At 39.2% G+C, this 144,179-nt stretch overlaps 4 protein-coding genes across 13 annotated transcripts in view; 2 read left to right on the top strand and 2 right to left on the bottom strand.

The window, feature by feature from the left end:
- Positions 1-7,973, bottom strand: part of tedc1 (tubulin epsilon and delta complex 1) — an 11,586-nt gene extending 3,613 nt beyond the window's left edge. For 2 of the 6 annotated variants that reach the window (XM_044166426.1, XM_044166421.1), the window contains exons 1-8: positions 7,626-7,973; positions 6,898-6,982; positions 5,865-6,076; positions 5,622-5,756; positions 5,254-5,316; positions 4,632-4,718; positions 4,366-4,509; positions 3,032-3,120 (exon numbers count right to left, since the gene is read on the bottom strand). In XM_044166426.1, the coding sequence (XP_044022361.1) occupies positions 3,032-3,120; positions 4,366-4,509; positions 4,632-4,718; positions 5,254-5,316; positions 5,622-5,756; positions 5,865-6,076; positions 6,898-6,982; positions 7,626-7,772 (962 nt within the window). In that variant the 5' untranslated portion in view covers positions 7,773-7,973. Of the gene's footprint in view, positions 1-2,994; positions 3,121-4,365; positions 4,510-4,631; positions 4,719-5,253; positions 5,317-5,621; positions 5,757-5,864; positions 6,077-6,897; positions 6,983-7,625 lie in introns of all 6 variants that reach the window. The other 4 variants (XM_044166427.1, XM_044166424.1, XM_044166422.1 and 1 more) reach the window with 4 other exon arrangements.
- Positions 7,974-8,330: 357 nt separating this feature from the next.
- On the bottom strand, positions 8,331-14,948 carry dnal1 (dynein, axonemal, light chain 1). Of its 2 annotated transcripts, none has more exons than XM_044166428.1 (8): positions 14,837-14,948; positions 14,248-14,286; positions 13,896-14,005; positions 11,909-11,964; positions 11,751-11,806; positions 11,453-11,579; positions 10,805-10,945; positions 8,331-9,993 (listed from the first exon to the last, which is right to left on the bottom strand). In XM_044166428.1, the coding sequence occupies exons 1-8, from the start codon at positions 14,837-14,839 to the stop codon at positions 9,944-9,946; spliced, it is 582 nt and encodes a 193-aa protein (XP_044022363.1). In that variant the 5' UTR covers positions 14,840-14,948; the 3' UTR covers positions 8,331-9,943. The 2 variants fall into 2 exon arrangements, with proteins under 2 accessions (XP_044022363.1, XP_044022364.1); XM_044166429.1 differs by lacking the exon at positions 14,837-14,948 and adding an exon at positions 14,677-14,698.
- A 30,419-nt stretch (positions 14,949-45,367) lies between these two features.
- gphna (gephyrin a) lies at positions 45,368-84,888 on the top strand. 4 transcript variants are annotated; one of them, XM_044166419.1, is made up of 25 exons: positions 45,368-45,525; positions 50,008-50,086; positions 50,194-50,251; positions 50,995-51,087; positions 51,214-51,308; positions 51,482-51,548; positions 54,061-54,354; positions 56,045-56,146; positions 58,916-59,053; positions 61,346-61,388; positions 61,547-61,684; positions 62,239-62,331; positions 69,049-69,104; positions 70,896-71,015; positions 71,172-71,230; positions 71,348-71,501; positions 71,626-71,747; positions 72,730-72,817; positions 73,042-73,115; positions 73,974-74,038; positions 76,392-76,490; positions 78,885-78,988; positions 80,193-80,289; positions 80,731-80,869; positions 81,781-84,888. In XM_044166419.1, exons 1-24 carry the CDS (start codon positions 45,462-45,464, stop codon positions 80,862-80,864), a joined length of 2,436 nt encoding a protein of 811 aa, XP_044022354.1. In that variant the 5' UTR covers positions 45,368-45,461; the 3' UTR covers positions 80,865-80,869; positions 81,781-84,888. The 4 variants fall into 4 exon arrangements, with proteins under 4 accessions (XP_044022354.1, XP_044022355.1, XP_044022351.1 ...); XM_044166420.1 differs by lacking the exon at positions 76,392-76,490; XM_044166416.1 differs by lacking the exon at positions 56,045-56,146 and having other exon boundaries at positions 45,369-45,525.
- Positions 84,889-92,624: 7,736 nt separating this feature from the next.
- pals1a (protein associated with LIN7 1, MAGUK p55 family member a) lies at positions 92,625-138,216 on the top strand. The gene is made up of 17 exons (XM_044166415.1): positions 92,625-92,833; positions 121,395-121,714; positions 122,461-122,638; positions 123,161-123,261; positions 126,177-126,284; positions 128,472-128,549; positions 128,679-128,819; positions 130,069-130,230; positions 130,599-130,676; positions 130,836-131,019; positions 131,223-131,294; positions 131,534-131,605; positions 132,987-133,154; positions 133,305-133,394; positions 134,846-134,958; positions 135,123-135,233; positions 135,375-138,216. Exons 2-17 carry the CDS (start codon positions 121,526-121,528, stop codon positions 135,549-135,551), a joined length of 2,022 nt encoding a protein of 673 aa, XP_044022350.1. The 5' UTR covers positions 92,625-92,833; positions 121,395-121,525; the 3' UTR covers positions 135,552-138,216.
- Positions 138,217-144,179: the final 5,963 nt, after the last annotated feature.

Raw genomic sequence — 144,179 nt, 5'->3', positions numbered from 1 at the left:
CTTATCATTTAATCAGTTCCTGATTTGAATCTAAATGTTTTCTAATTTTAGACTATTTTATGTAGGGAATGTTCCTGTATGGCTCTGCTGTGCTAGAAACGGTGGCTAATTTCACACCTAGTGCCACGTAACATCAAGCAAATAATCAGTTGCTCCTATCTTAAAAGGCTGAATAAGTAGGATTTTCCTAAAAAAAAAAAAACAATGTATAGATTTACACAAAAATAATGCAATAATCTATAAAAACGTACCAAGCAGGTTATATCGCTGTAAGGGCTGGGCCGATGAACGCCATCGACCACTGAGCCCTCTACCATCGTAAAACTGTGATTTAAAACCGACTTTGAATCGTGTGTTTACAAACAGCAACCCACAAATCCTACTTATTCAGCCTTTAAGCAGGCTAATGTTTCTATTACACTGTACACCAAAACACCTTGAAAAAAATAATGGAAAATGTTTAATATAGTAACTCTATTACAACATTTTGTGTTTTAACAACATCAATTGCACTTTCCTTAACATTTAAAAGGTCTAGAACTCGTAGAAATCATTCAAATTTGTTTTTGAGTACTCTTGATCAATTATTTATCTCATGTCGAAGTACGGAGTTGGAGTCAGGATGCGGTTAGCCTAGCTTAGCACAAAGACTGGAGGCAGAAGGAAACAGCTAGCCTGGCTCTGTACCAACACCTCTATGGTTCAGGATCTGAAAATATGAGATCTGGTGCATATGTTTATAGTAAGAGCTTTTAATAAAATGCAGCAACTAACATTTTGACATAAAACATGTCTTCATCAGAGTAAGAAGAGGCAGTGGTGGTGCAGAAGTTTAAAATGCCTGCGCCCAGCTAATAGCTGTCTCTCATAGGATGGACAGGTTCTGGGCTTTGCTTATGTCTAGCCAATACCATATTGTTGCAGCATATATAAATATATATCATAAAAATATCATAGAAACTATTAACCATTTTAAGAGACATCATAGAACAATCATAAAACACACGATAGATTAATTTGTCAGAACATTCATAGCAAAACATTAATTTCCTCAATTAATCCATATAGAGACAAGGGCTGAAATGCTAACAAAATGCCTGTAGCTAACTAAAAATGTTAGATTTCAACATGTGAAAGGATTTTATTTTAGCACCCTTTATCTACCAGACAGGAAAAGGTATAATGACAAACTCAACAATTATCAGTCAGTCTCAGTGTCCCTTCTGCTTACCTTGCTTTTCTTGGAGAAATGCTACTGTAGTTAGCTAAGGCACTTAAACATAAGCAAACATAATACTGCATACCTTTCTGATTTATCCACATTCCACTATAACACAGGTTGCATATTGTCAAAATGCTTTAGCTTAACTTAGAGAAATATAGTTAGCCTACAACTGACATCTGGATATTTGACTTACTAGTGACAAAATGCTTGCTGCACACATGCTGAGTGTAAAAACTTAGTTCTGGGTTAGTTCTGGGTTCTTAACCCTCCCACCTGACAGCAGCTTTTAGGCATCTTTCTGTTGTTTGCTAGCAGACAGAAGTGACAAGGAGGCACCTTCACACAATACAAAGTCAATGGAGAGCAATGAATTGTTTTCCCCTACAGGTGTGGGAGGGACTTAATTGCACCTTGTCTCTATGGTTAAATTTCAGTGTGTAAATCCACTATCTTTCTCTGCACAACAGTTTGTTTACAAAGTCTCCTCCCAGAGGGGAGAAAATCTATGTAATCCCTCAGAATTTCAGGGAAGAGGCCAATCCACGACTTGCATAATGAAATGCCATCACAAGATTCTTAGTGCGAATAGAGTCTTATGTTCTGCAATCCTTTGTTTTAGAGCCTGTTTAATTTAGCAGACATTCACCAGACCGCAGGGACATTTCAGTATATAGATAATGTGAGTGCTACTGCAGTTTATAAATGACTGGATTTTGAATGATTGAATCTGAATAAAGTAAATGGGAGTTCGGAAAAGATACCTCTCAAAGAAGGATCGCTTTTTAGGGATGTGCCAAGTATTGTTTGTTTAATCTGTACAGATGCTAACTTGTAAAGAGTTTAAAAACAAACTCTGGAGGAAGTTTGGCATTTCTGCTTTTTTCTCAATAGGGAATGTCTATCGGTGCTCATTGCTCTCTGATAGGCTGAATCTGTATATGTAATAGGGGATCCCTGGCCTTTTAGTTCAGTGGCTTTTGACTGGAAATCATCTGCCTCACTACAGTTTTGGCTTCCTCCCCTTAAAATCACATATTGTTGACCTTACATTTCTGTTTAAATTAGTTACAAGCAGTCCACAAACACAAACTCTGAACTTTTTCTAATCCCTCAGTATTATCAGTTTGAACAGACTGTACTGTCCCTGTTCCCTCAGTAAGTTTTCTCATTCTTTTGCAAAACCAGTCATTTCAACAAGCTATACCATGTTCTGTGTGTTTCTGTACCATCGGTACAGAATATAGGGCATATGCATGAATGGTCCAGGTGTGAATGTTTGCTCAAATCAACTATTATGGGAATGATAAAAACTGAAATCTTGGGCAAACTGGCACTAATGAAAGTATGCTGAATTAGCTATTAGCAGTTCCTGTTTGCAATGTACCCACGGATGTACAGACAACTATCACTGGATTACTTTGATCCTGGAGAAAACTTAAAAATGTGATGATTCTCAGGTTGAAGTTCTGGAGTTATGAGGAGCATCTTTTTTTCTATGATTTCCAAGCACATTTATGAACATTTATTCGCGATGGACATCAGAGATAATGATATCTTCATCTAAGTGAAAGTCACACTGAATCTAAAAATATGTGTGCTCACATTGGACTGAGTTATGACTTTGAGAAGAGTATGTGTATATGAGTAATCAGGGGCTAAGGGTTTTAAAGTACCTTAACTGCCTCCATGAGCTGTGTGTCACAGACACTGCTGTAGCTCCAACTGTTGACCATGTTGGTGTGCGAGCAAAGCTAGAATAACTAACTTACTGTTATCAGAACACCGCCATGCACCTGTCACTTTCACCTCATGCAGTAGCTTTGCCTCACATCTCTCCCTCTTTCTCTACGAAGAGACGTCATGTTGCACTCCCCATGTAATGGAAATGTGCTTGCCTGCAGATGTTTGGGAAGCAAAAGCAGTTAATCACAGCAGGTTGGAAACAAACTGCCTGTGACTGATGAATTTATCTCTGAACAGAGACCATTAGCTTATTGCACCAACTCACAACACAAAGCAACAGTATTACAATAATGCACCCAATTAGGCTGAGTGGGGAAGGCATGATCATTGTTATATAATTAATTGCGCACTCCTACATCATATGAGTCAAACGTTTATGTTTTTTCCCTTGTCAATAAACAAGTGACAGTGCCATTCATCTCTCTCACCTGTGTGGACAGTGTCACATGTGTGCATGTGTCATCCCCGCTCTCTCTTCTGTATTAGTCATATTTACTCAGAACAAGACCAGCTCAGACACAATATGAACTTAACTGAGCCATATGTCTTTTTTTATTAAATCAACTTTCTTTAATGAATATAGCTCGTCATTTATGGTGCTGACTGCTGCTAGACCGCTACGTTAATACAGGTGCGTGCCTCCCTTTGTGTGTGGCAAGCGGGCGAGTGTTGGCAGCAAACAGTTGTGTTCCGACTCAAAGACAGTCGAAGGTGCTGCCTTTTGGCTTTAACTGATGCGCAATTTGAAGTGCTTTAGCACTTAAGTTATGCCCCCGCCCCCAGCTTAAAAGAAATTAACTTAAATGGCATTTCACTTACGCCTTATCTTTGGCGTTAGTGAAATGTAGCCACGCCTTTGACCGCTTTGCAAGTTCAGCCATTGTAGCAAGCAACCAATAGGCCAAATGAGAAATTAAGCAAACAAGGGCCTGAGGCAATTCAGTTCTTCTTTGTTTAGTTTAACGGCGGTTGGCAGGCAATTCAAATGAATTCAAAAAATGTATTAGACAATTGATGTATGTTTGTGCACCAATGATTTGATTCAAATGACATGACTCTCGTCTCTTGAGACATAACCTTACGTTATAGGACCCACTAGTCTCAATAGCAGTATCGATAAGCTCTGACCTTAATGCTTTTCAGGTTTTGAGAAATTTGGAACAGGGTCCTTATAGAACCAGGTCCCGATGCCAATCCCTGTTTAGAAGTGGTGGTGGGTGATCTGAACAGACAACAGAGCCAGGCTAGCTGTTACCCACTGCTTCCAGTCTTTATGCTAAGCTAGGCTAAACACATTCTGACTCCAGCTCAGTACTTAACACATAGGTCTGAAAGCTGCTATCGATCTTTTCATCTCACTCTTGGAAAGAAAGCAAGTACGTGTAGGTGTTGCACACCTGTCCTGTGGGCAGTCTCAAGAGCATGTCCTCCAATTTTTCTAGCCCCTGGTTTCCGTTGTGACACACTCTAACGCTCCCATGTGGTGCATGTGTAGGCTTCTCGACAACAGGATCTGTCAGATGGCAGTCCACCACACTGTCCTACACATAAACAAACATGCTTCGCGTCACATTTCCTGGCACACATGGCTGCTGCCATCTTGGAGAACACTTCTGTGTTGAATTGTGCTGTTTTTCCCTGTGTGTTGTTGTGTTTAACTCACCATCCAGGTCCAGAAGACTTTCTCCACCTGTTTCCAGTTCAGATATAGTTCTAGGAGGTCACAGAGCTGCCGCATACGAACACAGTCCTATAACACACACACACACACACACACACACATTATAGTTTTAAATACAACCCAAAGCATATTGTGTTACATAATGAAGATGTACTCACAGATGGAACATTAACACTTTGAATTTTAAAGGATTAAGAAATTAAGCAAACAACAATACAGACTTGCAACTAGAGAGCAACTGTAACTTTTTGTCATGGACAAATCTCACTAAATTAACTGTTTAATATTGAATTATTAAACAAAGTACGCCATTGAGTCCAACTTCACTATCATGATATTGCTACACTTAGACAAACAACAAATTTCCAAAACCATTACAGCCAAAACCTTGGTAATAGAGTGTCAAATAGACAATAAAGAACATGATACACAAAAATGTATTTCAAAACCAAACTCATTAGTAAAAGATACATAAGTAAGATAAAAAAAATAACACTCAGAAAACACTCAGACAGACAGAAAATTGTTTTGATATCTAACTATATAGCTATAGGCAGAGCACAATATTAATAATTAATTTTAATAGCAGCACAAACACACTTACCTCCCTTAGCACTGTTGATCTTTGCTCAGAGGATACAGAGGAGGAGAGGCAGGCAAAAAAAACCTGAGAAAAATATTGATTTCTTGGTTGAATTGACTTTTTATGCAGAAAAATACTTGACAGTAACCAAAGGGATTTAACAGTAAGTACGCTTTAATGTGCCTATTTTGTCTTATGGGAAGTTCACATTATTGGAGAGAAAAGGTCTTGTGTACTTTGGCTACTGTTTGGAATAGAGAATTCTGTCATTTGCAGTCATCCTGCAATTATGCTCCAAAACTTCTAATTTGTCGAACTTTTCCATTAAGACGACTGACAAATACAGAATGGTAGCCTGTGGAAAGTTGGAAAAGAGGGGATTTTCTCACAGCATGAAGCAAGCGTGTTCGCTCTTCTTGCATGGACTGCAGGGTCCGCCCCTGGTATCTCAGACAGCCAATGAGCCACTGAAGTTTCCTCAGAGATGCTGAGTCTAACTGGAGCTCATTGGAAATCTGAGGGTTCTAACACAGACAGAGAGAGAGAGAGAGATTAGAGATATAAAAGTATACATATACAAATACAGAATTAGGTTTACCAGTATAACGTGGTGGTATACCAGTGGTACTTACAGGTGTAGTTGTGAGTAGTGTTTTGTCCAGTTGCTGTACTCGCTGTGTCAGCAGTTTCTCCAGTGTTCCTGTAGCAAGCAGCCAGCCCAGCGCCAGGAGGAGGTGTCTGCTGGAGAATCTCCCTCCTTCTACTCTGTCGCTCCCACACATCCAGTCAGCATGGTAGCCAGTCTGCCAGAGGCCTGCAGCCAAAAGCTTCCTGTGCTCTGAGGCTGTACACAGTCAGAGAAAACACATTCAGTCGCCCAGCAAGTCCACTTAACCATTTTCATCCCTTCAAGAAATGTCAGTCAATTTGGTCCAGTTATGTGCAAGGAGCAGCACAGCCTTAGTTTTGTTCTATTTAGTGCTACAAAGTGCCAACAGTAAAGCTCAACCTAAGTCAAGAAGGCAATCATTAGAATCGGATAAGGATACAAAGTGGGTGCATGATCATACAGATTGTGAACAAAAAAGTCAACATGGAGTCAGTACTGAAAAGATTTTTTTAATAAGCAGACAGAACCCTCGGTAGTGTCTGTCATTACAAACTCATGTTGTGTGGACAAGCCTTGCACAAATCAAAGATACCAAACAGGCTGAATTATACATAAAGTACATATAAAAGCATACAGAACTGTCCATGAATGAATGAAAATGCAATTCATCTGAGATAGGTCATTTTGCATAATGGACAAAGTGCCATTGTGTTCTTTTGGGTGCTTTTCCATCTACCAGTTTCATACTTACAGTATTGCAATATGTAAAGAAGACAAAAGCTAGTTCATAGCACAACTAGAAGAGTGAGTTGTGTTATGTGTTGTGTTTTTACAAAATTCTGCTGTCCAAATTAATGATTCCGAGCGAATTGGAATTTAAAATTTATAGAATGTATTATTAGTTTGGGGGGATTTACATGTGTGTTTTGTCTAATGGGATGTTTTCAAATCATCAAAAAAAAAAAAAGCATCTTACGAGAAATCAGTAAAGTCCTGGACAAAGAGCCATAAAAGCCATGCACGTATCTAGGAAAAAAACAGACAATGTGACTGACCTCCTCCTAGCTGTGCACCAGCTTCACAGGAAACAATGCCAGCTGCCTGAAGGATGTTGGCGAGGAGCTGCCAAAACTGCTCCTCCTGGTAAACAACGGCAAGCAGAAAGATGTCTGTACAGTGTGTCAATATATACAGTACACTGAGTATATTATGAAGAGCTCTGCCATTGAAAGCACCAGACAAGAACACATTCTGCTTAATAAAAAATGGTCCAAAACGCTTTTCTGCTTATTTTTAAGATAACACATTGTTGATTTTATTTTTGTTGTTTTGCCCTTATCCTTTGTTATCCCATTGTCTGCTCCTACAGTCAAATTGGTATCAATGTAAATCATTACAATTTCATAATTAATTTTACCAGAATATCATACAACCCCACTCTGTAATAATGACTTGTTTGGCTATTATGTAACAGGAAAAAAATCATGAACTAAAACAGTTATATATAGTATGTTGTACTCTCAACTACAGAAATTGATCATATCTAACAAAGAGATCATTTGTTTTGTATGTGAAATAGAGGAACTAGTAACTAACGCTGTCAAATAAATATAGTAGAGTAAAAAGTACAATAGGCTGTTTCCCTCGGAAATGTAGTGGAATAGAAAGTAACGTTAGCATAAAATGGAAATACTCAAGGACCTCAAAATATTACTTAAGTACGGACCTCGAGAAATTTTTGTTACATTCCACCCCTGACAGTGACAACAGATGATTAACCTACCACCTCGAGTCCACCACCGAATTTAGCCCGTCTGAAGGTCTCCGGTGCGGGAACAGCTTCCAGGCCGACAGCCGCTAGCAGTCTGCACAAAGTTCCAATGACCTGCTTCACTTCCACACTCACAGCCGCTTTACTCCGCTGCTGCATTACAGCCGCCGCACACTACACGCATATGACCAAACTTTCTATCCTCTCAGCTATCATACTTAATCCAGTAGCGACACTTTTAATTTTTGAAAGACATTTCCAATGATATTTCTACCGCTTTGAAGTTGAGCTGTTGATATTTCGCGGCGAAGTCGACATCTTCCGGGTACGAGGCCGTTGCCAAGTAAGCGAATGGAAGAAATTGTGATTGATATCTGTGTTGGCCAATTACAAATGTGATTCTGAAAGAGGTAGGTCAGACTTACTTTTCATTGGTGCGCTTGGTGAAGTGTTTTTATTTTAATACACATTACATATTATTTTTCACATACTGCGTAGAAAAAAATTATTTCTTACTTTACTTTTAGTTTAATAGGGGCAAATCGTGGAGAGAAAATATGCCAATTACATGTCCTTAAGTAAAGTCTTTGTTTGAATTACTAAAAAAGCAGGTAAGTCCTGTTTGTATCTATTAGTCAAATTACTAAATTATTCTATGCTACATTATCATAGATTACCAAGATTACCGTTATATTTCAAGTGGCAAGGTTCAACTGATATACTTAAATAGTATTTATTTCAAATATTAAAATTATTTAAAAACCATAAACATCTGTCACTTGTATGTACAAACATGCCTAAAATTTAAAACATGAAAATCATTTTACACAAACATTGGTAATTAACGAGGACATGCATTAACCTTGGTATCACATCATAAAGAACAATGTGGAAACTACAGATCCAAAATGTACCTAAAATTGACAGTAAAATGCAGTAGACCAGTTTCTGCCCTTAAAATAAACAGACCTGATTACAATGCATATTCATTTAATAATCAAGTTTAGACATATACTACATGACCTCAGTATTATATAGTCAGGAAGATCTCAAACAACACAGAACCAAACAGAGCTGTGGATGTATTTTGGTCATGTAAGTTTTCACTCTCCGCTATGTTGGCTCCACAGTCCTGTCCAAAGGCTGTTTCAATGTAGCTGGCAAAGGTCCCTTCATGTCACATCAGAAGGATAGTACCTATTAACTTGCTTACTACCTGAGAAGTCCGTGGTTGGTAATAGACTCTGATTTCAGTGAATTCCTGAATCCTGATCACATCAAGGAAAAACAGTATGCTCTTCAAGTACCATGGCAAGATGCAATTGTTTGCTGGATTTATTTTTGTTTGGACATTTTACCTTTATTTGATAGTGACAGCGATAAGACAGGAAAGGTGGGGGAGAGAGAGAGAAGGGATGACATGCAGCAAAGGGCCATGGGTTGGAATTGAACCGAGGCCACTGCATTAGGGACTCAGCCTTAATGGTATGCACGCTACCAGGTGAGCCACGGGGGGGTGGGGGGCCTGTTTCCTGGATTTTTCATTTGTGGTTGACACTAAAATCTATCACTCCAAGTCACTTTTTCTAACCATCAATTGTTTCACTGCTTAGTCCAATGTGATGTAAATGTGGCATAATTCAGCTACTCATTAGCTTTATTTGGCCATCTCTCCATGGTGATATTATGGAGGGAGGACAGTGTTTGGTATTTATAGCCAACTCCTATTAGGCTAGAGAAGGTCCAGGAACATGGAGCTAATAGTATTACCTGATCAACATCTGGTCCACACAAATGTCTCTGCTCACTTGGGTGTGTGTACTACACTGTGCTTTAGTTCTTGCTAGAATAACATAGAGAGGCATATAAATCAAGGACACTCTAAGATAACATTGTATATTTTGTATTTTTGGTCCGCAAATGGTACTGTACCACCAATTCCCACAGTCAATTTTCAGTTAACAAAAACAATTACTATTAGTTTCAATATCCTTCATAGTTTGACAGTAAAAAAAAAACCCCATAATGCTGTAAATAGCATTAGGAAATGTGCTTATCATGTAGTTTCACTTGCAATATACGGTCTTATCAAAACCTATTTCTAGTCCCAAACCCACAAGGCCTGAAGTATTGTCAATTTAACAGACGTTTTTCAACATATACAATCTGTGTATTTGTTGGTTATTTTGTGCTTGTCGATCTACAACAAAGTCTACGCTGTTGTAAAAATCATTTTATATGAAGAAAAGCACCCTGACAAACCATACAAAACTTAAAAAAGGGAAGACTCTTAGAGAAGGGGGTTGTAGTTTTGCAGATAGTCATGCTTCTCAGCTCTCTCCATCTCCTTCATCCTCTTCCTGTTTGATGACTGGGGTTCCTGGAAATAACAGGAAAAGAGATCACCAATCATATCTTCAAAGCAATGACTTATTGCTATTACGTGCCTTGTAACTGACAATGTAAAAATTATTTTTTTTATATAGTTTCTCCTTTTAATTTCAGTGACCTTCAAGCCATTTTGGTAACATTTACGGACTCATTGCAAGTTCTCACAAACGCTTGATTGCAGTTGTTGCTGCTAAGGGTGGCCCAACCAGTTATTAGGTTTAGGGGGCAATCACTTTTTCACACAGGGCCATGTAAGTTTGGATTTTGTTTTCCCTTAATAATAACAACCTTCATTTAAAAACTGCATTTTGTGTTTACTTGTGTTATCTTTGACTAATATTTAAATTTGTTTGATGATCTGAAACATTTAAGTGTGACAAACATGCAAAAAAATAAGAAATCAGGAAGGGGCAAACACTTTTTCACACCACTGTATATACTGTATATATATATATATATATATATATATATATATATATATATATATATGCTGAACTGTATATTTGCCTGTAGACAGATTTTTTATTTTTTCATGTTCAGCTAACCTGATCTCAGCTGACCTCAGCTGACTTACTAAAAGATTCTCTAGGTTATGCCGGCAATTAATTTGAATTAATTGGAAATTACCGGAAATGATTCAGAAATTACAGACTTTTTTCAACATACCCTGTAATCATTTGGGAATAGTTAGTTATTGGTTTATTTAGCAATGTCTATACTGTCAAGGGATGACAATAGCTGTAGGAATATAGAATAACAGTAGTCGTTCTTAACACACATTGCTGCTGAAACACTCTTACCATCTAGTTTCTTCAGATTAGGTAGTCTTTTAGAGGCTTCATCCATCCAATTTGCCTCAGCTGAATGCTTCTCCTCCAGAGGATTTCCAACAAACACCAGGTCTGCAAGGCATGGCAGGTCAGCTAGCCTCACAAACTCTCCTACACAACACAAACAACACACCATAAACCAAATTAGAGAGTGCCACATTGAGAATTTCAACAACAACAAATCAATAGCACATTAACTTTAAAAATAAGAATAATTACCCAAAACTAAAGAGACCATTGCTAAGAAGTTAGAAACATTTACTGGCCTCAATTAAGCTTTTTTACATTGTGAGACACATTCAGTTTTGATAAGAATTTTCCTTCCCACAAAATATGAATAGGGTACTGTGCTACAGTATTAAATGCAGCTAAAGCTTGCAGTGTCAGACAGTGGAAGGAATAAAAGGCTGATTTTAAAAATCACTACTGACATATTTATCCTCAATAAAGCAAAATATGTTAGGCAAGAGAAGGAGTTTTACTTCTCTGAAACAGGTCATTTAGCCTCATAAATGTTCCATGAATCCATGAATAATCACAACATAGTAATTTCCAACCAAATTACTATGTCTATTTCAATTTTAATATGTGTTGACTATATTTATGAATGTAGCTCACCCCATTCTTTGACCAGGTTGTTCGACATGTAGAGGACTCTCAGGTTCTTCATGCATTGGATTCCCTTCAATTTCTCTATCAAGTTATAAGAGATCCACAACTCTTCTAATGTGTCTCCTACTGCCTCCTGCAAACACACACACACAATTGATGCAAAATAAAGTACATTCAAAGTATGTATTTAGCATGTGTAACCACTTCTCTGATAAAAAAAAAAAACTGTCAAGAAAGAAAGAAAAAAGGCAGAAATTGGACAATCAAACTAGTTAGTGTTAATTCTGTTTCATATGTAACTTACCAGCCCAGTGAGGGCCTTTATATTATTTCTTCCTAATGACAATATCCTCAAGTTCTCTGGAAGGACACAGTACAACATCACACTACAACACCACATTTCCATCCGTGAATAGTGTGTGTTTGTCTGTGGTTATATGTATTTCTGCAGGCAGTACTCACTCAGGCCATTGAGATTGGTTATTTTCTCAATGCAGTTTGTGGACAGAGACAGCTTCCTGTGGAGGATACAGTACAATAACATATCAGGTATTTAAAGTATGATATACTAGTCTGGTTTAAAACATTGGTGACTAAACACTATCGCTGTATTAGCTGCTCAGTTACTTGCACTTAACTGATCTGCAACAGAAAATGCTGTCCACACCCCGAGAAGACAGTGAACTGTTTGGAGTTATCTCTTATCTGCAGTTTTATAGTTTTTGTGGGAATCATCGACATAATTGATCTACTAAAGTTTTAGTCAATCATTCATGTACTTTATTGGTGTTTATAAGCGGTTATGCACATTAGAGACAGTGTGCCGAATGTTAACTTATCATTTGATTTGACTGTTATCTGATTTGTATCGAGTTATTTTGATTTTATCTTACACTGTTGTATACTCTGTAAGATACAGTGCACGTGTTCATGTACACAGTCGACGACTGGAACTAAAAAAAACACCTTTGTGTTAAAGAGGTAGTTTCTGGGGTGAGAGAGTGAGAAAACATCATGGAAGTGCAGTTTGAGGGTGGACTACACAGTGACCTATCTACCTATATCTGCATACCTTAGCTCCACTGTTGAATATTTGTGGGATCAAATCACAGCTCCTTTCAGAAGTAGGAAAACACAGCCTCTTCTCTAAGGCTGAGAGGTTAGTACTTTGTGCACTGCCTTATAAATGTTCTCAAACATTTTTACAAATTTGAACCAAATCCTAACAATTACATTATAGTTTGGAACTACTTAATATGCTTATTTGTATTTATCATATGCACAGGAGTTTCTCAAGCAATGCATCCTCTCAGACTACACTTACCTAATCCTAAACATAAGCATTTCATTGATACAATGTGTTGGGGACTGTACACAGCCTGGCAGGAATCTTTGCCTGCCATTTTGGGGCAAAAGTAGCTCCAAGGTTTCACTGTTATGGTGTATACAAACAAGAACTTTGATCAAATTAAATCATTAGTAGAAGCCCTGGATACAATATTCTTTTAACCTTATACGTATGTAAATTACTAAATGCAAAAAAGGTGAATATCAGCAATCAATTTTTGCAGAGGTGTAACGCTGTATTTCCCTAGACTCTCAAAAAAGTAGAACAAAATTAGACGGTGTAGTCCCTCATTCGTCCAGGAGTGTTCTATCGTAGAAAAGGTGTTCTATCGTGTTCTATTGTAGCAAATGTTTTTTGCTCAATTTCAAAAGTATTAATTGAGAGTTGCTCACATCTGTTGCTCACATCAGCTTTCCTCCTGTGTACAATTTTGTTCTATTGTAGAAAAGGTTTCAGTCGTCGTCATCTGGACACTGTTTTCAGAATCAAGACGTTTCGACTCCCATCCGGAAGTCATTCTCAATTGTGATTCCCACAGATGTGAGCAACTCTCAATTAATACTTTTGAAATTGAGCAAAAAACATTTGCACCAGATTAACAAAATATAATATAATGCCAAATAGTCATCTGCAACAGCTAGCCTACTAAGATACCTACTGCATGTTGGAGGATTCCTACTGTAGATTTTGTTCAGGCTGAATTGGTCCAAATTTGTAGCTTTACCAGAAAGTACTTCATACCTACCTTTATAGTGGATCAAATGATATATGTATGGTCTAGTCAAGACACCCATGTGTCTGTTATGAAAAATTAATTTATCAGTTCAAAAACCTGTACCTTTGAACAGGGCAGCTACTTGATCCCAAAGACATCCAATAAATGAGCTAAACTAGGCTAATCTCATGGTTTAACATGCCTTAAAAAAAGGCATTTCAGTTTGTCTCACTTTAGGTAGGTATGGAAATTGTAAAAATAAATACATAAACAAATATATGTCTTCAAAGAACTTATAATGCTACCTTGCTGTAGAACATACTAAACATATCAAGCTATGTATAATAACTTGTTGAAATAAGCAATTGTATCGCTACAGGACTCACTCGCAGTTGGTGAGTGTGGAGAGAGAAGCATCCATCTTCTCTATAGGGGGAACCTGACCATACAGTTTAATGGCTTTAGCATCACTCACTTTCTCCCCTGATTTCTCCTCCTGTACACACACACACACACACACACACACACACACACAGAGAGAGAGAGAGAGAGAGAGAGAGAGAGAGATCAAAAGATGCAATTACAACAAATATGTTCTAACTATGTTACAATTATGCAACTACACAATGAACTTCCAGTCACAAATTCTACATACTTGAACACAAATAATTATATTACACAGTATTGCATAGTATTCTGTCTGTGTTTTTCAGCTGTGTCTGTATGTATGCCACTCACCCATTTGGCCAGTGCTTCTCTCACAGTCGTTGCTTTTGCCTGGAGACATTACATGACATTCAATTAGACAGGGAGAGGCTGGATTATGTTGTGATGACAAAATAGCAGATAGGTACTGTAGACAAGCTAGCAACAGTGTAACATTAAACACACTTTTACTAAGCTATAGGCTTTGAATATACACTGTCTCTATTATAATTTTCATTTTAGGGTTTTGTCTGCTAGACACTTCATTCTGAGTGAGCAGCCATTCGAACTAGCTTAGTCCTCTTCCTCCCAATACAGGATTTAGCAGTGGGAAAAACGACACAAAAAGACACAAACATCCACACGTGTTCAGGACAGAGTTGATGTTAGCCAGCTATTTATCGCTAGCTTATGCTAATTGACATTTAGGGTTAGCTAACTAGCTAATTAAAGTTAGCTCACTTAGCTCACAGCGACAACAATGTTGCATGCAAGGTCAACTACAGTTATAGCCCTCACACACGACGGTACTGCACGTTCGCTTAGGTGGTTACAGTTAAGACCGTATAAATTACACACCAAATAGCAACAAAAAAAATGAACCGACAACACAAACACTCACCATGTTGATGGTTGATGTCTGCTCTGGTTGCTATGGCACTGACAGGCAGCCTACAAGCTGCGCCTGCGCAGTGAAACTGTGACTGTGCTTGACCCAGTTTAGAATTTTTTTTATTGCAGATGAACAAGATAACAATAGGCTACTTTTGTTATTACTACTGCAGATAGTAGGCTATAGTATAAGTGGCTGTATATGCTGTGAAAGATTCCTCACCCATGATCACAACTGTATCACACTGTGCCGGGGTGAAAATTGAGAAGGAGCCCCTCGCACCCACTAATGTGGAGCCTCACCTAGGCTACTAGCCTGTCAAGTCAAGTCGATTTTATTTATATTGTCCGGTGTCACAAATAACTAACTTGCCTCAATTAAGTTTAACGGGGGAAAACGGAAGAAACCTCAGGGAGAGCAACAGGAGGCATCCCTCTCCCAGGACGGACACACATGCAATAGATTAAATTGTAATATTAAAAACACAGGTTGGATAATCAAAATGACAAAATTCTATATAGATTGTAAACATACGTGGTCTAGGCTATATGAAGAATATGGATCTGGGAGGACGTCGCGCAACTAATGGTATGATCTCCGTCATCACACGCTATTGCATCCACATGCACGTGAACACAACGTTCAGTCAGTGCATGGTGAGTGTGCGTGGCAGAGCAGTGTGGAGAAAAACGGACAGCACGGGAGAAAGAGAGAACGATCACTAGGCCACAGTTGATTCTATGTTTTAATAAACGTAATCATGCTATGTAGGAAAGCAGGTGTGTATGCATGGGAATAGGCCTAATCTGGAAAATACAAGACCTGTATACTCTTTTCTGTCAGGTGGAAGTATATCCAGTTACTCAGAGCTTCATGATGATCAACTTAAGTCTAGTCAGTGCTCTGAGGAAATGTCAGGTGCAAAACAAACACACATTTTTGTGCACAAAAGTGCACAAAAATTATATATATGAATATTTAATCATGTTGCCTTAATTATGGAAGTGCATATGACTTGGCTGTTTAACTATTTTGGATGTTTTTTTAAAACTAAAAGTAAAGGACATGATACTGGCATAAACAGTAAACAGAAAAATATTTCAACAAAACGTATACAGTATACGTGGTCTGTTGTGAATGGAGTGAATGTGGAGATTGGCCTGGACTGACATTCGTTTCCCGACCTGAATTATTATCCCGGTCCGGCCCTGGGTGCCGCCAAACAGATCAGCCTAGGACCTGAGCCACACGACCTCCTCTCCACAATGGAGACCTGAAAAGAGGACAGACAACACACAAGAGCCAAAGCTCAAACACACCGTTCACACAGAAAAGAAACAAACAGACAGACGAGGATAACATGCACACAAGGGAGACAAGGAGGGAGACAAAAGGACAGGCTGAATCTCTGATCTGGATGACAAATATCCAGATCCAAAACATCTGGAATGAGAGAAGAGAGTCAGCCTACAAGAAGGACAAACTATGGAGAGACAGAGACAAAGAGAGAGACAGAAAGAGAGACAGAGAGAGAGCTTGGAAGCTCATGTGCTTGAGGGTTAGAGAGATGCAGTGGTTTTCAGACAACAGCCTATTCTTGTCAGCATGACAAACATGGACTAAAAGTAGCCTACTAGGCTTAATGATTCATTGAGACCGAGACCGACCCGCCGGAAGGATAATGGTAACAGGTACAAGACTAAGCAACTAACTGAAAGTTAAGGCAAAAAGATGAGTTTTAAGTTTGTATTTGAAGGCCTCAACAGAGACAGTTTGTCTGATGTCAGCAGACAATTCTGTCTGATATACAAGCTGACTTGGCGATACATGCTACGAATTAGGATATTATGCAAGGAAAAAGATGAAAAAGGCAAAAATTGCCATTGTCTCATTAGGATGCCCCTTCACTTGCAAACAGTAAGAGTCTCATGCTTCCCTCCTTACTTCCTTTCTCACAGGATCTTTTGCTGCAAACCTGACAACTTGAAAGCAAAGATTTCAGACACTGACCTTGACTTTCTTTACCTGCAAATTGAAGATGGCTCTTTTGGTACTTACACTTATTTTAGCTTTTATACTTATATCCACTTTGTACTTAATTTATCTTATCTGTATTATAGCATATTATTATTTGCTTAGTACTTCTATTCCTTCTATTCTCAAGTGTGCACTGACGTGACAGCGAGCAGCTGTAACGAAAGAGTTTCCCCTCGGGGATCAATAAAGTATTTCTGATTCTGATTCTGAGATGAGAATTTGGGGTGTGATACCCCTTTATATAGCATAGCAATACCACCCTCCAGTGATAAAACATTAGTATTGCAACAATGTCTGTTTGATGCAAACAGACTTTTAAGTCTGTGGGACTTTAACCTTGAAAGTCCTTGACTTGACTGGTTATTCCAATTAACTCTTGATGTACAGTATTGTGAATGTGAAAATACTGTAATAAACTATATAAAAGGTCCCTATAAAGGAAACATAATTATGGCAATAATTTACAGTTTTTTTTACAGTTGATTTTTCTCTATACTGAGTTCATGTTCAAAACTGTTCAGACAGTTCTCTTTACCGACATGCAGCTTGGCACAACAGTTAATCTAATTAAATGCACTAATGCAACCAAAACACTTTGTACACATCTGAGGAACACTTTGTCGCTCATTACACAATGACCTAAAATAATACTAACAGATAGCATTACAATACGTATCATTATTGTCCTTGCAGTATCTTTTATGTTTTTAATTAAATATTTATTTAGCACAAACTAAGATTCCATTACAACAAAAAGAACAGCACGTCGTTATTGCGTGGGTTGTGCTATCTTCAACTTCAAGTTGATTGTCCCAGAGGGGAAATTTTTCTTGCAGCAAACAACATAGAACACACAGAGACTTAACCACATGGACTAAGGTACATAAAACATTAATTGTGACAACAAGAAACCTAGAGTATGTTTAGCCATCGGCAAAAACATCACCAGTGCCCAGCAGTAAAATGGGACACTAATCATCAGCTGAGTCATTGTGAGTATTTAACAGTTTGGTGGCTTGTGAGATAAAAGAATTATTCACCCTGTTAGACCTGGCCTTTGGCAGACTAAATCTCCGCCCGGAGGGGAGAAGCTCAAACTCTCCATACAAAGGATGAAAAATATCTCAAGGCTTAGAAATTGCTCTCTTACGAAAAATGTGAGACAGATTAGGCAGTTTACCACCAATGATCTTACCAGCCACTTTAACTATACAGTATGTTGCAACTTGTTCTTGTCACCTATTGAGAGATTACCAAACCAAGTAATAATAGAGAAGGTGATGACTCACTCTACCATGGAGCTGGAGAAGAGCGTAATGAGCTTACTACACACCCCAAACCAGTTGAACTAGAGAAAGTGCAGTCGTTGCTGGGCTTTTTTACAAATTGCCACTGTGTTGTCATTGAATGTCAGCTTATTGTCAATTATAGTACCCAAATATTTGTAACACTGAACATGTTCAATGATCTGACCCTTAATGACTGTCATCAACCACTGGGCCGTGCGCATAATCACTCCCCTATAACAGACTCACTATGACAGAGTCATCTGCAAACTTTAGAATTATATAATAATACTTACAGCATATGTCTACCTAACAGTATATGTCACCTTGCAATAAATAATCATTTTGCATGCCTGATCCATCCCTGGCAATCTTCCAATATGTCCAGACATCCAGCATTCCAAAAGGGACATCTGATCATGTGGCTGGTGGTCATAAACCTTCCCCCTCCATGACAGAATTCCTCTGTGAGGTTGAGGGAAAAGTGACAATGACCTGGGATGGGCTGTAAACCACTCTGTGACTGGAGAGAACGGTGAAACGGCACATCGTCCAGTGCAATTACAAAATGTTCTGGATTCCGCCTCACTTGCCCCCTTTCCTCAATTGGCACAAGTCTTTCATAGAGGTCATCAAGGAATGAAAATAGGCGCTCAGTGGCCCAATTAGGAGTTTATGCAATTTATTTATTTTAATTTCTTTCCAGATGTAACAGAATGTTGCAAATTGCTGTCTAATTTACAGTAATTGTGTTATGTTAACAGATTTTACAATTGTACGTTAACATGCAAAATGGACAGTAAATACACTGAGTTCTATCCAGGTCTCCATGGTGGAGAGGAGTTCATGTGGCTCAGGTCCTATCTGTTTGGCGGCACCTGAAGTTGCTCGACGTTCTCCCAGATCCATATTCTTCATATATGTTTACAATCTATCTATAATTTTGTCCTTTCCCCTCTACTCTTCTCTCTGTACACGAACAGCTACACCTCTGGTCATCAATCCATCAAGCTTCTGAAGTTTGACACCACCCTCAATGGATTCATCTTTAGTGGGGATAATCATTGAGTCCATCCATTGTCACCTCCTCCATCACCATCTGGTACGCTGCTGTTGCTGCCAAGGATAAGGGCAGACTGCAGCGTATCATTCGCTCTGCTTAGAAGGTGACTGGCTGCAATCTGCCATCCCTCCAGGACTTGCACGCCTCCAGGACCCTGAGACAAGCAGGAAAGATTATAAAGAAACGTTTTGAAACACTCCCCTCCAGCACGAGGCTGCCGTCCATCAAGACCAAAACCTCACAGCACATGAACAGCTTCTTCCCAACTGCAGCTGGCCTCATCAACAAGGCCCTGGACCCCCACTGACTCTTTTTCCGCTCCATTGACACTACATGTTACGTTAATGTGTAGTCTCCACATCTGACTCAATGCATTGCATTAACGCACATTTTGATTATTATCTGTGGTAGAAAAAATAACTTTTTAGGTATAAAATGTGTGTGTTTCTGCATTGCCATGGTTAACCCTGAACCTGGCCTTTTATCTACTTTGCCAAGTATGTGAGGAGGTTCAGACTGTCTAATCAGAAAGATTATAAGACCTTGTGTACCAATCTCTTGATATGTTGGATGGAGACTGGATTCCGTGCAGTGCAGAGCAGTACACACCTCTATTTGTGACCTAGTTTTGTTGGGTATAATAGACTGTTGTTCCAGGTACCTGTATTTGTAATAAAATACATAAAAAACTAAGACAATGGAGGCTGTCGAGTTTGTTCATCAAAAGAGAGACTGACCTATAAGTACAATTTCTATTCATTATTATCTTTGCACATTGCATGTATTCTTTATAAAAGTTGCTATAATCACTTAAAATTTGCACACAGTGGCTTTAAAGAGCCATGGAAGGAATAAATAGAGAAAACATTTTACAGATTCTTTCTTTGTTGATATCGCTCTAATGCCACACAATGGGGTTGAAGCAATATATGTCAAAGATAGCTTATTACATTCTCATGATAAAATCTATGTACTGTAAATTCTAAGAGTCACTACATCCAGATGACAGCCTATTAAGAATAGCTCTGACATTTTAAATTACTATACTTTATTAGAATATAGGCTACTGTTGAATATAATGTACCATATCAGCCATTCTCATGATGGACTGGATTAAAGCAATAATTCTGACATAATAAATCATGTTACTGTGTCCACAAAGAGAGCTTCTTTATTTTATGTCCTGTCGTTGCCCATCCATTAATAATGACCCTATGGTCTTTGTGTGTGTGCCACTGTGAGTCCCAAGGCTCATGAATCAGAGTGCCTTATGTATTCTTTATATATCCTTTTTGAAAAACATTTTGTTGATTACACAGTTGAGAGAAAGGCCTCCAAACTAAACAACAAATAACTGAGTTTCTTCTGAACTGACGCCCTTATCGGCAAGACATCTGTGCCTTCCTAAACCGTTACAAAAATTATTCATGACTGTTTCTAATTGGCAACAACTACGGTTAAAGTTTGGTTAGACTAGAAGGCTATCAAGATTCATGTTTGCAAGATTTATTCAGAAAGCAAAAACATGTAAAGTACAAGATGGGCAGATTTTTGACAGGGAATACCAGACATGTTTGGTGACCTACACGTCTAAAATTGAAAGGAGAGATAATATCTTCATTTTGGGTGTACAGTATTTGTAAGACCATTTGAGGCAAATAATGATGTATTAACATCAGGTAGATTCTGTCAAAATTGGAGACATTCTGGTGTTTGTCAAAATTATATTTGATTTCCCCCCCCCCATTCATTCCAATCAGTGTATGCTGTGCACAGTGTCTGTAACAACTGCTTAATAATCCCCTCCCTTTCCCCATTTGAACAAAACTATAATTAAATGACCTGGAAGTGGATTTAAGTGGAGTCACTGAGGAGCGCTAAACTTGAAACTGAAACCTCAGGTTTAGGTTTCCAGTACACACCAGTCAGATACCCTCAGTGGTGAATATTTTACAGGAGGCATCATCTGTTAAGACATATTTGGAAGACTGTTGGTCTGGTCAGCTGATTGAATGCACCAAAGATAACAGGGACAATGAATGACATTCAACGAGTAGGTCAACATTTTGGAAATATGCTTATTTGCTTTATTTCCAGGAGTGAGATGAGACTATTGATAATTAGAGATTGAGTCAGGACATGGTTAGCCTAGCTAAGCATAAAGACTGGAAGCAGGAGGAAATACAGTAGCTACCCTGGCTTTATCTAGAGGTTTGGGGGTTTTTTGTTTTTTTTGTTTGTTTTTTTAAAATGACACTTAGATCTCCTCTAAAGCTCATTAATTACCACTTTGTATCTAGTTTGGTTATGCATACACAAAAATGTAAATTTAAAAAAAAAAAAAATGTAAGTATTGTTAGGGGTAGTAACATGCTGGAAGTCATGTTATGTTGCCAAGTTTGGTACAATTGTGCCTGCAGACTAAACAAAACGTGCTCACAGTATATGGCAACCTGTGCTAGAATCAGTGATTTTTCACTGAAGTGCTGGGCAGATAGATCCATTGTTATTTGTCAAGAAGCAATTAAAGCACATAACTCTCCTGAAGTCTACAAATTGTGATTTTAACATTTCTGTTTATGTACAGATTTAAACAAATGAGACACAGCGCGTTGAGTGAGCTTTAGAAGTATTGGCGAAAAGAAACGCATGGAGAAAGACTCAAAGAGGAAACAGACTAAGTGCATGTCCATCAACTTCTTTGTGGCCATTTACATTATGCACACAAAAAAAGTACCTTACTTAAAATACATGAAACAAACAAATGTCATTTTCTACAGGAACAAAAATAAACTAGTAAGTGGACCACAGAAAATTTTTACTATTGATTCTCCATTGATGCATGGTTGCAATACCACACTTTTATTAGGACAATATTTGTTAGAAAATCCAGAAAAAAAGTAGAAAATGAAGACTTTACATGTAGTCCTCACAATATTTTATATAAATATCAAAGTCATCTAAGAAAGACTGAAACAAATTTTAGAAGACCAGTCTGTACAAGTTAAACCGTTTCAACTTCAGCGAAAAATATGCACGTATCCCGGAGCTTGACGTCACTTCAAGAGACGAAAATAATAGAAACAGGAGTTGCAGTTCCTGTTGTGTTCGGAGTTCAGCTAGCTACAGCTAGTCTGTACAGTTAGTACACTGGAAAAATAAATAGACTGAAAAAAAAGAAAAAAAAACCCACTCCTGTTGTCAAATTCATATGAATAAAGCAAACCTTTAAGGCCTGCTCACACCAGCATTTAAAAAATGGTAAGATTTTGCTGCAAAATTGTGTTGATTTCAACTTTGGTGAAATTATAGCAAGCCGTGCTGCTGCTTTGCTGATCTTTGAGGCAACAGAGGGCCTGAGAGTCCAAAAATGTCTAAATCCTTTACACAATTCGGTATCACTCCGCATCTGGAAAAAATGCTAGCCAACTAGTAACATCTTTATTGGATTATTTAGCCAACCAAATCAAGATATCTGCTACAGGAATATGACATGGGTGTCAGAGCTTTGATGTGATGTATACTAAATGTAAAACATTATCGTGGCAGAGTAAAAGCAGCATCAAGGCTGGCAAACAGTGGCTTCATCTCAGTGACTCAGAGGCACTCTAGCCAGTTATGTTATTTTCTTCCATGACCAAAGAGTGAAACTGTTTGTGTAACGTTTGCTAAATACTTGCAGGAGAGATTGATCGTAACAGAATACAATACTAGAGGGATTTATGAATGGTTGGAAATAACAGATGCGATGCATGGATGCTATCCTTAGTAGCAGCTGCTAACTTTCCGTTAGCATTCTCACAAGTTGGGCTGCTAAGCTGTTTTATTACAAACCCCCTTTGCTGTTATATTAGTGTTGGTAAGTATGGTCTAACCAGTCAACTTTGGGGCAGCTTGGTCTGAATGTGATCTGAACAGCTCCGACTTCATATTTATTAAGACCTTCTATGCTAACTTAACAGCTGCTACTCAAGTTGTCACAAGGATAGCATCCCTGCTGTAACTTCTCTCACTACTCAGCATTGCTAAAAATAAATAGCCAGTGGTTGTACAGCAACTTCCTTGTAGTAGGTGCAGGCAGCCAGGAGGACCTATTTCTTTGTATAAATAGGTAAGCTTATTAAATTAGTAATAAACAGTTTGAATCAGAATGTGTCTATAACTAACTTTAATATTGCCATATAAAAGCAACATCTCACTTCAAGCTGTGATATATTGTGATTATATCATGGCTTCCGCTTTACGCCTGGCCAAACAATGCCCCTTAGCTGTGATAAAAATCACAATACAACATGGCTTGTCGTGAGCTATTGTTTAATTAGCTCACCAACTACAATAGTTTACGGGCACTATGTTGGCTACCCCATATTTCATGGGGTTGTGCAGATGAATTTCACTGTGCCAGTTTCTTCTGTGACTGAACCATTAGAATGGCATGGCTTCTGAAAAACTGTTGATTTGATTTCCTTTCAGCATAAAAAAAATGCTTCATTGCTAGCATTCTCTTTTTGGTCAATTTTATTAAAACAAACCTTTTCAACTTGTGGTTTTTCCAGAATGTTGAGTTATTTTTTCTTTGCTGGCTGGGCTCCACAATCACCACTTATGGACATACAGTACAGTGGTATGCTGACACATCAGCTATGTGAATGGACACCAGGGCAGCCCAAGCCTTCACTGCTATTCCAGTGTTGCTGTTACACATACAAAATCCCTTTTGTATGTGTAACAGCAAGGAATTAGGGAATTTGGTGCCTTAAAAAGTAATTTTTTCCCTAGTCAAAAAATTTTAGAAAATTACAAGGAGTTAAAATTAGTCAGGGTGGGACATCTGGATTGCTCTCTAACTCTATAAATCTGATATACTCAATTATATGATCACTTCATATTTTATCTTTGCATCATTTTGTCTTACTTCATATGAGAATGCAATGCCTCTAAATCTGTGTTGATGTCTTCGTTTCAGCAATCATATTGTACGCACTGCTGGCACTGTTGGAATCCATGTGGGAAGTCCTTCTCTGCAGAGGTTTATCTGCTGCCTCTCCTAAAAAACATTATGTACACTGGATGTATGATATAAGAATCCAATCATGCTTAAAACTGAGACCAGACAAATGTAAAGTGAACATGTTGAATTACATTTTTTTTTTAATATACACCATTATGTATAGTAATGACAAGAATTAAAAAAGGTAAGTTAGAACTTGGCCATTGCTCTTGTGTTTTGGCTTGTGGCCTTCATAAGGGTCATTGTGCACATAACACATTACAAACAACATTTAAATCGTGTTGTATGAAGCTGAAAAAAACAATTCAAAAGTGTAAAAATTTGTGAGAGACAACCAATCATATACATCCACACATATCAGCCAATGGGGCACCTACAATGGCGAGTTGGGTATATGGTCAAATGGCTACAGGTCAATCATTGTCCCAGACTGGCAGGGAGGCAAGGGGAGTGTCTAATAAGGGACATGGGTGACATATTTAATAGCTAAACTGGAGAAGTGCAACTAAGGGGTGGTACTAAGTTTGTACAGAAAAGGCCTTAACCCAAAATGTTCTTACTTGATGTGGCATGCTTTGAAAACCGTTTCAAACTTTTTATAATGTACTATATATAGAAAGAGCAACAAGATACATCATAAAAACTCATTGAGAAGTCCTCATTCATGCAATTTATGCAGACTCCACACTTAAAGTTGCCTTGAAGAGTTTTCTGTGGTTTCAATCCTACAGAAGTTTTAAGGACCACCTCACTTTTTGAACATGATGTCAACTATGACTCACCTGAAGAAATTATATTTCTCTTGTCTGAAGATAATTTGCAATAAGTTGCATGCAATTACCTTGTCTGAGTATATCAGAAAAGATGAGCCCACGAGGCCTATGTATCCTTAAGCCACCTTCCTTTAGTAAGAACCAACCAGCGTTCATCATTGCATGGAATAGTGTTCAACAAGTGCTCCTTTGCATTGATTGCCATCACCATACAGTACCTTAATGAAGAAGACAAACAATATGGAGGCATTAAAGAATGAACACCTTGAGACTGGCAAGAGAAGACATGGATGTGTTAAATGAAGGACATTGACATGAAACTCACTGAATATGAGAATGAAAGCAAAGATCTTGAGAGACAAATTCCTAAGATGAAAAGGACAACAAGAAGGGATACACCTATCCCTGGTGCAAACACAATCATAACACTGAAACCTCCCACTGCACTTGAGCAACATCCCACACAATCAACAGAAAGTTTGGTTTAAGGACACATCCTAGGAGGAGACTTCACACCACCACCCCAAATAAGAAGAAGGCCCAGCATAACTCCTCAAGCCATTCTGCCCACCGCTTTTTTTGGACAAGAGCCAGTTCCCACCTCTGAAACCCCAGACCAGTGCAGCACTGAACTGACCTCTATTTAGCTCTCTGTAGGGTACTTGAACTTAGTTCCCCCCCACCCCATTTTAACTTTTTTAGACCGACAGAAGTTTCTCAGAAATGTAAGACGATAAGAATTTTTCATGAAAAAAAAATTTCCCCTCTCAAAACGCTATTCAAAGACTTTATAAATTACTTTTAAAATCAATTTTTATCCACCCAAGAATAGAAATTATGATATTAAAACAAAAATGTCCTCTTTACACCAGACCTACAGATAGGAATACATTTATTCATGCTGAAAGTTTTCATCTCATCCCTCTTAAGAAAAGCCTACCTGTATGTCAACTCACTAGACAATATGTAATGTTCCAGAATATGATAAAAGTAAAAGGATGGATTTTATTCAAATTTAGAGAAAGAAATTACCAAGAAGATTGGCTTGTATGTGCAGAAAATAAAGTGGACTTCAAAAACCAGAGACGTTTCTCCAAGTCTGAAAATCCCCGAAACCTAAACTACGTAAATGAGTGATTAAGCAACACTTCAACTGTGACACTGCAGCTGAGCTTCTAAGTCTTACCATAGGTAGATCTTTAAAAAAAAAAAAAAAAGGTTTCTTGCAAAGATGTGTAATTTTGACCAATATGCCAATGTTTTATATCCTTGATGTTCTTAGTTTTAGGGATGAATGTAGTGCGGTAAATAAGGTGCATCAGCTAACTTTGCTAAACAGTACCACAGCTAGCGATTGTGCATTTTAAAAAAATAATAATTAAAAAAAGTACATTGCATACCTGGCGCTCCTGTAGCCAGCCTCTGCCAAGGTGCATTTATTTTTTGTTAATGTTGCAGTAAAAAAAATAAATAAAAAAATAAGGTAAGGTTTAATAGCACTGGGAACTGGCTAACAGCAAGAATACGTTTTTCTTCCATTTCTTTAGATGGAAGAGAATGGGCCCGATGAAACAAAAGATGATGATTTGTTGACGCTTTTTGTAAAAAAAGAGAACCCCTCTTTGAACAGAAATGGTTTGAGATTCAATCTGCCCAAAGTCTATCAGAGTGTATTATCACCTTGGTCACGCCAATCACATGCTAATCAGGTACTTAACAGTGATAAAGTAGGTGCAGCCAGAAAACAATAGGCCTGATTACTGATTACTGGGCCATCTTGGAAACTATTAGGTCAGTTTCAGGTGAAACTAGCTATTAACAGATACTCAGGCAGATTCCTTCCTGAGGGCAGGGCTTATGTAACACAGAGTAGCTTAAATTTCTAATTCCCGTCCCATTTCTTCACAATTGAGAATGACTTCCGGATGGGAGCAGAAACGTCTTGATTCTGAAAACAGTGTCCAGATGACTACGACTGAAACCTTTTCTATAATAATAATAATAATCATCCATTCTCTTGGCCTGGTGGAAAGCAAATGACATACTAAACCTCAAATTATCTCCTCCTTCTCTCACCCCCATCTGGCATAACCCTATGTTTAAAATCAATAAGGAACCATCGACTTCCCTGCTTGGAAACAGAAAGGAGTAACCTGCCTGGAGAACCTTTTCAGTGGTAGCACATACAGTTGAAAGACCAAAAGAGAAAATAGATATCCAAAACTTCCACAACTTCACTCCTCCCTTTCCTCTTAAACTATGTTAATTTCCACCTAAAAAATTACTGTCACAGATTAGGGCTGTCACAATATCAGATTTTCACTACACGATTATCATGGCCAAAAGAATTCACGATAACGATATCTATAGAAAATTTGAAAAAAGTAAACTAAAAACTAGCTTAAACCTAGCTAGTTACTGAGTCTTTTTTTATGTTTTATGGCAGGTGGCAACCAGCGTTAAGGTGCATTACAATCACCTACTATGACAAAGCGAGAACGGAAAGAAACGGAAATTATATCGTCAATACTGTTATATCGCGACACCCCTATCACAGATCTACAAACTCTTTTCTCAGCTTGACCATAATGTTTCTATACCGATAGACAGACTTGAATATACAGCAATCAGACATCATTGGCAAAGTATACGCAACAATACATTCTCTCTCAAAAACTCAACTAATTCAATACAAGGACCTACACAGAGTATACATCACTCACAAAATGTACCATATGGGTTCACAGACAGCAACACCAGCACACACTGTCCCACTGCAATAGACAATCACTTTCATGCATTCTGGCTTTGCATAGCAGTTAGGCAGTTTTGGTCGGAGGTCATGGGAAAGCTGTCCGAGATCCTCAACCATAGCATCCCCCTCTCTCTTTTTGTTATAGTTAGCCACATTTCCCTCCTGACCCTTGTGTGCTCTTCTTTTCCCTATGTTCCTTGTGTGTCCTCTGTTCGTTTTTGTGTGTGTGTGTGTGTGTGTGTGTGTGTGTGTGTGTGTGTGTGTGTGTGTGTATATACACTGGTCTGGCTCCCTGTTTCCCTCCTGTGGCTAATCAACGGCACACGGACGTCTATCATCTAATCAGAGATCCCTACCTCCACCAAGATCCCCTTCTCCTGGAACACCGAGGCGGACGCGGCCCTAGCCAGACTCAAGACTCTTTACCTTGGCTCCCATCCTGATCCAACCCGATCCCGCATGACAATTTATGGTGGTAGATGCCTCGGACATAGAAGTTGGAGCGGTACTCTCCCAGCGTTCGACCACTGACTCCACCCTTGTGCCTTCTTCTCCCGACGCCTTTCCCCTGCTGAGCGGAACTATGACGTCGGGAACAGGGAACTCCTGGCTGTCAAATTAGCATTAGAGGAATGGTGGCACTGGCTGGAGGGAGCAGAACAACCATTTATTGTATGGACAGACCATAAAAACCTGGAATACATCCAAACAGCCAAGAGACTCAACTCCCGGCAAGCACGTTGGGCCCTGTTCTTTGGCTATTTCAATTTCACCCTCACTTACCGTTCTGGATCCAAGAACATTAAGCCCGACTATCCTGTCAGTACCTCCGGACCCGATACTATCGTCCCTTCCATCTGCGTTGTGGCTGCAGTGATGTGGGAGATTGAGTCCATAGTAAAGGAGGCCCAGCAAGACCAACCAGACCCCAGGAACGGTCCCCCTCTTCGCCTTTTTGTCCCTAACTCAGCTTGTTCCCAGGTGCTCCAGTGGGCACACAACTCTTGCTTCGCCTGACACCCTGGAATGACTCGTACACTCTCCCTGCTTAGACAACATTTTTGGTGTGTTACTATGGAGGCTGATACCTGGGCCTTCGTGGCCGCATGTTCCATCTGTACTCGAGGAAAATCCTCTCAGTCACCAGCTGGTCTGCTACGACCACTCCCCATCCCCAGTTGCCCTTGGTCTCACATGGTACTGGACTTCGTTACCGGGTTGCCCCCTTCTCAAGATAACACCACCATCCTCACCCTTGTAGACCATTTTTATAAAGCAGTTCATTTTGTGGCATTAACCAAACTTCCATCAGCTCAAGAAATGGCGGATCTCCTTGTCCAACAGGTTTTCCCGTCTCCATGGCATTCCACTCGACAGTTTCCGACTGGGGTCCCCAGTTCATCTCTCAGGTCTGGAAAGCATTCTGCCTAGCCCTGGGAGCAACCATCAGTCTCTCCTCCGGGTCCCATCCCCAAACCAATGGCCAGACTGAGAGGGCCAACCAGGACATCGAGGCAGCCCTTCAATGTGTGGCAGCCACCAACCCTTCCTCCTGGAGCTCTCAACTTTCCTGGGTCGAGTATGCACACAACTCACTAATCAGTGCTGCTTCTGGTCTGTCTCCTTTCGAGACATCTTTAGGGTAGGGCTGGGCGATATATCGATATAAAAAAATATATCGATATATTTTTAGACGCGATAGGGAATTAGACCATATCGCATATATCGATATAGTTCAAATTTGCGCTGCTCCCCGCGCCACCACCCCTCCTCTTCGAGGGGGGCAGGCACAGAGCCACTCTTCAACAAACATGGAGGAAGCAACTACGTCTGCGGAGCGCGCGGAGGAATTGGTTAGTAAAAGAAAAAGCAGTGGCTCAGTAATTTGGAGATGGTTCGGATTCAAAGTATCAGATGAGCAACAACATCACATTATTTGTAGGGAGTGCAATAAACAAGTTACAGCCAGGGGTGGAAGCACTACAAATCTTTTTCACCACCTAAAACAGTGGCACAAACTGCAGTACGAAGAGTCTTTGAAACTGCGCGCTGCAGAAGCCACAGCCGCAAGCCATCGACAACCTGAAAAAGCTCCAGCCCCGAAACAAAGCTCACTGCAAACTTCATTTTCCCGCAGTGTGCCTTATGAAAAGAAAAGTGTCAAGTGGTGTACTATAACTAAAGCGGTGTCCTATCACATTGCTAAAGATATGGTCCCTGTTGCAACTGTGGAACAAGTCGGATTCCAAAAGCTACTGAAAACTATGGACCCGAGATATGAGCTTCCCAGTCGCAACTACTTTGCACGAGAAGCACTGCCACAAATGTACACTGAAATCAGACAGAGCCTTGCTGACCGGCTCGCTAACGTGACCCATTTTGCATTGACCAGCGATATGTGGTCGAGCAGGACTTGGAGGCCCCAGGATCACACCGGTGAGCACATAGCTGAGGCCCTGCAGGACGCAATTGCAAGCTGGAAACTCCAAGAAAAGTATCTGGTTGCTATAACAACCGACAACGGGAGCAACATCGTCAAAGCGGTTGAGCTGAGCGAGTGGCTGAGGATGCAGTGCTTCGGTCACAGATTGCACTTGGCTATTGGTGAGTGCAGTGTTGTAAGGAGTATTCAGATATTTTACTTTAATCAAAAACATATTAAAATGTTTTATGCTGCTGTCTTGGCCAGGTGTCCATTGAAATGCAGTATGTATTGTTAAATGGTTAATAAAACACAAAACTTAAAGTGCTAAATGTAAAATCATTTACAATACAGAATGGTAGATTTCAGAACCATATTTATTAGGTTTCCGTTATTGGATAAGAATTAGTGATGCATTGATGTATTTACCACTTTAATGTTACAGCTGGTAAAGGTGAGGTACTTATGACTTTAAAATGCTGGTTAGCCTGTTGTTATCATCAAGGTAACATATATTTAGCTATTATGATAGACCACAGTTTTTTCTCTGGATTGAAAATAGCAAACTGCAAAGTAAATAGAAACTAATGTTGACACATATGTCTAAACATTGTGGAGTTTTTAGTGGAGTAGAAATATGAAGTAGCATTAAAAAATAGCATAAATATTAAATACTAAGAACAACAAGAAGAACGGAACACGAGTAAATGTACATACAGTTTAGTCATCATTTATAAATTATACAAAAATAATAATACATAAAAATCACTTACATGATTAAAATTCAAAAAATAATATATTTGATATTTATGATTATTACTGGTGTTGATTAAAAAAATAAACTATGAAACAAGAAAATAATATTAATGTAGAATATTTCTAAAGCTTGATTTTGGATTAGTTGTATGAATGTGTTAAAGTGAAACCAGAGTCAAATTTCTCACATAAGCACATTTGTTTAATAGTTTTTTATGATTCTGGCAGGACATGGCATGAATGACAAGCGTTTCACCCGGGCCATTTCTTTGTGCAAAAGAATTGTAAGCTGTTTTTTGTACAGCTGGAAGAAAAGGAGACATCTTGCTGAAGTCCAGATTCAGCTGGGTCTGCCAAGTCACTAACTCATAACAGAGTCTGCCACACGCTGGGGATCCAGGCAGCAGATGATAGAGAGAGTCCTGGAGCAGGAAGGAGCGCTGGCCAAAGTCCTGTCTAATGACAAAAAGACCAGGCACCTTGTCCCTACCTGGCAGGACTTAGAGGCCCTAGAAGCAGTCCAAAAGGTCCTGAAACCTCTCCAGGAATTTACTGATGCTTTATCAGGTGAGGAGTACGTCACTCCTGATCACAAGCACACCTGACTTCCATCATCCAATCAGTCTCCACAGCATATCTACCAGGCTCTACCACACTACCAGCGCCAGATCATCTTCCTACACTTGTACGATACCTACGGTATGGCTCCTACCTCAACCAAGTTAAGTAGTAGTACGCCCTATTTTTGCCTCACTTGTAACTTTGTCTGTCTCTGTCACAGAGCTATTCTCTGCTGGTGATCTCAGCCACGGTCTCCCCTTGGATCTCTGAAAGACTGTCTGCCTGTTCTATCTGCCACGCTACACTAGCCAGCTGCCGCTCCTGTCCAACCTGCTCCACCCCACGGATCAGCTGTCCTGCCAGTTCAGCAATACCACTCCACACAAACCAAGCCAGAACTTACTCCCCCAGTGTCTGTCCGGAGCTTCGCCGCTTCATCCAGGACCGGGCCTACTATGTCCTCTGGCTACAGTGGACTACGCCAGATTAACCACTCTGGAAGAGTGGAAATTCCCCAGTGATTGCTTGCAGTAAATAAAGACTTACTACCTAAACCAAGTACCACTTCCTTGTGTTCTGCATTTGGGTTCCCAGATCGTGCACTATGACACTTTTAGGTGATCTCTCATTACTTACAATCCCCACAACATCTCCAAACTTTAATCTAAATTGCATTAACTGTGGCCAAGAAAAGCATATTACTCAACTGGAAAGACAGAACAAAAGAAACCACTGGCTTTTTTTTTTTTTTTAAAAAACCACACAAACCTAGAAACACTCACATCAACCCTAAAGGACAATCTGATCCCATTCCATAACACCTGGTCTCCTTTCCTGTAGTTCATCCACAGCTGATTCCTCTCTACACCGCCTCACTCACTCAGATCTTCCCAACCCTCCCAATATGACAACTCCAAATAATAAATAACCCACAATATGCTTGGTCAACACTGTTTATTTGTTTATTTATGTCTTAATGCTTAGATACAGGAATTAGGAGTTCAAGAGTGGAGCCACTTTTACCACAACAGTTTTTAAAGATTAACTAACAGCAAAGCCACAGTGATAATGGCACAGCCAAGGTGGAATTTAAAGACATTATATTCTAAAAGAAAGAGATAGTGATATAGAAGATTCTAGAAATAGACAAAAAAAAATCTCATTTTGTACAGATCATTTGAAAAAAGGTGTTTCAATTTATTTGCAATAAATAATCACATCACTCAATTACATTTTTTGCAGAACAGAAGGTCAAGGCCTATAAGCAGAAATTTTGCTGAGTGAATGTAATAATCCTTAAATTGTGCTGTTATAAATTGAGTTCTTACACCCACATTAGGTTATTATTTCAGCATTACTAACAGGTCAGGTGCTGAATATAAATCTCATTTCCAATGCAAAAGCTCAATCAAACATCAAATGAGCCCACAAGGTCTGATCTAAAACTAATTTACACCAAGGATGCCCTGAGGCACAGGAATAACAAGTTAATTCATATTATGTGAGGCATTATCCCTGAAGGAAACTTGGAGGCCACTCAAAATTCAAATGATATGGCAATCAAATAAATGGGCTTACCTCCATATTCTCCTACATGCTTGGAACAGGAGGATGATCCAAGCAGGAATTCTAATGGTTGCAAACTGCAATTTCAAGGCTAGATGGCAGTAACTCTACATACTAGACCTTTAAAAAGAAACTAAGGATAAAATAAATTGATAATTTATTTAAAACTGCAGACTTCCAACACAGTTTAAAAGCACAACACTAAAACTGAGTGGCTGACAACATGGACATCCTTCCCCAGACTCACCACAAACCCACTAAAATGTATGAAAACCTATAGGGGACTATATTAAAATTAGAGAAGGCAGTTTCTGAAGAAATTGCAGTGTGAATGCTGGATGTTGAAAAGCTGATGTTAAACTGGATTGCTGGCTTTAAAAGTTGAATAGTACCAATAATGTATGAAAGATGCGGAATATTTAAGGATTGTTGAAAAATTGATACTAACCTGGATTGCCGGCTTTAATTTTTATCAAGAAGCAGCTGAATCAGTATGAATGAGTTAGAAATGTGGGAAAGGGTCTAAATACAATAAACAGGATTTAAAAGTTAAACAAACCTCATCTTGCATGAAAGATGTGGAGCATTTTAAGATTTGAATGGAGTTTCTAGCTAAAAGTATGAATAAAGAGATAAGACTTTTAAAAAAAATGCTTGAAAAAGTGTGAGGATGCCTGAGTACTGTGTGTGTACGTTCGTGCTGGACACACATGTGTTTCTCCTATACTGTATGGTTTAAAAGTCCATGATTTGAGTGCTGTCATCATAACTAAACTTCAGACTAACTTCAAAGTATGAATGGGATTTAAAAGTTGGATAGACCTCATATTATATGAACAATGTGAAACATTTTAAGGTTTGAATGTAGTTCATAGCTAAGGTATGAATAAAGATATGACTTGAAAAATGCTTGAAAAATTGTGAGAATGTCTTAAGTCCTGCATGTGTGTGTGTCTAATTTGGCACCAATTAGCTCATCTCAATCAGCTGTGTGTCCCAGCTGCAATCAAAGGTTGCCATGGTGATGGTAACTGCTGCGTGTGACTCCTGGCTCAGAGTTCATATCATAGAAATTTTAGCTGAGGCGCACCTCTCAAAGTCCTGCTTCTAGCTCAAAGACTGTAACTCATTGCCTGAGTTAAAATACCGTAAGAGAGAGGAGACCCTGCTGAAGGGGCTGTGAGAGAGTGTGTAGTGCCAAAAATGTGTGAATTAGAGCAGGTTAGAAATGTCCCCCATTTCTGCCTCCCTCCTATAAATTCTGGTCTCAGTTAATATGGAGGTCTATGCGGCAGTTGGCTGGGACTGCTATCACTTTGAAGTTGACTGTGCCAACTGTGTGAGTCTATTTGATTCCATAGTTACATGTCTGCGACTGGCAGATTTTTAGGTATAAATGATGTATGTTTAGTGGCAATTGTGGGAGTAAGAGCAAGTTTAAGAGAAGATTTTTAGACAATTCTACAGCTCCTCTGCACTCTAGCGATGATGTCACCCACTCTAGCTCTGAACATTCCACCCCACACACACTAATGCAAAAATCTCAGAAGGTCTGAAAATTGCATGAATTTTGCACTGTGATTGTGTACAAAATATAAAAGCTATGAAAAAGTCCCAAGTGTCGTGAATATTTTAAAGTTTGAATGGAGTTTCTACATGAATGTATTGGGAAGAGGTTGAGGATGTGTGGGTTTGAAGGTTTTTCTAATTGATTAAACAAAATTTCTAAGAAAGATGAATATTTTGAAAAGTTTTAATGGGATTTGAAAAGTTTCCCCAAAAATGTTGAATATTTCTGAAAGTATGAAAGTCAAAAATCAGAATGATAGCAATAATGTCCTAACTGAGCTGAATATTTTGATGTTTGAATGAAGGTTCTACATTGAAAAATGTGGAAGGAGTTACATTGCAAAAAATGTGGCAGAATAATAAATAATGTTGTGGGTAGAAGAACATGCTGTATGCGTGAGTGGTGAAGTTACACCATTGGACGGTCAAGTGATCAGCTGACTCGGGGCAGGATCCACCTCAGTCTGAAAATGGTGTGCACCGTTTGTGCATACATATATACATATATACATATATATATATACACATATATATACATATATATATATATAAAAAACTTTGCCCTTCACCCTCCGCGGGTGGTCTCATCCTTCGAGCTCAGGTCCTCTACCAGAGGCCTGGGAGCCTGAGGGTTCTGCGCAATATCGTTGCTGTTCCTAGTACTGCCGAGACCAGACCGAGATGTCTGGTGTTCTTCCAGGGATCTGCTGTAGCCACTCTTCCAGTTTGGGGGTCACTGCCCCGAGTGCTCCGATGACCACGGGCACCACTGTCGCCTTCACCTTCCAGGCCTTCTCCAGCTCTTCTCTGAGCCCTTGGTACTTCTCTAGTTTCTCATGTTCCTTTTTCCTGATGTTGCCATCACTTGGTATTGCCACCACAATGTCTGGTTGGTTCGCCATTACCATTCTGTCAGTCTGAATCTGGAAGTCCCACAGGATCTTGGCTCAGTCATTCTCTACCACCTTTGAAGGTGTTTCCCACTTTGACCTCAGGGTTTCCAGTCCATACACCGTGCCAGCCACTTGGTTATGGCGCTCCATGTATGCTTTTCCTGCCAGCATCGTACACCCTGCAGTTATGTGCTGGATTGTCTCAGGGGCCTCTTTGCACAGCCTACACCTTGGGTCTTGTCTGGTGTGGTAGATCTGGGCCTCTATTGCTCTGGTGCTCAGGGCCTGCTCCTGTGCAGCCATGATGAGTGCCTCTGTGCTGTCCTTCAGTCCGGCCCGCTCTAGCCATTGGTAGGATTTCTTGATATCAGCCACTTCAGTTATGTTCCGGTGGTACATCCCATGTAGGGGTTTGTCCTCCCATGATGATCCCTCCTCCAGCACCTCTTCCTCTGTTCCCCATTGCCTGAGACATTCACTGAGCACGTTATCTGTTGGGGCCTTCTTTGATGTACTTGTGGATCTTGGATGTTTCATCCTGAATAGTGGCTCTCACACTCACTAGTCCACGGCCGCCTTCCTTACGGCTAGCGTACAGTCTCAGGGTGCTGGATTTGGGATGGAACCCTCCATGCATGGTGAGGAACTTTCGCGTCTTAACGTCTGTGGTCTGTATCTCTTCCTTTGGCCACCTTATTATTCCCGCAGGGTATCTGATCACTGGCAGGGCGTAGCTGTTTATTGCCTGGGCCTTGTTCTTGCCATTGAGCTGACTTCTTAGGACTTGCCTTACTCGTTGGAGGTATTTGGCCGTTGCTGTTTTCCTTGTTACCTCTTCGAGGTTGCCATTTGCCTGTGGTATTCCAAGGTACTTGCAACCATCCTCAATGTCTGCTATTGTTCCTTCTGGGAGTGAGACCCCTTCTGTGTGGACTACCTTCCCTCTCTTTGTCACCATTCGACTGCACTTCTCAAGCCCGAATGACATCCCAATGTCAGAGCTGTAGATCCTGGTGGTGTGGATCAGTGAGTCGATGTCCCGCTCGCTCTTAGTGTATAGCTTGATGTCATCCATGTAGAGGAGGTGACTGATGGTGGCCCCATTCCTGAGTCGGTATCCATAGTCAGTCTTGTTGATTATTTGGCTGAGGGGGTTCAGACCTATGCAGAACAGCAGTGGGGACAGAGCATCTCCTTGGTAAATGCCACATTTGATGGATACTTGTGCAAGTGGCTTGCCATTGGCCTCAAGGGTGGTTTTCCACAGCCTCATCGAGTTTGCAATGAAGTCTCTTAGAGTCCTGTTGATGTTGTACATCTCCAAGCATTCAGTGATCCATGTGTGTGGCACTGAGTCATATGCTTTCTTGTAATCAATACAGGCAGAGCACAGGTTGGTGTGTCGGGTTCTGCAGTCTTGGGCGACTGTTCTGTCAACCAGGAGTTGGTGTTTGGCTCCTCTGGTTTCTTTGCCGATGCCCTTCTGTGCTTTGCTCATGTATTGATCCATGTGTCCACTTATCTTAGCCGCGATGATGCCTGACATGAGCTTCCATGTTGTGGAGAGACAGGTTATTGGCCGATAGTTGGATGGGACTGTACCCTTTGCAGGATCCTTCAGGATCAGGATTGTACGCCCTTCAGTAAGCCATTCAGGGTGTGTCCCATCTCTTAGCAGCTGGTTCATTACTACCACTAACGAGGTATAAATACGGCGGCAGTTGCCCTTACGTACAAGATCACCCAGAAAGTTTAAGAAAGGAGGCCGCGGGGCATGCAGAGTGGTGGTTTCAGAAAGTGCCATGGATTCCCTTGATTACCTTCCCCAACCTATGAAGTAGACTTTAGCAGTTGAAGGAGGTTCTGCTTGGTCTAGTCGAGCTGGGGGTCATTACGGGGGATCGGAGTAGGGTTCCTTTGGCGGGTCCAACATTGCGGGTGAATGGCGGAACGTTTCAATTTGTTTCATGCCTCTGTCAAGTGTTTCCGATAAACACGTTCTCCATGTCCTGTCTTGACTTTTCCCCTCTGGGGTTGTCTTGGGTATCACTGTTATACCTGTTGTCTTGTCTGGGATTCCGGATGAACTGTGCCTTCCCTTTTGATTGGAAGGTGTTCTGTGGTTTTGGTCAGGATTAATTATGGGGATGGTTCCGTTCCCATTCTGGTAGGGATTTGGTGTCCTCGTGTTGACCCTGGCGCAAGGCAGCTTGGTGCCTTAGAGCATGAGGTTGGGGTCTTCTGAGGCTTGGATTCCCAAGATTCTAGCGCCATCCTTGAGCCTCCTGGCAGGGTGTGTATTTCCCATGCCAGCTTGGCATATTTCCTAATCTCCTGCATTGTAAGATCTCCTTTACGGCAGTGCATGGTTAAGTTGTCCGGCACATCCTCGTGGAGCTTATGCAGTAACAAGGACTTGAAGTGCTGTTCCTCCTCCAAACCTGGGGCATATGGAAGTATGCAGCTCTCAACTGTCTGTAATATTCCCTCAGGGTTCCTGCTTTTTTTGCATGATGGCAAAGGTGTCGAAAGTGGCAGAGGCATGGTCAGTATACAGTGAATACTTATCCCGCAGGGCTTGGCAAAGTCCCGAATATCGGTCTCGGGTCCCTGGCGGGAGTGTCTCCATAAACACATGAACGCTCCTGGAAGCGGTTTTCCAGATGAGCTTCAGCTTTTCACATGATGATGCATGAGGGAGATCCAAAAGGCAGCGCTCTGTCTCTTGGAGATCATCAATGTTCGATGCTCGGTTGTTTGGGTTGAACTGTTCCATGACCCTGGCAAGAGACTCAGGCTGCCTTGTTCTCGGAGAGGGCATGGTCTGTATTTTCCCGGTTCTTTCCCTGCGCAAGCTGCGGGATCTATATGGTTCGCTAGTGGGTGATGGACCAAAGCTTCATAGTGTACTAACCCCCTTTCGGCGTGGAGATCCTGTCCTACCTAAGTGCAAGGTGTAGAGCTCTGTTTAAGTGGACAGGAAGTCTTGGTGCAAGCTGGCAGTACACTGCTGCACAGCTTGATATTTATGCTGTAGCTGAGCGTAGCGCTCCTCTTGTTCCTCTTGTCCCCCAGTGGGGGACCAATGGCCCCAATGAGGGTTTTCTGTGGGCAACCTACTGTGGGCTTGCCCACTGAAAGCCCACACAGGCCCCCCCTGTGGGTTAGGCCATACAGGGCCCACAGCAGTTTTGCCCTTTGGGGCCCCCATGAGGGTTTTCTGTGGGGAACCTACTGTGGGCTTGCCCACAGAAAGCCCACACAGGCCCCCTGTGTCAAATGCATTGCACAGTTAAAAAGATTTAGCTTTAAAGTTTTAACATTATAGATGCTCTAGGTCAGGGGTATTCAAACTTTTTTATTTACGGTGCACTTGTGAGGTCAGAGGTCTGTAACAATGGCAGCAGAATGTAAACAGAACATTTTCAGAAAATTTCAATAATAATGGTTTAATCAGCCTGGAGAGGCTGAATAAATTAAAAATATTTCACATGTATTGTAAAGTGACAAAAACCTTTGAGTAACAAATGAGGGTTCACACACTTTCTTGGCCATTTGAGGGGAACTGTCTGTAATAAACTTTTTTTAACTTAACAAGTTAATGACTTGAATGTAACATTAGTTTGGGTATCTGAAGGCTTGATCATCTCATTGGGAGAAGAGGCTCAGGTTCAGCCTGGCCTTCTTAGGCTACATCCTTCGGAGAATGGAGCCCCGTAATTTTGACACAGGCTCTTTTTCATTAGCAGGGCTTACATAAATCTCCATTACATGTATTTATAGTATCAGTATAATGTATCACGCACACAATGTAAAAAGCCCTTCACTGGTAGAGTTCATATTGCGCTTTGCTTTACTCAAATACATTAGTTAACCTTTTATTTATGTTTATTCAAGTCACACCTAATTAAAAAGTGCCAAAATTTCAACAAAATTAAATTGTGTTTTATAAAACTTGTAATGAGTTGAGTTCACTAAACTCCATGAAACCGTTAAAAGTTACTATGACAGCCACCCTGCACTGACAGTTTGAACTGGTTTTGCTAACAGCGCAGTTTCTTTGTTGGGGTCATGGATGTATAATACATCAATGGTTGGGATCAGTTGTGCCTGGAGTCCACCAGGAATTATAATCTATTTAAGACACGTAAGTACTCTTTTTCAGTGTTTTAATCCAAGTTTTAGCGAAGTTGTAGAAATAACACTGTTACAGTGACTACACATGTACTTGATTTGTCAGAAATTATTTTGATGAGGTTTTAGAATGAAACTGTATTTTCCATCTAATTGAAATTATGTTAATATTACTAATCTCTGTTGATTTAATGTCACTTTTGATTGCCATTGTCAGTCGAGTCACCCTTTCTTTTATCCTTTTCAGAAATGAAGGCATCCATGACATATCAGCAAGTCATCTGTGGTATTTATTTCTATTCCATTTCTAGTAATATTCTCTAGTTCCACCTTCTTATATGTGAGGAATTCCTGCTTTCCTCTGTTTTATATAATTGCAAATTGAATATAACTGGGTTTTGGACTATAGGTTCGACAATATAAGCAATTTGAAGACATCACCTTGGATTATGTGAAACTGTGATGGTTAGTTTTTACTATTTTCTGGCAGTTTTGTTGTTCATTTTTTCAAACAAAAATAGTCAGTTTGCACATTTTTTAACATTAACATTGCTGAGAAAAAAAATAAATGAGCTTTAGAAAACAGGCAGAACAAATAAATATGTGCATTCAGAAGTGTTATGTCATTTAGAAGTGTTATGTTAAGGTAGCAGGTTGGTGCCATAACTTGCCTGAGGAAGAACAGTAATCAGCAGCTCAGACAGTATATTTGTGTCTGTAACAGCCATTGCCATGATGTGCTGATCATGATGAAACTAAAATTAAAAATGAGTTTCACTCATAGAAAACATGTCACGTCTCTAGTTATGTCACTTTTTTGTTGAAATTCTGTGTAGGAGAAATAATGCAGTCTTTGTAACAAAACATAACGGTAGCCTTGACTGTCCATGCTTTTTAAATTTAAAAGAAAGTGAAAAAGAGTAATAAAGTACTTCAGAATCAGAAATACTTTATTGATCCCCGAGGGGAAACTCTTTTGTTACAGCCGCTCACTATCACGTCAGTGCACACAGGAATAGAAGTTCTAAGTATAAGTCTATTATATTTTGAATATAAAATATAATACACTATAATACAGACAAGATAAATTAAGTACAAAGTGGATATAAGTAAGCTTATAGAGATTAGTATAGAGATCTTCATCTGATTGGGAGCTGGCCCGTTGTGCCAAAGGATACCGGCCCGGGTCCGTTTTATGGATCTGGCCCAGAACTTTTGGAGGCTCTGGACCGGATCCAGATCTCGCCCACCTTTGGGGCCAAATGACCACAAAATAATCCTCATTCGTTCTGGAGCTGACACAGTGCCAGTCCAGATGTGAAAACTGGATCTGCACCAGTATTGGCCCATTGTGCCAAAGGACACCGGCCGGGTCAGTTTTACAGAGCCTCCATAAGCTCTGGGCCAGATGATTTTTCCTATCAGGGGTGTTTCCCCATTGACCGTTGCTCTTTCAAAATGAAAAGGCATGAACAATCATGAATTACATCCTCAGGAGGCTTTTACACAGGCGCAGATAGTCCTCCATTACGTCCTCAGGAACACGTTGACCATACATGGTCCAGCCATATACTAGGTTTCGACCTAGTCTTATTATGATGTAAAGCAATCCAGCAATTTAATCTCAACTATGGTGTTATTTTATTACCTTAATTAAAATTATGTCTGACAGCCAATTAGGTGATGACTTACTGAACTTGAAATGTCACAAATCAGATCAAATAATTAAATCAACTAATATTTTGGTTTCACATGATTTGAAGTTAGGCAAAAATAATTTCCATGACAAACATAAGATATATTTTGACAGTGTATATATTACCTGTTACACCTAAGCAGGGTCACTGTGTCTTGTCTCTAATGTACAGATGTTTCTAGGGAAAAGTGCATTTTCATGTTAGGATGAACTATTAAAAATAAAACCCAATGAAGAGCTGTTTTACAAATTATTGCATAATAACTACAAAACCAACAGCTGCACTTGATCCTGTATTTTTATAACATACATCTAAATATTTTTAAATGAGGGAAAAGTAAATGTAGTAGGACAATAGTTACAATAATTGCAATAATTAGAAAACTTGTTACCACTTTCTAATGTGGCATACTTTATAAAGGGTTTAGAGGTTGTAACTAACAACTTAAATAATGCTAAATATCTCTTTAATGCTTTATAGTTTAGTAATAAGCCATTAATAACAACAATATTTAGGGTGATTAGGGTAAAATTCTCTTTCGCTGGTGTAAATGCTCCTCCAGCATTACTTGCTTTGTCTTTTTAAATAGCTCTTAAAGTCATCATGTCATAAGACCATATTGGAAAGTTCAACCATTTGCAAAGCGCAAGCGCATCTCAACCAAAATTAATTTATGTAGCTTAACATTTAAGCTGCAGATATGTTTTTTGTCCACTACCAACGTCACTTGTGATCACCATCTGGGCACAAAGGCCAAGAGGGGCATGTGAGCTCACATGGGTGACCCAGAAGTACATTTGGGTGGATCAAAAAGTAACTGGACCAATGAGAGGAGCACTAGGGCCAACCAGACAGGCACTTTGGTTAACCAGAGCATCACTTATGCCGTAGAGGGGCACTTAAGACAACAAGAGGAACACTTGGGCAAATCACAAATTCACATAGACTAACAAGAGGGGACTTGAACTGACCAGAAGGAACTGGGTCAATGACAGGGGCATCGGGCCAACCAGAGCTACTTGGGCTCACCAGAAACCAGAAAGCACTTAGTCTGTTAGAGTTATTTGTTACACTTTAATGTGGGCTTAAATAGTAAAATATAGTGTTCAGGTTTAATATAGGGGCTACCATGAATAAGGTTTTGTTTTGCTTAAGTGTAATGAATAGTGTGTATTACTCTTTAATATATTTTATGAGAAATGACATCATAAATAAAACCCCAGATACTTGGGTTGGGTGAAGCTATGCTTGGAATTACAAGACATCAACAAACTCTGTGTACTAATAAAGGCGCAAACTAATTTTCTCCGCATTAATTACAATGTGTATATGGGTGGGCAATTTTACTTGATTTTTTATGTGAATTGATCATCCCTGGATTGCTCTGTGACTCGCGCAATAGCAAGGCTATCCAATGTCAAGCCAATTTAAGAGACAGCGTGAAATTTGTCTTATCAGGCAAGTGAAAACACCTGTGTGGGCGGACCATGGCTGTGTAGGGGCTTTTACAAGACAGTCATAGTCATAGTAAGCATATTTTTTATTGCCCCCATGCAGAACTAGTTTAATAAAGAGTAATGTAATGAAGACGCAGAAGGCTTTGCCAGGTTTATTGATTGCAGAAACTAATACAACACATTTTAAGATAAAATTACAATTGTATGAGTTATTAAATGTATAGGACATTGGTTAAGTTAAAGACTGAATAAGACGGTGTAGTCCCTCATTCGTCCAGGAGTGTTCTATCATAGAAAAGGTTTCAGTCGTAGTCATCTGGACACTGTTTTCAGAATCAAGACGTTTCGGCTCCCATCCGGAAGTCATTCTCAATTGTGAAAAAAAACGGGAACTGGAAAGCTTAAATTTCCAGTTCCGTCAATTTTGAAATTGGAAAGCTTAAATTTCCAGTTCCGTCAATTTTGAAATTTAAGCTTAAAGCTTAAATTTCCAGTTCCCGTCCAATTTTGAAATTTAAGCTTAAAGCTTAAATTTCTAGTTCCCGTCCAATTTTTTCACAATTGAGAATGACTTCCGGATGGGAGCCGAAACGTCTTGATTCTGAAAACAGTGTCCAGATGACTACGACTGAAACCTTTTCTATGTTAAAGACTGAATATTGCTTTAGAGAGTTATACATCCCCATTCTATTTACGATTAGGGGATGAAAGTTTTCTTAATTGATGATTTCATGATATTAATGACTTTCTCTATTACACCATTATATTGAGCTGTTTATTTTGCAATAAGCCATCTTTTTGTGTTGGTTTTGTCTCAGTGCTTTGTTGTTAGTTTTGTCAGCTCTTATTGTGACTCTGAATGTTATGTGATGTGTTCCACTTTTATAAAAGAACTGTAAATATATATGTAGCCAAAGAAGAGTAGTTATTGCACTATTGCATCTCTTAAAGGTGTAGAACTGTTTTTGAATACACTATGCTGATAATCTTTCTCTGAGAGTCTGTCTTGGGGACATTTGCAAGCTGAAAAGTGTTGTGCAATCTGGAGTTCACATAAAGATGAATGAACAGCTCAACTCTTTTTCTGCACATTTAAAATGACTTATATAGCTGAAATGTGGCATAACAATTTAAAGTAGGAGAAACAGAATATAAATTAAATATAGCAAAGACTCATAGTTACAATTAATAATCTCAGTACAAGAATGATTTATTATTTTTATGTTTTAATTATTCTTATTAGTGAATACCAAACCAAAGACATAATAAACACACACCCACAAAATACATACAAAAAAGATTAATTGCAAAAAACTCAGAACAACAAATATGCCAGTATGAATACATTTCATTTGTTTTAGTATTCACTTCCATCTGTTCATTAAGTCTCAAAATCCAAACAAATGTAATAAAACAGTTTAAACTATGAGTTCCCACATATTTTTATTTTTATAATTATCAAACAAGTACCAACCTAATCAATACCAGACACATGTCACATATTAACCTGTTTGTGATTCAGTTAATGTACATTGAACATATCATAAACGTTATCAGTTGTGCTGGAAAAAAAATCTTTGTATATATTTTTGGCATTACAGGTCAAAAGGTGTGTGTTCAACTCAGCATGCTCATTTTACTGTCGGTCATCATGGTCTGTCACACATCCATCACATGGCACATACTGTTCTTCCTCCCAAGGCATGTGACAATACCTTCCCCCAATCGTTTCTCGCCCTGAAGGGGTTTTGAATGAGCAATAGAAGAATAGTTAAACTATTTCTATATTTGGTATTCAGACTAAGGCTTTCAAAATGAAAATAATAAAAGGAGGGGAAGACTGACCATCCAACTAACAGCCAGAACCTCCTGGCACATATTTACATTCCCACCATCATCTTCACTGTGTGTGTTTATGTCAGGGCTGGATTAACTGGCTAGGGGTCCCTGGGCAAAAATGAGCTGTGGCCCCTACTGACCACCCCTTTCTCCCACTGTATTGTGTTTGTATGTAGTATACATACAACAGTTAGTCTGTGACATTATATTAAAGGCAAATTTATTCAAGAAATTTCATAGGTGTAATATAAAGGGAAAAATTAAAGGTATTTAAACTAGATTCAACACATACCTATACAAGACAGGACATATTGGCTAATAACCCAGGAGACACTGGGTCATGTCACCAATGGCTTTCAGGGCCCAGAGGGTCTGGGGCCAGTTGCACCTTTGCCAGGTTGGTAATCCAGTTTTGGAGTGTGAATATGTCAGTGTGGTCTTATTATATCCTCAAAAGTGCCAAATGTCCTCTTAAAGATAACTAGAAAGGAAACTCCTTTTCTACTCATCTACTATAATAGACTAAATCTGGTACAAAATGGAGCACTGACTGATGACTGACCAGACGCTATTTGGCCAGTGTAATATATTTCGTACATAGGTCACCTAATTCTTATTTGGGGCTGTCACAAAGTACCAGTCTACCAGTGTTTGTTTGGTGTGTTTACCCCAAATCTTCACTTATTAGTTGGAGGACATTTATACCAAAGGACACGCGCGCTCACACAGAGATTCGTCCGCCAGAGGTGCAGCAGCCCGCACACCACTACACTGTCTATGTATGTGCCGGCACAGTGCAGACAGAGGTTGTAAACATGGCGGCGGACGGTATGGTGCTCACTAACCACGACCATCAGACCCGAGTGGGTATTCTGACGGGTAAGGAGACTGTTTGGTAAAATGTGATAAAATGCTTCTCAATAATCCAATTCTGTGTCGTTTTGCAGTTGGTTGTCTGTGCACGTTGGTGTCACGATACGAGCTGTCTTCGCTGCCGAGCTAGCTACCGTTAGCTAGTATGCTAAGCTAACCGGTTCCGTTGACTGTCATTGCTCAAACGTTTGCCTTTTGCCAGGTCGGACAGATGTGGAATTAGCTTTGAAACAACGGTATTTGCCATTCTGTATTGAAGTTTGCAACATGTATATTTACATGTGAAGACAGACATATTCAGTGTTGTACTACATACACGACAGTGTAACGAGATCTTTTAATCAGCGTCAAGTGAGACAGTAGGAAAAAGAACGCCCAGCAAAGACTTTCAAAATTAGGGGGCTATAAAGTTACATTGAGGAGCATGTGCTGCAATAAGTTTTGAACTAAAATTGGCGCTTTTATTTTGAAAGCAAAAGCACCATTCTTCCGATCTTGCTGTGCTGTATGTTGCCACCTTCACGCAAGGGAACGTTATATTTTCTAGCTATGTAGCATTACCGAACCTACATCAGCTGCATTATTCATGTCCCTTTGCAGATCCGATATGTTGGCCGCTATGGAGGGTGCTTTTCATTAACATTTCTTTTATGGTTCTTTTGACAGCCTTTTCATTTGGGCTACATTTCTGTGTTTTATTTAACGCAAAAATTTACATTTATTAATAATAAATCGTGCGTTTGGTAGCTATTAAAAGCTAGGTAGAAGGCAAGGCGCAACGCCAAATGGAAATGAATTATGTTGTGCATGTTCTTTAAGCTGCTTCCTTTTAATGATGTCAGCTGATGTTCGCCTCGGAGTCGTGCAGAGGAGGACTAGGACCAGTATACAGTCGTGTGACAGTCACCAGTAGAGCTGCTGCCTCCTTGCCTAGGCAGGGGGGAGACGTCAGAATCATGCTAAGAGGATGAGAGACAGCAGCTGGCTGGGAGGTCTGTCGTGGTTTTGATGAGCTAGCATCTCGGCTAAGAGCAGCTAACTCTCCTGTTCATCCAGCTGACAACCACAACCTCCTGTCACATGTTAACACACGTTCCCCACCCATTCATGTGTTGTGTGTGGGAATGTGTGTTGGCTTGTTTTACACACAAGAGTTAGGTCAAGTTTAGGGTCAAATGTGCCGTTAGAAAATTTGACTTAGGGCATGCTTAAGGTTACATACATGGGGCAAAAGGTGTTGGAAAAATCTAAAATAATATTGACAATTAACACATGTTGGTTCTACTAGCCAAAGTCTCATAGGCTAATCAGCATTAGGGAAACCAAAGATGTGATTTGGCCACCTGTAATATAAAAAAAAACCAGTTGTTTGCCTCCTGTGATTACTGGGTAGAAGGAGATAAAAGCTACACGAGATGTTTCAAATACAGCTGAAATACTTGAAATAATAATAATACATTTTATTTGTGTGCACCTTTCAAGAAACCCAAGGTTGCCTTACAATGCATAAAAAGAACATAAATATATACTTAAAACACAGGCCATTGCTTTACCAAATAGGGCAGTGTCCCAAAGGGGAAACTACTTAAAGGATAAGAAAGCTGGCGATATTCTATATTTTCAGTAATGTCAACAAATTACATTAAAAGACCCAAACCAACAATGACTTGATCCTACTAACAAGTACTGGGTATGTATCAAAATCCTGATATATCTTATTTCTCCAAAGACTATTCAAAACACACAAATAAGCCCTACTGTTGCTGTAAATGCTCACTAGCGCACCAAATGTATATTAATCCACAGCCTAAAATAGTCCCCAACAAATGCACTATTTCCTCCTGCCTGAGTAGCATTTGTGAAAAACCCCAGTGCTGAGCTGTTTAAGGAAATTACTTGTTTTTAAATATTTAAATCTTCAGAAGGGACAAATTAACTTCGGTTAGCTCCAGTTCGTGCCTTTCACGTAGTATGATTACATTTGAGTCACAGCTGAGCATCTGTTTTTCTGAAAAATAAATAGCCATCAATCTTTGAAAAACCTAGAAGTTTGAAAAAATATTTCTTCTGCTGCATTAAAATATTTTTTATCCCGTTTCCCAAGTTGTAACTCTGTTTCCTATCCTTGTAGCCAGAAATTTCATATCTCCTAATTTTGGATTACGCAAGGACATATGTCACGTGTGGCTATCATCTTTGTTTGGTTTAGGAAATGAAACTTGGGTAATGGGGTTGCAAAATATTTTTCATTGTGCAACAGAACGAATATTTTTTTATTCAGATGGTTAGTAGAGGATTCTGGAAATACCTTCAGTATACCTTTTGTTTATTTCTATGATTTCAACATGGATTTGTTGTTCACAATGTAACATTATCAGGGAAAAAATAGGTTACGTCCCCTGGACGTGTCAATAGTGAGTTTACTGCGTCCTTTTGGATTTTAATGCCTCAGAGACGCATGACGCGTATCTAGCAACATCACTGGTATAGATATATTAAAGATATGTTTGTTATTTAGAAACAATGTCTCCATCACATAGTTTGACCTCCAGAGAGCACTGACAAGTTTATTTTTCAACTGTAAAATGTCCCACTCAGTACATAACCCAGTCACAATTCTTTAAAAAACTAATTTAAAGGTCCAGTGTTTAACATTTAGGAGGAGCTTTTGGCAGAAATGGAAAATAATATTTATAAGATTTAAGTATGTTTTCATTAGTGTATAATCACCTGAAAATAAGAATCGTTGTGTTTTCCTTATCTTGGAATCTACATAGGGAGCGGGTTCCCTTCCACGGAGGTCGTCATGTTGCACCGCCATGTTTCTACAGTAGCCCAGAACAGACAAACCAAACACTGGCTCTAGATAGGGCTGTTTGCAGGCCACCGTAGTTTCTCCTACACGCTTGGAAGGGGAGGGTGAGGCGAGTGGTGTTCAAATGGTTGCAAACTGTACCGGAAATTTAGCTTTGTCTTATTTTCCATCCTTGAGAGATTATATATTAGTTGGTGACATTTGTAATCTCAGTTTTTGGAGAGGATTGAGGCAAGCTCGGTTGGCTTCACTCTATCAAAGCAGAGCACTGTGCCAAGTCACACAGTTAGGATCTCACCCTATCTGTTCATTTTACAATAAGCTCATCAAGTTAGTAAAATACAAGAAAGCACCAATTAATAAAGCCAATGTACTTAATGTAATCATATGGGTCTGAATGGGATTTTTTATTTTATTTTTATTTATTTATTTTTTTAATTGCGTCAAACATGACTATAACGGGGTTAAAGTCTGATGATACAAGTCCCAAAGAGCAGGAGAAATTAGAAAAATTGTCAAGGTTTGGTTTAGGTGGATTCCTCTATTCACACTCACTGCCTAATAATCAAATTTACTATATTCTTAATGTGTCATTATGTTTGTGTCAGGCTGGGTTATATTCAATCACTTGTTGCTGCTATTACTCCAGAACAACCATGTTACCTTAATATCCTTTGGAAAGCTTGAGAGTATTTAGAGTTGTTGCTTTGGTACTAAATTATTTGAAACTGAAGTATGTAACTACAAAACAATATAAACATTGGGATCTATAGCCATATATCCAGATGAAATGGCATTTTATCTGCGTAGCCCCCATATCAAATGTATGTAGTAAGACTATTCTATAAAACTATAGAGATTGGTGAATATCTCTATTTTACAGTGCCTGTGGTTTCACCTGGAAATGGAGGAAAATGTTGCTCTTGAGAACACACTCACTTTCACCTAAATACCAAAGTTGATAGCCTGGATGATCTCTAAATATTTGTGCCCTTGAAATCAGTGTACTAAGCTTTCAAAATAAGCTTGTTTTTCATGTGTGTCACGAGGACTGTAATGACAGGCATCAAAATGTCTGCAATTTCTTCAAAAGTCTTTGAAATGTAATCAAGTGTAAAATCTTAAACTTAAACTAATTGTAGTACTTATGTGTTAAAATTTAAGTTTAAGACTTCTTGGGTTTTCTGGTGAGAAGTTAGCTCAGGCACTTAGACTTATATTCAGCAAAATGTAGACTATTCAGTTCAATTCAGTTTTATTTATATAGCGCTAATTCATAACAGAAGTTATCTCATTGCACTTTTCCTATAGAGCAGGTCTAGACTGTACTCTTTATAATATTATTTACAGAGACCCAACAAATCCCACCATGAGCAAGCATTTGGCGACAGTGGCAAGGAAAAACTTCCTTTAAGAGGGCAGAAACCTTGGACAGAACCAGACTCAATGGTGGGCGGCCATCCGCTGCTGCCGTGTTAGGTTTTAGCCAATAACTGTAGTAGCAGTTGTCGAGCAGGAGACTAGCTTTCAAAATTTCATTATAATATTGATTTTAATTAACAGCCAGTGTATCAATTATCAGTTTTATTGTAAATATGTAATCAGTTTAGCTGCATCATATTCATCCTGTCAGAGGTGTTCTGTTCTGTAATTAGAACTTCTCTCTTCTTCAGTCAGTGACAGCTGTTTCAGGAACTTAGCTGAGGACAGGAGTGGAGTCAACCTGAAGGACCTGGTCCATGATCCCTCACTGTGAGTCCACACACAGTCTATGGACTGCACACACACACTGATGTATACAGTACACACATGCATGTACACTGACATTACACTTACTTTGTCTTTGTCATCTCCTGCAGGCTAGGAGGAGTCATAGCAGCCTACAAGATTGTTCCAGATGAGATTGATGAAATCAAGGTACGTGTATTTGCTTTGAGTTCACTATCATAGAAAAGGTTTCAGTCGTAGTCATCTGGACACTGTTTTCAGAATCAGTCTTCAGAATCTGTTTTCAGTCTTGATTCTGAAAACCGTGTACAGATGACTACGACTGAAACCTTTTCTATGATAGAACACTCCTGGACGAATGAGGGACTACACGGTCTTATTTTGAGTTCACTAGCAATCACACCACTCACAGTCTATGAGACACGTAACAGTGTGCTGTGAAAACAGTCTTGGTATTACAGACTTTCTCACTGGCACTCAAAAATGTCTTAATCTGTCATAGAAGAAGACACACTTGATAACTGCGATACAAGCTCTGGTGCCACAACACTGAGTGGAAACAGTAGTAAATTCCTCCTTACATATCTCCTGAATCTTTGCTTGTCTGGCTCACAAATCTTATTAGCAGTTGGCAGAGACCATGCAACAGTCATCCAACAATTGTCACTTTTCTAGCCACTGAATGAGTGAGAATATGATCCTGTGTTGATGTGGGGAAAGTCTCTTGAGCAGCACCTTAGAGCTGGTACGGATTGTCTTGCTCAAGGCCACAAAGCAGGGCATGTTTGTCACCACTGGGATTTGAACCCATGTGTTTCTTTTAAGAAAATTGTCTTTATCCATTGCAGCTGCCTGTTGGGCCCATGGTATTCCAGGTAAAGAGGGTGCATGGTGTAGTTGTTAATTTTGTGTATATGTTTACATGTGTACAGGAAACTCTTTTGGAGTGGTGTGATGAACTAGAGCTGAATCTCATTCTCACTACTGGAGGAACTGGCTTTGCGCCACGAGATGTTACACCTGAGGTACAAACACACAGAGCCACTGACTGCAAAAGTTAAATTAAAGAGAATAATAAATGTCTGAACGTTTACTGAAAAAAATGCTTTGAAAATATCATAACTAACTGAGTCCTGGTCTTTGTGTTGTAGGCCACCAGAGAGGTGATAGAGCGAGAGGCTCCGGGTATGGCCCTGGCCATGCTGATGGGGTCACTCAACGTTACACCTTTAGGCATGCTGTCCAGGTGAAGGCTTGATATTTTCACTACTCTGTTCACTGTCAGTCAGTTAAACATGCTGTCTACACCAGGAGGTGCAGTAATAATCTGCTAATCTGTTTTATTCTAACCAGATTAGTGTGTGTTGTATCCTCTTTTGCTCTAATCTGCTTTCTACTGCATTTCTACTGTGTCTCCAGGCCAGTGTGTGGTATTCGTGGTAAAACTCTGATCATCAACCTGCCAGGGAGCAAGAAGGGCTCTCAGGTAGGATTCTTTGACTTAATTCAACTGTGCTTACGCTGTACATTATTATTATTATTAGAAAAAAATTGGATTTTATGTAATTTAACTACAGTGATTTGGTGTTTCATTATAGCTATACAGTGCTGCTAGAAAGTTTGCGAACCCTTTAGAATTATCTGTATTTCTGCATAAATGTGATCTCAAATGTGATCAGATTTTCGTCCAAGTCCGAAAAATACACTAAGAGGACCCAGTTAAACAAATACCACAAAACATTATACTTAAAAAAAAAAAAAAAAAAATTGAGCAAATTTATCCAACATTAATTATCTTTGTTGGAAAAAGTATGCAAACCTTTGCTTTGAGTTCCTTATGTGACCTCCCTTGAGCAGCAATAACTTCAGCTAAATGTTTTCTGTAACTGATCAGTCCCTCAGGGTCATTGTCTTGCTGCATGCAAGTTTCAGTTTTCAAATGGATACCCTGACATTGTCCTGTAGAATTTGCTGGTACAATCCAGAATTCATAGTCCTGTCAATGATTGCAAGCTGCCCTGGTCCCGAGGCAGCAAAGCAGCCCCAATTCATGATACTGGCACCACCATGCTTCATAGTTGGGATGAGGTTCTGCTGGAATGCAGTGTTTGGTTTTCGTCAAACACAACGCTTTCATTTAAAACAAAAGGTTCTATTTTGGACTTATCCGTCTACTTCTGGTTCATCTATGTGGCCTTTAGCAAACAACGTTTGTGTGATGGTTGACTCATGAACACTGACATTAGCCAATGCAAGAGAGGCTTGTAGATTCTTAGATGTTACCCTGGGGTTCTTTGTGACCTCCTGGTGTATTACACGCCTTGCTCTTGGCGTGAATTTTGTTTGACGACCACTCAAGTAACAACTGTGTTGAGCTCCATGGAAATTTCCTTTGATCGAGGCATGGCACACTTCCACAAACCTGTGCCTGGATAAGACCCAAGTTTATATTCTTTCAATAGGGCTGGGACCGCTAAACTCACAACTGATTGTCATCCCATTGATTGAAACACCTGACTCCACTTATCCCTTTAAATGAACTGATAATCCTAGAGGTTCACATACTTTTTCCAACAAAGACATTTAATGTTGGATAATTTTGATGAATGAAAAAGAATATTATTTTGTTTTATTTGTTTAACTGGGTCCTCTAGTCATCTAGTTTTAGGACTTGATTGAAGATCTGATCACATTTTAGGTCACATCTATGCAGAAATACTGTAAAGGGTTCACATACTTTCTAGCGGCAACATGTTGCAACATTTACTGTTTAAAAAAGTTTTTTTTAAATCTATTAAAGCTGTATTATTTATGTATGTATTCATTTTTGCCACTTAGGGGCAGTGGAACAAGCTGACAACACAACATTGACATATTATCACCTTTTTATAAAGTTGTAAACCTTATAAGGTGATGTATTAGAAAACCGTTGCTCATTTACACAACCAGCAGTCATGGTGCAACCATTCATTTCCAGTTGTGTTCCAAGTCACTTGATGAATGTGACGAAGTCTGATATTCACTGTCCTTTTAGCTCTGGTTGTTTGTTTAGTGCTGAGCAGGTAGCGTACAGTGGGTTTATCAGAGCTTTTTTGGTGAGAACAGTTGACTGCCACTGCTGGAAACGAGGTGTATTTGAACAAGCTTGCGGGCCAGAAAACCAAAATAATGAGCTCCATAGAATTGAGGCCAACACCTTTTACATCACACATAGTCATTTGATCCATTGTCATTATAAAAATATTGATTAGTACAACTTTACTACTGCACTACTAGACTTACATTAGCACAAAGATTATCACCCATATCTGCAGGTCATCTTTTTGCTCATTGTCTTGGTTTTACTGCCTGAAGTTTAATTGTTTTGGGTTAACTAACTACTCTCGTTGACCTTGTTTTCAGCAGCAGCAGGCAACTGTTTTCAGTGAAAAAGCTCCAAAAGCTGACTGTGCTCTACCTTCCTTGCATCAAATGACAGACTAGCTGGTGAACATAGTGGAGCATTTACCAGCTTAAGAACCAAATATTTTTCTCAGGAGTTGGTGGAGACCACCCAACCAAATAATGCACCCCTCTCACAGTTGTCATGAAGGGGAAAATTAGCTATAGAGAACAAAACTGTTTTTTGTATCAGGCTGTAAACATGTTTATTTCTGCTGTAAAATTGGGGATTTTAACATGGGGCTCTATGGGGATTGACTTGCTTTTGGAGCCAGCCTCAAGTGGTCATTCGAGGAACTGCAGTTTTTGGCACTTGCGCGTTGGCTTCATTTTTCAGCCCTGCAGGTTGCCACTTGATCTCACCACAGTGTTTCAGAACTTTCAGGGGTGCTTCAAATACAGGGTAAAAGAAGGTGACACATTTGTTCCTGACTAGTGGGACAGCAGCATTTATAACTAAATACTTCAAAGCTTACTGTTACTGTTGATTTAATGTCTTTGGTTGCTGTTTGAAAGTGCTCTAAAGTCTAAATTGTGCATTGTGTTGTTTTCGCCAGGAGTGTTTTCAATTCATCCTGCCCGCTCTGCCCCACGCCATCGACCTGCTGCGTGAAGCCACAGTCAGGGTTAAATCCACGCACGCCGCCCTAGAGCAGCTGCCCTCCCCCTCACCTCTGCTGGCCAACACGCACTCCAACACACACACCAACACGCACACAATGGAGCGTGGAACCCAGTGTGAGGAAGAGGAGGACGAGGAGGAGGACCGGAGGAGAGTTCAACATGTGCACAACCACCACCATCACCAGCATGGCTCCTCCCACATCACCGCAGCCGCTATCGCTGCCAAGGTAACCAGTCGACGGGACACACCACGACCAGTGCTGCTGCTGCTCAAATGCTGTTGGCTGCTTCAGGACTCCAAACAAAAACCACATTTTAGTTGTAAAAAAAATAGATAGACAGCAGGGCATTTCAGAAACCTTTCTGAAACATTGCTGTCTTTTTTTCACTTTCCAAATCAAAATATTTCTAGTCTGGGTCAAGTTGATGAAATAGTGCTATTTGATGAAATAGTGCTTGAGTAATTTCTTGGGAAATTGGGTGAGAAAGTGACCCCATTTGGCCTTCATGGCATGTTACTTTTAAGCCTAAACATGAGACATTAAGACCACTGGTATTAACATCTGTATCTGGATATCTTATCTGAATAAGGAAAAACACATCAGGTATGAATCCACGCATAATGCATTGTGATACGATCAGATTGTATTGTGATCACATCTTAGCCAGGGGAAGTGCAATCCTTAAAGGGTGACCATATTCTTAAGAACAAGTTGACAGGTCACCTAACTCGGCCTCTTCTTGCTATCTCATGTTGCATGTCAAAAGGCTACAGATGACCCCTTCCTTGGCAAAGGAAAATTAAGTAAAGCTCATACTGCAGCATCACTTCGGGAGAGTCTCTCAGGGGGTGCTATGATGTGCAAGACAAGGGTGATGTGACCTACGCGGGAAGCCAAACTAGCACTAGTTCTAGCACGCTTCTCCACTTGCTCTGATTTCTTTCTCACAGTGTAACTTAGCCTAGTTAGCAAGGCTACCATAGGCTGCTGCTTACTCTTGAATGCCTTAGAGTATCCCACATCGCTTCCTTTGATGTGAGACGCACCATGATGCTGACAAGTATGCCAGCTCCACTATTTGTAAGTTCACACGTTACTTAGTTTGAACGTAGTGTAGGAGGTTACGCTATAACTTTGTAAAAACAGGTTGCACCATACAAGTCAGAAAGGTAAAGGTTCCATGTGGTGTACAGCCTTCTTAACCTTAGTAAAAAACAGTGCAACAAAAATGATTGATAAATGAATTTAATTTAATTATTATTCAGGTAATGGACAGACACGCATGTTAGCTCGTTCACACATGATGGTATATATTACATTGTCGTTTTAAGTCTTACTCTTTCACAATTTGTATGTTTCCTTTTCTCCAGTATTTCCCAAAAGTTGTACTAGATGAAACTATACTCTCTGCAACAATGTTTTTATTATGGCCAACTTTGTACTAACTACTTACAACGTAGCAGTGAATGTTGACACTCAAACGTGTGATCAAACCTACTTTCAGCTGGTGCAATAGGCAGTAGGTGTAAATGCAAAGGCCCTTGTTCAGATGTCATTATCCAGATAACGTATCACCATACAGATGGCATGTCAATACAGGTGTGAATGTGGTCCTACTCTCACAAGCAAATTTCACATACTTGATTGAATTTTAAAGACATGTACAACACAGCTTGTACGAATTTTTAGGATCCAAATTTTGGTTAGTATTTAGAAGTGGTCCATGGAGCTGTTGTTACATTAAAATGTCAACTTTTTGTGACTTCATTCATTAACCAGATTGAAGCACTCCATTTCATCTAATTCACGTGTCTGTCTATGGGGACATGTGTCTGCCTTTCTGTGTGTTTGTGTGTGCTTGCATGTGTGTGTGTGTGTGTGTGTGTGTGTGTGTGTGTGTGTGTGTGTCCATCAGACGAGCCATGCTGTGGTCATGGCTAAGGGGGCTCCCTACCTGCCCGGCAACACACCCGCCCCTCCCACTCATTTAACTTGCTCCTGTACCCATGACCAGCAGGTGAGACACTCACATACACCCCTCCTCTCCTGTCATTGGTCAGTTCATCATGTCTGTCAATCACACACAGTTGGGCCCTGTTTATCATACATGGATCGCAGTTCTCAGAAACTGCTTTGCTCTGAATTTCCTAAAATTTATCTGGAGCTTTTATTAAGCCCACACCTTCAAAAGTGCAAGCTTTTCAGTTAGCTGGAAGAATTATTTTTAAGGTTAACCACATACTGTAACATACCAATTTTTCAGATATGAGGGATCTCTCCTTTACTTACGAGTCACCTATAAACAAATGTTGATATAATCAGGTGTTTTGATGAATTATTTGATGAAAATTAAGATCACTTGAAGTGTTATTATAACGATTACAAGCTAATTTTACTATACAATAAAATTTGTACACCTGAAGCTGTACTAATCAATATTTTTATACTACAATGGATCAAATGACTACATGTAATGTGAGGGGGGGTCGCATGTAGTAACGAAGCCACAGAGAATTGTCATCCAGCTCTGCCGTCCCCCTCACCTCTGCAGCACGTCTTAGTGTCTTTCAGCTCATTGTTTTAGTTTTACAACCCGCAACTTTACTGCTCTCATATTGCTCTCATCTGCACCTTGTTTCCAGCAACAGCAGGCAGCTGTTTTCAGTGAAAAAGCTCTATGACTCCAAATAGATGCTAATGTTTCACCATGTCTGCTGGAGCAACTGTTTGCTTACATGTTTGTCATAACATTTTAAGGTGATAATATGTCAATGTTATGTTTGTGGCCAAAAAATTTATTAATGCAGCTTTAAAAAAGAACCAATCCAGATTTGGTTTGGGAGACTATGAGCAAAAGAGAACTCTTTTTTTTTTTTAAACTAAACTTTAACTAAAACTTGACTGTTATCAAACTGATCAAGCCAGTAAACATACAATTAAATCGTGTTGATTTGAGTAAGATTTGTCATTATACACTAAAATGTACAAAACTTACTATACTTGCATCATAAGTATAAAATCCATACACTTGCTTAGGGAAAGATACAGAAGGTTCCAAAGTTTTGAATTTACTACTGGGCAGCTGCAGTAAAGCAGCTAGCCATAGTGCCATGCCAGCCAGTCACGAGCGCAGCCAGTCATGTGCTGATCATGCTTTCAACTGATCATGGTTTCGACTCTCTGCTCATGTTGCCTTTATGTCAAAGACTGCACACAGCTGCTGTTGAAGAACCCAGTTAGCTAGATAAGAATTCATATGATCATTTTAGCTTGCAGTTAAACCATGTGTAAAGAAGGCGGCCCTTAACTGTAGTACATCTCGGGTAATGTTGGTGGTTGAAAGCAGCAGTTTGTAGGTGTGATGGCTATTTACTTTACAGCAAAACAACCTAGGAAAAAGCTTTTATGTATCTTTTAGAATAATTAAATAAATATTGTGTACATTTTTTGTGGTCAACTTGGCAATTCAGTGATGAGAACATAGACACTAAAACCTCTCTGGTACATCTGGGACTTAAATATGCTATACACTTGAGCATACATGATCAGACTGATTTCCAATTTGTCCCTATTGACCAATGGCTGACCCTGAAGTAGTTCTTCTACAAATAAACCTATGTAAATCAGTCAATCAGTTTGTTAATATTTCCTTCATGAAGGTGGCTTTGCAGTTGACTACAACTCAGGTCAACATTATATTAGTGTTGACAATTTGTCAAACCATACCATACATTTTTTGAATGATTTTCTACCTTCCAGGCAGCCATTGGTTTCAATTCATTCCAGTGTGATATGAAAAATCAATATGCAGAGACTTGAAACTTGCTGCGGATAGGTAATCCATCACAGTGAACATTTAAGCCCCGTTCACTAAGGACTTTCTATTACCTTGAGTCCTCATGTGATTTTAATAACTGCAGAGGTTCTGTTTGTCCTTAATCCCACACAAATTTTCCAGTGTATGTATGCAATGTATCTGTAATTCCAGTTAAAATTACCTATGATTTTTTTCCAGACACAGAGGTTTAAATCTCTTCTGAATAATGGAGGCTAAGTGAAAACAGCTTTGATCATATTTTGGTTATCATTGAAAGACCCATTGAAAGAAAGAGTAAGATCAAATCGAATCTAGAGATAATCCTTTGGTCAGGAATTTGGTCAGTAAATTTGAGTGAAAAGACTTTGTTTACCCCATGTGGATGTGCCACATATTGATGTCGGCGTGAATTCCTGAATCGCATGAAGTCCCCAGTCTGTAGTTGCTGATCTTATGTTAAGGAATAGTGGAAAGACATTATGCACATCACTATCCCACCACAACTACTGTAATATATTTTAATAGTTAATTTATAATAACTTGATCCTAAATAGTTACTTGTACTGCAGTTAAAATCACTTAGTCACTAGGTCACTTATCAATTAGTCATTCATTTGAATAGTATTTTTAGAGTCTGTTAAAGGCATGCTTAAGTGTTTGATGAAGTATCGGGCCAGTGATCTTTCAAGGAAACACGATTTAAACATGAGTTTTGTGTGTATGTTCTCGTAACTTGTGGAGAAGGTTTGCCACAAAAGGAACAAATATAGCACTCCCCTATTTGTTTATGTTATATGTTGAAGTAATAAGAGTTTGTTGCTTCACCAGATCAAAGGTGGAACTTTAGTAGTTTGCATTACATAAATTCAAGTGTCATTTAGACACAGCTTTAGTTGACAGTTAAATGACTAGCATTAAGGTGTGTGTGTGTGTGTGTGTGTGTGTGTGTGTGTGTGTGTGTGTGTGTAGATCCCGGACTCTATCATTTCTCGAGGCGTTCAGGTGCTTCCTCGAGATTCAGCCTCTTTAAGCTCCACCCCTTCCGAGTCACCACGGGCAACACAGGCGACCTCCCGCCTTTCCACCGCCTCATGCCCGACACCCAAGGTACACACAAACTTTCATACATACGCACGCACACAGAAATGAGCACTAAGAAATAAGAATCACTGAAAATTAAAATTACTTTCAACCATAAAAATGGATATAAAACATGACACTTTGCTTGAAATTTGAATGAATGAAGTTTCTTATGTGTTTTTCAAGATTAATAGAGCATGCCAAGAACATATGTAACATTACTGCTGATAGTAGTGGAAAGTTGTCCCAGCAGTTCCAAATTAAAAACAATCAATAAAGCACAGTTCCTGCACAAATGGAGTTTTTGCTTATTTCCTGGATTCCCCAACCTTTTTTGTTGCTGTAGGTTATTTTCTAAAGTTTTTTTTAATCACTTATCGCTTATTATAACAAACTCCCAGTAAAGAAGTGGTTGCCAATTTAAATTCCTAACTTAAAAAACAAGCTTTCATTTGGATTATTTTCTGATTTAGTTTGGTCCCAATGTAACCACTGAGATCACTTAACTAAAAGGTAAAAGTGGGTATATTAATATGAGACCAAATCTAAAAGTTACTAGTCTAATGTTGGCATCCTGATCCAACCTCGCAAAACATGACTGTCGGTCTCTCGCTCACAGTGATGGCATACCCTTAAATTAAAAGTCTCGGGACTTGTGTGCTGTTTGGAATTGAATGGGAGTGAATGAGACTGTGAGAAATATCTTCAGTTGTGGTATATTCACGTAAACATTGGCCCAATTAATGTCGGGGGGGGGGGGCAAAAACTCAAATTATGCTGGAATTGTTTTAAAGTTCATGTTTAAATGACTATAAATTCTCAAATAGTGGCCTTTACTTACCTCAGCTGCAAAGAGAACCAGACCTTTATTTCCATAACCAACCTTTCAGGCCTTTATTCTTATTTTTTCCTGTTGTGTAAGTACTGTATATTTTATATTTTAGTACATGTACATTTCGACAGCACTAATATCACCAATGCGACAACAGAGTCATGTCTCACTCACCACTCTGCTGCTCTGAATTATCTTCTGTAATAGACATAACATTATTATTCACAATTTCACTTCCATTTTGCACTTTTTGGATTGTTAAGATAGCATCAACCCTTCCTGCACAATGTTCCACATTAAAAGCTTTCCAGCGGCTCAAAGGGCTTAATCCCTCCCATTCCTGATCGTCTAATAATTTGAAGCAAGAAATGTGGATATTGTGCACACCTAACCCAAATTGTGTACAAGTGCACAACAAAAGCAGCATACAAAGGGAAAGGAAAAGTAATTCCCATACTGAATTTTACTCCCAAAAATTTAATGATGCAACATTTTGACCAACAAGGTCTTCTTCAGGCAAACATTTGACGCAGACCTTGTTGGTCGAAGCGTTGCATCATTAAAGTTTTGGGGGCTAGAAAATTCAGTGTGTTCGCTACCGCTCCTTTTCCTTTGTAGGCTTTTAATTTGAAACATGTGCAGGAAGTGTTGGGTTTCATTGATGATAACATAGCAGCTATCAAAAAAGTAGAGGCAATTAGAATTAATTGGTGAATGAAAACAGTATTTCTAAAAAGAGAAACTCAGCAGCAGAGTGGTGAGTATGACATGACTCTGATGTTGTACTGATGGCGTTAGTGCTGTGGGAATGTACTTAATGCTGAATTTACCATATTAGTCATAACAGTACAGGAATGTTTTTTTAATTGGCCTTTATGTCGACCGACCTTTGTACCAGTCATGGATATTATTTGAATATTGGCTTTATTTAAGAATTCATTCTTTGAATATTTTTTTATTCAAAGAATGAATGGCAAGCCCAGTTTTTTTACATTCAAATCGAGACAAAGAGGCAGCTTTAGAAAAATATGCTACATCTGGCAGAGCAGAGTGGTAAAAAAATGGTGAAGAGAAAGCATTGATACGAACAAGTATGATATATGGAGAAAGTAAAATGTCATCACAGGTTTTACAAACTGTTTTGATAAAGCTGTGTTATGACAGGGGAACTTCCATAGCAGAGATAGACAACTGATACTGACTGATTAAAAAACGGAATTGAACTGATACATTAGTCGAACCCCATACTGATTCCTGTTTTAATTTCTAATAATCCTGTGTTGTTCTGTGCAATCAGGGAATTAGCCACAGAGCAGCTGGTGTGCTGGTTTACAACGTAACAGCTACAATTCATGCTATTTATGTTTCCATGTCCTGTATATTAGACATTATGAATAGATATTGAAGGAGAGGTATTCAAATCATTCCTTCCATACATTTACATCAAACAATGACCAAATGTAGAATTTCTGTCTGTTTCTCTGCAGGTTCAGTCACGATGTGGCAGTAATGAGAACATTCTGAGAGCCAGTAAGTTCAGAGTGTGTGTGTGTGTGTCTCATTAACATGACAGCCTTGTAACAGTGACTTGCATCACTGTGGAAAATGTAGAAACTTTATGGTGTTGTTTATAGTAGCATATTTACCATTTACTCACACCCATTTTCTTTAATTACCTGCGTGTGTAGGCCACAGTGCGGTGGACATCAGTAAAGTGGCACGTCGTCATCGCATGTCTCCGTTCCCATTGACATCAATGGATAAAGCCTTCATCACTGTTCTAGAGATGACACCTATTCTGGGAATCGAAGTCATCAACTATAGAGGTGAGTCTTCAGAAATGTGTGTGTGTATGTGTGTGTCATGTTCTCATATCTCGATGGGGACTTTAACCTGAATGCACACTAACGAATGGGGACTTGTGTCACCGTGGGGACACAAATTGAGGTCCCCATGGGTAGAGACTGCTTTTTGAGGGTTAAGACTTGGTTTTAGGGTACAGGTTACAATTAGGTTAGGGTAAGGGTTAAGGTTAGGCATTTAGTTGTGATAGTTAAGGTGAGGGTAAGGGGCTAGGGAAAGCATTGTGTCAATGACTGTCCCCCACGGGGATAGTTAAACAAGCGCGTGTGTGTGTGTGTGTGTGTGTACCATATGTATGTGCATCTATCTTCTGTTTGACTGGTCTAGTGCAATTTTAGGGACACAGAGAATAACATAAACATCAGACACATTAGTGGTTTAAGGCAGTTGGCACTCAAGTGATCAACTATACACAAGCATATTGTAATTACCATTGTGTGTTATTGGTATCTTTGCAGTGTTTGTTGTTAAAATGTGGTTTGCACTATATTGACCTGGCTTGAGCTAATTTCTTTAGATGGTTTGGGTCGAGTGCTCGCTCAGGACATCTACGCCAAAGACAACCTTCCTCCGTTCCCTGCCTCTGTTAAAGATGGCTACGCTGTACGAGGTGAGACTACTAATACTATGTATTACTGTACTACATCAGGTAAACAGATCCTTGAAAATGCCATTAAATTTTACCTGAAGTCATTCATCTATACATTTATGTTATGGGATGGGGGTGGAAAAAGCTTAGAAAAGTTGAAACTTGTTGTTTGAAAGCTTGAAATCTAATAAAAACGGTTTTGCAAGATTGAAACTTGCTATTGTTTTGATAGGCTGGAAAATAGCGATATGGTGCACTGAATTTGATGAATTTACTGTTTATCAGACCACAAATGAGACAAGAATTTGGTTGGAAAAAAATGATAGACACCGCCAGAGCGGAGAATTTCTGGGGGCAGGGTCTCACTGATTACTGTACAAAAACACAACTTTATAACTTTATTCACTGATTTTGGTGAAACTGGATCGTATTTTATGGAGAAAATATTTTCTGGTTTGCCCTCTGATGTCCTCCGGCTGCTCTGCCTCAACTCTAGGTGATTTTACGGAGTTTCCTGATGGACAGATAGCTTTACTTGTTGCTAAAGTAACTACTAACTGATGCTAACTGTAGCTGTTGTTAGCTAGTTAGCGCAGTTAGCTGTGCAGCTAGCGGCCCTATTAGCTGACTCTGCCTGGACTGGGAGCTTGGAGCACCGGGGGAGTGTTACTGTTTACACCTCTGGCATAGGAGCTTTGGACCGCTGGGAGGAGGAGTTTTCAGCATTCCCTGCTGGGTTCTCCCTGCTCCGGGCCTGTAAACCTAATGCGCGTTAGTCATTGGCGGAGCAGTCTGTCAATCCCACCTAACCCAGTAAATATGACATGTGACTGGACTGTACTTCAGCAGAGAGGAAACAAGGTTAAGAGCAAATGCCCCTGCCTTCAGGATCCCTTTTTTTTTTTTTTTTTTTTTTTCAGACCATCTGTTTTGGAGTTTCAGAGTTTCAGACCAGAAGCTGCAAGACAACACTGCCAGAAATCACATGACTAACAAGCTTGCAACTGTGTGGCCAGTTGTCTGAAAAGTGGGTGTTGAAAACTAATCTCTGAAAGAACAGTCTGCAATACGAATGTGAATGTACATCTGCAAAAGTTTCCATGTTTAAAAACCTTTTTCCCAATATATGTGCACAATTTTTCAATTCAATTTTATTTATATAGCGCCAATTCATAACAGAAGTTATCTCATTGCACTTTTCCTATAGAGCAGGTCTAGACCGTACTCTTTATAATATTAATTACAGAGACCCAACAAATTGCAAGCATTTGGCGACAGTGGCAAGGAAAAACTTCATTTAAGAGGGCTATAACCTTGGACAGAACCAGACTCTGTGGGGGGGGAGAGATTTTAACAATACTTCTACAAAGTACATTTATATAAAAAAAAATGCGGAAAAAATCAATTCACCCTCAAAAACACCAAATACATTCAAATGTAACAAAATCATCAATAGACTTATAATACAGAAAATCAACCATAACTGTTGATTTCACCAAGTTAGAAAACAATGCTACTAAGTTCTGATTTATATTTTGATCTATTACCTTTTTCCTACTTGTATAAATGGCCAGTTTTGCTTGGCCTAGAACAAAATTCAGAAGTTGACAAACAAATCTTTTTTTCCTCACTTGATTGTACCTCAAAATAAACATCTCCAGAGAAAAGGTCTCATTACAACCCCTAAAAACATTGCTTACAACTAGAAATAATCTGCAATCTACTACAATTCATAAAAGCATGAAATACAGTTTCTCTATTAGAGCACAAAGGGCTATTCTTATTTGTTGTAATAAAGGCTCTATGGCCAAAGAATACAGCATACCTGAAAACGAACAGCCCTGTCTAATACCTCTACAAGCTCCAAAAGGAGCATATAACCCACCGTTGACCTTGAGAATACTCTGTCACTATAGAGAACTTTCCCCTGATCACCTGTTTTTTGACAAAAACCAAAGGCCCCCAAAACTCTCCATAAATAACCATGTTCAAAACGGTCAAAAGCTTTCTCCTGATCCAACGATATTAAACCACAATCTAAATTTAACATCTTAGAGACATCAAGAAGATCTCAAATCAAGGAAACATTATCAAAGATTGACCTACCGGGGACACAGTATGTTTGGTCAGGATGTATGACCTGGTCCATAACCTCTGCTAATCGATTAGCTAAAACTTTAGAGAGCAGTTTGTAGTCACTGCACAGCAAGGAGACTGGCCGCCAGCACTTGATGTCTGTCACTTCCCCCTTTTTGGGTAGGAGAGTCAAGACTGCTCTGCGGCACAAATGCTGCTCTACTCAACGGCAGTAGCCCTCCAGCTAAACTGTCATTCAGTACCTCCAGCAAACTCTCCAAACTCTGACCAAAATGACTTATAAAAGTTGGCTGGCAAACCGTCAATCCTTGGTGCTTTTCCCAGCTTCATACCTTGGAGGGCTTTATATAGCTCCCCCATGGTCAAGGCACCTGAAATCTTTGCGTTGACTTCCTCTGCCACTTGAGGAAGATTATCAAAAAAATCAATGTCATTCCTATAATCTGGACACAGTTCATTTTTATATAAAGACTCATAAAAAGTGACTGCTCTCCTACGAATGACTTTGGGATCAGTTCAATAATGCTCCAGATTCAGAACGTAGAGCCTGAATGACCCTGTTCTGTCCACTTTTCTTCTCCAAACCAAAAAAAACCTTGACGGTACGTCCATCTCATTTACACTTAGAAAACGTGACCTGACCAAAGCACCCTGTGCTTTAACCCCTAACAGATCAGATAACTGAGTCTTCTTATTTTTTTATGAGAGACTCCACATCACTTTGATTTCCATGCAAGTGAGCCAATTCTTGCAGTTTTCAAATATCAGTATCAATATCTGTTTTATCTGGACTTGGTGGGATCCAAAATCCCACCATTGCTGCTACGTTCTAAAGGAATTCTTTGTAGTTTTAAAAACATCCCCAAATGTTTTCAAAGTTTCTTTAAAGCACAAATCACTGAATAAAGTGGTATTAAAATGCCAATACGCACTCTTGGGCTTTACATAGTTTAAAATAGTGCAATGAACCATGCTGTGATCTGAGAGACATGATGGAGTAATAAAACAACTTTCAACAATACTACCATGATGTTTAAAAACATAAAACCTATCCAATCTTGCTGAAGAAATCATGCTATCACGAACATGAGTCCAAGTGTATTATCTTTGTTCTCCACCAAGCTGTCTCCAAACATCAATTAAATCATGCGTTTTTAATATCTGAACAAGACGTTGTTGTGAAGGTAAATGAGGTTCAACGTGATTTCTATCCAAGTTGGACTCTGTGCAATTAAAATCACGACCCAAAACTAAGTACTCATCAACAGCAACGCTTTGTAACACAGAACACAAAGTATTTAAAAATAAAATTCTTTCAACAGCTGAAGTTGGTATATACACACAAATGAAAACAAATACAACATTTTCAAAAGACGCTCTTACTTTCAAAAGTATACCTTTTGATAACCTCTTCAACATGATAAGAGTGTGGGCTAAAACTAGAAACTAAAAAAAAAAAAAATAGCAACTCCAGCACTAATTGAAGTTTTATGACTTAAAACAGCAATCCCATTCCATTCTACTGCCCAATCCGCAGCATTATTCAAATCAGTATGTGTCTCTTGTAACAGAGTGACATAAATTTTTTTCTGATGAATCACTTCAAATAATTCAGCTCTTTTGTGGAAATCTCTAGCACCATTCAGATTTAGAGTAGCAACATTAACATGGCACATACATAAGGAAAATAAATATAAAAATAAACAAAGAAAAAACCCTGCCCACATGAACATTCTGCTACAATAGATGGAATTAGGTTTTCTCACTGTCTTCATTACTTAAGCTCAGAGTTGAGTTTCTTCACTATTTTTTTCAGCCGATAGACCTCTTTATTTGTGAAGGAGCCCTCCATCATGAAGCACTTAGTTTTCTCAACAAACTGCTTTACGTCAGGAAAGTATTCATTGCATTCAGTATTGACGCACACTCCTCTCTAATTTTTTGTAGCTCTCAGGAACAGTTTAATGTCATCAACCTCATAATGACGTCCAGAAAACTCACTCTGAGAAAGACAAATGCTTGAATCGGATGATTCACTATCACTTTCCATTTCATCCTTATCACTTAACTTAGTTTTATCTACTTTCTTTGCATGTCTAATAATCAGATCTTTACCAGACGTCTTCCTCTTTAACGGGACTTTAAAATCTGTTTGCCCTGTTTCCAGTCGAGTGTCATCACATATGTTTCTCACAGTAGATTGCAGGTCACTATTGAAATCATTGTTTAGATGCCTATCTGTCTCAATAACGGCTGCCCCCGCCTGAACATTAGACATCTCTACATCAGAAACTGTACTTTCACACTCTAATTCTTTAGCATCAGTCACCGTGATCACAGGTAAAACATCATCATTTTTGTTTTTCACTGCTCATAACCCTGAAACACCCGAAGCTTCGTCTGACGGCCCTGCTCCATCAACTTCAGCGTTAACTACCACATCACTTCTGACAGCGATGCCAGCATCAGCCGACGAGTTGTTTGAGTTGTTGAGTTTTTTGCACGCACGGATTAATCGTACTCATCAGCCCGAAAATGCAAAGACACATCTACATCAGCATTGTCCTTCATAATCATGTAAACGAAATGCCTAAATGAGACATGTTTTAGTAAATGCGACTCACTGCTGATAGGGATCTTTTTAATGGGCGAGACCAGTTTGCCATAATGAAAGCTTTAGCTAATATCTCCTCACTTAAAAATGGTGGTACATTGGATAAAGTGACTTTCTTTGAAGGTGTAGAAAGTGGCAACACAGGTAAATAAAGCATCAACAACTATCCCTGTTTCAACTAGTTCGTTCGCCTTTTCAACAGTGTTTAGAAATACAACAGTAGCGTTATTCATCCTGGATGCAGACAATATAATATACTATATATGAGAGAGAGAGAGATAGAGATTTGTTGTGGGGGGAGAGGGAGGCACAATATATGACATATGTTTTTTTTTTTTTAAATAGTAGAATAGTAATTGTAGTGTTAATATTAATAAATTAGTAATAACAGAAATGACAGCTATAGGAAAAATAATGTCAGTATCAGTAACAGAGCCAATAACAACAACTGTAGTAGCAGTTGTCGAGCAGGAACACGGGGGCAGCAGGTGACCCACAACCACATATCCAGTCTCTGCAGCTCCGGAGGCAGAAATACCTGCTGAAAGCGACAGAAGGAGAGAGGAGAGAGACGAGAAAGCACAAAACTACGGGAGAAAAATGCATACAGATGGAGAGGGAGAGAAGGAGAGAGGAAAGAGGCGCATCATGGGAAGTCTCCCGGCAGTCTAGGCCTATAGCAGCATAACTAAGGGATGGTTCAGGGCTCACCCAAGCCAGCCCTAACTATAAGCTTTATCAAAGAGGAAAGTCTTAAGTCTACTCTTAAAAGTGGAGATGGTGTCTGCCTCCCGAACCCAAACTGGGACCTGACTCCACTGGAGAGGAGCTTGATAACTGAAGGCTCTGGCTCCCATTCTACTTTTGGAGACTCTAAGAACCACAAGTAACCCTGCATTCTGGGAGTGAATGCAGAGAAGCTAATATTGGAGAGATATGATCTCTTTTCCTAGTTTTTGTCAGTACATGTGCCGCAGCATTCTAGATCAACTGGAGAGTCTTAAGGGACTTATTCGGGCAGCCTGATAATAAGGAATTGCAGTAGTCCAGCCTAGAAGTAACAAATGCATGCACTAATTTTTCGGCATCATTTTGAGACAGGATGTGCCTGATTTTTGCAATATTATGTAGGTGAAAAAAGGCAGTCCTTGAAGTTTGTTTCATGAGGGAGTTAAAGGACAAATCCTGATCAAAGATAACTCCAAGGTTCCTTACGGTGCTGCTGGAGGCCAGGGCAATGCCATTTAGACTAACTTTATCTTTAGATAATGTGTCTCGGAGGAGTTTGGAACCAAGTACAATAACTTCAGTTTTGTCAGAGTTTAACATCAGAAAGTTGCAGGTCATCCAGGTCTTTATGTCCTTAAGGCATGGTTGAAGTTTAGTTAACTGGTTAGTTTCATCTGGCTTGATCGATTAGATATAATTGGGTATCATCTGCATAGCAATGAAAGTTTATGGAGTGCTTCCTAATAATACTGCCTAGAGGAAGCATATATAAGGTGAATAGAATCAGTCCAAGCACAGAACCTTGTGGAACTCCGTGACTAACTTTGGCGTGCACGGAGGACTCACCGTTAACATGTAAAAACTGAGATCGATCTGATAGATAGGATTTAAACCAGCTTAGTGCGGTTCCTTTAATGCCAATTACATGTTCCAGTCTCAAAGTTTCAGATCATCAGATTTTCCAAAGTTTCAAACCTAGAAAACAATGTTTGCAGAGATTTTAATAATTTTTTCCAGCCTATCAAAACATTTTGCAAGCCTTCAAAACTTAGTTTCAATCTTGTAAAACCTTTTTTATTAGTTTTCAAGCTTTCAAAGTTTTTATTTTTTTAGTTTCGATATATGGCATGATATTGATCCCATACTTGTTGGCATCGAAATAATTAATGAGCAAATTCATCACACAGTATTCTGTATTTAAACTGTCGTCTTAACTGCCACTTGAATCTTAAAAATTTGTAGTCAGGATCTAATTTCCATAAATGTCCTTGATTAACATCATTATTATTGACCTGTAGCTGCTGATGGTCCAGGAGATCGCTTCATCATGGGAGAATCACAGGCTGGACAACAGGTCAGCCCTAATACACTAACACTTCGGTGATGTTAAGAGTCTTGAATAACATGACCTAGTACCATTAGTGTTACTTTTAACACTGCTAACAACACAAACTATTAGCACTTCCACTAATACAAACATTACTAGTTATTTAAGTCCTACCACTACATTAAGCACTGTGAGTAACACTGCTAAATAAATATACTACCTTCACTAATAGTAGCACTACTATTAATAATTTCTGCTACTAGTAATACTATGTGCCCTATTTTAATGGTGCAAGCTCAATGACCAGCGCAAAGTGGTAGGTCTTGGACGTACAAACTGTATATACACTCTCAGCCAGTCATACACTGGTCTCATAGCTCTGAAACAGCTGAACCAATCATAGTAAAGCATGACAGCAATAACTCAACAAATAGGGAGAGCTTCTTGTGAACACATAGCACCACAAATCTGCACCCAGAGGCAGAGGGTGTGTTTTACAGTTGAGTTTCTGTCTGTGGAGATATTGAGATATTACAAATCTGATCATTTTATTCCACTAATGTCGCCAGTTATCTTTTGCAACACCGTGATTTAAGTAATAAATCAACATCATATACTGTATGTTACATGCATTCTAATGCAATTCAAGAATAAAACATGACACGCCACTTTTTGCCATAAACATTGAAAAAGGAGGCAATGATGCACAGGAATAATGCTAGCCAAGGATTAATAAAACTGTTATATCTGACCAGTGTGATTTGTGCAAAAGTGTGTGTAGTTACTTTGAAGCGCTTTGAGTAGTCAGAAAGGCGCTATTTAAGTACAGTCCATTTACCATTTACCCTGGCGTTATTTGCATATTATTTAATCAAGGTAAACATAGTGGATAGCTGTACTCAATTGCACTGTGCTGGGGTGCGGCACTTCTCAGATTGTAGGCTGCGCATTTATCACAGATATCTCTCCTGCTGCCTTCAGATGGCTGCATGGATTTAATAAACTGCAGGAGAAGGCTATTGTACAGTATAGAGCAGCTGTGGATAACGGTAATAGATCAGTACAGCTGATTTACTGACAGTCTTGCTTTCATCATATTAAACTTTTCTTTTTGATGCAGATTTAAATGCATCTACTGCTTGTGGAGTATTGAAGGAAATTAGCCTTATTCCATAATTTGAGTCACTTTGTCCCAGAAATAAACCTGACTTTTCCACCAAAATACCAACAAGTCGCTTTGTGCTGCTTCATTTGAATGAACCTCCCACTGTCAGAACCTTACATTATCAGATTAGAAATTACAAGATAGATGGCCAAGGTAAATTTCAAGGTCAGGAAAAAATACCAAACTGTCTGAGTGCTGCTTGCACTGGTCTTAGTGCTGCCACGAAAATAGGGCTCAATGATTTCTACTGTTAGTAGTATAACTCATTTTCCTGTAACACCACTATGACCACATAAAAGAAAATAAAAAAAATAAAAAAAATTCCACTACTACTGCTCCTGCTATTCATTTTGGCGGTGACACTACTATCAATGTTACTGCTGTCATTACACCCACCAGTAAAATTACTACTGCTAAAGCTATGACTATTGCTGCCACTAGTCCTATTCTCATCACAATAACTTTACTACCACTGCCAGTAATGTGACTACTGTTCCTCATTATCAAATTTTTTCATCAGTGTCAATATTGGCACTGTATATACTTGGCTCTACTTTGACTTCTGAAGTAAATGTACAGTTACTGAAATACACTGTCCTAGAATCACCTGACACACTAAATGTGTGTGTGTGTGTGTTCGTGTGTGTGCGCAGCCCACCCATACAGTGATGCCAGGCCAGGTGATGAGAGTGACGACCGGGGCTCCGATTCCTTGTGGAGCCGATGCTGTGGTCCAAGTAGAAGATACAGAGCTTCTGAGGGAGTCTGAGGATGTAAGTGCACGAGTAAGGATGTTACCTTGAACACTGTCTAATTAAAATGTTTGTGCTTGCTAATGGCCTCAGTTGTGACTTTACTTCACCACTGTGTATGGACAGTATATGTATTGTTAGCAGAGATGGTGATATTGACAGTCTGGCTTGTTTCAGGGCACAGAGGAGCTGGAGGTGAGGATTATGGTCCAGGCCCGGCCTGGACAGGACATCAGGTAAAAACAACCAACCACAATATGCTAAAGGAACTAAGTGGGAGCTAATTGCTCCCAAAGCTGCATTAGAAAGCCACTAGCTAATTATGACTGTAACGTGTTTGTGTGTCTGCACAGGCCAATAGGTCATGACATCAGGCGAGGAGAGTGTGTGTTGGCTAAAGGAACACACATGGGCCCGTCAGAGATTGGCTTGCTTGCTACAGTGGGAGTGACCGAGGTCAGCGTGCACAAGTTCCCTGTGGTTGCTGTCATGTCCACTGGAAATGAGGTAACAGATGAAAAAAGACAAATACTTTTATTTTGATCTTTGCATTTACAGTTGTGGGTTTGCTGCTGAATCAAGATGCCAGTTGAATTCCTCTATTTGTGTGTGTGTGTGTGTGTGTGTGTAGCTGTTAAATCCAGAGGATGACCTCCACCCAGGGAAAATCAGAGACTCCAACCGCTCCACTCTGCTGTCCACCATCCAGGAACATGGATATCCCACCATCAACCTGGGCATCGTTGGAGACAAGTAGGAGCATTTTAGCTTTATACAAAAAACTGCTCTGCCCTGCTGACGTTTTGTTTGGTGACACAAACGTTGCACAGACTACATTTGATTAGTTGATTAGTTTGAGTTTTGCCATCAGACCTTTCCTTTTGACAAAAAATGTCATACATTCAGGAAATATATGTGAAAGTATACAATTAAAAACATAAGTTGTAGCTTGCAAAAGTACATTCTGCCTGTTCACATTATCAGATTAGAAATTACAAGATAGATGGGCAAGGTAAATTTCAAGGTCAGGAAAATACCAAACTGTCAGGACGCTGCTTGCACTGGTCGTAGCGCCGCCACGAAAATAGGGTTCAATGATTTCTATTGTTAATAGTACAACTCATGTTCCTGTAACACCACTATGAACACAAAAAAAGAAACAAAAATACCACTACTACTGTTCCTGCTATTCATGTTGGTGGTGACACTACTAGCAATGTTACTGCTGTCATTACACCCACCAGCAAAATTACTACTGTTACTACTGCTAAAGCTATGACTATTGCTGCCACTAGTCCTATTCTCATCACAATAACTTCACCACTGCCAGTAATGTGACTACGGCTCCTCATTATCACATTTTTTATCAGTGTCACTATTGGTACTGTATATACTTGGCTTTACTATGACTTCTGCAGTAAATATACAGTTACTAAAATGTAGTAAGCTACTAACTTGATTGTATCTTTTTGTCAGAATCTCCTTGCCTGGTAAACATTTTTCAAACTTCACATCTCCAGTTTGTAACACAAGCTTTCCATTAATAATGTGTAGTTTTCAAGCCAAATCCAACATAACCCTGATGATATCAATGTGACATCAACAGGGTTATTTTCTCAGACTTGACAACGCTGCTCCACAGCCACAGAAGACATTATACAGCTGTTTTCATAGGCTATGTAGCACTCCTCATGACTAGTAAACTGAGTTTGATGTATTCTGCTTGTGTTTGCAGCCCTGATGACCTGCTGTCAGCTCTCCATGAGGGAATCAGTCGTGCAGATGTCATCATCACCTCAGGGGGTGTGTCCATGGGAGAGAAGGTAACCTCTCACCTATGACCCATCTCCTCAAACTAACTGAAGAATTTACTGACATGTTGAGTAGATATTCTGATCTTTAATAAGGAAACAGCCAAATTTTCATCAACCTTTTTCCCAATATATTTGTTTGCCTACTGTTTATCCTCCAGCTTTGTTTTTCTGATCTAACAACATATGCAAGCAGTTCTGTCTCACAGTCTGTCTGTGTTTGTGTGTCTTATCAGGACTACCTAAAGCAGGTGCTGGATATTGACCTTCATGCTCAGATCCACTTTGGAAGAGTCTTTATGAAGCCAGGGTGAGATAGGGGAGAGGGTGGAGTCTGGCTGGGGTTATTTAAAATGGGGGAAACATGATTTTATATCCAAACCCATTTTTTTATTGACCCCTGGTAAGAAATATGATGAGCTCATTCACTGTTCGTATTATTTATACTGCTGCTAGTGCTGCTGCTGTTCTGCTGTACTTCTGCTGTTTACCGCTTTTATGACTTCTACTACTTCTGCTACTGCTACCACTACAGTTTCTACTGCTACCACTACAGTTTCTACTGCTACTACTACTCAACTGTCACTATATTTATTACTGTCATTACTAAAGTATTAATACTACTCCTACTTCTACTACTGCCCCTTTCACTACTTCTGATACTACTGCCAATACTGTTTCTACTGCTACTACTGCTTTAACTACTGCTACACTTACTATTGGTTCTTCTACACCTGCTACTCATTTTAGTACTTCCACTACTAGTACTGATGTTGCTACTACTCATTCTGTTTCTATTACTGCTACTGCTTGTACTGCTTTAACTACTCCTTATACTACTATTGTCACTATCCATTCTACTTCGTCTACTAGTGTTACTACTGCTTCTTCTACTACTGCTTCTAGTGTTGCTGCTAGTACTGGTTGTGCGACCATCACTACTATTATCACAATTACTGTAACTACTATTGCTGTTTCTGCTATTATTACTTTTACTACTACTTACATTTTTACTGCTATTTTACTACTGTTCTACTACAACTGATGTTGATGATATTATTACTTCTTATTGTAGTACTACTACTGCTAGTAGTAATAGTACTACTGATTGTACTGATGCTACCACTGCCTCTGATACTATAATGACCTGTGTGTTTCTGTTCCTCAGTCTTCCTACTACCTTTGCCACAGTTGACATTGATGGAGCACGGAAACTCATCTTTGCTCTGCCAGGTAATATATTTATGTCTGAAGTAACTGGGTGTGTGTTGTTTGGGTGTCAGTAAGTGTGTATCTCCTTGTTATCCAATCCCCTGGACCATCTTTGACACCCCACTGCTTTGCCATAATGGTCTATTTAGTGTTTCTTTGGCTCAATGCCCACTAAGATTGTTCATCTGAAGCCATATCCCATTTGCTGTATGTAACCTTCACCTTGGCACCAGAACAGCAGGCACACTGAAAAAGGAGTTAAGGATACAGTGTAGCACATTACGAGATGCAGGTTTTTTTGCTAGTATATATTGTCATTCATATATTGTGTTGGTTCAGGCGTGATTTCTTTCATAAATCAAGTGTTTGCTCATTGATACCCAGTTGAAGCTAGGGATAGTTTCATTTAAAAAAACATAAACAAGAGAGCATACAAGAAAAAGAGTGAGTGAACAGAGACACGATCGCAAGGCATCTTGCAAATATAGTTGCAGGGTGGCAACTAGACCTCCACGGTGTGTATTCTGACAATCTGACTTGCTTGAGCGACATTGGCCATTCCTCTTTTTTTTTTTAATTTTTTAATTTTTTATTTATCCAACCCTGAACCCACATGTAGCATCAGCCCTGTGTTGTGTGTCTGTACTCTAGCTGTCATTGTCCTTGGTGTATATGGTTTGTTTATAGTACTGTTAGATGGATATATTGCTGATACTGGACTAATAGTTATTAAAATCAGGGATTGGTCAGTCAGTAGCTTTCACATCCAATAAGAAGAAGGTTCATCTTATTCAAGCAGTCTCTGTCCTGGCCTGTGTGTAAAACCTGCCTCACTCTGCCTTTTAAAGACAGTTCTTCCCATTTTTGCCCTGGACCCTGTATCTCTTGATCAATTTCCAGCATGCAAATAAATTCAGACCTAATCCTGTCAGTTAGTTTATTTGTGAAGGCATACGGCTCAAAAAACATCTAACATGCATCTTTTTCAACATATTATGACTTAAGGGGAACCAGTCTAGTGCTGCATTGTGTAGTGACATTTAACATCCATAGCACACACAGCATGCACTTTGCAGTCATACAGTAGCCTGAATGCGCAAATTCATGGATCAAATGTGATCAAATTGCTGCTTTTCTGGAACATTGTTGCGCGTCAACGCTGGGAAATAGCACAGTAGTGTAACCTGACTTGTCGAGATGCTTTTATGTGGGCTTGCATAGAAAACAATTGGTGTGGCTCTTTTGATGTCATACGTTGCCAATGTATGTTGTTTTTTACTCTCTGTTGGAGAGACATGCACATTTTGAGTGAAACGTGGGTAGCTCTGTAGCAGGGCTTTTCAATGTCTGACACACACAAACATGCACGCACACAAAATAATACTACACTGTTCCCATTTTTGTTTAACCTTACATTATGAATGTCTATATGAATGTTTCCCCAGTGGTATGGGCCTTTACTACCTTTGTAATCCACAGTGCAGCTTGGTTTGAGGCCTTCAGGTTAATCTTACTGAAATTTTCTACTCTCCTTTCTCCTGAAAACGCCATTCAGTCTCTATTTGGACAGATTCGGTGATTTACGTGCTAACTCGGCATGTTTAATCTCTAAGTGATGCCAAAGTTTTGTGGGTCGCATGCTCTCGAAGTAAAACTGAGCTTCAGGTAAAGTTCATCATATTTCATTAATATTTATGTACGTTATAGCTTAGCTCCCGTAGTTTCAGGCTGCAATTCTTTTGTTATCAAAACACATTTTGTTCCTCCAGTAACTTTATTGCCTTCATGAGCTGTGTGTTACAGCCACTGCTGAAGCTGCAACTGTTAACCATGTTGGTTAACTATGTTCCCGTTGTTTTTAGACCATGTGCATGCACCTGTGCCTTTCACCACACACAGTGTCTTTGCCTCATGTCTCTCCCTCCTCACTTCACAGTTTGAAAACCTCTGCTCTATAGTGAATCAACTGACATTGTTTTTGTTCGGACCAACAGATACAGTGGAAAATAATGAAAAGATAGGGTTCAGGTTAGAAATCGGCAGAACTGTCCTTTTGAAGAGCTGCTAACTATTTAGTGTTCAGTATGCAGTGTTGTCTTACAATTTGACAAAATGTAAGATATCTGCACAAAATATTGGCTGAAAAGGCCCGTTTAGAACCCCCAGTCTCTCTTTGACTAAAGCACTTTACTTTTGTGCTGTTTAAAACTGTTGCAGTTCCACTGTTGTTTTCAGTGCTAGATGTCAGTAATGTCGTCACAGTAATCCTGCAGTATAGTGTGTCCTGTGGCCTTAGTCTGGGCCTTTGTGATTTGGAGTGTGTTGGTCTTTGCTCCAGTCTAGCACTGTATATGTATTGCTATTGTTATTAAAGGAAACTTCAACTTCAGAGAGACTGGGCCCTCCCTGCTGGAGGTCGTAGCCCCGAGTGAGACCGAGGCCAGACAACCACTAACCCCTGCACCTAGAGGAAGTAGGTCCTGAAACTGAACCCACAATGACCCATAAATTACCTCTGACTGCACAGATCCCCTTTCATCCTGCTTGGAGGAAAGACATCCTGATTTCTTCCTTTTACCGCAAACAGTGCTAGATATTAGGGCTAAAACATTGTAATGCAATACGTCATGGGTATTGCAGTGAAGATAAGCGATGAACCAAAGATTTAACTGTACAATTTCAGTGTTTCTGATTGCACATGTGGATAGTGTATGTTTAGAAGCCAACTTACTGTTGCTTCAAACACTTTCTGTAAAGCCTTTGACACAATGCAGGGGTTGTCACTATTGTGTCAGTAGTGTACTGTAGTGTCAGGCAGCTAAAATATATAGTCAAGGAATTCCAAATTTCTATTACAGTTACTGTAACAGTGTGTGACCCCCAATGACATCTGTGTTGTGTAACACACTGTAGTGAAACACAAAATAAGTGATCACAGGCAGTTAATGGCAACACTAATATGAACTATTAGGTTCCAACCCTGAACCCCAAATGGCCCTTAAATGACCTTCAGCTGCATAAAATCCCTCTTTGAACCAGAGGAAGTTGAAATGACTGAACCCTACAAATCCCTTCTCACTCTGCCTTTAGAATGTTGGTCATGCCCTCCAATCCTAAATGACCCCTAGAGGTTCTCTAACCCCACAAATCCTTCCTTAAATTGCCTATCAAGCCTATCAGTCTACAAAACCATGCCCTTTAAGTAACCCTCAGTTAATTGACTGCTGATCCCAAATTATAGTGTCTTTAGTCCTATACCAGGAAACCTCTCACCTAGTATATTCATGCTTATTCTTGATTGCCCAGCTACTTGTCCTGGTCCTTGTTCTCGTCAGCTATCATGATGACCTCAACCCCTGACTCTCAGTCACCTCTGTCACTTCCTGCTTATCCATAACTAATTTCATGCTGCATTGACATTGTAGTCAAAACAAAGTCAAAAGGTTTGGCACCAGGGGATGTAAGTCAGTGTTTGGCAATTATACAGTCATACTTTTGTATAAAAAATATTTTTAATATTTCAAACATTGAATGGTCTTATTTTGAAAAAGAATTGTAATTGAATAATTTCAATGTACCACAGATGTTTCGGCCAAACTTGGTCTTTTTCAAGGCATCTTTAAAACGACCAAATGTGGTTTAAACTAAACAGGCCAGGACCAGCCCCTATTTTTTGATAGCTCAGCCACACTAAAATTTTAGTGGTATATCCTGTTCCTCTGTAGAAAGCTACTTTACTACTTTAATAATCGTTGGAATACGAGACATATTTGGTGCTGCTGGAAAAAGCTGTAAAAATTCAACTTTTTTACAATAATTTAGGTTTAAGTTATTGTGGGGAGCATTTTATGTCAGCATTAAGTGATTTTAACACCTTTTTTCCATTGAAAACAATCCAGTTTGGCATTAACTGTGCAAAATAAATGTACCATTACCCCTGATTCACTAAACTCATCTTGTGGCACTGTATTTCATGTGTGGGTGTGGTCAAGGCTTAAAGATGTAACCATCATTAATGTTGTTATGTCTGTTGGTGGCAATTAAAGACAAATTAGTGCTTGAGGAGATGAGAAAACTGAAGCTTCTAGTCCACAGCCTCCTTTATACTAGGGCATTATATATATATATATATATATATATATATATATATATATATATATATATATATATATATATATATATATATATATATATATATATATATATATATATATATATATATATATATATATATATATATATATATATATATATAATCTTTAGTTTGTATATTTACACCTATAGTTACAATTCACCTCCATTGAGATCTGTCCCAATCTGCCAGTATTATGATAATTGATTGACAAGTATGGTATGTCACTGTTCTGAAGACATTTTACAAATTCTGTTAAGCAAAATAATTAACATCTTCCGAAAATGCCCTTGGACATGGACTTTGATGTCTTCATTTGTAGTCAAATCAGAATTATAAAAATAGCAGCCCAGCCAGACTTCTGTGTTTATGTTGAGTGTTCTCCAGACAGTTTTGCTGACAGTGAGTTTTGTTGTCTTTGTACAAGGTTTCCTGTGTTGTTTATGACTATAACATCAAGATACATTTATAGTAAGTACAATAAATGTAAAGGGACGTGTCTGGGTCACACTGGTGTAAAGAGATATCAGCAGTTAACACATAGACACGCACAGGACAGTGCAAGACATAGACTAGATATTAGTGCATGCATACATACAGTAGACACACTGCGCTGTGTATGCATTAATATAGATTGTATGAATGATCTACTAATGATCTGACTGTATAGTTAGTGGTTTGCAGATTTTCCAATATACAGTTACACTAGTAACCCAGTGTTGTGTTGTTTTCTAGGTAACCCGGTGTCTGCAGTGGTGACATGTAACCTGTTTGTGATTCCTGCTCTGAGGAAGATGCAAGGCATTCTGGACCCCAGACCTACAATTATTAAAGCTAGGGTAAAAAACAAAACAAACACAGAGAATATCACCAACCCACATGGTTAAATTGATAAGCTATTGAGTATAATAACAACCTATAATAACAAGCAGCAGTGGTAGCTAGGGTAGGTAATGTATTTCAGAAGCACTTTTTAAATTTTTTTTATTTGTTGAAATTCTTTTTACATCTCGATTGCAATCAATAAATCAAATGCTCTGGGGGGGAAAATGAAAACAATCCGCTATCTGTGTCGCAGGCCTGTAATGGCCTACCTGCCTGTCTACCTACCTGCGCGCACTCTGCCCGTGCACTCATTGTGCATGAAAATGTGTTTTGGGGAGTGGCTTTGGAGGGAGGCCTTAAGGGACGGGGTGGGATTTTTTCAGTTGGAAACTTTCCAAATCTAGCTGTCTCTTGCTAGTTTCTCCAACATTTCCTTCCCTAGCTTTAAAAGGGACATTTCACCCCAAAATCAAAAATACATATTTTTTCTCTTACCTGTAGTGCTATTTATCCATCTAGATTGTTTTTGTGTGAGTTGCCGAGTTTTGGAGATTTCGGCTGTCGAGATGTCTCACACTTGTGGTGCTCAAAGCGCCAAAAAATACATTTGAAAAACTCAACACTATCTCTTTTCAGAAATCATGACCCGTTACTCAAGATAATCCACAGACCTTGTTGTGAGCAGTTTCATGTAGAAAGAAAATAGTTCCTTCATGAAACTGCTCACAACAAGGTCTGTGGTTTACTTTGAGTTAAAGCAATATTTTGACATTTTGGGAAATGTGCTTCTTTTCTTTTATTGGTGAGTTAGATCAGAAGATCAATACCTCTCATGTCTGTATTGTGAATATGTAGTTGGAGCCAGCAGTCGGTTAGCTTAGCTTAGAATAATGACTGGAACAGGGGAAGCCTGCTAGCCTGGCTCTGTCCAAAGGTAACAAAATCCACCTACCAGCACCCCAAATCACACTAATGCACACGTTATATCTCATTTGTTTAAACCCCTTCATATTCAGTGTACAGACATGAGAATGGTATTGATCTCTTCATCTAATTCTCAGTGAGAAAGAATAATTGTATTTCCCAGAAGAGCTGCTAACAATTTAGTACCTAGATAACAATGTTTTTATACCAATAAAACCCTTAAATTTGTGGTTTTGGACAATATAAAATCCATATTTAATATGTTTAGTAACATTTTGTGGGCCTGTATTTCAGCTTTCCTGTGATGTGAAGCTGGATCCCAGACCAGAGTACCACCGCTGTATTCTCACCTGGCATCACCAAGAGCCACTGCCCTGGGCACAAAGCACAGGTAAGCACAGGACGTACATACACACACATTGCGTGCGCTCACACACACACACACACACACACCAGTGTTTTCCCTACATGGAGCCATCTGTGGTGCAAACAGCAATGTATAAATACTTAAAATTCACCTTAAAATAGGTTGTGTTTTGAAAAAGGTGTCCGTTTTGATGGGACCTTAATTACTGATGGACCAACCAAACAGTTAGTTTCCGCTGTAATTAATAGGACAGGAAATTACATGTGTGCACCAAATGAAATAAAAATTACTTTGAAAATTTTATTTACATTGTTAAGATCACCATAGCTTCTTTGGAGAATTATATCCTTTAATTCTAAACAGTTATATTCAGTATATATACATTTTTAAAATATGGTAAATACTGCACACATACCTCACACACACACACACACATAAACATACTCTCTGTTCCTCTTTCTCCAGGCAACCAGGTATCCAGCAGGCTAATGTCAATGCGTAGCGCCAACGGTCTGCTGATGTTACCTCCTAAAACAGAGCAGTATGTGGAACTACATAAGGGAGAGGTTGTGGACGTCATGGTCATTGGACGGCTATGATGCAGGTATGTTATATTCTCATAGCGGTACTTGCAGCCAGGCAGTAAATCACTGCAGCCGCAGAGGGAGGAGGACAGAGGACAGGAGGATGGACTGATAGTGAATGTCTGTGTTCATTCTTTCTAAACTTCACTCAGTATTTTGATGTCAGGAATATTAGGCTTATTTTACTGACATTTTAGATTTGTTTCCAGTGAGATATTATTGAGTGTACATAATGACTTTGCTGTTGTAAACCTTACTGTTGCTTCTCTATAAACAATAATTTGTTATATTTAAAATATAAATCAATTCTAATTCTGTTTAGAATGTATTCTTTTAAAATAAATGCTAATTAAAAAAAACAACAATAAGATAAAGATAAAATCCTAACGATACCCACCCCTACAGCTGGTTTGTGGCTTCACCCTGACTTTGTGAATATGAGAGAATATAAATCGTAGTTCTGATCCCTTCACTATAAGCCTTCTTAAACCAATGTTATTTTGTGATTATTATTTTTTATGGCACATAGTGCAATCACTCACAAAAATGTGACATTGCACTTACTTCATCAATGAGCATATTTGTTTCACTTTTTTCTTGCTAATGTCTGAGTGTAATGTGACTACAACATGTTTTTTTTTATAATTATTGTAATGATAATAGTCTAAATTTATGGGAAAATGCAAAGTTTTTAGTCAAATAACATCGAATAACACCCCCCTGCTTTTTTGTCCTTTGCCAATCACATGCCTGATTACTGATATTACTCTTTATAATAAACCTCGCATTGGGTTAGTCACTGAACTTGAAGTAGCGATGAGGTCTCAAAATGTATGGAAAGGATCTTAAAAAAGGTCTTAAAAAGTATTAAATTTAACTTCAGGATTCCTGCATATACACTGAATGTAACACAAAAATATTATCTCCCCAGACTTCAATGTCACTCGCTACCGATTACCATGGCAGTGCCAGGACTTCCTGTCTGGACAGGAAACGGGCGGGGGCAGGAAGTGATGCATGTCTACCTGGTCACCATTAGCTGTGATGTCATATGCAACAGCCAATCGGAGCCAGCGGAGGCTGAATCCTCATTGGTCTGCTCTGAGGAGATCACTGTATTTCAATGGAGAAAAAATGTGAAAAAAAAAATAAAATAAAATGAGATTTATTCTGTAATATTATTATTATTATTATTACTATTATTATTATTATTATCCTGATGATAAAGATTGGTATTCTTAATTAATATTCTATTATTATTATTATTATTATCATGGTTATTATTGAATATTATCATCTTAGTAGTAATCATGCCCTCTTCTCTCCTGTTCATTTGCTTTGTGCGTTCAACATTTTTCCCTGGTAGATATAGAGACTTTCCCCTACTTCCTTCTCTCCCCCTTCTTTTCTTTTCCGCTCTGGCATCCTCTATCCAGATATAGAAACCCCTCCCTGCAGGAACACACTGACCCAAACATCAGTATTGACAGAAATATGAACTACAGGCTTAAAAAGACATCTTTTGGTTGGAGCTGCTGTTATAGTTTGTGCCAGTACAGTAAATGACTTTTTGCCAAAAAAGGAAAAAATACAAGGATATTTGTTTTCTATTTTTTTTCTCCAGATATAACACTTTCAAACCATACTGAGACACTAAAACTCATCATGACTCTCAATGAAAGCCATGAAACACTTTCAGGTGGGTGAGTGGCTCAGCTTTAAGGCAGTGCGAGGCAGGAAAATCCTCTCTGGCGACACCAGAATGATTTCTCTGGTCCAACATCAAATACAAATATAATTGTTATAATAAAATCCATAATGACTTCTGTGATCGGTAGTCAGGGAGGAACTTCATATCAGATAGTATAGCCCTAATCCTGCATTGAAGTGGTGTAAGATTTACCTTACACAAGTTTATAGTTTACACCATAAAACTACAGTACGAAATTGAAATACTTAGACAGTCTTTGATAAATGTGGTATTTACATTTTTACCACTATTACAGGAAAATGCTTGTGATATTAAATTATTTTCTTATTATCAACAAATCCCAAAAATGACCAAAACCAACAATTTTCATTTTTACAATTCAGTTGTTGAACACATTAAACAAAAAAGATATAACATGTAAATTAGTGCGCTTTAGAATTAACTAGTGTGTTTGGTCATGGTAATGAAGGAACATGTCACCCAGTGCAATTGTGTGGCTCATTGGTGTTTTCAATAACAACAATGGAGATCTATGGCACAGAGGAAGAAGATGTATCAGGCTTTGAATACACACACAACACTTGTTAGTAGGATCTTTTCATTGTTGGTTTTGGGCCTTTCATGGGATTTGTTGATGGTAAGAAAAATTTAGAATATTATCAGCCTTCTCCTTTAAGTAGCCAAAGATGAATGACTACCTAGTTGACAGCTAGTCTCAATGGCTGGCTTCTGTTTGGCCAATCAGGCGCCTCCCATCTTTTTTCAAACCAACAAACAAGAATGAAAGAGCTGCTTGAGTGAGTTGTAACATACTGTTTTCCCAACTCAGAGAAAACGCTGACCCGACATCACTTGAAAGCAGGGTGTCACGTTCAGGTGCTCGTACACTACACAACTGTTGTATTTCTACCATGACAGTGTTAAGGTGCTTGTTAAAGTCAAAAGAACCAACACAGTTAAAGGCTCTAAAACAAACTACATCATTTGACTGCTTTTCTCTCAATGTACTGTACGTAGTCCAAGCAACACTGACAAATATAGAAAACTTTGTTTGATATTTAGCCCACTATAAAAGCTTAGCATTAACAAGTTAGTAGGCCAGTTGGCTGCTGTATCCCACTGATAAAGCACTGAACTTAAATTGTTTACCAATTAACAAGGACCATTCAAATGCATCATATGCAATCTGAGAGTCCCAAGCATTCACCAATGCACCATACCTTAACTCCTCTAGTTCCTCTGATTCTTCCTATCAGTGCCAAACAAACCCACATGGTCAAAGGTCTAATGCTGCATTCAGGTTATACTGGAATAACTGGTACAAAGCTCTTTTACTTATTTGAATTTAATAATTGATGTTTTTTCAAGATGTCGGTTAATCTTCACGCTTCAGATATGAAGTGTTAACTTCCGGATCAGAAGCTCATGTGTTCTACCTTTCCTTTATGACCTGAATGCAGCACTAGTCAGAATTTCTGAGCTTTGACCCCTCTCTTGATAGGCTGATGCAGTCTTCCTTCACCACTCCCCTCGTTCCGCCCTCTCCACCAACTTTTTTCCTCCCCTCCTTCTCCACACTAGCATCCCCATAAAGGGGGCATGTCTTTCTCTTTGGGCAGGTTCCATTCCATGCGTGAGACCAGGGTGCAGCACCTGGGCGGGACTTCTGATCTGACTAAATTACATTTATGGCAGTTCTTGATGCAATTATTGGTGCATAAGAAGAGCTTCAAAGTCCAGGCTCTGGAACCAACACTGTCTTCTCATTTATTTCTCTAGCTCAGATGTCAGAAACTTCTCAGTTACCTCAAATGCACCATATATATCTGTCAGTGGCTCATGCTGGGTTCATGTTATATAAGACAAAGTGGAAGAACAAATGACATTTTTTGCAGCAGTTTAAGGGTGGTCATTCATTCAGTGGAAGGCCTGCATCCAAATTAAATTTAAAAAGTATTAAATTAAAAGACTTATCACATTTATCTTTTAGGCAGCTTATATTTACAATAAACTCGTTATGACATGTGCGCAGCATCAGAGCATGTCCTGGCACCTGCCCAAAGAGGACCAATCAAACCCAGATAGATTCATTTGAATAAGAAGAAGCAGGTTATTGTTAAACTGCCTTTGTACTGAGTGATACGTGAACACTGGACTGAACTCAGTGTCACACTGCACACACTATAAACTATGACCAGCACTTGTAATGAAGCAATGAAACAGCATTCTACTACTACTGTACAAATATAATGAAGAGGATGTTTTTTTCTGTAATGATATTATTGAAACTGAAGATGAGTTAATAAAAATAATCCTGATTATTCTGTACCTTCTGTTTCGGCAAGTTGCTTTTTTAAATAATTATCTGTAATATCATATTGAATAATTACATTGAATTGAAAGGTCACTTTACTAGTTTTATTCATGAGGGAAAGATGTGTTACAAGGTGTACAAAGCTAAACACTACAGTCATATGCAGTTATTTCAGATCTATTTAATAGGCATTTTTGTATTAATAACTACAGGGAAGTAGGATACAACTTCCCGAGAGTAACTGAAGGATTCTGAAAAATATAAACTCTAAATATTTATTCCATCATACAAATTAAAAAAAAACATTTAATTGAGTAATAAGGATAAATTCCATTTTTCTGTTTCATAATTTTGCAATACAAAATTAAATATGAAAATACTTAGATTTTAGGTCAAACACCCAAATAAATGTTTCATAATCTAATTTTGAAATAAAAGAAAATGTGCCAAACCGTATGAGGATGAACATCTTTTATCGCTGTAGGAATTTCCTTTTGTCTTCACCAGATTTGACAGAATATTGGAATTGTTTATTATTGGAATCATTTTGACAATTGCAGGGAAAGTAAAGTGTGTGGTTGTGACAGATTCTTGTTTTTTCCCCCTTCTGTCTTACAAAGACAAACGTAGTTAAAATTTACCTCAGTTTTGCACTAAGCCGTTTCTCTTGATCAGTCAAGAGACAATGCAAACATTTGCTTTGTGAGGGAATTAATCTGAAATCAGGTAGCAAGAGGTAAAATAAGGAACGAATATGTAAAGTGACTGAAAGTAAGTTACAGAAAATGAAGGGCAATGACTACTAACTACTAGACACACAAAGGAATGGATAAATGCAGCGATGAATGTTATGAATACAGCAATGAATAACTGATAAATGAGTGAATGACCAGTGTACCCGATAAAGCAGTGAATGAAATTAAGATGTCTTAATTTGTGGAAATATAGGAGACTGGATAAAACCTTAACATTGACCAGTGAAATACATTAATGTATCGTTCAACAGCTGAGAGAAGCTTTGGGAAGCACTCCCTATCATGATGGAATTCATAAGGCTCTGTCATCCGCAAACAGAGATTTCCTTATACCTTTCTTGATTTGTTCAAAGATATCATTAATCATAATTTAAAAAAAAAAAATTAAATGGACTGCAAACACTTCCCATTCTCAACTTTGTATACTCTTGAGTACTCTGTACCTACCCTTACCTTTATTGTCCTGCCAATTAGGAAGTCCAGCACCCAGTTATATAACCTGCCACCCACCCCTAACTTACTTAATTTGATAAGTAGTCCTTCCTTCCACAACATATCATATGCTTTTTCTACATCAAAAAGGACGACTACCACTATTTCCTTGTTTATTTGGGCTTTCCTAATTTATGAATCTAGGCGTAAGATAGAGTCCATTGTATTTCTTCCTTTACGAAACCCACTTTGAAAAGGAGAAAACAATTCTCCACTTTCTAGAAAGTATGTTAGCCTCTCGGTTACCATTTGCTCCATAGTTTTCCCTAATTGTGAAGTAAGTGCTATTAGTCTATAGCTTGAGGGGTCTGATGGGTCTTTACCGGGTTTCAAAATTGGTACAATGGTTGACTGTTTCCATGCAACTGGAATTTTTCCTGTGTCCCAAACTTTATTAAACAACCTTAATACTACAAGGAGTGCACTGTCTTCCATATGAGCTGACATACTGTAGCAAATGCCGTCTTTTCCTGGTGATGATTTCTGCGTATTTGAAATGGCCCTTTTTAATTCAAACAAACTGAAAGGTAAGTCTAAACTTTCTCTTGTTGTACTGTAGTTTTTCTTTCAGTTACATCTGTATTCTGCACTAGAATATTGTCCCTACACTTACTAATACATTTTCTGAACTGAGAACTTTTATGTTTCTGCCAGTTTTGCCTTTTCTATATTGCTGCTGTTTTGTTGCTACTTAGCAACACCGGTATTATTTTGTTAAATTCTCCTAATTATAAGGAATTAGGAGAATTCTTATAATCTTCCGAACTACTGCCTGTGATCTTTTGCACTGAATTAATGTTTCTAATCAATGATGTTTTTTTTAAACTGTCTAAATGCCCTTTTCCTTCTTTTTACAGCTTTCCTACAGTTTTCATCCCACTATGGTACACTCTTTTTACCTCTGATCCCTACACCCTTTGGTATTGTTTCCTCTGCTGACTGTATAATGACTGCAACCAACTTTTTTATTGAATTCATCCCCGTTTGATATATGTTCTCTAAGTAAAAGTTCATACCTTCTCTTACTTGCTTGAAATGTGTCCCAATTTGCTCTGTCTAATTTCCATCTTAGTATCTTCAGTTCCTCTTCTCGGTGTACTTCTACTCCTACCTTAATTCTTATAGGTTAATGATCACTGCCCACTGGTGATGTACTAAACACCTCCCAGGTTGTGATACCCGCAATTCCATTTGACGCTAGTGTTAGATCAATTGCACTTTCCTTACTTTGAGCACTGTTATACCTTGTACTTCTCCCATCATTCACACATACTAATCCCTTATCCTCTATGAATTCCTCTATGATTAAACCATTTGCATCTGTTTTCTTATTCCCCCACAGTGTGTTATGCGCGTTGAAGTCTCCACACCATACCACCATACCCTGTATCTGCCCACCCACAATGTCGAATGTATCAAGGCACAACCTATTACATGGGTTATAGTAATGCATTATTGCTAATTCATCCTTTCCTGCCCAGATCTTGACCACTATTGATTCGTGTTCTTTCCCTAAATGAATCGGATTAAACCTCGTCCCTTTACAACCTTGTAATATTATAAAGAGTACGGTCTAGACCTGCTCTATAGGAGAAGTGCAATGAGATAACTTCTGTTATGAATTGGCACTATATAAATAAAATTGAATTGAATTGAAAGCCCCAGCCCGCACAAATGTTGCCACACCACCACCTTTCCCAATCTTCCTATCATTACTAGTTGCTGTATAACGCCACATTACGAAATCCCACTGTGGTCTCAGCCATGTTTCTTGTATGCATATTAAATTAGGTTTATCTTGTAGATTTGAAACATTTATTCAAATTCCTTACCATTTGCAATAAGGCTTCTTGCATTCCATTGTAATATAATTAATGCCATGATGATCCACCACCCCATGATTGTGATTGCGAGCTAGACGTCCCTCCATTTAACATTTCATTAACTTCTTCCCATCCAAGAGCCTTGATTCCAAGATATTTTTCTGCTGATTTAACTATTATTTCGATCTTTTCTGTCTTCTTATCTGTTTGTGCAGAACATTTTATAATATCAACCATGAACAATACAAACTTGTTTTTCCCAACAATCAGTGTGTCTTCCTTTACTTTGCCACATCCCTCACACCGTATCATTTTGCTGCTCTCTGTACTAACTGGCTTAGTGTTCGATTTGTCTGTCTGCATGACTACTTTCTCAGCTGCTTCGGCATATGTAATCCCTTGGGAAATTTTCAGTCGCTGTGCTTCTGCTGCTCTCTCATTGACCTCGCACCCCCAGTAAACAGAGCTGTGTTCCCCTCCACAGTTGTTGCACTTAAGCTTAGCTCCTCTTTCACACTTTCCATATTTGTGTTCCCCAGCACATCTCCCTCATCTTTGTTTACCTATGCACACACTTTTGGCATTTAAAGCATCTCAATGGTGGGGGGATATAAGCCCTGACCTCGTAGTTCATATACCCAATATATAATTTTGACGGTAGTCTTTCCTCATCAAAAATCAACATTACTGACAGGCTGTCACATTTCTCGCCATTACGAGTGGTTTTCAGGTGTTTTGCTTTAGTCACTTTTGCTCCTGCCACATTTTCTTTAATCTGATCTGTCGGCACACTTGTGGGTATTCCCGAAATTACGCCTCATACTATCCTTCATTAGTCAGTGTTCCTTGCACTCTCTTACCTTCGATCTTATTTAATCTGAAAGCCTTGCCTTGTTGAGTACTGTCCCTGCAAAGAATCAACAGTGATCCATTATGCAGCACTCTTGCACTTTTCACCTCACCTATCAATTTGTTTATTGATTTAGTTAGTTGAACCGGGTTCCACTCACCAAATGAAGAACCTTCTTGAACCAGTTTAATGATTGCTTGCTTGTAGTCTCCTGTTAACTACTATATTTCGCTCATTATCAGTCTCTTCTGAGTGTGAACCTTCATTTTTCTGCCTCTGTTTTTATGCTTTCGCCTACTGTTAATCCTCTGTACAGTATTCCAACCTTAATTTTCCCCAGCACCTTCTTCCATTCCTCCTAGCTTACTTCCTGATCCATCACTTCCCTCTGCCATCTCCTGTCTATTCACAGCCCAGTTATGCCACCGCCAATCTCCATCAGCAACTGGTCTGTGCCTTTTTTTGCCCCGTCTTGTCTTTTTCTGCGTCTTTCGTTTTGCCCCATTTTTTAGCCTAAAAAAAACTTATGACCTCACTGATCCCTCTGATGTATATTCACTGTTGGATGGAGGTATTCTTCTTGTTTGCAAAGGTTCTTGTGCTGGTTGGATTCTTGTTATGGCCAAGTATAAACCCGTTTGTTGTTATAATAATCTTCATCCCGTTTAAATTTGTCAATTTTATTTCGCCATCAAAGTCTCTTCTAGTTCGCATTTCATTTTCTTGACCATCTCCATGGTTTCATTGAATTTTGTTATATCTCTTGTTTGTTTAACCTCAGCATTTTCTGCCCCAATTTCCAGATGAACTTTTTTTGGGTCCTCTTTGATTTCACTAATGCCATTAGCTCGATTGAGCATTTGTTTAAAATTTCAGTCCATCTTTTACAGAAGGGTTCATTGTCTCTGCAGAGAGTGGCTTCCTTTTTAATTCTTAAATCCCGGGGTATGATTTTCTTAGCAAATTAATTTCTCACGGAAACTCTTTATGACCACTTTATGATTGATATGTCTTGAAAAAGAGAGAGCCTCTATAGTAACATTCCACATGTGGGTGGTCTAGAAGCTTTGGACCATTTTTTGGACAACAAATCAGACCTTGATGCCTCACGCAGAAAATTCCAGGTAGAAGCAACTGAACTTGTTTTGACAAAAACGGATTTCAGTGTGGGGAATGATTTTTATTGGCAACGCTGTGGTTGTGCTATGGGCACACGTGTGGCACCAAACCATGCAAACCTTTATGTTGGCCTTTTTGAAATGAAATACATCTTGGGTGAAGATAATAATCTCTATCGGAAATACATAATTTATTGGAAAAGGTTCATTGACGATATAATATTTCTTTGGACAAACAATGATGGAACGGTGAACAAAAACTCCTTGATTTCATCACATGGCTGACCTCTTTTGAAAACCCACATATCATAATAATCTTCTCAGAACAGTCACCATCCACAGTATATTAAGGATGCCATCCCCACTAGTCAGTTTGATAGACTACAAAGGATCTGTAGCAGTCTTTAGAACAACAGGTGGAAATTATAAAGGAGAGATTCAAAGATAGAGGATATGTTGATGAACAGCTAAACACAGCTTTGAATAAAGTACTAGAGATTCAAGAGTGGAAAAAGTCCCCTCCAACTCTTCCATGGTGTGTGTCCTGGTATACTCAAAAAGGGCACAGCAAATCAAACACTCAATCAAAAGACATTGGCATATTCTTACTAGTGACCCACATGTTGGTTACTGTACAAAGAATCTCCTAGGATAACTTTTCATAGAGGAAGGAACCTAAAAGCCAAACTGGTACACTCAGATTGCCTCTATACCAAACCAACTTAACTGTTGTCACCCTTACCAGAAGGTAATTTCAAATGTGGTTGATGCACACAATGCCAACATACAACTAAGTGCATTTCTTTCTTCCACCATGTAACATGAAAAGAGATCAAAATCTGGGGCACAATTTCCTGTACAACCACTGGAGTCATATACCTCATCAAGTGTCCTTGTGGTAAAGTATACATCGCCATGAAAACTAGATCTTTGTAGACTAGAATGCCGGAACATCGTTCTGCTATTAGAAATGTAAACAAAGAAAGTCCAGTTGCCCTTCATTTTGCACATATGAAACATCTGCCTACCCTCATATTGGTATACTGGTATTGAGAGAATTTCCAGATGAGGAGGTAACTTAAAGGAAGCCCTCCTGAAACGTGAAGCATATTGGATTACTGAATTAGAGACTCTCACGCCTTTGGGAATGAACGAGGACCTGGATCTCAGGGTCTTCCTGTGAAATGCTCTGTGAAACAAACCAAATCTACTGCCAAGTTCCTAAAATATATTTTTTATAATTGACCTGTGTATCTTATATAAAAAGTTTTTTCTACCATGGTATATAGTATTTTACACAGAGAGGGACCTCTTTCGCCTCTTGTTGTTTTGTGGGATTGTCAAGAATTGGTCTATGTCTTGCCCCCCTTTTCTATTCTGAATTCTTTTCTATTTGAATACTTCTTTATTTGACTATTTTGATTGATTTGGGCCCCTTTACAACCCCTGCCCACACAACTACTAGATACCAGATATAATATGCACGTTTTTCTGTTTTCTTTTAGTTTTTGGTTTATATATTTTATATATCTGCACATGGATAAATTTAAACTTATAGGACCCCATTGGACATTAATATACTGTGGATTTGGGCCTTGGCATATATATGACACATTTTTAATAATGTTTTCCTTTTTAGTAATATCAAAAGGATTATCGATATTGTATGTTTTGATGGTTGAGGAAATCTTGATTGGATAAGCTACTGTATGTAATCATGGACACACCTCCAACACAGCTGTGGAGTATCATAGAATTTCGAGCTGTATTTACGCACTGTGTCACTTTATGATTGATGTGTCTTGAAAAATGTCCTTGTGACCGAAACATCAACCTTTAAAAAAATAAATAAATAAATAAAAAAGTGCGGAAATTCACTTTTTTATGGATCCAGTAAAGTATTGACGTTGGGAAAATAATGACTTATCTAATTTAATAGACCATTTTTGTTTGTTATAAATGCTGTGGAAACATTTTTTATATTCCAATATCAGGGGCACGTTCAATCTGAAAACGGTGTGCACCATTCTGCAACGGTTTCCAGGTTGAACGACATGTTTCCTCGAAACCTTGTGCAATGGAATTTGAGGTACGTTTTCTCTGGTTTGGTGGGTGTGTCAGAGGTGTTACCCAATCAGCAACGACGTGTTTAAACCCCGCCGTATTAAAAAGGCAGTGCGCTTGCGTACACAACAGGGTGTTCAAGACAGCACCATTTCCGTTTATCTAAACGTTTTGCTACGTTTTTTCGGGGCTAAACGCACCCTAGGTGTAGGCCACACAGATACAGACCTGACTCAGCCGATTTGTAAATAGGAAATAGTGGGGTCAAAAGGCATCTATCTCTTCAGTAGTAACATTTGAAATGTTGTTGCACACATACTTGAATGCGAATTGAACAGTAGGGTAATAAATACCAAAAAATCCCTTTTAATGTTCGAAAAAAATGTATTTAACTTTAAAACATCAAAATGTTATCTTCAACGAAAAATGTCATAAAGATGACATGACATTCCATATGCAAATTTAATTGGTTCTGCTCATGTTTGTGGTTAATTTTGGCTTCTTTGATACTAATTTATCAATAGTAATAATTCCAATGTGATGTTCACGTGCTACATTCCACCGATATTTGATTGGTTTAGACAAGATTCCTTTCATAGTTGTATCCAATCAGCATCATGGTTTTATGTAGTTGGTGGCATGTTGTCTCCTCCCCCTGTCTGGAGTTGGAAATGACAGAGAGAGAGAGAGATCTGCGTTGCTGTGTTGGATCAAAGAGCAATACGTCTGTTGGGGTGGAACTTGGAATTAGAAAAATAACTACGAACCACAACTGGTTGGATTAAAACTAACACTTAATTACGAGTTCCCAGTTGGATTTAGCATCTAAAGAAGTACGTGGACAGCTCAGAAACAGAGTGAGTATTCCAGTGTTTTCGGTCTGGTCTGAAGCGGCTTTGTTATCAACAGGTGCTGCAGGAAGGAGCAAGCTAGCTAGTTAGCTGCTAACAATAGCCTGATAACGTTAAGTAAAATTAACCCACACTTGCTAAATAAAGTAAGTTTTTATGAGGGTGTCTACTCGCTAAACTGACGCGAAACTGAAAATGAAACTAATTAGCTTATAGCTCAGCTACTTATGGGTTACTTTGATGACCACAACAGTAATTTCTCTTAGCTGTCGTTACTCACTTAGCTAGCTGTCGCCCTGTCAAATACAGAAAGAAACTCTAACTTACAATGTTAGATAAAATGACATGCTGACGTTATGTAATTGTTTACAATGAGCGTTACAATTGAGGGCTGTGTTTAGTTTGCGTTTTGTCTTACGTTAGTATGCAGTTTTCATCCCGTAGTGTTTGCTAAAGTTACAATATTTTAACCATAACTTTCGTGAAAGACAGGGTGAAAAGCTACTGTTGTGTTTCTCCGATACATACATTTTGGCTGGTATGCAAACGAGGAGGATACGTTTGAATAAATACAGACACAAAGATGTAAAGACGGAGGAGGATAAAGGCAAACATGTCACCAAATTACTATATTATCAGTCACTAGGCACTATCTTGAACAGTACTGACAATGAAATCACCTAATGTCAGTGAATGATTGACATTGAGAAGATCGATTATGCACTTATTCACAGGTATTTACAGCGGATTAGGATTTAGGGAACAAACACTGAATGACTCATAGAGCAAACACACCTGATGACTGGTCGTCAAAAAAATGTTTTCACAGTTTTCCACTGCCAAGTTTGTGTTCCTAAACCCAACTTTCATTTGTTGCATTCAGTCCAAAATTGGTTGGTTTGCACCGAATTCCAGGTAGTGGCATACATTTCTTTAAAAGTTTAAAATGTGGCTTTCTGCACTGTAGATATTAAAAAGTGATTAATACCAACAATATCCCTATGAAACCTGGACTTGTTACATGTCAAACCTGTCCAGCATGCAGTTTTTACTGTGACATGTTTTTCTGGTGAAAGCTTGGCAGTTTTACTGACAAGTTTAATCTATATACTTGTAGTTGTTGGTGCGAAGTCCATATTGTGGCAAATACTGTGTATTTTAAATTGATGTACTACATAATGTGTTTTGGTTCCAGTATGTGTGTTTGTATGTTGCTTCTGTATGCCATAGCCCAAGAACTGTATCTGTATCTTTAACCTAAAAGGGTGGGGTTTTTTTGATGTTGCGTAGTGGCATAAATATTAGTGGTTGATATGTTACTGACAGGTTTGGACTTGAGCCTAACTTCCTAGTTCCTATTTTATGTTCCCCACTATTAAGCAGCAGCTAAGAAGCCCTTTTTAAGGTTCATATTTCACAAGTTATTACAGTGAAAAATATATGTATGTGGGTAGGAGTAGGTTTTTCGATACATGGGAGGAATATCTAGCTAGCCAACTGAACGTACCGTCCTTTTTAGTTATAAGCTGTGTTACAGGCTGTCAGCCTAGCCACTGAACTGCAGGTGCATGTGGTTCATTGTCTACAGCTGTATAGGACAGTACAGGGTTCATGTTAAGGTTTTTTTTTCACTTGCCGGACCAGGCAAGTGGGTCAGAAATCTACTTGCCCAAAGTCAATTTTTTACTTGCTGTATACCAATTGTTTTATTTATTAGTGGTTATCAAATAACAATATAAACTAAAGCTGTTGCCATGTTTAATCTTTTTATTTAAAAAAAAAAAAGTAAATGAATCAGAACAAGGACACGGTGTGTCATAGATGCAATGCAACAAACATTCTTGCATATCGAAAATGGTATGACAATCCCCCCATCTTATCTCTAGAGATGGACTCCTTAACTGTGATTAATTATCTAAATAAACTTTGTCTTTACCTGCCGCCATTTTCTCGTGAGTAGGGATAGGTATCGTTAGGATTTTATTGATACTACTATTCTTATTGATGCGCTTATGGGTTCGGTTCTTTGATACTATTAGCGGTTCTTTTCATTACTAATAATCAGCAGATACTCAGGAAGACTCCTTCCTGAGGGCAGGGCTTAAGTAACACAGAGTAGCTTAAATTTCTGAGTTCTCAGACCATTTTCACAATTGAGAATGACTTCCGGATGGGAGCCGAAACCTCTTGATTCTGAAAACAGTGTCCAGATGACTACGACTGAAACCTTTTCTACGATAGAACACTCCTGGACGAATGAGGGACTACACCGTCCTATTACTAATACTTGCTTTTAAAAAATATATATATATTTTTTTTTTAAAAAGAATACATTCAGAACAGGATTAGAATTGAATATTTTAAATATAACTAAATGTTGTTTATAGAGCAGCAACAGTAATGTTTACAACAGCAAAGTCACTATATAAACTCTAATATCTCACTGGAAACAAATCTAAAATGTCAGCAAAATAAATCATATCTAAATCAAATCTTTTTACTCGCGGAGATTTTATTGCACTTACTTACAGTAACAAGTGTAGTTGTCAACTCGAGTAATCTCCACCGCGGCCTGTCTGATCTGCTGACTGCTAACTGCGCTCCATGTGTGGGTGGGTGTGTTTGTGTGTGCGTGTGGAGGAGCTCAGCCCGACACAGACTGCAGGAGAGGCTGCAGCAAGCGTGATAATACTATGGTCTGTAATGATTTAGCCACAGGGCCCGTTTAATACCAGGTTTCAGTACCCATCCCTACTGGTGAGTGCCCGATCAGTATGTGCAACTCAACAGAGATGAGAAGGAAGTGAGAGGGCTCGCTCCTTAGCTACATCTCCGGAAAAATACGTGTTAAATTCTTTTTTACCACTTGCCCAGTCAGGCAAGTGAGTTGCTTTATTTACTTGTCCAATGTGGCATTTTACTTGCCCTGGGCAATGCTTATTGTTGAGCCCTGCAGTATGAAAACAACCTGGTGCTGTAAAGAGTGAACTGGGGGCACCCCGGTAGCTCACCTGGTACAGTGCGTATCACATATGAAAGCTGAGTCCTTACCGCAAAGGCCTGCATGTCATCCCCTCTCTCTCACCTGCCTTTCCTGTCTCTCTCTACTGTCACTATCAAATGGAAATGCCAAAAAAAAATGACAAATAAATGAAGGGTGAACTGACCTTTTAGATAGGCTTTGCTGCAACGAATGAGGTCACATCAATATGGTGACAGGTTCAAAGCTTACTTTTACAGGGATGCCTCGTTGCTCACCTGGTAGAGCGTGCACCCCATCTACAAGGCAGAGAGGCCAGGTTCGAATCCTGCCTGCAGCCCTTTGCTGCATCGTCAGCGTCTCTTCAGCTGTTCTAATCAAATAAAGGCTAAAAAATGTTTACTTTTATGTACACACAGTGAGCTAGTGAAGCGAAAGAGGTGAGGACCGTAGACTGTCTATAAAGATGGACGACATGACAGCTCCCCGAAAGTGAAGCCAAAACAATCGATCCATGTTAGCGGATGGGACATGAGCCAAACAAAAAACTCAAAGTACATGTCAAATAAATTTTTCCCAAAGATGGTTTCTGTCATTTTAGGTAGTTCTTATCACGCTGATGTGTGTTCAAGTGTTCATTTTTCTGATAAGTTTGGTTTTTAGTTATCTGATGCTATAAAAAGGGGGTTTCACGTCATGATTGACAGCTGAGGCCGGCTTGCGATTGAGTCGGCCGGGGGTGGCCGGGACCTCGATCACTACTGCGCAGACTCTGGCTCCAAATTACGTCACCAATGCAAAATGGCAGCTCCTGTATCCAGGATACTTAATTTTTGTACAGATGGAGGAAGTTGAGACGCGTCGTCCATCTGTATATACAGTCTATGGTGAGGACAGGCACATTGGGCCATAGGCCAGCAAAATACAGAAGTCCTCTGTTCTCTGGAATGCTCTCTCTCTCGCTCACTCTCCCACTCTCATTCTCACTCTGGATCTCTGACCTAATTGGGACCCAAAGTTAGGCTGCTGATAAATCACAATGTGTCACCAAATCAGGATTAGACTTACACTGGGGCTGATATTGTCACCTGGTCAGTGTTGTCCACCTTGGATTAAATATTGTATTATGCTCTTTCTAAGGCTGTTCCACAATCAAAAAAACAAAACATTATTTGTATTGTTCATTAGTCAGTAAGTTTAAATTGCCAAACAGCCAAATTAGAGCGAGCATGTACCCTGATATTTCTGAAGATTGTGGTGGACAGATATTTTGCACCATTACTTCATAGTTAAACTTTCCCACTTTAAGTATGTCAAAGCTTTTTCAGGGCATTGGCCAAAGGTTATTGAAATCTGTCATCTTTCAGCATTTCTAATTCAGTACATCATAAATGACCTAAAATATTTAAATATAAACCCAGCTTATATCTGTATTCACCCCAGTTAGGCTCTTTTTCTCTTTGTCTGGTACAGGGTGGTACAGCCTTTTTGTAACTCTGTGTGTGTGTGTGTGTGTGTGCGTGTGTGTGTGCGTGCGTACTGTTAAACACAAGATAAGAAGCAGCTCTGCTTCTGCTCCCAATGACATTCACAGTACACACACACAGACTCACTACTAAGTAACTAAGTACATTTACTCAAGTACAGTAATTGTACTTTACTTGAGTATTTCAATTTTATGCTACTTATAGCATAAAACTTATATACTTTTACGTCATTACATTACAGAGAAATATTGTACTTTTCATTTAACTACATTTATTTAAGAGCTATAGCTACTAGTTACTTTTCAAATTGTTACATACAAAACATATGATCAGTTTATAAAATATGATCCATTGTTACACATTAAACTACCAAAAGTATATGAAGCAGTGAAAGACCTCTGTCAGTGAGTTCAACAGATACAACGTAGAGACAGTGAAAGATGGAGACTGAGGAGCCACAGGACAGAAAAAGACAAAAGGGAGGCCACTATGGTATTGCTCCTGGATGTTGAAATGAGTTTTACAAAGTTAAAGACAAAACAGTCCATTTTCATAAACTGCCACTGAAACGGAGAACAAAACTGCTGCGCTGGCTAGCGGCACAGAAGCAACAGAGCCCTCCAATGGTTTGCAGTGAACATTTTTTGGAGGAAGATTACTTAGAGGAGAAGACCTTTGAGTCGGGCAAGCTAGTGGTTTGCCGGACCAACAGACTAAAGCCCTGTTTTCAATTTCACCACCTATAACCTGTTTTCTGCTGACCGCCCAACATGCTCCGACAACAGTAGTACAGTAGTACAGAGGAATCAGTCCGCCGTAGGGAAAGGGCGCTTAAACGCTAGACAGACAGGGAAGAGACAGGTAGGGCATTTAGCAACCCACAAAAGTCAGCAGGTACTAAGTCATCAGCCCATACCAAAAAAGCAGTATTCACAAATAACTCCATACAGTGCAGTCCCCACTCTGATACTCAGTCTGACACAGGTCCCTTAGCCTAAAGATTTCCATAGCATCTTTGCAACATAGGATTTATCTGATGGGAGCTTGGCTATACAATATAGCAGCCAAAATGTCAGACAGTCAGAATTAACCACAACCATTGTAAACACCCAGGCCTGAAAGTATTCACCTAAAACTCATGACATTCCACACCATACATCATTTGATTCCTGAGCCATTTGACTGTCCATCTAGGAAACTGCTGGAGGCCTGACTTGTTTTTGTTTTTTTTACCAATAGGCTCACAACAAAATAAGCATTTTTTACTGCTCACTAGTGCACTGGTTTTATTCATGACTAACATGTCCATAACACTAATAAATCAACAATATGAACCAATAGTAGTGGCAGTATGCCACTAAATGATATATTTATGCATATGGCATATGGCAATTTTTCAGTATTTCAGTCTAGTCTAACTTTTGCCTTTTACTGAACATATATTTTAGATACTATCAGTTGATAATCAGTCTAAACTAGAACTAGCATCTATTACAGCACCTTGTAAAAACAAAAAAAAAATCAAAGTAGAGACCAGAATAGAAACTAGACATTAATAAAACAATACTAGATAGAGTACTTCCCAATCCCAAAGGGAAATGAAAGTGTTACAGCAGTCACTTGACATAAATCAAATACAAAAACAATGAGGTAGTTAAAAGAAACAGGCAAAATGATATACAGTGGGTACCCTTTAAATTTTTCACTCTTTGTAGAAATTTATGCAAATTTATTAAAAAAGAAAAACTGAAATATCACATGGTCATTTGCATAAATTTCTACATTTCTGTTTTTTTCTGTCAAGATGGGGTGCTGAGTGTACATTAATGAGAAATAAAATGAACTTTTTTGATTTTAGCAAATGGCTGCAATGAAAGAGTGAAAAATTTAAAGGGGTCTGAATACTTTCCGTACCCACTGTACAATAACTAAGTAGACTGGTGATATAACCATAACTGTAATATACTATTTGCTGAGTATACACTGTTAAATGTTAGAATTGAACGGTACATTGATACTTTTGATAGTCACAAAAGAATAATAACTAGTAGAACTGTATCACTCACCAGGGGAATAAATAGGCACTAGTGAAGAAAGATGTCAGGTCAGTGAGGAAAAAACTAGTGATCTTTGCATATATTATTTTGGCTGCTACATTCTCTACCCTGACTTCTATAAGAAATGTGATATTAACATAATTTTGTTAATTTTGTTCAGCATCCCTCAGAAGCACAACATTCATCCCCAGTGTCCATACATATTAATCTTATGATAATATAATACAAAATAAAAGTAATTTTAGTGATTCAACCAGCACTACAGCCAGAAATGGTATGGACATGGAACCAAAAACAATTATCCTCAACCACGACTGCAACAAAACAGAGGAAACATTGGATAGTTTTATATGCATAATTATTGTAAGAATAACAACACAAAAATGTGGTATATGATTCTTTAATATGATTTTAACCAATAGTCAGGATGTACCAATTACTTCATCAAGGTGTCAGCATCATTTAGGTACCTAAATAGAGTACATTAGTGTTTACAGTTTAGGCAGACATGCATGCATCTGGTGGCCAGCAGCAAATTCCCAGAGGCTGACATCAGTAAGGAGAGAGAGCAGGAGACAGGCAGTGTCCACACCCTGACAGTCAGTGTTAGCACCCAGACTGATGTAATTGAACAGGATAGAGAAGAGGGAGGCAATAAGCACTACATTTGCACATGGCGGTTTGACAGATGACATACTTACCAACCAAGTAAAAAGCAACGACCATTCATATTATTCATCTGTGGAAGGCCTCTTCCCTAGGTCCACCACCTAGGGCTCCATCATCTCAGCAAGATGTCAACCTTAGCAGTGTGGGCTGTGAAGAGTCTGAGGAAGAAAGCTTAATAGAAGAGAGTCAAGATAATGCCAGTGATGATGAGTTTGAGTTAAGTGGTGAGGGAAGCATCAGTGATGAGGATCAAAGTCTCAGTGAGGTTGAGGATGAGGAACCAAATGTCTCACAAGAGAGAAAACGTATTGTGTCGACAGGAGAATTGTTGAAGCTATTTCATGTGTGCCATTGGGAAGGCTGTGGCAAATGTTTGGTGAGACCACCAACAGTCTCCAAAATTGGATTTGGGTTTAGGATGCACAGAATGCATTGATGGCCATGATTATATGTGGCATTCTCAGGCTTTAGTTAAAGGAATAATGGAATGCAATGTTTCTGTCCCTGCTGCTGTATTTTTCACTGGAAACGAGTGCAGTCCATTTATGGAGGTGTGTGACACCATTGGTCTTGAAACCATCTCAAAAAGACAGTGGTTCAACATACAGAAGGCCTAGGTCATCCCAGAGGTCAAGAATGCCTGGACAGTACACAAGTCTGTACTGAGCGCCTTATGTGATGAGCCGCTAATCGTGTCAGGACACTCCAGATACAGTGGTGTGAAAAAGTGTTTGCCCCCTTCCTGATTTATTTTTTTGCATGTTTGTCACACTTAAATGTTTCAGATCATCAAACAAATTCAAATATTAGTCAAAGATAACACAAGTAAACACAAAATGCAGTTTTTAAAAGAAGGTTGTTATTATTAAGGGAAAACAAAATCCAAACCTACATGGCCCTTTGTGAAAAAGTGATTGCCCCACCTGTTAAAACATAACTGTGGTTTATCACACCTGAGTTCAATTTCTCTAGCCACACCCAAGCCTGATTACTGCCACACCTGTTCTCAATCAAGAAATCACTTAAATAGGACCTGCCTGACAAAGTGAAGTAGACCAAAAGATCTTCAAAAGCTAGACATCAAGGTGAGATCCAAAGAAATTTAGGAACAAATGAGAAAGAAAGTCGTTGAAATCTATCAGTCTGGGAAAGGTTATAAAGCCATTTCTAAAGCTTTGGGACTCCAGCGAACCACAGTGAGAGCCATTATCCACAAATGGCGAAAATATGGAACAGTGATGAACCTTCTCAGGAGTAGCCGGCTGACTAAAATTACCCCAAGAGCGCAGTGATGACTCATCCAAGAGGTCACAAAAGACCCCACAACAACATCCAAAGAACTGCAGGCCTCACTTGCCTCAGTTAAGGTCAGTGTTCATGACTCCACCATAAGAAAGAGACTGGGCAAAAATGGCCTGCATGGCAGAGTTCCAAGATGCTGAGCAAAAAGCACATTAAGGCTTGTCTGATTTTTGACAGAAAACATCTTGATGATACCCAAGACTTTTGGGAAAATGCTCTGGACTGTGGACTGACGAGACAAAAGCTGAACTTTTTGGAAGGTGTGTGTCCCATTACATCTGGCATAAAAGTAACACCGCATTTCATAAAAAAAAAACACCATACCAACAGTAAAATATGGCGGTGGTAGTGTGATGGTCTGGGGCTGTTTTGCTGCTTCAGGACCTGGAAGACTTGCTGTGATAAATGGAACCATGAATTCTGCTGTCTACCAAAAACTCCTGAAGGAGAATGTCCAGCCATCTGTTTGTGACCTCAAGCTGAAGCGAACTTGGGTTTTGCAGCAGGACAATGATCCAAAACACACCAACAAGTCCACCTCCTGACCTGAATCCTATTGAGGTGCTGTGGCATGACTTTAAAAAGGCAGTTCATGCTCGAAAACCCTCCAATGTGGCTGAATTACAAGAATTCTGCAAAGATGAGTGGGCCAAAATTCCTCCACAGCGCTGTAAAAGACTCATTGCAAGTTATCGGAAACGCTTGATTGCAGTTGTTGCTGCTAAGGGTGGTCCAACCAGTTATTAGGTTTAGGAGGCAATCACTATTTCACACAGGGCCATGTAGGTTTGGATTTTGTTTTCCCTTAATAATAACAACCTTCATTTAAAAACTGCATTTTGTGTTTACTTGTGTTATCTTTGACTAATATTTAAATTTGTTTGATGATCTGAAACATTTAAGTGTGACAAACATGCAAAAAAATAAGAAATCAGGAAGGGGCAAACACTTTTTCACACCACTGTTGTCAGTCCAGATCGCAGTGCTTCATTTGGAACCTACTTGCTCAAGTCGAAGTTGGTAGTGGCACAGGAAACTGTAAAAGTCACAGAGGTGAAGAACAGTTATTGGTTTGAGGTGGAAGGTCTGGAGAGGTGCCGGAGAATATGATGTGGCCATATCTGTTTTGGCAACTGACTGCCACCCTTCAGTGCAGAAAGTCACGTGTCAGGAATATAAATGTATACAGCATGAATATGACCATGGCACATTGTGAAGTCTGTCAAAAAATGACTGGCTACAGTGCCACAACGTGGAGTTGTTTGAGTGGATCAGAATGATCACAAACCACCTCTGGTTTTGTGTCAGAACATGTGAGGGAAGAGTGACAAAGCTGAAAGAGAAGTGGATCTCAATCCTGCATCACATTACCAATGTGCACCACTGGGTGTCTGGTGAGACAATGACCAGTGTGAGCACCCTACCTACACCCCTGAGGATGAAAGTCAGCGTCCATGGCTCATCCCTTGCTCTACCACCTGTCATCTCCTGCAGAAGATAGTGCTTGACAAGCAGCTCCTGAAGAAACTGGAGAAAACCACACGGGACAGCTAGAAAGTCTTTACTCCCTGTACACAAAGTACGCCACAAAGAGGAAGAAATTGTTTGCTGTTCATGTAGTCTCAAATTATTAAGTTCATAAAATATTTTTTTGTTTATATCTGGTTGTGTAACAAGATAATACTGACTATAATCTAGGGTGACTGTCCCTAGATTTGGTGCTTTGTACCCACCTTGTGCTGTCCCCAAAAATGTCCCTGGTTTCCCCCCTATCTCTGGACAGCATTAGGCTATCAGGGGAGGTCTTGCTAATGCTAGGGTTTAGCTAGTAACTTAATTAGTACCGGGGGAGCGACATAAACAAAAACTTATTTAAAAATTATCCCACAGGTCTTCTCATATTTCCTTACTTTCTGGTAAGGTGCTACATATCCCTCAGTCCTGTAACTGTCCATGCTGGATCTGTCCCCGTTGATTATAACAGCAAGCATGGAAAGTAAAATACGGCATTAGCATGACTGCATCCAGCTAGCCAGGCCTTTCTGGTGTACCAGCTACAAAAGAAGCCTTGCATATGCTGCTTCCCTTTTTCACTAGCCTGCTGTCTGCAGGTCAGGTTGATCTAGTCCCAGATCTTTCATCTGTAGTTTCTCTGCTAAAGTTCAGGAGGAGAGATTTTACCGAATTAGGGTTGGGTCTTGCAGGAGTAAGTTAGTGGTCGCGCTCGCCATTGTCATGTAGTTAAAATGGCGCCTGTAGAGGTCCTGACCATAGACTGTATAAAAGAAGGTCCTCACCTACTAGCAGTGGCTCGCTTGGAGCGATAAAATAATCTACCTTTTCGGATTAGATTTGAAGACGCTGATTGGCTAAATTTTATGCCATATCTTTGGCTAAACTGCTACTCAGACCCGCCGCCTGTGGGCGATTTCTCCATCGCCCCAGAGCTGTTTAGACATGCGCAGATGATTTTCTATCATATTTTACACATTACTGGGTGCATTCCATATTTCACACAACACACATATTGACAATTAGTTTTATTTATTATTATTATTATTATTATCATCATCATCATCATCATCATCATCATCATCATCATCATCATTAATATATTTTTAAATAATTAATCAATAATAATGATCCAATAATATAATAGTATAACACTGATAGTAGCTACTCTGCATTATAAGTACTTGTACTTTTGATGATTTGAAACATACAGTTGAAAATAGAAAAAAAGGAAAAATTTAGTTTTCATACATATTTAGAAAAAACTAAAAAATATAAAAGAGAAACATGACAACAGAAACAAAACAGATACATTGTTACATACAGGTAAGTTATCATACACATGTAAGGAAAAAAAGGAGTATTGCAAAATCGTTTGTGATGCTTGACTTTATTATTCATTTCAAATGTATAGACAACATGAAAATGTTTTAAGACAAGATTAATTATTTAAAAAAAAGGATATAATGGATGTAAAACAGGAAAAGAAACAATAAAAATATGAATACATTTTTAAAAAGGTGGGGAAAAGGTTAATTGAATGTTGTAATTTGTCAATTGTGCTATTTTGACTCGCGTATAAACTAGACTAGTTTGTGGGGAGGGGTAAGCGTTATTGAATGGACTATAAAGGGTTGCCAGAATTTGTCGTCACACCCTCTCAATGAGAATTTTATTTTTTTCAAATACAGGTGCTGCATAACCTCTTTCCTAAGGGCAGAGTGGGTTGGGGCCTGTGTTTGCTTCCAATTTAATAATATAAGTCTGCATGCTAAAAAGGTTACAAATGTTATCTTGAAAGCTGGTAAGCACAAGATCAGATCCTTTGACTCCAAAGACAGTCAGTCAGATTAGAATCAACAGGTCTTCCCATGATCTCTAATAGCGATTGACAAATATTTTGCCAATATGTTATTATTGGGCAGTGCCAGAACGAAGAACGTGCTAGCGAAGCTGGTGACTGCCCACATTGGTCACATGTTGGATTTATATTTGGATTTATTTTGCAGTTTTTTCTTTGATAAGTGCAATCGGTGTAATACTTCAAACTGCAAAGGCCCATGTCGAGCAAAGATTGAGGAGGAATGTACCAGTGTCTGGGCTTCTGTCCATAGTTCTTCTGTGATAGCTACTCCTAAAATTACTTAACCAGGCTGTTTTTAGATAATCTAAGGAGGCGGTACAATCTAAATATGAAAGTGTGTTATAAATAATGTTAGTGCCTCCTTTTAATCAAAGGATTTGACAAAAATATGGATTCCACTGGTGAACTATTTGGAATGTTGGGGAAGGATGTAGTGTTTTGTTTGACAAAGTTGTGTAAATATCTTAAGAAATGTGTATGTGGCAGATCAAATTTATTTTGTAACTGTTTGAATGATGGAAATATACACTCGATAAAGAGATCTTTTAAGGAATGAATGCGTTTTCTGTGCCACAACTGAAACATTGCATCAGAGAGAGACAGAGTAAATGATTGATTTGCTCCCAAAGGAGCCAGAAGAGAGCCAGAATGCCACCCAAAATGTTTTCTTATTGAAGACCAAATTGCTGAACAACAATGTAGAGCCACGCAGGCATCTTGAAGCCAAAAGGAGAGTGCACGTAGATTGCATGCCCAATAGTAGAGTTTGGGGCTAAATATTTGTTTTTGAGCTTGGGTATTTAATGGAAAATATAACACTTTTGGAGATGTTGACCTTATACCCTGATACCTTGCCAAAACTCTCTAAAATGGACATCATTTTGGGAATAGATGTTGAAGGGTTGGAAATGTACAGTAATAAATCATAAGTATATAATGAAACTTTATTCTCCCTCTCTTTCCTAGCAATACCAGTGTAAGTATCTGAAGCCTGCAAAGAAATCACAAGCGGCTCAATAGCTAACGCAAAAATAAGCAGAGAGAAATTAAGGTTGGGCTGAATCCAAATTTCGACAGGGGTCGAGAAGAGAAAATCCAACTCGACCTTGTCGAAAGCCTTCTTGGCATCAAGAGATGTAAGCACTTCGGAATTGTGGGGATTTGTGCTGGGAGAATAAATATTGAATAATCGCCGAAGATTGAAAAATAAATGTCTATTTTTATTAAAACCTGTTTGATCCCAAGATATTACTGTTGGGAGCATTCTCTCTAGACGTGTAGCAGAGATCTTGGCTAGCAATGTAGCATCTACATTGAGAAGACTCGGGTCTATATGAGCTTGAGTTGAACAGATCTTTGTCCTTTTTAAGGAGCAGAGAAATACATGTCTGGTAGAATGTTGGTGGGACAAAACACGATCAATCATCTGATGACTTTGATTACTCTACTGACTTCCAGCTCCGAAACGTATTTGGGAGACCTCCGGTTTTAGGCTTAATTTACTTTAGCCTGACTCATAGCTGGTAACTTCACTGGTACAAGAAGATGCTGTTACATAACATAACGTTACATAAACAATACCAACAATAAACTAATACCAACCCCACTTTGAAAATACTCCACTACTAGTAAAAGTCTGCATTCTAAACCTTACTAAGATAAAAGTATGTAAGTATTATAGCAAAAGTTTGTACTCATTGTGCAGTAATGGTCCTTGTCAGTGTTTTACTATTATGTGATGTTTCTGGATTAATATTATTGCTGCATTAATGTGTGTGTTGCGTTATGGTTGAGTTAATTTGAACTACTTTGTGGGTATTTTAATCTACAGCAATGCATCATATTCTATAAGATCATCATATGTTTGCACTATTTGAGAATTTACGGTATGTTATTTTAGAGAAAATGTGTATATCGAGATATATATTGTATATAGGATTTCGAGCATTGCATGTTGCGTATGGCTTGATGTATTTCCTCCATGGTAATAGCTTCCTTAAGCTGGAGCTTATCTTCCTGACTTATGGAAGGTATATTTAATTTGTTGAAAAAACTATCACTTAGTTTGGGATCTCCAGCTGATTCTGAGGAATACAAATTGGCACAAAAATGTCTAAATTTGTCATTAATTTCGTGTTATTGTTCCTTGTCCAGAAGTAGTACAGATTTATGTGATTAATCTAGAAGCGGCTGATTTCCCCTTATAGTAGAATTGCACAAAGTAATGCTGCTTTTCTCTTTTTGTCAATATCGTGGAGGATGCAGTCGTCTTGTTTGAATAAACTTTATTGGAATTGTCAATGGACAAAATTGTTTACATTAAAATTGCTATATTTATCTTGCTCTCTGCCTGGGTATACGCATGATTTATTTGTTGATTGTTGCTCTGTTGATCTGTTTTTTATGTATATGTATTGTAAAGCACTTTGGATAAAGCTGATGAGCCATACAATGAAGTTGTGGGAAAGAGTAGTGGAAGCTAGGCTAAGGGCAGAGGTGAGCAGCAATATGGTTTCATGCCTAGAAAGAGTACAACAGATGCAGTATTTGCTTTGAGGATGCTGATGGAGAAGTACAGAGAAGGTCATAGGGAGTTGCATTGTGTCTTCGTAGATTTAGAGAAAGCGTATGACAGGGTGCCGAGAGAGGAGCTGTGGTATTGTATGAGGAAGTCTGGAGTGGCAGAGAAGTATGTTAGAGTGGTGCAGGACATGTATGAGAGCTGTAAGACCGTGGTGAGGTGTGCTGTAGGTGTGACAGAGGAGTTCAAGGTGGAGGTGGTTCTGCATCAAGGATCGGCTCTGAGCGTCTTGTTTTCTCTGGCGATGGACAGGCTGACAGATGAGGTTAGACAGGAATCTCCATGGACTGATGATGTTGTTGCGGTTGACATTGTGATTTGTAGTGAGAGCAGGGAGCAAGTGGAGGAAAATCTAGAGAGATGGAGGTCTGCTCTGGAAAACAGAGGAATGAAGCTTAGCCGCAGTAAGACAGAATACATGTGCGTCAATGAGAGGGACCCAGGTGGGACGGTGAGGTTACAGGGAGCAGACGTGAAGAAGGTGTAGGACTTAGGGTCAACGGTTCAGAGCAATGGAGACTGTGGAAAAGAGGTGAAGAGGTGAGTGCAAGCAGGTTGGAATGGGTGGAGAAAAGTGTCAGGTGTGTTGTGTGATAAAAGAGTATCAGCAAGAATGAAAGGAAAGGTGTTCAAGACGGTGGTGAGACCAGCGATGTTGTACAGCTTAGAGACAGTGGCACTGAAGAAAAGGCAAGAGGCAGAGCTGGAGGTAGCAGAGCTTAAGATGTTGAGGTTCTCTTTGGGAGTGACGAGGACGGACAGGATCAGGAATGAGGACATCAGAGGGACAGCTCATGTTAGATGTCTCGGAGATAAAGTCAGAGAGGCCAGATTGAGGTGGTTTGGACGTGTTCAGAGGAGAGACTGTGAATATATTGGTAGAAGGATACTGAGGTTGGAGCTGCCAGGCAGGAGGTCTAGAGGAAGACCAAAGAGGAGATTTATGGATGTAGTGAGAGAGGACATGAAGTTAATTGGTGTGAGTGAAGAGGATGCAGAGGACGGGGTTAGATGGAGGCACATGATTCGCTGTGGCGACCCCTGAAAGGGAACAGCCAAAAGGAAAAGAATATTGTAAAGCACTTTGGTCTGCTCATGTTGTTTTAAATGTGCTATCGAAATAAATTAGACTCGACTGACTGAAACGCAGCTCAGAAATTTCAGGACCAAATACAGACTCCACATCAATTGTATGTAAATGTTTGTACCAAAATAGTCATGTAATAACAAACTATGCTGAGAGTCTCTACCGAGAGATTGTACCTCTTTGCTAAGTAACCATTTTTCCCACTTATAATATCCGAATGGCTTGCTGAGAACAAATTTCTAAAGCTGCATTTCAGTCAGGCAAGAACATTACCAGGCACTACACATTTTTGGCGACTTGGGCTTCCTTATTATGTAATTTAATTTTAATCTTCTGTTTTTCAGTCATGTGATGATAAACAAATGGGAAAACTGAAGTAATATTTGAGGTGAAACAGAAAATTATAGGAAACATTAAGGAGTCATGTGTTAGACTGACCTACCCACCATATATTCAGAAGTCTGCTGTTGCTCAGCCGATAGCGGGCACAACATAAAAACTTCAGGAGCTGTAAAGAAGTGTCTACCCTATAACATAAAAAAAAATGAAAAAATTGTTGTTATGCGTTTTTTGCAAATTAAGGTTTAAGGACAAAAAATCACCTAATTTACATATTGATTTATTTTGGACCAAAAGTATTGAAATTGAGGATAACCGTGTTTGTAAGTTTTCAGAGAATCATATTGCTATGTTTATTTTTGGATAAGATATGTGTCTTTAGGTGGAGTGGGGATCCAATATGGGTCAACTTTGCGGGCCCCTGTGTCCTGAATGGTTGGTCATTCTGGTTATAATCAAACCACGTTCTGACACTCTGACACTTAAACGAGCTTAGTGCGGCTCCTTTAATGCCAATTACATGTTCCAGTCTCTGTAATAGGATGTGATGATCAATGCTGTTGAAAGCAGCACTAAGATCTAACAAGACAAGTCCATTGTCTGATGCAATTAAAAGGTAATTTGTCATTTTCACCAGTGCTGTCTCTGTGCTATGATGCACTCTAAATCCTGACTGAAAATCCTCAAATAAACTATTGTTATTTAGAAAGTCACACAACTGATTGGCGACTGCTTTCTCAAGGATCTTAGAGAGAAAGGGAAGGTTAGATATAGGTCTAAAGTTGGCTAAAACCCCTGGATCAAGAGTGGGCTTTTTTAAATTCAACTCTGGTAGCTCGTTAAACAAAATAGAGGAAAAGCTGATTGCTGCGGTCAGCAGTTTCCCGATTCTCTATGATATTTGAGTACTTTTATGTAGTTGAGTGGAGCAGAAAACAACTCTGAGCTTCTGTTTCCCAAAAGAATCAAAATGAACACAATTGGTTGTCACTTCCGCATGTCAGATGACATTTGCATTAGGCTGAACCTTTCTCACATATCCCAGGTTGCACTTTTGGGTGACTTGAGTTGTAGTGAGCGGCACCAGGATGTTATTTCAAGGTTCACTTCGCAATAAATGCCATCCTGTCACACCCACTGTTTTTGAGTCCATATGTGTGAACAGGGGGGGTTACAGTCTCAAAAAAGTTATTTTTCTCAGAAAATGTGTATCTTCACTGACTGTATTTGTGATGACCAAAGAATACAGAGGTATAGCAGATTATTTCAGTGACAGTGTAAAGAAACACAAAGACATTTCAATATTTAAAAAGTCCTGAGAGCATTTTCCTCCTGTTTTTAATTGTATAATTGATGTGACATGTTGGTAAAAAAAAAAAAAAAATCAATTCCCATATGATCATTTCATTAACAAAACACTGAGACATAAGATTTTTTCATCAATTTTACTGAGTAATCATTTCACCGTAAACCAAATGCAAGGACAGAAACAACTGCAACTTTACCCCAGAGGGTAAACTGTGGCAGATGGTGTTGTGTGTATATGTGTGTGTGTGTGTGTGTGTGTGTGTGTGTGTGTGTGTGTGGATGGGTCCTCGTGTTAGGTTATAGCTTATCAACCCTGTGTGTGTGTGTTTCTTTAGCAGTGTGCAGTCCAGCAGGTCTTCAGATAAAGGCTTATTTAACTAAGTCACTGATCTTGGGGCAGGGATCCAGTAGGAAACAGTTGCAGGTCTGCATCGGCCATAATACAGGCTTTTCCAGCCAAACTGGATGTCAAAACCAAACCCTGCCTCATCCTTTCCCCCGCATCTACAGAACGTTCAGCCAGAAACCCTGAACTTCAGAAGCTTTTAGTCAGAATGTATGGATCACTACTTAAAGTAGGTCACGGATCAGTTTCTGCTAGCTTTCCACATCATTAGAACAATAGTATTTAATGAGCCTGTCTTATTATTCATTTATTCAGTTTGGGCACCTGCTGTAGCTTCATTTATATGTACAGACAGTGTTGCTCTTAACCTGACTCAGTGTCTAAAATCAACATTCTGGCTCACCTGCCAAGAGTAAGTGAATTACAATACTACTGAAAATTCATCTAAAAAGCCAACTACTCAATAAACATATGTTACAAAAGGCATTTAACTAATTTTCAGTATTTATTTTGTGTATAAAACCAGGTACCGTGTATTGAGACAATAACACACATACACACACATTTGAAAAAGGAATGTTTAATAGTTAATCCTTCTACATTTTCTTCACTTTGTGTAAAGAAGGGTGACATGCAGCCAATAAGAAGTCTTTTTCACAGCTGTTCTGCTTTGATGTGATTTTCTCTAATTCAGAGTGAGTGCATGGTGGACAGTGGACACAGACCAAAGGCTGTATATACTGTAACTGAGCCATGCCATTGTAATTTGTGTTAATTTTGGGCCCTGACCCGGTTACTCAGGTAACAGCTTGTGTCAACATCATAACTGGGATAGAATAATCCTGGAAACCTCATATTCCAGTTGTAGCATTAAGAAGCTGGCTCTCTACCTATTTAAACAGGTTACTGTGTCAGGAAACAGCTTCTCACCATGTTCACAAACTTAGGCTTGTAGAGTTTGAATGAAGTGTGTTATACGATGAGGAAACAAGGCAATTAAGCTAGTCTTAGTTCGGTAAAAGAGAGAAACTTGAAGTCAGAAGGTGTATGGTTGTATTTTTCTGTTTTAATAAGGAAAATAGGTGTAGGAATATTTCCTTTCTTGACATTTTGTTATTTATTAGACTAGTAAAGCTTGCGGAACGCAGCAAACTTGCTGCTCACACACATCTCCCAGCTGAAACTACAAGGAGGGGCACCGCACACACACCTGCGTGAATATAGGCTATCGGCAATCGCCGGTTATTGGGCTGACGGTGGCCGTTTGGAAAATTTTAACATATCGCCCAACCCATACCTCAATACAGCATCTCCGTATCAGTTTAATAGAAAGAGGAGCATCAGTATTTTTGACGCTATTGAAAATCATACCTTCGGGATTTCTAAATACCGTGGTATAGCCTACTGTAATACCTTGATACTGCCCAAGCCTATTACCAACTGTTGAACACTCAACAACAACATTGCTCCATAGTGCTACTAGTGGTCAAAAACTCCACATTGTACTCAAAAAAGTTAGTGCACATACTAAAAGACACTTTTGAGACAGCAGACAGAAGTATTCAACCTTTTAGAATACGTTTTTGTTCTGTCCTTGTAAAGTTTATTTGGCAGTGTGATACCAAAGTTGTGTCCCAAATTCATAAAAATTCTTTAAAAGACATTTTTTGGCCATTTTTTCACCCTTGTTGGACATAGTGAGAGTGAAGAGGCAGACAGGAAATGGGGGGAGAGAGAGGGGCATGACATGCATCAAAGGTCGCCAGCTGGAGTTGAACTGGCAATGTTGCGGTTATATGTCATGTTGTAACCATTCGGCTACCAAGGCCCTCCTACTGCATACTAATTCTGAGTATGTATTGTTTTCACACTGGAAAAGTGACATGATTATGTGTACTCAGGTATTTTGCACAATACCTGGACCCTGGATCTGACACATCTAAATGGAATGCAGCCATAATTTTTGTTATTAATTACACCTGTGCTTTTTCATACTATTATATAGGCCCAGTATATAATACATTCTGTACACAGTTAGTATATAGAATGGAATTAGGACACAGCAACAGTTTGAAGTCTGATGGTGCATATATTGTATAATTTACTATTAGTATAAAACAGTAAAGTATGTTTATCTTGTATACTAGCTGTATGAACAGTATACTGAAGAACAGTATACTAAAGATTAGTATATAGCACCTACACGTGTATAGTATTGGGACACAGCAATAATGTCATAGAGAAGTCAAAGGTGCAACAAACTAATATGTAAGGGTGTGAGTGAGGGTGATGTACATCAAACACAATAAGTGCATGAGGTCTAATTAGCAAACGAAAGTGAAAACACCTTTTTCAGTGGACCTTCGGTGTGTAGAGGCTTTGTGTGAGTATAATAACAAGTTTTAAATGGACTTCATCTCTAAACAATAAATTTCCACTCTGTTAATCATTGTTTCACAACTTTCAGTTGTTATAACTGTTTTTTTTCCTTAATTTTTGTTTTTAAATTGAACTTAAGTTTATTTCAGAGAAGCATTAAAATATTTTAAATTGGGCTTGCTGATACAGTTTCTTCCACTGTGTTAAAGCTCACCTACTATTGCTCAGTTAAATAGGGGTTAATGTTATTACCAGTTAATTCCTGCCAACAGACTCTAACAGTGGATTTTAAAGCTTCACACCTACAGATTAACTTGAATAAGGTGCTAACCAGATGCTAACCCATAGTCATGGTCCATGTACACATTTCCAGTGGTTATCATTACATACTTAGCCCTGTTTGTATCTTTTTTTAGTAACTAGTAATCCAGGGTGAATCAGGGTGATTCCTTGCTTGAGGCCTCTGAATGAGTTTCAGCAGCCTAATTTTTATCCCTACTGTGTTGTTGTAGGAGGAAGGCTAGCCTTCCCGATGAGCTGCTTAAATCCTCCTGCACTTACCTCTACTCAGGCTGCAGGGCCTTTATCACTATTTTATGGCTCCACTGCCTCTCATACAGAAACCTTATCACACCCTTGCTTCTCTTCCATTCCTCTGCTGCTCGGTCTAGTGTCTGCATTTTAATTTTTGCTTGGTCAAACCTATTTTGGAGGCTCAAGATGGAAAATATTTATCTTTTGACCTCATTTAAACTTTTTAATGCTAAAAAATCCATTTGGATTGGAAAGTTGGGTCACCAAACAATGGAACCAATAGTGAAGATCTTAATAAACTTTGAAAAAGAAAAAGGGTTTTCCATGGTGTAGCAGTGTTAACTGATAATGCACAGAGGTAATCAGAGAAACTGCATCATGTTCACCATGTGAGAAGTGAATAGACTGAACTATGTCTGCTGGACTTGATGCATGTAGAGAACGTTTTGGCACCTGAAAACAAGGATGTGGGCAAGCTTGTTTATATATTTATTACTGTTGACAGTATGCTTATAAAGGAAAGGATGAAAATGTCAAATAGCAGGCAAATGACAGTTTTACATACCAAATGTCTAAACCATTGTTTATTTTTTTCACTATATTAAGGCCCCTATACACAATGCGATTAGCCGATCTTTTAGGTTCATTACATGCGGTCACGGGATGTGTCTGATAAAGTCATGGTCACAGTGCAATATTAAGTTTGAGGCATTTCAGGTTGTGCAATAAATGTATGGTCAATCACAGCTGTATTTCATATGCAAAAAATATGTAAAACATTGTGCCCGAAAAAAAACAAACTTTTGCCATAACTATGACACTTATTAATTAAGAAATAACACTTGCAGCAGTCTTTGGTGGCGCAAAGCTATAAATCGGCCATCAGTGGATGTATCTCACAGTGCGGTCTAGGACCGCATTTTTGGATTTCACCATGTGTCCAACAATTGTCAACTTTTACCTGGCACAGCCCAACATATATTTAAAAGTAGTGATGCTGTGCTCCAGTTGACTGGATTTGTGTCAATGCTGATATTAATTGGTCAAATAAGATGTGACCACACTGAATACTGTTTCTTAGTCAGCAGTGTAATTTTATAAACCTTCTGGAACAATAAACAATTAAATTTGCGCAAGCCTTAAGAGAATGCTGATGTCTGAACATCAGCAGTTTTATGTGATATGTAGTTTCAGCCTCATGTTAGCATACATGTATGATCCCAATTAGTTTCACACAGTGTGGATACAGTTTTTTAATTGATAAAGAAAAAAGAACTCTAGTATGGGAATCAGAGAAAAGGTGGGATTGTGTATACCTACTTTTAAAGTACTATTTTCTATTTTGTAACCGCACTGTTGTTCCCAACATTTCAAGGCTGCATACATACTGAAAATGCAAGCGTAGTGTTTTGATCGCTCACACACGGGCATATATATACACACACACTCCCTTCCCCCATCAGTGGAATTTTGTTCCCAGGGCTGCCTGGCATTCTTCACTGCTGCATCATGGGACCTGTCTGTCTCTCTACAGTCCTGCTGGTAAGAGATAGCATATCAAACATGCTGTTGTTGTTGTGGCACTGACAGATAAGGCATCCATCCATCTCTCATCTGTTTTTACCTTGTCTATCTCTCTCTCTCTCTCTCTCTCTCTCTCTCTCTCTCTCTCTCTCTCTCTCTCTCTCTCTCTCTCTCTCTCTCTCTCTCTCTCTCTACCTTGCTTTATACAGGGCAGGCACAATGGACTGACTAAAATGCACACGTGAATGTACATGGTGAGGAAATTTTCCCACCGGTTAATAAACTCGCGACAACACTGGTGTTGCTGATTACACAGGGCATTTTATAAGAAATGATATTCGTCGATGATACTCAATATCAATATAAGTTGCAATGCATGCAGAGGTCAGGCTCATCTAAAAGGCTAGGCTATGAAAACACAGGTAAGCAAGCTTTCAGGGAGGAGGGAGGAGTTAGAGTTTGATGGCCACATGCAGGAATGACTTCCTGTGGTGCTCTGTGGTGCATTTTGGTGGGATGAGTCTTCCGCTGAAGGTACTCCTTTGCTTGACCAGCACATCATGGAGTGGGTGGGAGACACTGTCCAAGATGACATGTAGTTTGGCCAGCATCCTCCTCTCTGACACCACCGCCAGAGAGTCCAGCTCCACCCCCACAATGTCACTGGCCTTATGGATCAGTTTGTTGAGTCTGTTGGCGTCCGCAACCCTTAACCTGCTGCCCCAGCATGCAACAGCATACAGGATAGCACTGGCCACCACAGACTCATAAAACATCTTCAGCATTGTCCGGCAGATGTTGAAGGACCTCAGCCTTCTCAGAAAATAGAGGCGGCTCTGGCCCTTCCTGTAAAGAGCTTGAGTGTTCTTGGCCCATTCCAGTTTATTGTCCAAGTGTACTCCCAGGTACTTGTAATCCTCCACAATGTCCACACTGACCCCCTGGATGTAAACCGGGGTCACTGCTTTGGCCCTCCGTAGATCCACAACCAGCTCCTTAGACTTTGTCGCATCGAGCTGCAGATGGTTCTGCTCACACCATGAGACAAAGTTCCCCACCACAGCCCTGTACTCAGACTCATCACCACCGCTGATACATCCAACCACAGCAGTCATCAGAAAACTTCTGAAGGTGGCAGGACTCTGTGTGGTAGCTGAAGTCCATGGTGTAGATGGTGAAGAGGAAGGGGGAGAGGACAGTCCCCTGAGGGGCCCCAGTGTTGCTGACCACGCTGTCCGACACACAGTGCTGCAGGTGCACATGCTGTGGTCTGCCAGTCAGGTAGTCCACAATCCAGGACACAAGGGGGGGCTTCCACCTGCATTGCTGCCAGCTTCTCACCCAGCAGGGCTGGCTGGATGGTGTTGAAAGCACTGGAGAAGTCAAAAAACATGACCTCACCGTGCCTGCCAGCTTGTCCAGGTGGGTGTGGATGCGGTTAAGCAGGAAGATGATGACATCCTCAACTCCCAGCTGGGGCTGGTAGGTGAACTGAAGGGGGTCCAGGAGGGGTCTGACCATGGGCCGCAGCTGGGGAAGAGCTGTATGCGTCCTTAACGTTGGCATACAGCAGGTCCAGTGTCCTCTCCTCTCTAGTAGGACAACTCACATACTGGATGAAATTAGTCAGCGTTGTTGAAACACTGACATGATTGAAGTCACCCGAGATTAATATGAGTGCACTCGGGTGTTGAGTCTGGAGTTGTGCTATGGCGGTGTGAATGGCGTTGCACGCCGATGTCGGGTTAGCACAGGGGGGATGTAAACAGCCACAACAAATGTGAAAATTCACGTGGCAGATAATATGGCCGGAGTCCCACAGCTAACAGTTCAATGTCCAGGCTACAGATACTCTGCTTGATGGTAACGTGACCAGGGTTACACTATCTGTTGTTAATTAAAACAGCAAGCCCGCCGCCTTTCCGCTTACCGCTCCTGGTGTGATCCCTGTCGGCCCGAACAGTCTGAAAGCCGTCAATGGAAACGTTATGATCCGGAATATCCTGGTGTAGCCATGTCTCTGAGAAGAACATCAAACTGCACTCACGGAACTCCGTCTGACTCCGGGCTAACGCCGTTAGCTCATCCATTTTATTCCCATAACTGAAGGCTCTGGCTCCCATTCTACTTATGTAGACTCTAGGAACCACAAGTAACCCTGCATTCTGGGAGCGCAGTGTTCTAATGGGGTAATAAGGCACTATGAGCTCTTTAAGATACGATGGTGCCTGACCACTAAGAGCTCTGTAGGTGAGGAGAAGGATTTTAAATTCTACTGTGGATTTTACAGGGAGCCAGTGCAGAGAAGCCAATATTGGAGAAATATGATCTCTTTTCCTAGTTTTTGTCAGTACATGTGGCGCAGCATTCTGGATCAACTGGAGAGTCTTATGGGACTTATTCGGGCAGCCTGATAATAAGGAATTGCAGTAGTCCAGCCTAGAAGTAACAAATGCATGCGCTAATTTTTCTGCATTATTTTGAGACAGGATGTGCCTGATTTTTGCAATATTACATAGATGAAAAAAGGCAGATGAAACTGATTAGTTTCATCTGGCTTGATCGATAGATATAATTGGGTATCATCCGCGTAACAATGAAAGTTTATGGAGTGTTTCCTAATAATATTTCCTAAAGGAAGCATATATAAGGTCAATAGAATCGGTCAAAGCACAGAATCTTATGACTCCGTGACTAACTTTGGCGTGCACGGCGGACTCACCGCTAACGTACAAACTGAGATCGATCTGATAGGATTTAAACCAGCTTAGTGCGGTTCCTTTAATGCCAATTACATGTTCCAGTCTCTGTAATAGGATGTGATGGTCAATGGTGTCGAACGCAGCACTAAGATCTAACAAGACAAGTACAGAGACAAGTCCATTGTCTGATTCAATTAAAAGGCCATTTGCAATTTTCACCAGTGCTGTATCTGTGCTATGATACACACTAAATCCTGACTGAAAATCCTCAAATAAACTATTGTTATTTAGAAAGTCACACAACTGATTGGCTTTCTCAAGGATCTTAGAAAGAAAGGGAAGGTTAGATACAGGTCTATAGTTGGCTAAAACCCCTGGATCAAGTGTGGGCTTTTTAAGAAGGTTCAATTACAGCTATTTTAAAAGACTGTGGGACATAGCCTGTTAATAAAGGCAGATTGATCATATCCAGTAAAGAGGTGCTAACTAAGTAGGTAAAACTTCTTTAAGCAGCCTAGTTGGAATGGGGTCTAAGAGAGAGGTTGATGGCTTAGATGAAGAGATCGTTGAAGTTAGTTAAAGGACGTCGATAGGAGAAAAGCAGTCTAAATATCTATCAGGTTTTACAGCTGTTTCTAAGGTTTCTGTGTTTGATTTTATAAATCAGCACCGGTTGAGGGCAGGAGGTAATGAATTTGTTTAATAGTTTTATCATTAAAGAATCTCATGAAGTCATTACTACTAAGACCTATAGGAATACATGGCTCAATAGAGCTGTGACTCTGTCAGCCTGGCTACAGTGCTGAAAAGAAACCTGGGGTTGTTTTTATTTTCCTCTATTAATGATGAGTAGTAGGCTGCTCTCGCATTACGGAGTGTTTTCCTATATGTTTTAAGACTATCTTGCCAGGCTAAACGAGATTCTTCCAGATTGCTGGAATGCAATTTCCTTTCAAGTTTTCGCGACATTTGCTTTAATTTGTGGGTTTGGGGGTTATACCATGGAGCTAACCTTCTTTGTTTTATTATCTTCTTTTTTAGAGGAGCGATAGAATCGAGTGTTGATCATAGTAAGCCTCTAGTACTATTAACAAGATGGTCAATTTGGGAGTGGCTGAAATTAGCATAGGATTCCTCTGTTATATTGAGACATAGCATTGAATTAAATGTAGTATCTCCACACTTTGTTTTAGCACTGTGCCAGCACTGGAGATGCATCTATGACAAATACAGAGAGCAGAGGAGAAAGATGGAGACAGCAATGTAACCTGCTCACTATGTTTTTATAGAGTCCCGATCTCACAGCCTGCATGCTGTTATTGGCAGGGGGCTGCACACCACTGCTCAAAGGTTGACGCCCAGAAACGTCCCGAACACAGACTCTGCAGATACAGACACCGCCACACACTTCTAGTGGGTCATAAGTGATAATTAAGAAAAAATAAGAAAAAGGGATTATTTTTGGATGAGTCTATACATAGTTTTTTAGGAAAATCCTGCTTATTCTGCCTTTAATGTTATTAGGAACACCTGTGCTTTTCCTACTATGACATGTCCAAATGTCTTCTGTGAAAAAGGCCTACTTTCAGCTATTTCTGCCAACTTTGTTTATTTTTTTATCATTCCTATTTGGCAATACATTGTACTCACCAAATTAATTGCTGAGATCTGGGAACACTGCAACATTGCTAAAACATTTTACCTCGAAATAAAGTGGTTTAGATAATCAGGCTAAACTGTCATGTTGTTTACAACCTGTCTGATCATCTGATTGCTTGTGTTTCTTGCCCTCGGACGTTCCCAGATCTCAGCAATTAACTAGGGGAGGTAAATGTTATCATAATGATAGAAACAATGGTAATGATAAAAACTATAAAAATAAGACCCAAGTTTTAATAAATCAGGATTTATCATTTAAGTCTTCCTGTCAGTAAACATAACCATTTAGTGAGTTGATGGACTGGTAAATCAGTTAAGTAATTAGTCAGTACATAGATCAGTCCAACAGTCAGTTGTGTGGCTTTCTTTAAGTGTTGGTGTTGAGCATGACGTGCCACTTTTTTACACTGTTGGGATTTACAATTGTTAAAGGGGGCACCAAATTGTGTAGGTGCAATCAATGAATTAGAATTATCAATGATAATCAAATAATAACTTTAATGAATAAAGTCCTCTGGGGACACCACCCTTAAACATGGGAAAAGGATAGCTAATTAATTGATTCAGTCTAATAAAATATACTAAACTATCAATTTGTAACTCAAATTAATAATTAATAACTCTAACCAAATTTACCATTGATAGATAGTAGGTTAAAGGATTTGGATAGACGAGGTTGGCAAATTATTCACTCTTGTGCAACATTAAAGAAACCAGCATAATTACACACAAGCATTTATTAAAAGATAAAGCAAAAACGCACAATATGAAGTCTAACTCTAAATGCACTAAACTACAGAAAAAAATGGTGTGTGTGTGATCCAAAATGAAGTTAAACAAAAGAAATGCAATTCAAAATGGCAGCAGAGCAGCAGCCGCATAGTTAGACAAAGAAAGGAAATTCAAACTAGCGCCAGAGGCCATGTATGTTAAAGAGTGTGGCTCTCTTAAAGGTCAAATTGGAGTGGATGTGTGTGATTGGTGTAGGATAATAGTGCCTAGTTAAAAGAGAGTTAGTAAGCATGCAAAGATTATGTCTGTGTAAATGGTAAATGGCAATAGCAATACATTGTAGTATATTCTTTCTGACTACTCAAAGTGCTTCAACTACATATCACATTCACCCAATTCACACACATTCACACACCGAAGGCACAGCCGTTGGGAGCAATTTGAGGTTCAGTGTCTTGCCCAAGGACACTTCGACATGTGGGCTGGGGGAAGGATCTAACGGCCGACCTTCCAATTGGTGGACGACCCACTCTACCACTAAGCCACAGTCACCTCACTGTATGAAGCATAACATTAACATCATAACAGCATAACATCAGCTTAGCATGTGGCTACCAATTCCTAACGGGGGAAGTACATCACAACAATGAAACTCAATGAACCAAATCAATACAGATACATTCACAAAAGTAACAAAGTCTTGTACTTAGCTGTGTACTCTGCTATGCTATGTTATGTTATATGTTCGGTGGTTACGTTACCAGTCCATAAAGGGGAAAAAAGGTTGCTTTGTGTTCTGCATCGGGCGGTTCCGTTGGATTAGCCAGGTAGGGAAGAATGTTGGTTCCAATTGAAGAAAGTCAATGCTGTGCAGTCCATCTGTGCAGGTGGAGGAACTGGTTGCTCTGTCTGTTGTTCTCCTTAAAGTTATTTCTTAAAGTTAGCTGGAAGACTTTGTGTAGTAGCTGTTGGCGCTAACTATTGTTGCAGAAATCTTACGCAGGCCCTTGCGTCGCTGCTGTAAGAGAGAGAGCTCAGATCTGCTGTGTGTCTGCTCCAAGCATGCTACACTGGTGGACAGCTGCTGCTGAGCAGCAGTGCTGTAGATGAAGCCAGGAGGAAAAGAGAGAGAACAAAAGAACAGTTCTCTCTCTTTTTCTTTAGAACAAAAGAGCATGCGGTTTCCTAATAAAAGTTCAGTTAAAGTCCGACAAATGAACAAATTCAAATGGTGTGCCAGTGGTTGTTTGTTGTGTACACTGAACATTCTTTCATCCTGTGTTTGACCAGTCATACATGACTGGTTTGTCAGAGGTAAATAAATACCTGATAGTCACCGTTCACGAGCCCTGGGTCTGATAGTGTACAGTAAACATCACTACTACTGTAAGTGGGTATAAGGACAACTCCTTTTATTATGTAACTGTCTTGTAATCCATGTTGGAGGTGATGCAGAATGTCAGTCGAACTAGATTAATCACATCATTTTCCTGCTTTCTCCACAGGTGAAGGTATCATGGCTGCCCTGTTTACTGAGCTGCCCTCCTAGACTTGCCTGATATATAGATATACATACCTTAACATCCCTGGAATACACACAAACACACCCACTTTTGACTCTTGGTGTGTATTTGGGATGACCACCTCCCATTTGAACGGCCATGTTGCTGCGGAGGGAGGAGGAGGAGGAGGAGGAGGAGGAGATGAAGAGCTGAGGGGAGGACAGCAACACCGGGAAATGGCCGTCGACTGTCCGGGAGAGCTGGGGAGTCGAACACTACCTCTCCGACGATCTGCACAGCTGGAGAGGATACGACAGCACCAAGTATGTACACACACACACACACACACACATACACAGACACACACACACACACACACTTGTTACTTGTGTTAAAGCTGCAACAAAGCATACATTCAAGCTTGTTTTTAAATGCTGTACTAGTAAGTTCAAAACAAGAAGGGAAACAATAAATAGAGTAAAATTAAGACCTGTGTGCTATGTCACAATCACTACCCAGTAATATGTCAGCATAGTCTGCATATCTTTGCACTGGCTGACTTCACAATAGCTAAATAAGTATGTTTACTCAGGTACTGTACTTAAGTACAACTCTGAGGTGCTTGTACTATTTTACACTTCTACTGCATTTAATTTTCGAATGAAATATTGTACTTTTTACTTTACGTTACTTTGCAGGGTAGGAATTTAGATACAAAACATAGTTAAACAAGTTAAATATATAGATATAGTAAAATAAAATATGATGCATTGTTAGATAAACTGCCCCTACATTTCCCATAATGCAACACAATACCTACCCCCCTCAGCCATCTAGATGCCCATTTATTTGAAATATGAAGCATTATGATGTAAATAATGCATCAAAGTAGAGAGGCTAGATAATGGAAAACATTAACTGAGAAGTGAACACCTTTTAAAAATCTCATATCACATACAAAATTTGAGTTTTTGTGATACTTTCTGGATCATCAAAGGGTCTGTCCATTCTTAACCAGTTCAATCATATTTCTATCTATGAAGCAATTATTTGTCTGTATGTGTGTCAGGAGGATCTTCGTCGTCGTAGAGAGGAGGAGGGTCGGCAGCTGGACCTGAATGCCTCGCTTAGACTCAGGAAGCTCTCCCAACATCCCCACATCGGCATCGACAACCCCACATTCCTGCAAGACTCATACACGTCACAGCAGCCAGCACTTGGCAGTCAGCACACACATGCGCTGCTGGGTAAAACACGCACACATGCACATGTACACACACATACACAGATGAAAGTAGAACTGCAGATCATTGGTGTAATGAAGCTCTCAGACGGATTTTAAATGAAGGAGGGATGAAGAGGGAAAAAAGGAGGAGAGGGTGAAAGTAAAGAGATGGAGAGAGAGAAAGCTGGCTGGGAGGGAAAGGAATGTAAGGAAGACATGTCTGCCATCAGGGAGGGAATTCCTCAGGGAGGGAGAGAAGGACATGAGGGCTTCAGAGGGCGACTTAATTAAAACTTTGTTAGGGGTGGCAATGTTGACACACATAAACAGGAGCACACAATGTAGAACAAAAGTCTTGACTGGGAAATGAGATGCAAACTCTCACACACATTAATCTGAAGCCAGGACAAGCAGCCTGGCTTCTGCCATCATCTGATAGTAAAGTAAATCTCAGATTTTGAGCCTTTTTCCAGCTTTTGTATTGTGTAGGTTGATATGTAAAAGTCAATGATTATTAATGTGAATACATTTGTTTTTCTTGCAGAGTTGGAGGAGTTGCTGCTGTCACTGAAACAGGTCCAGGGCTGCTTGTCTGACCAGCAGAGTCAAAATGACATAGAGCTGGTTCTTGCACTGCTAAACAAGGTAATATAAAGGGAATTAGATGGAAAGAGCTTCAAGTCAATATGTAATTGTGGTATTTTTCAAGACTTTATGGCATCTGAACTAGAAGGGATTTACAAAGATGGAGCAGTGTTGTCACTGCTGTCTGAGCTGGAGCATCAATCACAACAGTGGCCTTACAAGATTCCCTCAGTTGGAATGAAGGCTTCAGTATGAGAGGAAGCTGGATGTTACAAATGGACAATTCAAATATTTTTGGAATTGAAGCTACTGATAGGCACTCTTTTGTGCCGGCAAAATCTGAAAACAAATTTTTAAAATTCTATCCGTTTTGGCCTTCTGTCCACACATCAGCATTTTTCCTCACCCAAAAACAGAGCTTTTGGAGAACACTCTCCAAGTGACTGTGTAGCAGTACAATTCAGAAGCCATTTTTGTATCGCCTGTAACTGTCTTTGTGGTCACTCGTTTTTAAAGTCTTTTTAGCAGAGCTGCAATGATTAGTCAACCAAGCCATTATTCGATTGTCGAACCGTAAATTGGCAACTATTTTGATGAACAATTGTCATTTTTCAAGCAGAAATGCCAAATATTTTCTGATTCAAGCTTCTCAAGTCATGAGTATTTCATGCATTTATTTGTCATATATGATAGTAAATAGAATATCTTTAAGTTTTAGACTGTTAGTTAGATAAAACAAGTTATCTGAAGAAGTCATATTGGGCTCTGTGACATTATAATGGGCATTTTTTTGTTTTCATTTTCATTAGATATTAATTGAAAAAATAAAGGTCAGACTAATCAATAATGATAATAATCATTAGTTGCAGCCCTGCATTTTAGCTGACCACACAGTACAGCTGTTGTCATGAACCTGTATTTAGGTTTATTTTGTCAGACAACTTTGTGAATATGAAATAGCAACATCTCACTGCAGCAGAGCAGGAATTACTTTTGGTCAACAGGTAGCATGTATGAGCTCAGATCAATCACTGTTTATTATGCTTGTTCAGTTGTCTGACAATAGAAACACAAAAACAACTTAATTGTGAGTTGAGCTACACTGACACAGTGTAATTCAATTCAATTTTATTTATATAGCGCCATTTCATAACAGAAGTTATCTCATTGCACTTTTCCTATAGAGCAGGTCTAGACTGTAGTCCCACCACCTACACTGACACACAGTGTAAGTGATCATGGGGACAGAACGGAAATTTAACCAGCTTAGATTCAACATAATAAGGCCCTGTTCAGACCGACATTAACACTGCGTGGGCACAGCAAGAGGGCTCCGGCAAAAAAAATGCAGCATCCTCCTGCAAAAAACCTAAAGAACCTAGCTCGACTTTTGCCGCAATGCCATTTGGCAATACATTGCTTTGGCCAATCACATACATGCAAGCACACATGCCTGGTAGGTCACTTTGTAACAATAACAGCGTAATTGATAACTTTCTTTATAAAGTTATTCCTCAGAGCATTATAAACCACTGTTCAGTGTTTTGGTGCCTTCAAACTCATGGATCTATCACTCAAATCAGCCTTCCTGGGTCATATTTCATTGTCTGACTGGTGCCTGAAGCAACACGCCCTCGCCATCGCAGCCTCTTGCATTTCTAAACACACTGCTGAATGCCCAATAACCAGCCTGTGTCTGTCCCACTCCTTACCAGATGATGGCTGCGAGGCAAAATGTAGTTGTTTGCCGAACACGAAAGAAAGAAGACAAATTAAAATCTGAATTTGGTGTTTCAGTGTGGATGGAAGATCTTTACAAAAATGACTGAAACATGCTAGTATGGACACAAACATTTTCAGCATTTTTTTTTTTTTTAAATTCAGCTGTCTTAGAAATACACTGAACTAACTATCAACTAACAAACAGCTGTGCTTCTTATTGCAAATTCAAAGCTGTGTTTGCAGCTATACTGTAGCAATTCTATGAGAGTTGTAAATGAACGTTGTGTCCAGAACCGTTGTATCTGTTGAATTTTCAGTTTCAACAATTGGATTAGCAGAGAGGCAGCAGCATTTCTTTGTTCACTCATGGTTGGTTAGTTATCAATGCTCATCCTAACTACCATGTTCTTCTGTTTTTTCCAAAAGAACTGTAAATGATCAAAACTAGTTTTTCTGAGAAAGACATAGGACACTGGCACTTTAAAAATAGCAAATGGAAAAGCTTTCACAGCGTATTATATTTTAATTGCACTTTGATTTCACTTTTAAACTATGTAAATACAGGCATAGTGATGTTAAAGGAGGACATGCATATACCATAAAACTTCAATTAAGTTAGTCCCAAGTAAACACGGAGGTCCTTTTACTGGCCAGGTGTGGCTACACGTTTTGACAGATAAACGCAGGTCTCAATTAGATGCCGGGTCTGGTTTTTCTAGAAGGTCTTTGGATGTATAAAACCTCTTAAAGCCCACCATGTCGCCCACTTGAGCTAGTTCTAAGCTGCTTAGATCGCGCATAAAAATATAAATGTTTAAACTTTTGTCAAAATGGACATGCCACACATCGTTAAATTGGTTAGATTCTCCCCAATTCAATCATTCAGTTCATTTTACGGAAACCATGAGTACCAAAGTATAATTCATTCAGATTTACTGAGATAGTAAACAAGAGAGACCGGGAAAAAAAGTGGTGACTCCCTACAAAGCGGTCATAAAGTCCGAATATGTGTCCATTCCTCGATTCCTCATTCCTCCTGTATTTCCCATCTTTGCTGAGCAAGAGTTTTGTGCAAAAGGAATTAAAGGCCTGTCCTATATAGACGCCTGTCCCAAATATAGGCAGGTTGAGTTCAGTGACTGAAGCAAATAAAAGCCCGGGCTATTAATTGAAGTTTTACAGTACTTAATGTGTGAGCTCCAGTTGAATGTAATCTGACAGAACATGGTGGTGTCTTTTTTCCCCCCCTTTAGTCTGACTTCCAGTCAGCACTGAAGATCCATAATGCAGTGGCCACCAGCATGCACCGACCCTCTCCTCCATACCCACACACACACCAGGCACTTCAGCTGGCTGTGGAGGTATTATCTAAATTTATTTTATTTAAAATTTTCACTTGTTTGCATCATGTTCATCTGACAGAAGGCTAACACACAAACACACACACACACACACACACACACAAAGAAAGTCCAGGTCAGCGAGTGTAATAACGAGGTTGGAGACAGAGCAGCTCTGTTCAGCATCAATTAGAGCTGAAACACAAGTACTTAGAGTATGTGCATGTACACACACACACACACACACACACACACACACACACACACACACTTTTGCATATACACACGTTTGTTTCACTATCCCCGTGGGGGACAGTCATTGACATAATGCTTTCCCTAGCTCCTTACCCTCACCTTAACTATCACAACTAAATGCCTAACCTTAACCCTTACCCTGACCCTAACCTAATTGTAACCTGTACCTTAAAACCAAGTCTTAACCCTCAAAAAGCAGCCTCTACCTGTGGGGACCCTTAATTTTGGTCCCCACGGTGACACAAGTCCCCATGGGTTAGTGTGCATTCAGGTTGAAGTCCCCACCGGGATATAAGAACATGAAACACACATACACGCATTCCTGTCCGCCAACTCTTTGTTTTGTGATCATATTTTTAAACTGTTTAATACATACCAGTGTCAGTTTTAGCTCAAACTTGATTTCATTCATCAGAAATACAGAGCCAAAGCTGCTTGTATATTGATATTTATTAATACTTATATTACTGCTGTGCAATATCCACCGTCTAATAATCTGGTTAATCTGCTACACTTAATTTGACAGTACTCGTTATTGCACTGTTACTTATTACTTATATTTATACATTGTATTATACCGTACTATACTTATCAACCTGTAAATCCACTTTTGAACTTAACACTTATTTTACCTTTTATACTTTATGTCCACTTTTGTACTTAATTTATCTTAGCTGTATTATAGTGTATTATAATTTGATTTGCACATCTCTTATTTCTTACTAGAAATATGTGTCTTGTTGTGGACTTATTTTATTATTATTTCTATTTCTATTCTATTAGTATTTCTATTCCTGTGTGCATTGACGTGATAGTGAGCAGCTGTAACGGAAGAGTTTCCCTTCGGGGATCAATAAAGTATTTCTGATTCTGAAATGTAAAGCAAAGTAGAGAATCTAACTCTGTAAAGTTGTTTTTTTTTATGGGTAACTACTAGATGACACCAGGTTGATGATAACCAGTTCAAGTGAATCCAACCTTCAGGATGCTTGTACAATCAGTGATGCAGTTACGTTTCTGCCACAGTGTTGAGTTGGCTAGCCTTAAGAGCTATTCATGGCTCATTTCAGTGGAATCTCATTAAAGAGCAGCACATTATTTCTGCTCCATGTTGGCATCTCCACCCCCCGCCCTGCATTTCGCTTTAAAGAACAAAAGCTTTGGTTCATACTGCATTCCCAGAAACATGTTCCTTTGTCATTGTTAACGAAGTGGAAAAGAAATGACAAAAATAAAAATAGTCACATTGGGCAAGACAATTTTAACTACTCAGGATACCTTACCATACTTCAAATCTAGCTCATAGCTTCTTTCCTATTAGTTTTAGATTATGTTAAGCCAGGTGCAGACTTTTCCATGGATTAAACCCATTTTGAAATTAGGGACAAATTTCACAGATTTCATGACATGACAATATTAGTAAATAGCAGAAGATACATAATTTAGAGCATAGATGGTTCCTGCCACATTTTATCAAGCATTTGCTCCATCTTAGCTATCAAATACATTGTTATTACAACATCTTGTCTCCTTGTGGTTGTCATTTCAAAATCTTCTTCCTTGTTTATTTGTCTCTCCATGATGGGACTTTATCTCAATTTTTTGGCCCTAGTTGTTCTGCTAGCTCTTCAAGAGAGTTAAGACATTATTCCTGACATTGATACAGACCAAGGCCCCAGACCAGATTACTCCTTCGCTTGTAATGAATAGGGAATAAACTGAACCCAATTTCTTGTAATCTGAGCCCAGCTTTAGATGAATCCATAATTATTTTGTAGGAATGTGGTTTCAGGGCGTTTAACAGCAGTAGAATATAATGAGGCAAATAATCACTTACTGAAAATGACTGTTATGTTCAGAAATGTCTGCAGTTGTTATGGTGATAATATATCATAGCTATGGTAATATTTCTCGTGATGATACCACTTATGTTTTATGTTGCCATGGTTTCAGGTCAGGAATCTCATCCAGCCAAGTCAGAAAAAAGAGGGACTCGAACTCCACAGCCTGCTGTCAGACACAAACATCCAGGTAGACACATACACACACAAAGCTATATTGGCATACAAACAAAATAATCCCGTAATCAGTGCTTCAATCCCATTGCTGAGGTGTGTGTGTGTGTGTGTGTGTGTGTGTGTGTGTATGTGTGTTTTACAGTCATTACTCCTGGCCCATGACAGCATTGCAGAGAGGGAAATGCAGCCTGAGCCGCTGCCCACTCAAGGAGAAACCCTGACCCAATGGGGAGGAGAGACTGTCAAGATAGTTCGCATAGAGAAGGCCCAAGACATACCACTGGTAAGACAAGCAGTCACTAGCCGTGTTTCCATAATGTATTTTAATGTGCATTTTGAAGTATCGCATTAGAAAATGTTAATGAAAATGGCAAATTTCGACAAAACTTCCTCAAATTTGCGAGTTTATACACTCGCTTGAGGTGGTTTTTGCCTTTCTCGAAAAAGAGCTAATGCGCATAATGGGAGAGGGGGAGGGGGAGGGTTCCACCTGCCTCTTGCCCAGTGTGAGCTGGAATCATCCCTGCACTGGATAAGTCGGTCTAGATAAAGGACATATTAATCCTCCATTAATCCATTATGGATCTGTTCATATTCTAACCCAAAGGGGCATCTACTACTATACTGGCTGCAGACTTGAACACCTTCTCATTTTAATAAAAATAAAACGCCAATTATTTTGTTAGGTATGCAAAAGCACTGTGTGAATTTACATCACCTTTGAAGTAAATCCAGTGAAAAAAAATGATTTCAGTCTGAAATTTTGTTGTTATAAATGCTGCGACCAGGCCCTAACTCTGATAGAGAAAACAACTCAAATGTTTAAGAAATTGGGACTGGGGGCACGGGTGCACTTCATGAATATTTCAGATGCAGCAGTCTTTGCTAATGTCAATCCATACACTAAAACATGGATGGAAGAAGCCATAAAAGTGTAATTCAAATGTATTTATTTATTTTTAGTTACAAGAGATGTGAAACAGACACTATTCTTAGATTTTCTATTTTAGCAAACAAATGTGTAAAATTACTGAATGTTAAATAAAAATCTCCCAGAGTCATAATAATGATTTTCTGTTTATTGTTTAATAAAAATAATTACTAATCACAAGCAACCATGATATGGATTACAGATGTCATAATGCCCCCAGCTCTGTCAACCACTATGGCTCCCATAAGGCTTAGAAGCTTTAGCACTAAAGTGGCTAAGAATCATGGGATATGGGAAATGTCAGCAGTAGTTGAACTGAAGATAACACAGAAAAATACATTCTTTGCACTCTTTTGAAAGTTATGCTTTTTTGCTTTTTTTTTGCTCTCTCTCTAACCATCTTAAGCTTTTCTTTAGGATAAGTGCACTGTATTTAATGTCTGTAAATAATTTGATTTCATTTATCAGAATCTTTATTATCGTCAGCAAAGCACTAGCTTTTTCTTCCCTGCAGCCAATATCCTATAAATAATACACTGTAAATAACAGTCATGTCCATGTTTGTCCATCATTTCACTGCATTTCTGTGCGTGTTCTATAGGGGGCGACTGTTCGTAACGAAATGGACAGTGTAGTGATCAGTCGTATTGTTCGAGGTGGAGCAGCTGAACGGAGTGGACTTTTATCAGAAGGAGATGAAATATTGGAGATAAATGGCATAGAGATCAGAGGGAAAGATGTCAACCAAGTCTTTGATATTCTTGTAAGTATATCCTTGTGCACATAGTTAATGCAGTTCTTTGATATAGTGATAGATACCACCACTGGGTGGTAACATAGAATGATTAGTGTAATCATTTAGTATTTCTAGTATTTTTGTTTACATTCATTTTTAGCCACTGATTTGTGATCGGTGTTAAGATGATGATTTATAGAATAGTTACCTTTGTATTGATGACAGTATTCACTGATACGTTCATTACATGAACATCAAAAGAGCAAAAGGATGATAAGGCAGTCTAAAGGTTAAATGCAAAATTTAAATAATAGTCACTTGCGCTTGAAGGCAAGCTGATATATAACTGCTTTTCTCTTTCTCTATCTTTATATCTGTGTTTGTATGTGTGTCAGGCGGACATGCACGGCCTCCTGACCTTTGTGCTTATTCCCAGCACTCAAAGCAAACCTCCTCCTGTCAAAGAGACTGTGGTGAGTTCGGAGTCGTGAACATCTGTGGGCTTGAAGATGAGCAAAATTTCTATTAAAGAATAGATTAAAAATCTTGAAATGTACTCCATCCAACCTAGTCTCATGAATCTGTCTATCTTCCTCCACGTCACTTCTGTTTCTCTTCTTTCTCTCCTCCAGATCCATGTGAAGGCACATTTCGACTATGACCCATCAGACGACCCCTACGTGCCGTGCAGAGAGCTGGGCTTGTCCTTCCAGAAAGGAGATATTCTCCATATTATCAGCCAATCAGACCCCAACTGGTGGCAGGCTTACAGGGACGGAGATGAGGATAACCAACCACTAGCTGGACTGGTACCAGGTCTGTATGTGTCTGTGTGTGTCTGGAGTCTTTTGTCAACGTTTTTTGTTGGAGCATTTGAGACTGCTTAGTCAAACTCATGTGAGCAAATGCACTAGATGGTTGGCTGTGACATTCCACTGTATAAACTTGTGTTCCACTCTGCATTGCATGATATGACTGCTGTTTGTTTTTTCTCATATTCCCTATTACTTTTTCCACAGGGAAGAGTTTCCAGCAGCAGAGAGAAGCCATGAAACAGACCATAGAAGAAGACAAGGAACCTGAGAAGTCTGGTCAGTTCCTCTACTCTCTAATAACCTGATGACTGTGAATAACCTATTTAAGGTTATAGTTTCATTATACATACATGTTTGATTTTCCATTGTTTATAGTAGTTAGTAGTAGTATATTTATTTGATGATTGGGTTAATGTCCAAATGGACTGCAGGAAACATTATTATTACATTGAGGGAGTTTGTTGGTGTCCAAAAGTAGCTCAAAAGTGTGTTTTAAGTTGTCTGCTTGTTTACAGGGAAGCTGTGGTGTGCGAAGAAGAACAAGAGGAAGAGAAAGAAGCTATTGTACAATGCTCACAGGAATGATGGTATGACCCATTTTTCTGTGACTTTCACCAAAATTTCATCAAATGTAATTGAGGCATAACTTTCATGTGCATATAAATTGCTTGTACTTGTAGTCACGTGTAGTCATGGATGACCAACTGTGAGGAAAAAAAGACTTCTTATTTTAGTATCATCATACATTTTTAAGACGGTGTAGTCCCTCATTCGTCCAGGAGTGTTCCATCGTAGCAAAGGTTTCAGTCGTAGTCATCTGGGCACTGTTTTCAGAATCAAGACGTTTCGGCTCCCATCCGGAAGTCATTCTCAATTGTGGAAAAATTTAAGCTACTCTGTGTTGCTTAAGCCCTGCCCTCAGGGAAGAGTCTTCCTGAAGTGTCTGCTGTTTACCCTGCCTAGTTTCACCTGAAACTGACCTTTTGTTTCCATGATGGCCCAGTAATCAGACCTATTGTTTTCTGGCTGTACCTCCCTCATCACTGTTAAGTACCTGATTAGCATATGATTGGCTTGACCGTGGTGATAATACACTGTGGTAAACTGTCTTCAAATGAGTGGTTTGTAGCTTTTAGATGCAAATGCGTGTCGTCTGTGCTGATAAAGTCTTTTGTGAAGTGACTGTTTAGTCTCACCTATGTACCGTTCTTTGCAGTTTTCCTGACTGCATTGAATAGAATAAACTACCTTGCTCTGTAGTTGCTCTAACTCGGGATTGCAGAGCGCTGTGCCATCATGGAAAGAAAAGGTCAGTTTCAGGTGAAACTAGGCAGGATAAACAGCAGACACTTCAGGAAGACTGAAGGCAGGGCTTAAGCAACACAGATTAGATTAAATTTCTGAGTTCTCAGACCATTTCCACAATTGAGAATGCCTTCCGGATGGGAGCCGAAACGTCTTGAACAGTGTCCAGATGACTACGACTGAAACCTTTTCTACGATCATACATTTTTAATAGTTTCTACATGATCTAATATAATGGAAAGTATAAAGTAAATAATAAATAGTATAGGCTCCTGAGTGTATTCCCAGGAAGTATTTGCTCTGCTTACGAGAGAGAAAGATAAGAGAAAGTGGACAATCTACCCTTTCTACACTGTGGCCTGATTAAAACGTTACCATTCACAAAGGCTAAATACAGTACATTTACTAAAATACACTTGTTATTAGTGTTTGTTTTTCTAAACAAATGAGATCAACTATTCATTACTGACTTGCTGGCTTACATCTTGATTAATTTGTCTTAGATATGTCATGTTAGTCATCATTTCCTCTCTTCATACATTCCAGCTTTTCATCTTTCCTGTTTGTTTGATATCCTCACTTTCCCTCTAACCTGTCTTCTTATAGTTTTTCCTTTGCACCTTATTATAACTTTTTCATTCTATTTTTTTTCCATTGACCCAGATATTGATAATGAGGAGGTTCTCACCTATGAGGAGATGGCTCTGTACCACCAGCCAGCCAATAGAAAGCGACCGATTGCATTGATTGGTCCAACCAGCTGCGGGCAGGCAGAGCTTAGGCAGAGACTGCTCAATAACCAACCAGAACGGTTCGCTGGAGCTGTACCTCGTAAGACCTACACACACCTGCACTGTACACTGTACATAAACTTCCATGTGTTTGTGGATATACTAGCCTGTGTGTGTGTGTGTGTGTGTGTGTGTGTGTGTGTGTGTGTGTGTGTGTGTGTGTGTGTGTGTGTGTGTGTGTGTGTTGTAGATACCACGCGGAGCCGTCGAGAAGGCGAGCTGAGTGGTCGAGATTACCACTTTGTGTCTCGTCAGACGTTTGAGGCAGAACTGGCAGCAGGTAAGATTTCATGTTACTGAATACTCTGACATATATAAATGGATAATTTGGTATGACATTTTTCGGTCAGTGTACTAAATTTCACTCAGCAAAAGACAAAATGTAATTCTCAAGCGATCAAGCTAAAAGTAAATTAAGAAAAGGTGTTTTACAGGTGAATAATGATAGCTAGAAAGCCAAAGTGGCATACTGATAGATAAGTTACAGTATATATGAATAAATTAGCACCAAAACTGATTCAAGTAAATGATGAGACAGTGGAACTGAATAGAAACATTGAGCATGGTAGCCCAGTTAGGTTGGAGTGTTTAATTAAATGATGGAGCATTAACCTGATTGACGCATTTTGCATCACACCCTTGTCAGTGTCACAACTTAGTCTAACCGGAACACACAGTATTCTTTCAGCATCAACAAAGCCGCAAGGGTCCAAGTGTTGTAAATTTCACCATCTGCTTACGAAGACCCATGTGCGGACGCTGCACGCTGCCCAGAATTTATGACTGCACAGACTGTACCCACCTACAAGCACACTGACTGCACATGTGGGAAACACACCCATTGTACGCAGACACTCAGTGTAGTATGTACAGAACTGCGTGTGCGACCGCTGTCCACCCTTCTAACTTTGCCTTGCCTCATAATAATCAAATTTAGATGATTTCTTCCGTATCAGTAACAAAAACAGTAATCCATTGTTTGTTGCCTGTACATTCATGGTCACAATGCAAACAGGAACTACTAGTTGCAAATGCAGCATGACTTTCCAGATTAAACAAAAATGTGAACAAATTTAGGCTCACTGACCTGCTCCAGTGCAACATTATACTTCCAATTTACATCACCCATAGGATGATGCGAACTGTTGTTCCAAAACTTAGAACATATTCATCACAAATGGAAATAAGAAAAACAATAGGAGTGACAAAATCCACGGAAATTATTATTATTTAGTTTTAAATGGTCCCTGTTTTTGACAGTACAGAGATTCATAATGTTTCATCAACACGGTCTTGATATACTTGAACACTGACGATCTATCCATTTATCTACAGATTTAGATTAAAAATGTACAGATACTGATTGTGTGTGGAAACTTGTGGACATATAGGTTAAGGGAACCCAAACAATTTTAAATTGTGTTATTTTCTTTTTAGAAACTGTTTCAGATTTTCATGTATGGTGCCATTAAGCCTGGGAAAAAAAACAACTTGTAGCTAAAGTGAATGGAAACTGAGCAAAAACAGCCCAGTGATGATAAAGTGTAATTTTCAGACTGGAATGAGAAAATTAAATATTAAAACATCACAAGTAATTTAAGATTTAAAGATTTCATAACTTTGTCAAAGTAATACATAGACATCTTGGATCGGGCACTTGTTCTAGTGTGAAGAAATTATACCATATCAACACTTGTGTGACAAAGGACATTTTCCCTGTGTTTTTCCCAGGAAAGCTGATTGAGTCTGGTGAGTTTGAGAAGAACCTGTACGGGACGAGTACAGACTCAGTGAGACAGGTCATCAACACTGGAAAAATCTGTGTGCTCTGTCTGCACACACAGGTTGGTACACACACGACTGAGCAGGGTGCCATAGTGAGCAGAGAGAGTATCTTTTCTGAGACTATCTTTCCACTACAGAATGTAATTTAAAAGTTGGTAATTGAATCCTAAAGTATTTGTGTCTGTGTGTGTGTGTGTGTGTGTGTGTGTGTGTGTGTGTACAGGCTCTAAAGGTGTTGAGAAGTTCAGACTTGAAGCCTTACATCATCTTCATAGCTCCGCCCTCCCAGGAAAGACTGCGAGCCCTGTTGGCTAAAGACAATAAGAACCCCAAGGTTCCTGTCCAAATGTCTACACCAGCTGTTAACACTCGGTCAAAGATAAATATCACTGGTCTTTACATCTCTGAAATGTTCAGTAAAGCCTCAATAATATGTGTGTGTGTGCGTGTTTGTGTGTTTGTGTGTTGTGGACAGCCCGAGGAGCTGCGGGACATCATCGAGAAAGCCCGAGAGATGGAGCAGAGCTGCGGTCACCTGTTTGACGCGGTCATCGTCAACACAGACCAGGACAAAGCCTACAACGAGATGCTACGACTCATCAACAAACTGGACACTGAACCGCAGTGGGTGCCCTGCTCCTGGCTGCGCTGAAAACACACCAACATTCACACACCAGTCTTAGAGTACACATTTCTAGACATTTAACAAACTGGAACCTAAAATGTTGTGTGAGCGCTATGACAGACTGTTAGGGCCACTGTTATCTGAGATTTTGAGAGTTACAATGATATGAGATAAAGTTGTAATTATATGAGAAAACATCACAATATTATAAGAAAGTAAAAAAAAAAGGTCATAATTAAATGAGAAATTCATAATTTTACAAAATTATAAGATAACAAAATTCCATGAGGAAAAGTCATAATGTTTGGGAGATAAATTAGTAATTTTACAAGAAAAAGTCATCCTACTGTGAGAATAAGTTGTAATTTTACAAAAAGACACATCATAATATTATAAAATATTTGCAATTTTACTTGAAACATTCATAAGAATTTGTGAATAAAGTTATTTCACTAGAAAAAAAGTCATAGTATTTATATATAATAAAATAATATTTCAAAAACAGGGAAAAAGGTGGTTATTTTGAAAACTTAATGCTATATATTACGATAAAATTTAGAGATTAGATTACATATGCATGTTTTAGTATATCCTGACAGTCCATATATTTATATTGTACAGTTACTGTTATATGGATTTGGACAGCAATTCCACTTTTGTATGACAGGTAAATACCATTATTGTCAGATTGAGCTTAGTTCCCAGCAGAGCATTAATGTTCACTCAGTGCACAGTTTACTACTATGACAGTCGATTCTGTCGATTCAAGACCGTCATACAGCCCACTGGAATGTGTTCCTTTTTGATGCCATGAGCATGTGTTCTGTGTGCTCTTTGCCTCAGCTGTCTGAAACCAAGTACCAACTGTGCTCCAGAAGCTGCTATAATCACCTCCAGTTGTGTGACTTAATACTTTCTCCTCAAAATATTACAACTTTTCTCAGAAAATTACAACTTTATTCTTGTAACTGTATGACTTTTTCTTATAAAATTACTACTTTCTTGTAATATTATGACTTGTTTTCTCGTAAAACTACAACTTAATTCTACAACTTTAAACATAACATACATTTTATCTTAAAAATAACCTCTGGTAATACTATGACTTTATTCTCAAAATGTTACAACTTTCCTGTAAAATTGCTGTATCTCATAAAATACCTTTTCCTCATAAAAAACTGACTTTATTTCAGTTAGACTTTTTTTTCAAAATAAATTTCAAATTTATTGTTGAAATATTATGACTTGTAATTCCAACTTTATTCTCATATCATTCCGACTTTTTTTCTTGAAAAACTCAGATTTTAGTTTTCCTTAACATTGACCCTAATACGCCGTTGTATTACAGAGAGTAGATACACAGCACACAATCAGCATGCTCTGGAATGTATTGACCTGGTGGCACTGGTATTGATGAATACATAGAATTGCAACTTTGTGTATTGAGTGTCCTGAAAGGGAGGATACCCTCGACACACTGATCTTGGATGGTGCCTAACTGGTCCATAATGTTCTTACTTAGTAGTAACATTTATATGACACTGATCTCTTTCTTATCATCACAATACTTAGTAAAACCAAAATAAGGACCGGGACAATACCTTTTTGTTTTTTTTGGTTTGTTTTACTTAAAGAGTTATTCTTTCTCAGATTTGTGGGGCCTCATTCATGTGCATCCTTTGACTTTATGCTGTGATCATTTCAACCATTATGATTAAAAATATTTAAATTATGACAGTCAAATTATTTTCACTTTTTGCAGTGCCAAAAATCAATGTAAACATTTGATTTTGTATTCAAGCTTATTAATCTTCTATTGAATAACTTGCCGTGGCGTTGGTCCCAAGCACAAAATGGCCCCTGTGAGCAGTAAATGTGAAAATCACACGCATGAACACATAAAGACATCAGGTAAAAAATGTAAATCCACACTGAGCCACCACATTTATTGCTATGAAGAACACTCACTCAAACACACATTCTGTACGTATGCACTGCAGTAGTGCATTAGATGCTGACTTTCCTCCGGGGAGTCTGGCGATTTATGGCCTGAAGCTGCAGCCTTCTGAACCTTGACTGACTGGTTGAACGGCTGGTTTCTGACTGGCTCTCCTATTAAAATGTACGTTATTGCAATAAACACTAAAATAAAGGACACAGCACTTGATATTTCCTGGCTGTTTTTTCTGACTGACATATGACAGACTATCTTGTCAGCTGACTCTGTCCTGTCTGATCACACTTGAGTAGAAATGACCTCCCTGACGGTTTAGAGGGTAACGAAAACGTGAAAGTTGTAGTTTTTAGTAGTGCTCCTGAATTTATTATATATTTAGTGTGCGCATGTGAACGGATGTATGTTTGTGTGCCTGTCTTTGAAGACAGTGAAGTATTATGACCTGAAGTAGGCCTGACACCATATCACTGTTAATACTGTGTAGAGCATTTATATATTTGTAATATTAAAAATAGATTTATGAAGTCCAGAATGCGCCAATAGGATTACAGGTTTCACCTCCTGGCCATTGGTCCAAGAGGAAGAAGGGGGCAGGGCTAAGTGAAATTAACTGTATTGAATGTGAAGTTAATTGATACACTTCTTGTTTATCAGACATCACTTCTTCCTGAGAAAATCTGCTTTTTGTATGAATATTCACAATGAATAAATAAATAGATGATTGATAGAAAATGACTGGCTGACTTTTTTTTAAGGTTTCTTCAATTATTTTTTTCTAAAGCATACCTGGCCAAGAAAATGGCTTCAAGACAGACTGAAAGCCAGATGTAAAAATTTGTGAAAGTTTAATGGAATTTGGTATGTCGTCCTCCACATACAAGGAACAACAATTGAGGTTGATGGTTCTTTTTTTTTTCTTTGTCAAACATGTATCAAGTAAATGTGGCATCTCATTTCAAACGTCCACATATTAGCTTTTCTGGGGCTTTCAACCGCATCTCACCCCAGACCAAAACTGGTTATCATGTAACTGATGTTCCACAGTTTTTGTCACTCTCACTGTTCCCAAGGGCAAGAATGAACTTCCATGATCAAAACTTTTACTTCCGCCCACTATGAGTTAAGTTCATCATTCAGTTACAAGATTTCGTTAGTTACGTTTCAACACAAATGGTAAACTCCTATTACAACTTTGAAGGTCAGGGTACTAAAGTATAATCCGTTTTCCATTTTAAACCAAAAACGAGAAAATGGGCACATTTCCCATTTTTTTCAATGTCCATGAACACTGAAAGTCAAGTGGAACAAAGTGGGAGGAAAAAAACGCTTTTTTTCTTTTTTCCATTTCTCAATTTTCCCTTGCAAGATGAAACCACAGGCCACTGATATGACTGGAGAGGGTGAAACGGAAGTAAAATTAAACTGTCAAAATAAAAGTGAAATGTGTGATAACTGTCAGGAGAACGAGGCAAATGCAAATTAATTGGTTGCCAGTAGTATATAAGGGGGATTTTTTTTGTACACGTGCATGGGGGCTAATGACCTTCACGTGCACGCGCATGACCGGATGAACTTCACATACATGCATGCATATGACCTATGGTGCACAAGCATCCTTGAGTGGCATGCATGTCTGGGGTGCGGACACACCTTTCTTTTCACAACCCCCCACCCCTCCCAAGACGGATGTTGTTAATTTGGTGTAAGTGTGTTTTGGGAGTGTCTTTGACATGGTACAACTATATAGTGTCGTTGTGGGGGCAGAGCATATACTAAACACTGATTGTGGGATGACGGCTGCTACATTTGACAGAGATTTTGCGTTGATTCTAGACGACTGCTACATTTTGAGATTTTTGCCCAAACCAGTACGCCTGATGAACTCAAATATTTCAAACATCTCCCGTTTATAGGGCCATTCTAAATAAGAAAAATGTAAATGTTGAATATTTTGATATTTAAAATATAATACTGTTCTAAATTTAGCATATGTTTTGTACAGGTGTGAGGCCTTATGGTGTGATGTGTGATATTAAATATTAATAAATATTAAATTAAATTAATATAATTAAATTAATAATACATATTTTCCAAAATCATAGGATGATGGCAGAGATAACTCCTGGGTGGATGACATTGGTGAAGAGCTGGGAAAAGAAATTTGCAGATGCGCCAGGATATGTACTGGACTGTCTTGGGTTCGTATTGCCTTCTATGTACAACATTTGAAACATTACTGCAGATGCTTTGCAGAAATGGTTGATGAACCTGTTTCTCATTGCAACACTAAAACAGGCAACTACAGTGGATAATAAGGTGAATGCTGTAGTTACAGATTCTCTGAACATTTGGAGGGGAAAAAACACTACAGAATAATGGGAAGCATATCTAGTCTGCAAAACTATGTCAAAAAGAAAAATGTCATGTATAAGATCAGAACTTTGCTGTGTGATGCTGTTAACAATGCAGTAAGTGACAGAGGATTGGCATAATGTGGTACAAATGATTGCAGATATACGCAGATGTGAAATCTACTCTTGTCAATGTTGTTAATTGTTTTCCTTTGAACGATAATGAATTCCACATGGGTCATGTGTTTTGTTTTTGTACTTTTAGTATTGATCTGTGTGTGTTGACAGAAAGCAACATGTGGATGTTGATAATGCAATGCAATGTTTAGTAGAATCTTGGCTCAGTAAAAATACAAATGCCTGTATTGGTTTTTTGAAAAGTATATACCTGTAAACATCATTGTCTGGTAAGACAATTCAATTCAATTCAATTTTATTTATATAGTGCCAATTCATAACAGAAGTTATCTCATTGCACTTTTCCTATAGAGCAGGTCTAGACCATACTCTTTATAATATTGTTAAAAGAGACCCAACAAATCCCACCATGAGCAAGCACTTGGCGACAGTGGCAAGGTAAGCACAATGCAAATTCCACCTAGAATTTTAAAATAATAATAATGTAATGGTAGTGGTAATATTAATACTAATAAAGTAATAATAATAGGAATGATAGTGGTAGGAATAATAATGATAATAATAGTACAACAGACAAGACTGATGATGTAAACATGCCTTGGAAATAAAATACCGAAACACTGACAGCGAGTGTTAATTTTTATGACAACAGCCATGGAGGAGGTTATGAAAAAGATGTACTATGCGCCAGAAAATTCAGGGGGTTATGGGGGTAAACAAAAGCTTAAAAACGCTGTAGTTGACAGTACATGTATTCGCTGGGGAGACTGATATAGAAAACTGACTCTTAAAACAAGACATACTCTTCACAGAACGGCTCTTGTACATTTTAAGAGAAATAAAGTTAGTGAATACAACAGATTGGCAGTTCCAGTTAGATCTAGTGGACATTTCAGCTTATATCCCAGTTCAGCTTATTCTTCAGAAAACGATGGGGTACGTTATATATTAACATGTATTGATGTGTTTTCAAAATACACATGGGCTCAGTGTTTGAGTAGTGGATGTGTCTCTTAAAACTCTTAAAGAGTTTGAAACATTGATCAAAATAATATAATAAATAATATAATAATAAATAATGTAATAATTATTCACTTGACCACATCAAATGAGACTAAGGCCTCTGTTGTTGAATGTTTCAATAGGACTCTGAAAGCTAAAATGTGGCGTTATTTAACAGCCATTCATTCTAAATGTTATGTAGACATTTTGCAAGAATTAGTTAGCTCATACAATCAGTTATCATTGTGGTATTAAAATGAAACCATCTGAGGTAACAAAAGACAACGAGCATGTTGTTTTTAACAACCTATATAAAACAAAAGATAAAGTAATTAATTTTTAATATAAAAATGGTGATACAATGAGAATTTCAAAATTAAGAAGACCTTTTAAAAAAAGGCAAAATTATACTGATGAATTTTTCACGGTAATGGAATGTGTACCGCAGAGTCCTCCTGTTTATAGTTTAAAAGATTATGATGAGGTATTACAAGGTACCTATGAACTCGAGTTCCTAAAAGTTATTGTGGATAAAGACAAAACGTTTAAAATAGAAAATATCTTATCTAGAAAGAGAAGACAGGGTTGGAATATGGTACTAGTTACATGGGTGGGCTGGCCAGATAAATTCAACTCTTGGATTTCAGAAAAACAGGTAATTCAGTTACCGTAGGGTTTTTCAAGCATACTACATACTGAGACTACTGTCTGACATGGATGGGGAGGTTTTTTTTTGTTACGTTACCTAGCAATTCTTCTACATTATTTTACCCCAACAACACAATAGAAAATTTCAGAACAAAACTACCCAAACCTTTTCAGTTTAAAGTACCTTATGAAGTGGGTTTAATATAAATCTAATATCCAAAAACCTGGACAAACTTTTCACCAAAAGATGCAGAATTTGTTGCGTTGAGTAAAAAAATCAAACAAGAGGACCTGTGTAACCGCAGTGCTCGAATTCTGCACAACCATGTCACAGTTAATAACGGAAATAAACACCTGCTTATCTATAAGCGATATGGAGTACATCAAACTTTGCGCCTGGAGCACATAGGACAACACATAGGTGCTAGCTAGTAAAACTAAACAAAACTGTCATCACACTCAAAGTATCATTTATTTACATTTATTAATCAGAGCATTCACAATAATCACTCAAAATCAGCAGGGGGAGGCGCATAGAAACAGCTGTTTAGGGTTTCGCAGCTCTCTCTCATTGACTGTCCCTTCACTTCCTTGTCGTTTCCCTTCTGTCTGTGGATTGCTGCTACAATGAGGGAAAATGGAATAAGTTCTATTTACAACCACAAAAAGCAAGCAGGCTAATTGACCAAAGTGACGTGTTCTGTGTCTTGAAGAGAGACAGGTTATTGGCCGATAGTTGGATGGGACTGTACCCTTTGCATTGTACGCCCTTCGGTAAGCCATTCAGGGTGCGTCCCATCTCTTAGCAGCTTTGGAGTATATATATATATATATATATATATATATATATAAGACAAAGGGCGCACAATCCTGATCCTGAAGGATCCCACAAAGGGTACAGTCCCATCCAACTATCGGCCAATAACCTGTCTCCCCACAACATGGAAGCTCATGTCAGACATCATCGCAGCTAAGATAAGTGATCAATACATGTGCAAAGCACAGAAGGGCATTGGCAGAGGAACCAGAGGAGCCAAACACCAACTCCTGGTTGACAGAACAGTCACCCAAGACTGCAGAGCCCGACACACCAACCTGGATTGATTACAAGAAAGCATACGACTCAATGCCGCACACATGGATCACTGAATGCTTAGAGATGTACAACATCAACAGGACTCTAAGAGACTTCATTGCAAACTCGATGAGGCTGTGGAAAACCACCCTTGAGGCCAATGGCAAGCCACTTGCACAAGTATCCATCAAATGTGGCATATACCAAGGAGATACTCTGTCCCCACTGCTGTTCTGCATAGGACTGAACCCCCTCAGCCAAATAATCAACAAGACTGGCTATGGATACCGACTCAGGAACGGGGCCACCATCAGTCACCTCCTCTACATGGATGACATCAAGCTATACACTAAGAGCGGCGGGACATCGACTCACTGATCCACACCACCAGGATCTACAGCTCTGACATTGGGATGTCATTCGGGCTTGAGAAGTGCAGTCGAATGGTGACAAAGAGAGGGAAGGTAGTCCACACAGAAGGGGTCTCACTCCCAGAAGGAACAATAGCAGACATTGAGGATGGTTACAAGTACCTTGGAATACCACAGGCAAATGGCAACCTCGAAGAGGCAACAAGGAAGACAGCAACGGCCAAATACCTCCAACGAGTAAGGCAAGTCCTAAGAAGTCAGCTCAATGGCAAGAACAAGGCCCAGGCAATAAACAGCTATGCCCTGCCAGTGATCAGATACCCTGCTGGAATAATAAGGTGGCCAAAGGAAGAGATACAGACCACAGACGTTAAGACGCGAAAGCTCCTCACCATGCATGGAGGGTTCCATCACAAATCCAGCACCCTGAGACTGTACGCTAGCCGTAAGGAAGGCGGCCGTGGACTAGTGAGTGTGAGAGCCACTATCCAGGATGAAACGTCCAAGATCCACAAGTACATCCAAGATAAGGCCCCAACAGATGACGTGCTCAGGGAATGTCTCAGGCAATGGGGATCAGAGGAAGACGTGCTGGAGGAGGGACCATCATGGGAGGACAAACCCCTACACGGGATGTACCACCGGAACATAACTGAAGTGGCTGATATCAAGAAGTCCTACCAATGGCTAGAGCGGGCTGGATTGAAGGACAGCACAGAGGCACTCATCATGGCTGCACAGGAGCAGGCCCTGAGCACCAGAGCAATAGAGGCCCAGATCTAACACACCAGACAAGACCCAAGGTGTAGGCTGTGCAAAGAGGTCTCTGAGATAATCCAGCACATAACTGCAGGGTGTAAGATGCTGGCAGGAAAAGCATACATGGAGCGCCATAACCAAGTGGCTGGCATAGTGTACAGGAACATCTGCACTGAGTATGGACTGGAAACCCCGAGGTCAAAGTGGGAAACACCTCCAAAGGTGGTAGAGAATGACCGAGCCAAGATCCTGTGGGACTTCCAGATTCAGACTGACAGAATGGTAATGGCGAACCAGCCTGACATCGTGGTGGTGGACAAACAGCAGAGGAAAGCCGTTGTGGTTGACGTGGCA

Source organism: Siniperca chuatsi, linkage group LG15, assembly GCF_020085105.1.
Source record: "Siniperca chuatsi isolate FFG_IHB_CAS linkage group LG15, ASM2008510v1, whole genome shotgun sequence".
Taxonomy (NCBI): domain Eukaryota; kingdom Metazoa; phylum Chordata; class Actinopteri; order Centrarchiformes; family Sinipercidae; genus Siniperca; species Siniperca chuatsi.
Note: the sequence above shows the minus strand (reverse complement) of the source record. Positions and strands in the feature narration are given on the sequence as shown.

What these genes read in the sequence shown, in the direction of transcription:
- pals1a (XM_044166415.1), top strand. Translation starts at nt 121,526, where the DNA reads ATGACCACCTCCCATTTGAACGGCCATGTTGCTGCGGAGGGAGGAGGA. An exon ending in CACTTCAGCTGGCTGTGGAG is followed by an intron (nt 126,285 to 128,471) that starts GTATTATCTAAA and finishes CCATGGTTTCAG; the next exon opens with GTCAGGAATCTCATCCAGCC. An exon ending in AGGCCCAAGACATACCACTG is followed by an intron (nt 128,820 to 130,068) that starts GTAAGACAAGCA and finishes CGTGTTCTATAG; the next exon opens with GGGGCGACTGTTCGTAACGA.
- dnal1 (XM_044166428.1), bottom strand. An exon ending in TAAAGGCCCTCACTGGGCTG is followed by an intron (nt 11,580 to 11,750) that starts GTAAGTTACATA and finishes GTGTGTTTGCAG; the next exon opens with GAGGCAGTAGGAGACACATT. An exon ending in TAATCTGAAGAAACTAGATG is followed by an intron (nt 9,994 to 10,804) that starts GTAAGAGTGTTT and finishes TGTTATTTCCAG; the next exon opens with GAACCCCAGTCATCAAACAG.
- gphna (XM_044166419.1), top strand. Translation starts at nt 45,462, where the DNA reads ATGGCGGCGGACGGTATGGTGCTCACTAACCACGACCATCAGACCCGA. An exon ending in CCTCATGCCCGACACCCAAG is followed by an intron (nt 59,054 to 61,345) that starts GTACACACAAAC and finishes GTTTCTCTGCAG; the next exon opens with GTTCAGTCACGATGTGGCAG. An exon ending in GTGTGTCCATGGGAGAGAAG is followed by an intron (nt 72,818 to 73,041) that starts GTAACCTCTCAC and finishes GTGTCTTATCAG; the next exon opens with GACTACCTAAAGCAGGTGCT.